At 34.8% G+C, this 126,263-nt stretch overlaps 8 protein-coding genes and 3 non-coding genes across 16 annotated transcripts; 4 read left to right on the forward strand and 7 right to left on the reverse strand.

Moving 5' to 3' along the window:
- Window positions 1-5,856: 5,856 nt before the first annotated feature.
- LOC132295883 (uncharacterized) lies at window positions 5,857-8,254 on the reverse strand. Its single transcript, XM_059794148.1, has 3 exons — window positions 8,063-8,254; window positions 7,252-7,706; window positions 5,857-6,583 (listed from the first exon to the last, which is right to left on the reverse strand). Exons 1-3 carry the CDS (start codon window positions 8,252-8,254, stop codon window positions 6,136-6,138), a joined length of 1,095 nt encoding a protein of 364 aa, XP_059650131.1. The 3' UTR covers window positions 5,857-6,135.
- Window positions 8,255-9,967: 1,713 nt separating this feature from the next.
- Window positions 9,968-12,763, forward strand: LOC132294365 (probable receptor-like protein kinase At1g11050). The gene is made up of 2 exons (XM_059792190.1): window positions 9,968-12,230; window positions 12,347-12,763. Exons 1-2 carry the CDS (start codon window positions 10,294-10,296, stop codon window positions 12,354-12,356), a joined length of 1,947 nt encoding a protein of 648 aa, XP_059648173.1. The 5' UTR covers window positions 9,968-10,293; the 3' UTR covers window positions 12,357-12,763.
- Window positions 12,764-13,649: 886 nt separating this feature from the next.
- Window positions 13,650-13,839, reverse strand: LOC132297639 (U2 spliceosomal RNA). The gene has a single exon (XR_009479338.1). It is a non-coding gene; the product is annotated as a U2 spliceosomal RNA (small nuclear RNA).
- A 1,200-nt stretch (window positions 13,840-15,039) lies between these two features.
- On the reverse strand, window positions 15,040-15,229 carry LOC132297637 (U2 spliceosomal RNA). The gene has a single exon (XR_009479336.1). It is a non-coding gene; the product is annotated as a U2 spliceosomal RNA (small nuclear RNA).
- A 2,348-nt stretch (window positions 15,230-17,577) lies between these two features.
- LOC132297629 (U2 spliceosomal RNA) lies at window positions 17,578-17,764 on the reverse strand. Its single transcript, XR_009479330.1, has one exon. It is a non-coding gene; the product is annotated as a U2 spliceosomal RNA (small nuclear RNA).
- A 5,482-nt stretch (window positions 17,765-23,246) lies between these two features.
- Window positions 23,247-67,452, forward strand: LOC132294366 (UDP-glucose:glycoprotein glucosyltransferase). 2 transcript variants are annotated; one of them, XM_059792191.1, is made up of 37 exons: window positions 23,247-23,641; window positions 24,669-25,112; window positions 25,213-25,366; window positions 26,760-26,931; window positions 27,407-27,480; window positions 29,770-29,866; window positions 29,954-30,066; window positions 30,204-30,319; window positions 34,708-34,765; window positions 37,337-37,489; window positions 37,607-37,705; window positions 37,804-37,968; window positions 41,737-41,805; window positions 42,759-42,847; window positions 43,175-43,337; window positions 43,870-44,004; window positions 44,129-44,234; window positions 44,335-44,429; window positions 44,590-44,702; window positions 44,843-45,053; window positions 45,495-45,563; window positions 49,679-49,824; window positions 50,421-50,522; window positions 53,744-53,891; window positions 56,050-56,106; window positions 56,194-56,324; window positions 56,509-56,597; window positions 56,735-57,084; window positions 57,248-57,343; window positions 57,438-57,502; window positions 58,710-58,812; window positions 58,945-59,103; window positions 59,229-59,369; window positions 59,498-59,541; window positions 59,613-59,727; window positions 66,308-66,460; window positions 66,559-67,452. In XM_059792191.1, exons 1-37 carry the CDS (start codon window positions 23,481-23,483, stop codon window positions 66,733-66,735), a joined length of 4,932 nt encoding a protein of 1,643 aa, XP_059648174.1. In that variant the 5' UTR covers window positions 23,247-23,480; the 3' UTR covers window positions 66,736-67,452. The 2 variants fall into 2 exon arrangements, with proteins under 2 accessions (XP_059648174.1, XP_059648175.1); XM_059792192.1 differs by lacking the exons at window positions 29,770-29,866; window positions 29,954-30,066; window positions 30,204-30,319; window positions 34,708-34,765; window positions 37,337-37,489 and having other exon boundaries at window positions 23,248-23,641.
- A 1,135-nt stretch (window positions 67,453-68,587) lies between these two features.
- Window positions 68,588-72,890, reverse strand: LOC132294368 (serine hydroxymethyltransferase 6-like). 4 transcript variants are annotated; one of them, XR_009478044.1, is made up of 5 exons: window positions 71,628-72,890; window positions 70,443-70,848; window positions 69,879-69,980; window positions 69,469-69,766; window positions 68,588-69,330 (listed from the first exon to the last, which is right to left on the reverse strand). XR_009478044.1 is itself a non-coding variant. In XM_059792193.1 (4 exons), the coding sequence occupies exons 1-4, from the start codon at window positions 72,678-72,680 to the stop codon at window positions 69,543-69,545; spliced, it is 1,785 nt and encodes a 594-aa protein (XP_059648176.1). In that variant the 5' UTR covers window positions 72,681-72,890; the 3' UTR covers window positions 68,588-69,542. The 4 variants fall into 4 exon arrangements, 1 of the variants encoding a protein (XP_059648176.1); XR_009478042.1 differs by having other exon boundaries at window positions 68,588-69,383; XR_009478043.1 differs by having other exon boundaries at window positions 69,427-69,766.
- A 1,844-nt stretch (window positions 72,891-74,734) lies between these two features.
- LOC132294369 (ATP-dependent DNA helicase Q-like 4A) lies at window positions 74,735-89,358 on the reverse strand. Its single transcript, XM_059792195.1, has 27 exons — window positions 89,215-89,358; window positions 87,700-87,797; window positions 87,402-87,538; window positions 87,138-87,311; window positions 86,529-86,586; window positions 85,040-85,462; window positions 84,395-84,568; window positions 84,174-84,304; window positions 83,583-83,958; window positions 83,373-83,504; window positions 82,908-82,994; window positions 82,638-82,765; window positions 79,737-79,857; window positions 79,497-79,648; window positions 79,295-79,430; window positions 78,619-78,742; window positions 78,476-78,546; window positions 78,284-78,352; window positions 77,996-78,124; window positions 77,748-77,906; window positions 77,379-77,459; window positions 77,130-77,291; window positions 76,946-77,001; window positions 75,891-76,023; window positions 75,710-75,804; window positions 75,390-75,467; window positions 74,735-75,310 (listed from the first exon to the last, which is right to left on the reverse strand). Exons 3-27 carry the CDS (start codon window positions 87,422-87,424, stop codon window positions 74,863-74,865), a joined length of 3,720 nt encoding a protein of 1,239 aa, XP_059648178.1. The 5' UTR covers window positions 87,425-87,538; window positions 87,700-87,797; window positions 89,215-89,358; the 3' UTR covers window positions 74,735-74,862.
- A 3,102-nt stretch (window positions 89,359-92,460) lies between these two features.
- On the reverse strand, window positions 92,461-97,174 carry LOC132294370 (serine/threonine-protein kinase SRK2A-like). Of its 2 annotated transcripts, none has more exons than XM_059792197.1 (10): window positions 97,031-97,174; window positions 96,668-96,797; window positions 96,343-96,417; window positions 96,151-96,252; window positions 95,818-95,871; window positions 95,611-95,703; window positions 95,439-95,531; window positions 94,140-94,244; window positions 93,952-94,050; window positions 92,461-93,203 (listed from the first exon to the last, which is right to left on the reverse strand). In XM_059792197.1, the coding sequence occupies exons 2-10, from the start codon at window positions 96,785-96,787 to the stop codon at window positions 92,889-92,891; spliced, it is 1,056 nt and encodes a 351-aa protein (XP_059648180.1). In that variant the 5' UTR covers window positions 96,788-96,797; window positions 97,031-97,174; the 3' UTR covers window positions 92,461-92,888. The 2 variants fall into 2 exon arrangements, with proteins under 2 accessions (XP_059648180.1, XP_059648179.1); XM_059792196.1 differs by having other exon boundaries at window positions 96,668-96,902; window positions 97,031-97,171.
- An 8,464-nt stretch (window positions 97,175-105,638) lies between these two features.
- LOC132294371 (transmembrane 9 superfamily member 1) lies at window positions 105,639-115,415 on the forward strand. Its single transcript, XM_059792198.1, has 12 exons — window positions 105,639-105,919; window positions 109,509-109,701; window positions 109,795-109,899; window positions 111,142-111,159; window positions 111,254-111,351; window positions 111,438-111,590; window positions 111,860-111,994; window positions 112,201-112,367; window positions 112,866-112,960; window positions 113,105-113,478; window positions 114,253-114,526; window positions 115,014-115,415. Exons 1-12 carry the CDS (start codon window positions 105,830-105,832, stop codon window positions 115,079-115,081), a joined length of 1,770 nt encoding a protein of 589 aa, XP_059648181.1. The 5' UTR covers window positions 105,639-105,829; the 3' UTR covers window positions 115,082-115,415.
- A 1,315-nt stretch (window positions 115,416-116,730) lies between these two features.
- On the forward strand, window positions 116,731-117,471 carry LOC132294372 (ferredoxin-A-like). The gene has a single exon (XM_059792199.1). The coding sequence runs from the start codon at window positions 116,824-116,826 to the stop codon at window positions 117,259-117,261; it is 438 nt and encodes a 145-aa protein (XP_059648182.1). The 5' UTR covers window positions 116,731-116,823; the 3' UTR covers window positions 117,262-117,471.
- Window positions 117,472-126,263: the final 8,792 nt, after the last annotated feature.

Genomic DNA, 126,263 nt, shown 5'->3' on the forward strand with positions numbered 1-126,263 from the left:
AGTAGTTCTTCAGGAAAAAGAAAATTAAAGTTTGATGATGTTCGGGACTTGATCCTCAGCGAAGATATTCACAGAAGGGAAACAGAGTAATCATCTGAATCTATTTTCAATACCGAGGGCAGAGGAAGAACTTCTAAAAAATCAGACTCGGATCGCAGTAAATCCAAATCCAAACGCAGAAGCAAGTCAAAATTAGAACCTACTGGAACTATAGAAAGAAGGGGCATTTAAGGTTTGAATGTCGAGCACCAAAGAAGAAGAGTGAAGGAAAACAGAAGAGGGTCAGTTTTTTAAAGGTTGGCAGGACACCTAAGACAGTGAAATTAGAGTTGGTTCATACAAACGTGTGAGGGCCTTCTCCAGTTTCATCTCTTGGTGGCTCATTGTATTATGTTACATTTATCGATGATTCTACGAGAAAGATATGGATTTATTTTGAAAAAAATAAATCTGAAGTATATGATACTTTCAAGAAGTGGAAGGCCATGGTGGAGAATGAGACAGGCTTGAAGGTGAAGTGTTTGAGGTCTAATAATGATGGTGAATATGAAGACAGAGGCTTCAAAGAGTTCTGTGTTGTTAATGGGATCAGAATGGAGAAGACTGTTCCTAAAACCCCGCAACAGAATGAGGTTGCAGAACGCATGAACAAAACCTTGAATGAGCGTGTTTGGAGTATGAGAATACATACTGGATTGCCTAAGATGTTTGGGGCTGATGCAGTTAACACTGCAGCATACTTCATCAATCGGGGACCTTCTGTTCCTTTGGATGGAGGCTTACCAGAGGAGCCTTGGAGCAAAAAAGAGGTAAATCTTTCACATCTGAAAGTGTTTGGCTGTGTTTCATATGTACATATAAGTTCTGATGCTAGAAGCAAGCTTGATCCAAAATCAAAAAAATGTACTTTTATTGGGTATGGCACTAATGAGTTTGGTTATCGGTTTTGGGATGATCAAAACCGGAAGATAATTAGAAGCAGGGATGTCATGTTCAATGAGAAAGTAATGTATAAGGATAGGTTAGCATCAGATTCGACTAATACAGGTGCTCAGGCTGAAAATGATGAGTTTGTTGAGTTGGAGGAAATCTCCGAGGAAGATGTGCAGGGGAGAGTTCAGAACAATCCAGAAAATATAGTTCCACGGGTGGAACATGACACACCTATTACTGCATTGAGATGATCCTCCAGAGTCTTCAAACCTACGCAGCGTTTCTCGCCTTCTTTACACTATTTGTTGTTGTCTGATGGTGGTGAACCAAAAAGTTATGATGAAGCAGTGCAGGTTGGTGATTCAACCAAGTGGGAGTTAGCTGTACAAGATGAGATGGACTCACTCATGTCAAATCAGACATGGGAGCTAACTGAACTACCAAAGGGAAAGAAGGCTTTATATAACAAGTGGGTTTACAAAATCAAGGAAGAATATGATGGCAATAAGCGTTACAAAGCCAGATTGGTTGTGAAAGGATTTCAGTAAAAACATGGTGTATACACTGAGATTTTCTCCCCTGTTGTGAAGTTGACTACAATCAGATTGGTGCTTAGAATTGTGACTGCAGAAAATTTGCATTTAAAGAAGTTAGATGTGAAGATTGCCTTTCTCCATGGTGAATTGGAGGAAGATAGCTATATTAAACAACCACATGGATTCACAATGCCAGAAAAGCAGGGTTTGGTATGCAAGCTGAAAAAGAGCTTGTATGGTTTGAAGCAGGCCCCCAGACAGTAGTACAAGAAATTTGATGGATTCATGTGCAGCAATGGTTTGACGAGATGCTATGCAAATCATTGTTGTTATGTTAAGAGGTTTGACAACAGCTACATTATCTTATTATTGTATGTTGATGATATGTTGGTTGCTGGGTCAAGTCTCGAGAGGATTAAAAATCTGAAGAAACAATTGTCTATGCATTTTGCGATGAAAGATTTGGGTAAAGCAAAACAAATTCTTGGTATGAGGATTTGCAGAGACAGAGTAGGTAGTACTCTGAAGCTATCACAAACAGAGTATATTAAAAAGGTTCTCAGCAGATTCAGCATGCAAGTTGCAAAACTAGTGAACACCCCATTAGCTAGTCACTTCAGACTAACTAAGGAACAGTCGCCCAAGACAGAGGAGGAACGAGCATACATGGAAAGAGTTCCATATGCCTTAGCTATTGGCAGCATAATGTATGCCATGGTTTGTACCAGACCAAACATAGCACATGCAGTGGGAGTTGTGAGTAGGTACATGAGTAATCCAGGCAAGCATCATTGGGAGGCGGTAAAATGGATCCTTAGATACTTAAAGAGTACCATAGAAACAACACTATGTTTTACTGGGAAAGGGTTGCATTGCATGGTTATGTTGATTCAAACTTGGCTGGTGATATGGATAATAGGAAGAGTACTACGGGGTTTATGTATACTTTGGGTGGTACAGCAGTGAGTTGGGTCTCTCAATTGCAGAAGATTATGGCTTTATCGACTACAGAAGCTGAATATGTTGCAATTACAAAAGCTAGCAAGGAGATGATTTGGTTGCAAGGTTTTTTGGAAGAATTGGGTAAGAACCAAGAGAATAGTATTTTGTACAGTGATAGTCAGAGTGCTATTCATCTTGCTAAAAATCCGGCATTCCATTCCAGAACAAAGCATATACATTTGATGTACCATTTCATACGCTTACATTTAGAAGATAAAGTTTTATCACTTGAGAAGATCCATGGGAGTAAAAATCCAGCAGATATGTTAACCAAGGCAGTGACAATTGAGAAACTGAAGCTTTGTTTAGCTTCAGTTGGTGTTCAAGCTTGAGGACAAAGGAGTGAGTTGCTATGTATGAAGGCATATGGGAGTTGACAGTTTGATGTTTATCAATCTCCAAGTGGGAGATTGATGGGTAGTGTGGAGCTTGATAGATACTGTATACCAAGACCCAACTTATTTAGAAGGTAATTTGGTTATTTCCGCACTTGGGGTTATGTTACCCTAGTGCGAGGGTATTTATTTATTCTAAACTCTCTGTATTTATAGTCATTTTTTATTATCATAGTGAAATCCCTGCAACCCTTGGACGTAGCCCTAAATTTTGGATGAAACAAGTAAAATCTGTGTGTATTCTTGTTGTGTGTGTATTTGATCTTTTTCTTGTATTTTTCTGTTTAATTTCGCAACACGGCCAACTACAGCACTCAAGAAACTGATGCATATTATTAGAATGTGTCAACATAAGTATCTTTCATACTGATCTAATGCAACAATGAGGGGCAAAATTGATTGCAAGGTATTGCCATGCCTCGGTTTTGCCCTGTTGAATTTTTTGACAAAGGTTTTAATGAGATTGTTCTAACACGTGCAATACCATTTTTAAATGCACAATTATATATATTGTATTCTTTTTACTTTGTTAGGGTTTTTTCCATTGAATTTTTCTTAGTAAGATTTTAATGAGACATATTCTTAGTGTAATGTGTAGACCCGGAGTGTTGCATATATGGGGTCCACTCGTATTACAATAGTAATATGTGCTGCTATTTGATTGCAAGTGTTGAGCAAGTGGACTCGGGTTGGTAATTGATGTGTAGCTATATAATTTAATAATTTGGGGTGCAAGTAAAGGCTTTGGATTGGTCTATTGATATTATGTCTTGCTCGGCATCTATAAATATTTGTATGCAGTATGAATTTGGTGTATCCAAAACAAAGTAATAATGGCGTCTTCCAGTTCTCTTGGATCTCAATCATTATTTTCATTTACTTTGTGTATCTTTCCATGATATGTTAATATAATTACATATATATATATATATATATATATATATATATATATATTTGTAAATTTTAGAAGCACTTGCAAGTGCATGTTTCTATAAGCTCTTCCATAATTACTTATACCTATCTCAAAAACAAAAAAATAATAATAATGGTCACCAAGACTAAAATTGCGACTGTAATATTCAGGTGTTTGATGCTAGTTTCCTTCACGATTGCTACTGATTTCAGGTAAGCTCTGCATAAATATGTGTGTGTGTTGATAGAAAATATATCATGCAGATAGAAATATTAACTGATGTTTTTATGTTTTCTTTTATTTTGCATAACTTTATTTTTTTATTTATGTTTGGCCAGCAGCTTTCAAGTAGAAGTGGTGGAGCCTGATGAGAACAACCAGGACGCGGTGGACGTCAACCGGTAATTTTTGTATACGAACTTTGCTTAAGATTTTTTGAAACAATTTTTAATCTTTTCAAAACAACGAAATCCTATGAAATTATAATCTAGCTAGACTTTTTCACGTCTCTTTTCTCGTGTTTTGTGCATAAACAGTGTTGTATAAAAAAATATATCGTTTTGAATAAAAAAATCTAATCAGAAGTTAGAATAAATGAAATTGAGAAACGTAACACTCTAATTATGGACTTAAATTTTATAATTTTTTTTTTCTTATATTTGCAGAATCCAAAGACGAGAACTTTCAAGATTTGGGGATGTAGTGAATGTTTTCTGTCGAGTATATAAAATTTTTAATAAGGAGAAAAAGCATTTTGAGAGAGTGAATTGGACAATTTCTGAAGTTCATGATTATATTGATAAACAATGTTCAGCCCAACAGTACTGTTGCTTAAACGACAAAAATCTTGTATGTAAATCATGTTGTATCGGGTCACGTTCCGATTTGATACCATTTTCGTTGTTGTTGCCCTTGTCATCATCACCATCTCCATCGCCATTACAGTCACCGGTACCGCCATCGACCTCATCTTCATCAATGCTACATCCATGGACAGCCTCGTTACTCTTGTTGCTATTTCTAGATATTTATTTTATTTATTTTGTTACATAAACTTTATTATGTTGAGGAGCGCTCTCACCGTGAATGCATTGTATCCATAAAATAAAAGGTACCCAAAAATAAAATCATGGTGTGACGTTATATTTGTCACTCTTTATATGCTCTATCAGCTTTCTTCTCCATGTTGAGGGCTCTACTGAAGGTCTTGAGATGACTTAATTAATTAATTAATTAATCTAGTACGTGCTTGCTTAAATGAACAGTGTGTGTGTGTGTGTTTTTTTTTTAATTATGAATTAATTTGAATCCCTTGTTATGGTTTCATGATTTTACTTTTTATAAAAACTATATATATACATACAGTGATACAAATGTATATAATATATATATATATATATATATATATATCTTGACATGTGATGCATATCATATATTTTCATGTGCACACATAATTTCTATGTCCATATAAGAAATGTGTTCAGTAACTTCAAATTAGAATATATATATATATATATCTTGACATGTGATGCATATCATATATTTTCATGTGTGCACACATATAATTTCTATGTCCATATAAGAAATGTGTTCAGTAACTTCAAATTAGAAGTTACTTAATTATTTACTATTTCAAAACTCAAAAGTAGAGACTCTTTCCAATACATAAGCTGATGAAATGGTTAAAATCATTTGTATTGTTGTTCTCTAATGTGAAATTTGATCCATCATGATCAAAGAATCTTGAATTGAACTGTTATAAGGGCCGGAAGTACGTGTTTCTTTTTCTGAATTATTGAAAACAGCTTTTAAAAAACCGAAACAAATTAACAGAATCTATAAAATTAGAAATTCATTCTTCAGTACATTTAAAATATATCATTACCCAAAATAAATATGCTTCTCCCAAATATTTTTTTTTTGTGTAAATTTCTCCCAAATATTAGTTAGCCACTGTCCCATATCTCTCTCTATCTTGTATTGTTTATCAAAGAAATAGAACATGAAACAAAATTCTATCTAGAATAAAAGATGCTGAACATGGAAAACTTTGAACTTACCAGCTCAAAGCATCAAAACCACATCATTGTATGTAGAACTGCCAGTACTATAAAACAAGTCCTAAACACTTCATTATCAAAGCATAAGCTAATTAATTCACCATAATCCTTATCATTGCTGGGATGCATCAGTACATATATATCATCTCACATGTCTAACATTGTAACTAATTAATTAACAAACTAAAGTTGACATATATGTACATCAATTTGTAACCCAATCTAAATATATACCATCACAAACACATTAAAAAAATAATAATAAAAATAAAAACATGAAAACAAAATTTTGATGATCAATATGGACAATCTTGTAGAATACTAAAAACATCCGAGCGTTGTTCATCGCTCAAATCTGTGGGAAAATTCACAAGAAACTTGAGTCTAAGATCACCTCTTCTTCCTTGATCTTTGGTTTTAGGCATGCCTTGTCCTGTAATTATCTTTTCATAACCTGGGTATAAGATATCATTGAATGTTAAAGTCATTTTGTCACCTCCTAACAGAGGGATAGTGATGGTGCAACCTGTGAGAGCCTTAACTAGAGGAACCTCAACTCCGAGCTCCAAATTGTCCCCTTCTCTCTTAAACAATGAGTGTCTCTTTTCGTCGATGATGAAGATGATATCTGCTGGTAGCCATGTAGGTTTCTCGTCGCCCATTCCTTCGAAGGTAATCTTTGTTCCTCTTTTCCATCCAGGCTTCACTTTTACCTCTAGTATCTCAGTTGCTTTAACAATTATCCTGTCAATATACATCATTGCAACTGTTACAACAGATGCCGCGAAATCAACAACACAATCAAGAAAAAGATAGAAAAAATAAACCATCCACCACATAATACAAAGATTTATGTAGTTCAACATCTAGCTGGTATATCAGCTATTCGGCCATGGTAAATATGAAACAGAGAAGATTATAAGTTGTCAAGCTTCCAACTTTTGTCTTTTTCTCACTCTCTATTTCAAATTTAAAATGTTTTCTAGTACCACGTACGCTAAGCACTCTTATATACTAAGTTACAATTAATAAAGAATAGATTTGGTTTCAGGAGTAGTACAGTAAAAATAATATATAAAGTTAGTTTTGGCATATTTTTTTTGTTTCTTAACGTGGCGACGATCTATGTGAACGTGTGTGAATAGCCACTGGAGGGACTATCATACTGAACGAGTTCTCCAGGTGGCACATCAAGTGAATATTGATTTCATAGTGTATTCATGAAATCAATATTCATAGTGTATTCATGAAAATTTTCTTATCTTCTAAGTACATCTTCTCTTATTTATATTTTGATTCAATATAGTTTACCATTTGATCTTCTTTCTTGTAATTATTCTTATCATTCATCTTCAGATTCTAATTTCGACATTATCTTGTATATTATATATATGTATATATTATTTATATACCCGTCTGTGATGACGTCTCTGGTAATCTTGATCTTCTTGACACATCCGTGGCACAACTCCTCAAGCGTGCACTCGAGCCTCTTCTCAATAGGCGGGGGCTTCTTTCGAGCTGCTGATTGTGAAAAAATGATGGGCGTAGTGTTGTTCCTCCTGGTGGCGATTTTCGAGGATTCTTTTGGTTTTGCACTAAGTGTAGGGGTTGTTGTTTGTATCACATTACCACTAGCAGTTCTTGATATGGAGGCATAGAAGTCTGTCGGAGTCGGAGTTGTGCTTCTTCGGCTCCTATTTCTCGAGAAGGCCGCCGAACTCGGAGTCGGGGTTTTGCTCCTTCGGACTGAGTTCGGAGAGAAAGCCGAAGGGCTGCCGGAAAAGAAGCTGTCATTGACACTATTCCGACGATAACCAGGGGTTGTTGGCTCATTCATTTCTTCTCTCTTCTTGTTAGTAAGAACCTGATAATATGTTTAAGAGAAATGAATATAATGAGGAATGAGGACCACGTACATATAATGTTTTTAATGTGTGTCTATATGTATCATGTATATATGTATTTGCATTGGTACATGGCATGGATTAATTGATGGACGTACGTGTGCATCAGAATATAGTTGTAGGTTAATTGGTGCAGTCTCTCAAAATTGCAGCGAAAGATTAGATGTACGTAGTTTAACTATGCATGGACTACATGATATTTTGATTAAAAATGTATTTGCATTGTTGCGTGGCATGGATTGACCAACAATTAAACGCATGCATACATGAGAATATTATTGCGCGTGTGTATATATTATTTAAGACATATATGTACCCTGTAGGCTTCATTAATAGCTTTAAACTTGGCTTCAGCTTCTTCTTTGTTGGATGTGTTCTTATCTGGATGCCATTTCATGACAAGGGATTTGTATGCTTTGCCAATGTCTGATAGGGATGCAGTTTTGGGGACTCCAAGGATGCTATGGTAATTTTTCGGTGTCGGTGAATGTGGATATTGATCTCCCATGAAGAGAGAGAGATCTAGAGAGAGAGAAGGTAGTGTTACAGAGGAGAAGGGATTAGAAACATGAGCAAATGGAGGAAGAAGAAAGAGGTGGTTGTGTCTATCCAACCAAATGTTATGAGAAGGACCAAAGATGAAGCGTCATGTTAGGGGCTTTTATTAGGCAAAGTTCGTTTTGAGTGAGAGAGGAAATTAAAGGTCATTCATTTGTTCTCTTGGTTGAGGGAAACTTATGCTCTTTTGCCCTTATTTTTTGTTATTTCGGATTTTGTTATGTTCCTTCTCTGAAAATAATGTTGAGAAAAATGTAAGAATTAATGAAATAGTTCTTAGATAATTACAAATAAATTTTTTACAATTTTTTTTTTTTTTTTTTTTTTTTTGGTGAGTAAGAATATTACCATTAGCAAGGAGCAAAGAATATACAGAGGAGGGCAAAGCCCAACAAAAGAAGGCTCAAAATCCAGAAGCCAAAAAGGCGCAAGCACTTAAAACCAAAGCAGCCCATCCCACACACCTAACTGCCGGTTGCTGCGATAGCGCCAAGCAATCTAAAGCAGCAACAGCACGAGACAAAAAAATAATACACCTTCCGTCCCAAAAAAATTATTATATTTGGAGAACTGTGATAAAAAAGTCTCATATTTGGGGAGCTGTGCATAGTTCCTCATGACACTCTTTTTGAAACAAAAGAAGTAATAGTAACAATAATAAATACAGGGTCTAAGCCAATATCGCAATTCAATATGCAAATAATTATGTTGACTTTATCAATTCTTTACTTATGGGTTTGGTTATAATTTGGTCTTTACTTGTGGGTTTGGTTATAATTTGGTCAGAACCTTGTAAGTTTTGATTATGTAATAATTTCTACTGATCAAGACTAAAATTAAAAGGTGATCATAACACGAACATAAAAGTTTGTCACCATAATTAGTCACAAGAGTTTCTGGTGTCTCAAGGTCAATTCAGTTTTTAACTCTTATATGATTTTTTAAACAATTCTATTTCTATTTTTTATTTTTCTCTAAGAGCATAAACCGTTTTAGAAAACTAAAATCAAAGAGGTTGGGTTGTTTGGTTCAATCTTCTGATAATAGTTTTTTTTTTTTTTTTTTTTTACGTGTGTTAAATGATAGTTAACAAATTGTACAAAAATTTACTTGGTTAAGAACAAAAAAAAAAAAAAAAAAAAAAAAAAAAAAAAAAAAAAAAAAAACTCAGTTAAAAATTATCTATTTTCAAAACATCATCTTTTATAATTTTTAAAAAATATTTGAAAACTATTTTTAAAAAATTGATCCATATAAGTGATTATTTCCTTCAATTTCTGCTGTATTTCGTTTTTCAGCATGACATGCACATTCTTCACAAGGTTGCACTCTACTGGTATTGGATGATTAATCCTTAATTTATATACATAGGAAAATTTCCATAACTATTAAAAAAAAAAACACGTCAGTGTAGGGATCACATCCCACTCACAACAACTACCAAGTTAAGTGGACACCACTTGAAACCTCAGAACTTTCTCATTGCAAAATTTGAGAATTGTCACACACACATCTTTTTATCATTGGTTTCTTGATTTGAACTCGGACCTCAGTTGAACAATCTTCTCATAAGGGTTACGAAAGTCAAAGACGAGCAATACCATAATGTTGAAATAAATACCATCACAGCCAACCATAAAGATCCTTTTTTTTCAACTGGCACATGCTGTTGACATTTTAGCTAAATTTGGTGACACATAATTAACCACAATCTGATTCTATTTTCTTCAACAGTTAACAATCAGCCGCCGGAAACTATTAGAAAATCAAGTTTGACTGGGTATCCTATCATCTCGAGCTATCCACACTACTCTCAACACAGACCAGACAGAATAACCAACCGAGAACCTTCTCCCTCTTTCTCTCTCCTCCTCCTTTCTCTCTCTAACCCGATCCCTCCGCCCTTAGATACTTGTAATAGATCCCCTTTTTCTCTAAATCCATAAGAACCAAAAAAGAATCACAGAATTTACATAGAGGGAGAGAGACATGAAGCTTGATTTGGTGTTTCTCTCTCTACTTTCTCTCTCTATATTAGTCACCCCAGCAGCCGTCGCCTCAGCTCCTCCTCCGACCTCCACCAACTTATCCACCACATGTCCGATGGACTTTGGACATGTCCTTAGAATTCCATGGTCCTCTTCTCCGTGCCAAAATTATGATTCCAACAAAACTGAGTGTTGCCAAACCCTACTCAGCCTCTTCGGAATAGCCCTTTCTCAACACCTCAAAGAGACCTCTCTCTTCCAGCTCCCAAACCTACCCACTTCCATTTCTTGCCTCTCTGACTTCCAATCCAAGCTCGACTCTCTCTCTCTTCCCTCCAATCTCACCTACCTCTGCTTTGACCCTCTTCAGTTCGTCATTACACCGAACATCTGTGCTGCAATCGAGTCAACCCAGGATTGGGTCGCCAAGCTCGGACCCTCCACGCCGATCGACACCGCCTGCCGGCCGGACCTCACCCTTCTCACCTCCTGTGACGCCTGCGTGGCTGCTGGATTCCAGGTTCAGTCCAAATTGATCGAAATTGATGGTAACAAATCTCATTCCACTGATTGCTTTTACTTCTCAATTCTATATGCTGCTGGTATTGTGAATGAATTTGGGCCTGAGAGTAATGGTGCAATGACTTGTATTTTGGGTCTTTCGCTCACTACGCCTAAAGGGTCAGATAAGAACCACTCGGCTCTCGTGTTCGGCCTCACCGGGGCCAGTGTGGCCGTGTTGGTCATGTCTTGTTTGTTGGGTCTGTATTTTTGGTGGGACAGGAAATGGAGAAAGAAGGATTCATGGTTTGATTCGGGTTCTGGGTTTGATTTGGAAGAGTTAGGAGGGTCAAGGCCACAAAGGCGGCCTACTTCAGTGTCAATATGGTTCAAGATTGATGAACTTGAGAAGGCAACTGACAACTTTTCACAGAAGAATTTTATTGGGAGAGGTGGGTTTGGGATTGTTTATAAGGGGACTCTTTCGGATGGAACTACGGTTGCAGTTAAAAAGATCATTGAATCGGATTTTCAGGGCAATGCAGAGTTTTGCAATGAAGTTGAGATCATTAGCAATTTAAAGCATCGAAATCTTGTTCCGCTTAGAGGGTGTTGTGTGACAGGTGAATATGCTGATGGTGAAGAGAGTGGAGGTGAAAGGTACCTTGTTTATGATTACATGCCGAATGGGAATCTGGATGACCATTTGTTTTTGTCCTCTGCAAATCCGAGTGGAATTGGTAAGCTACCATTGACATGGCCTCAAAGGAAGAGCATAATCTTGGATGTGGCAAAGGGGCTAGCTTATCTTCACTATGGAGTGAAGCCAGCTATATATCATAGAGATATTAAGGCCACAAACATACTTTTGGATGCAGACATGAAAGCAAGAGTGGCAGATTTTGGGTTAGCAAAACAAATCAGAGAAGGGCAGTCTCATCTCACTACTAGAGTAGCTGGTACTCATGGTTATTTAGCCCCGGAATATGCTCTATATGGTCAGCTGACAGAAAAGAGTGATGTTTACAGCTTTGGGGTGGTTGTGTTGGAGATAATGTGTGGGAGAAAAGCACTTGACTTGTCTTCCTCGGGATCACCACGAGCATTTTTAATCACGGATTGGGCTTGGTCACTTGTGAAAGCGGGAAAGATAGAACAGGCTTTGGACCCTTCTTTGTTGACAGAAGGGGATTTGGCAAATCCGAGGGGGATCATGGATAGATTTGTACTAGTTGGAATATTGTGTGCTCATGTAATGGTGGCTTTAAGGCCTACCATTTTGGACGCGCTGAAAATGTTGGAAGGAGATATTGAGGTCCCTGCTATTCGAGATAGACCAACACCTCTTGGGCATCCTTCATTTTCTGCCGATGGCAATACTTTTAGCATATCCCCGGCATTGAGTGGACCTCGGTTGCATACTGGAGACATGCTTAGGTAATCATGAAAAGCTTATTAGTATTTATTCTCTCTTCATTGCCCAAACAGATGAAGCTAGATAGACACCATGCTCATGGACTCCCTTCTCTAAGTCAATTCATGGAATGTTACAGAGAAGAGTAAGAAGATGGTGGCTTCACATTAGAAAGTCTTGGATATTTATCAATCCAATTGAAGGAACCAAACTTGGGTATGAACAAATAGCATTTCTTCCCACATTAGACACTCCAAAATGTGAGCATCAAACTCCATGTTATCGTCCAAGAAAATGGAGGGCGAAGAGTAGATATTTGGACTTTTTACAACTGCTCAATCATTTCGAAGATTCCAAACTTTCTAACCTATTGTTGAATTTTTGTAGGCAATCAATGACACAGCATATGATTTACTCTGTGGAGAGAGTATTCATGAGATATTCAATTGTAAATATATATATACACGTTTGCAAGCTTTTCTTTTTCCTCAATAGATATGTAAACTTGTCTTCTTGGTACTTCACTCTCCATACAATTGAAGGTTCAGTTATCTTATTATTATTATTATTATTATTATTTCAATAAAAGACCAAAACACTGACTGATTAGAGATTTCTTTACATTGCTTGTTGGTGTAATAAAGCGAGAAGCTAAGCCTCGGTTCTCATTTTAATTTGCATTAACCATTGTATTCAAAAGCTGCAGATTCAATAGTGTTATGCAAAGGCCAGGTCTGTCAAAGCAAGTGAAAGCACCCTTGTTGGGAATCTACCTTAGCAATGCTTCACTAAAGGAGAGAAATGCTCATATCCTCTGAATATATGCTTTTTTCTACAATGTTGCAGTTTCTTGGTTTTGTAATTGCACCCTTGGAGTAAAATTGTCCTCTTTTCAAAGTAAATAATTGTTGTTATGGCATACTGAATGCATGAAATAATTTAGAAGCTTGTATGTGTATCCATCAATATGCTCCCATCTTGCCACAACGAGTTTACAAAGCAATTTTTTGTGTGAGATTTTATATATATATATATATATATATGAGATGTTAGATTAGTTTTACTATGCACAATTTTGATGTGAGAATTTTGCATTGATAGAAATTGAAACTTTTGATTCAAGAATTTATTGAGTGACACATACTAGTGAATTTGAGAAGAAAGATACCATGGTTGCACCAAAACATTATGAAAAGTTGTGTCTTTTATTGAAAAATAAATTGAATCTTACAAATAATTGACATTTTACCCGATTTTTTTATTTACAAAATTTCTCATTTCAAACATTATTATTTTTAAGAAACACTACTAATTCAAAAAGAGTGAAAAAAAAATAAATAAAATAAAATAAAAAATAAAAAAAATCACTTTTAAAACATTATTATTAAAAAAAAAAATTGCATAAAATAATACAGTAATACATAGAATTGATACTGGGCTTGATGGGATGCGCCAGGCCCGTGCTGTAGTGCAACACTTGGGCGACACTTAAGGCCCCAGTTGCCAGCTACTGTGGCAAGCTTTTCCCCTTAAAAAATAAATTTAATACCGGGTGGGCCATTGGCCCACGTATTAGATATTAAACTGATAAAAGCATATACTCGATCTCAACCGAAAGACCGAAAAAGGTACGCTTTGAACTCTCCCGAATGTTTGTTTTATAACACAATTAATGACCCCCCTTTTCATCTTTTAGTCGATGTGGGTTGAAAAAAGAAATAAACCCCCCAAAGAAGTGCCCTCTCACTTTCATCTTTTGAAGTATTTTCAAATTGTCATTGCATTAAAAAATATACTGTAACTTTTTAATGTCTTCCAACAAATGTTTAAACTTTGGGTGGAACATCTCTGATAGAGGGACAAGAAAGAAAGGGGCTTACGTAGAGTGATAATTTTCAATACAACACAAGGAACAATAAACGTATTTGGATTGTAATTGTGTTATTTTGAGTTTAGTTTAAATCGTAGTATTCGGGTTGTAATTTTGTTGATTCAAATTAATATGATGATAATTAAACGCATCGTATTCGTGTTTTACTTCTCAACCAGTCTAACTAATCGTGTCGTGATCATGTTGTAAATAATTTATTTTACTAAATTTGTTTGATAAATGTGTCATAAAAATCCTAATAGTATAAAATTTAATTAAACACGTCGAGTACTATTGTGTCAGGTTTTGAACAATTTATTATAAGAGTTACGCATATTGTGTGTTCTGCTCTCGTTTGGACCCACAAAACATCATACTCATGTTTTGACATGATACAAATATGACACGCAAATATGAATTGCCACCCATTTGATGTTTCAACCATGTTACATAACTTATACCGACATTGTCATAAATTAAAAAGAATATTGTTGTATACAAAATTTAGACACCCATTTTACATTTTTATAATAAGTTATTACATTTGTATGAAAAGTCATTGTTCTGTTCATATAACAAAATCACACTTGTAGCCCTTGCATGTTTTAAAAATAGGAATGAGAACATGCACATTCATTCGGAAAATTGGACTCTCTACCAACTAGGTCATTAGGTAATACCCGACTTCTATATCAATTGTTTATACAAAATTTAATTTCCAAATAAATATTTCGGAGAGGGAGAGATGGAGGAGGAAATTTCAAAAAGTTTGTAGAGCGGAAATTTCAAGGAGCTTTTGGTTTCAATTTTTCTTATTTTTAGCTTACAATAGTGTAAAAGCAATAAATTTTTGTATTACAAGAAAGAAACATAAATTCTGAATAGCTTTAAAAGATCATTTAAATTATTATTTTTGTGTGTAAAAGAACAAAAGATAAAACTTGAATTGGGGCTTGGAGGGCACCAAGTGCGTCAGGCCCATGCTATAGTGCTATGCATGGCTATAGCATGGGCGACGCTTAAAAGTCCCATTAGCAAGCTACTTTGGTAGGTCCTTTTCCTAAAAAAAATTAATTTAATACTGGGTAGGTCATTGGCTCTGACAAGAACAAATACTACACTTAATCTTAGCCAAAAGGCCGAGAAAGATATGCTTTCATCTCTCTTTAAAAGCTTCTTTTATAACACAATTAATGGCCTCCCTTCTATTTTTTATTCGATGTGGGATGAAAATAGAAATAAACCCCCAAAGAATGCTCTCTCACTTTCTCATCTGTTTAAGTATTTTCATATTGTCATTGCATTAAAATATTATTTTTTTAATATCTTCCACTGAGGTGTGTAAACAAACGTTGAAACTTTGGGTGGAACAGTTAGGAGGGACAAGAAAGAAAGGGCCTTAGGTAGGTGACAATATTCTATACAACATAAACACAATTGTGTGACTTTGAGTTTGGCTTAAATTGTATTCGGCTTGTAATTCTGTTGACTCAAATTAATATGATGATAAGCGTACTTGTGTTTGACTTTTTAACTTGTTTGATTAAACATGTTCCATAAAACGTGTCACAATGATCTAATAGTATGAAATTCTAATTAAATGTGCGTATGATAGTATTGTATCAGGTTTTGAACAATTTATTAAACGAATTACATGTGTTTGTGCTCGTTTTGACCTACGTAACATTATACTCATGTTTTGACGTGATACAAATATGATACACAAATATGAATTGCCACCTCTCATGTTTCAATCATGTTACACCGACATTGCTATAAATAAAAAAGAGTATTCTTGTATACGAAATTAAGACACCGAATTTACATTTTTATGACAAGTTATTACAAAAGAGTATTATTTTATGCGAAATTAAGACACCCATTTTACATTTTTATGATAAGTTATTTACATTAGTATTGTTCATATAACAAATCACAGCCCTAGGTTGTAGCCCTCATGCATGTTTTAAAAATAGTAATGCTATCAAGGGAGCACTCTTATGAGAACACTGATATACTCGTTCAGGGAATTGGATTTTCTACCAACTAGGTCATTGGGTAATGCTTGACTTTTATACTAACTATTTAATTCTCATTTATCTGGACATGAGAATTTCTTTGTTTTTAACATAATAATAACAAATTTTCACAATAATTTAAAGCTGTATTCTTCTTCATCAGCATCATGGCAAATTAAAGTTGCAAAAATCACAAATCTACAAAATACAATACCTATTCTCATGACTTAAGGCATATCAAAGGCATATTTGAAAAATATTTTATTTTCTAGTTTTTTACATTTTTTATTTTTGTCAAAAACAAATAATTCCATAATGTATTTTTTATTTCTAACTTGTTTCTATTTTACTAGTTACTAGTTTGATTGATGTCCTTAATTTAGGATTCATTTGGATAAACATAAGAAAAATAAAAATAAAGAATTAATTAATAATTTTGAAATATTAAAGTTTAAAATATTACTATTAATATAATAATAAAAAGTTTATGGTTTTATAAGATTATGTGCTTTTGACCTTTGGTGTGAAAATATGATTGAATTTATTGGGCTATATTTTGAGTTTAAACTATTCAGTGTAAGAGTCATTTTCTTATACCAAATACAATTAAATGGAACGGTTCACTTCCTTATTTGTTGCATAATTGACCAATTAAAAAAATTGTGACTATTCGGTGTAAGAATTATTTTCCTTAAAAGTTTCAGCTCTCACTCTATCTTGCATTTTTTTAATTATCTCACTCCAAACCATTAAGGAACTTTATATACACACTTTTATTTTATGTTTCTTTAATTTTTACCAACGAATGGTAATTTTTTTTTAAAGATATACGGATTGATACATATTACAGCGGTCACTGGTTTTATAAAGTTTAATAAAATTAGTACTAAATTTACTAAAGAAAAATTAGAAACAAAGAAATTTACTAAAAAAAATATTTTAATTAAATTATATTATAAAAAATTGCATACAAGTGTACGGTTTAGAAAATTATCACCAACCATCCTAGTACCAATAAAATAAAATAAAATAAAATATAAAAAAAAAACCCATATTACATACGAAGTATTTGTAAACGAAGCACATTCTGGACTATCCCACATTACATTTTTTTTGTGGTTATAAAGCTTTTCATTTTGTGATTTACCATACGAACCCAATTTTCTCGTTTAAAGACATATATATCCCATTCATATCTGACAGGGTCTACGGTGAACCTACGGAGTCTCATTCATATTTGACAGGGTCTACGGTGAACCTGCGGAGTCTAATATTTTAAAGTTGATGGTTGTTAACCACATAAAAATGTAAAGTAATATATGATATATACAAAAAATAAATGTTTCAGAACACTCACCCATAAAGTCATCACAATCATCCCCTTTTTAGGACGCTAATTTTGATTTGGGATCATTTTATCGATAATGAAATTTATATAACTAAAGCCCTAAAAAAATATATAAAACTTGAAACCGGACTTGGTGGGGGTGGGCCAATCCGTGCAATAGTGCAACACTTGGCAACGCTTAAAGGCCCAATAGCAAGTTAGTAGGCCCTTCCCTTAAAAAAATAAATTTAATACTAGGTTGGCCAATGACCCACATATCAGATGTTAAACTGATAAGAACAGTACTACACTTGATCTTAGCCAAAAGGCCGAAAAAGGTATGCTTTATCTTCATTGGGCTACTTATTTTATAAGACTAACTAATGATTCCTCTTTTGCTCTCTTTGTCGATGTGGGATAAAAACCGAAACTAAAAAAAGGTCTCACACTTTTATCTTTTGAAGTACCATTCTCAATGAGTCATTGCATTACCTTAGAGGTGTATACAAAGGTCGAATATTTTGGTGGAACATTTGTTAGAGGGACAAGAAAGAAATGGGGTGAAGCAACTAGCAAGTGACAATATCTCACACAACACATAACATGATAATTAGGCGTATCGTGTTAGTGTTTGACCTCTTAATTTCTTTAAATAAATGTGTCATGATCGTATTAGAAATAACTCTTTTAACCGAATCTATTGGATAATCGTGTCATGTGATAATATGAAATTTTAATTAAATGTGTCTTAAAATGTCGTGTCATGGTCCCTTGGTATAGGGACGTTGCATGAATTTAGGAGGTAAGAATTGCACTCCTAACTTGAATGATATGTGTATTGTCTCTAAAAATAAAAAAAATAAAAAAATGTAGCATCATATTTTTTTAAAAAAAATTTAAACCATGTATGCATTTTCTATTGTATTAATCTCATATAATAGGAGACTTATGTTTTCATAAAAGACAAATACAACATGCAAATATAAATTGCCATCACTTTTGTGTTTCAATCATGTTACAAACAATGTTGTCATAAATAAAAAGGATTACTCTTGTCTTCGAAAATGAGTCCCTTTTTACATTTATATGATAAGTTATTACAGTCTGAGCAAAAAAAAAAAAAAAAAAAAAAGAATTACAGTTATATATGAAATTTTTCTGTTGATATAAATTTGAAGTCCAAATCACATTCCTCGGAAAAATGGTCTATGACATGTATTAAAAATAGTCCATTAACATAAATGAGTGACTTGGTGGATAAGAGGACTCTTGAGAGTCTGAGACACATAATGCAAAAAACACTGCCAATTAAATGTAATTTAATATTTTTGTTTAGACTATTTCAAATTTCACATAGTATAAGTGAAGATGCAAAGAATTAACTCTCTCGATTTTGACAGAGTCTCATTACATTTTCAATTAAAAAATCCCCCTTACATTCTCTCCTTCCTGCCTATTTTATAGGCTTTTACAAGTGCTAGTAGAATGCTATAAGTGATTCCCTAAATTGGGTCCCTCGACCTCAGGCTTCATTCCTTACGGGCCTAGCTATTCTCGGAAGATCCCATGCATTCGGCCCATTCCGCAACATCATCGTGTGGGCTGAATCCAGTTTCTCGGCCCGATCCTCTTTTCGTGGGTCATAACTGGCCCATGTCACTTCCGGTATCCTCAACTGCCCCCATAATTACTCCTTAATTAATTAAGGGGTAATTATTAGAGACTGTTAATCATGGCTTGACGGCTCGAGAAAATCTCATGGAAGAATGGACGGTTGGATTTGGGAATTGGTGCTTCGAGATTCAAAAAACTCCTCGTTATCCTGACTCTTCAGCCTTTGGACCCACCTTGTCTTTATAAGCCTCAGAGATGTTCCATCAATCCTCTTTGCCGTCTCTATCTTGCTTTACTGTTAGTCAAATCTTCATCTGTCTCTTTTGAGTTAAATCTCCTCTGACGAACTTTTGCAAAAGCTTCTTTTTTGGGTGATCTTGCAGTGCTCTTCGCGGTGTTCAATCTTTCGAAGTTAGTTTTGCTTTTTTCTCCTCCTCTAGGGATTTGTTGTTCTTCTTCAGAATCTTTGTTCGTTTTCACCATGACTATAAACTTAGGTGTTCTTCGTATGAGACTTAACCTTCCTGACGACATTCAAATTAGGGCTTGCCCCAAAGATGTAAATATTAGGACTGGTGCTGGCATTCTTCCCGGCGAGGTCTTGTTTTCCAATCTTCAATTAAATCTCATTAGGTTCCTTCTGCATCTTCTTTAGCTACGTTTTTAATAAACTGAAACTTTCCCCTTTGCAAGTAAACCCAAATTTTCTTAGGGTTCTATCTGCTATGTTGCTTCTGAACCGTGACAGAGGTTTAGATCTTGACCTCATAGATCTTCTCCTCTGTTACAAGGTTAGCAAAATCTGAACTGATGCCCCATTTTACCATTTCTACCCAATTGAGAAGAGGTCCATATGCAAAGATAAAATCAAATCTGAGAAGGGTTGGAGGAAAAATAATATTGGGATTAAGGGAGTCTGGTTTTCTCCAGTCGTAGAGGACTTCCCTATTTAAAGCGCTTTTGGCAAGTGCTCTGTTTCTTCGTATAAAAAATACAAAACCCATAAGAGTGATTGTCCTTGCGAGATTTGCGTTCCTCGCTTTTGTACTTTCTTATGCCGTTCATTGGGCATTCCTTGTGATGATTTGAGCTACGGTGTTTGCAGGGATAGGGATAATTATTTGAAGAAGTAAGTTCTGAACGACATTCCCTCTTGCTCGGACCTCCTTACCTCAGATAACCTTTTTGCTCTCTCAGCCCTTGGCAAGACAATGAGTCAACTCCAGATCCCTTTTTTCGGCAGGAAGAAAGCTGCCCCCAGGACCGTTGTTGCCCATACGGCAACTTCTTCCCCAGCTTCAGCATCTTCTTCTGCCACTATTTCTGATACCATTCCTTCTATCGATCCGACCGTGACAGTTACCGACCCGGTCTCCAACGTTCCACCTGTCAATCTGAACGTGACCCCTTCTGTCAGCAACCTTCCCAGCTCTGCTATTGTTGCTGCTCGGGAAAAGGTGAGAGAAAAAAGACCTCAGCCTGCTAGTGCTCTCAGCATTGATGACATCCCTTTGTCACAAAGGGTTAGGCCCTCTGTGCCAAGTGTGTCCGTGCCTCCTCTGACCAGGCCTCCTGCCCTCTCTGGGCCTATCTCTGTTAATGCCTCTGCCTCTGTATCGGCACCATGGAACCCTCGCTTTATTCAAACGGACGGATAGTCTATAAAGCCGGACGAGTCCATGTTCAAGGATGGTCAGACCGCTATGGCATACTACAGGAGCATGTGGACTCCTAAAGATATTGAGGTAACCAAGGGTCTGTCTCAGAAAGAAGTGTTCAGCCGGTTCCCCTTGTCTGCCATGGAGGTAACTTTTGCCCCTCAGTCAATGAATCTTTACATAGTCTTTACATTTGATTTATTCTGACCATCTGCTCGGCTTAATCAATTATCATGTATATCTCTACAGACCCTGTATGGGATGATGGCCATGCAGAAACAAGTTGAGTTAGTAAATGCGAAGGCTCGTATGCTCTGTGACAACCTTGGTGCAGCTAACAAGGAGAACAATGCTTTAGTTACTCAGAATGCCGAGCTGATGGTTCAGCTTAACAAAGTTGAGAAAGGGATGGACGCTCTGAAAAAGGAAACTGACTCCCTTCAGGATGAAATGGATGCTCTTCAAATTGAGAAGAGCGTTTGGCAGACCGAGCGCGAGTCGCTCAGGAATGAAAAAGGAGAACTTCAGCGCCTTCTGGCTGATGAGAAATCCGCTCGGATGGCCTTCGAGAGGAGAGCTCTGGATGAGTGTGATGCTCTGCTCAGCACCATCGGTAAGGTAAATGGTGGTATGCTGGCTCTTCATGCTCGGTTTTCCAGGGTTGGGGCTCTCAGGTATGCTCAGGGATTCTGAGAGGGTTATACCGATCGTGTTCCAACTGAAGGTCAGACCGGCTATACCCCAGATGAGGTGGATAAGGAGCTGGAGATTGACCCCCCAGGAGTCTATGCTGACCCAGTCTCCACCCCTGCTGAGGACATATTTGGCGAATGCCAGGAGATCGCCTCTTTCGGGATCACTCCTACTCCCTCTAAAGCTCAACCTCTGGATGTCACCCCTCTGTCCACTGTGGTTCCATCTGCTAGCACTACCGAGGGAGGAGTTTCTCAAAATGAGGCAATCATTCATCTTGACTCTCCTCAGCATGAGGATGAGACTGACAATGACGGTGAGGGGACAGCTCAGCAGAACCAAGGAAAAGATGGAACTGATACAACTAGTTAGGGCCTCTCTGTTGTCTCCATCTCTGCTCCTTTGTACTGATGTCAACAATGCACCTCATTTTTGTACTTCAAAGCTTTATCATTAATGGAATGACTGATTTTTGTTTGAACTTTGTCCAAACTTTTAATATATTCTTGTTAATGTTACATGCATTTTATTGGCAATAATCAACATTATTTGTATTTTTTGGCGTTCGGCTCGTAGTGCCACTTGCCACTTACTTTGCTGAGTGGTTGGTGCTCGGCTATAACGTCACCTGCCACTTTCACTCTTTATTTTTGGCAAATTTTTGGCATTCGGCTCTTAGTGCCAGGTGCCACTTTCTTTGCTGAGTGGTTGGCGCTTGGTTATAATGCCACTTGTCACTTTCACTCTTTATTTTTGGCAAGTTTTTGGCGTTCAGTTCTTAGTGCCAGGTGCCACTTTCTTTGCTGAGTAGTTGGCACTCGGCTATAATGCCACTTGCCACTTTCACTCCTTATTTTTGACAAGTTTTTAGCGTTCGGCTTATGGTGCCTGTTGTCACTTGCTTGACTGAGTGATTGACGCTCAGCTAGAATGTCACTTGCCACTTTCACTCTTTATTTTTGGCAAGTTTTTGGCGTCCGGCTTATGGTGTCTGCTGTCACTTACTTGACTGAGTGATTGCCGCTCGGTTAGAACGCCACTTGCCACTTTCACTCATTATTTTGGTAAGTTTTTGGCGTTCGGCTCATGGTGCCAGCTGCCACTTTTTTTATTGAGTGGTTGGCGCTCGGCTATAATGTTACTTGTCACTTTTACTTTTTATTTTTGACAAGTTTTTGGCGTTCGGCTCATGCTAAATTTTTTACCACTTTCACTCTTTATTGTAAATTTTTTAACTTAATTTTTAACATTAAGAGAATTTTTTCCCCTTTTCTCTCCAATTTATAACAAATAATATATATATATATATATATATATATATATATAAATAGGGTATGTTGCAACAAGAATTACCACAATGATTATTAAATTTTTTTTACTACATTTTAAATTTTTTTAAGTAAGAGGTTTATTCGACTTTAAAGGATTATAAGTGATTTTATTTACAAATTACATTTAATAATCATAAGGTAACCATAAATAATTTATTTATTTATTTTTAAATTTTGGAAGGCGAATTTTATTTTTTATATGGAAAATGATCATTAGTAACTATAATTTAGTATCATAAATAGATAGAGTTTTACAAAAATTTTGGAGGACCAAATTTAGTTTTTATATAAAAAATCACCATTATTTGTAAACGACGGATATCCCTAAACTGGAGTTCCTCCATTTACAAGTCAAATTCAATCACAAAGTGCCACGTTACATTTTGACGTGGTTATAAGACTTTTCATTTTTTGAATGACCAAACTAACCCTATTTTCTTATTAACAGACGTAGACATCCTCATTCATACATGACTTGTCGTGACGCTATTGCACACCCGAACAAACTAGTTAGGGTCTACGGTGAACTCTAGCATTGTTCTCTGACTCAACCTGCGCTCGCTTGACTCAAGACCAAGAAGTCTCTCTCCTCTTCACTCCATCACAGACTCGATCTCTTCCACACCACTGTCTATATTCAAGAACAGGCGAAGACAAACAAAAACCCATTGAACATCCAATCTGTGTGATCTGTTATTTATCGATGGCCATTCTGTGATCAACGTGAAGGACAGAGAGAGAGATTGCGATCAGGTTTCGGCAATGGAGACCCGTTTCAGATCTGGGTTTTGGGTATTGTTCGCTCTTGTTGTCTTCTTGAGTCTTTCGGGTCATCTGGTTTCTGGAGAGAGTCGTCGTCCAAAGAACGTTCAGGTGGCGCTTCGGGCCAAGTGGTCTGGTACCCCATTACTCTTAGAAGCTGGGTATGTAAATATATATATTTTTTACTTCCATTGTACTAATATAAGGGTCAATTGATTGTGTTTTGTTGTAAAAATTAATTTTTGTTGAATTCATTGTAAGTGATGTTGTAGTATTTGTTATCGTTTTGGGTTTTGCAATTCTTATTTCAGTTAATTCTTTGTCTGAATTACCTGGGTATTTGTCGGTTCGTTATAATTGACATTAATCTATTTGAACTAAATTTCGTCCAATTCCAATTCCAAGACCCAATTCCCGTGCTCCCAAATGCAACATTAATGTTTTTTGGGTTACTTGTTTTGATATATCTATATATATATTATTGCAGAAATGCATGTTTATGTTATTTTTAGCTGAAGTTTTGATTTTTTTTTTGTGGACATGTTGAAATCATCTATATTGGTTTTGAGTTGGTTGGTTTGATTCTGTTCCATTTCAGAATTGTTCAGTTAAGCCCTTTTTCGTTTTTTGATGACCTTGCATGCGTTGGCGTTGGTGAGAGGGAATGGATAGGTTGTCATTGATTTACAAGAAAGTGTAAAAAGTTGGAGAGGGATCAAAGGAGGGAAAAAGGTTTGTTAGAAAGTGAAGGTAGATAACAGTGCTCTTTTTTTCAGCTTTAGAGGGTTGTGGGGAGTTATATATTTCAAAATATTGAATCATAAAAATGAATTGTACTTTAGGCATATAAACTTGCTTTTGGATATTTTTTCAACTCATGACTTTATTAATGGTAACTGTATTCTTTTATACTGAATTCAGTGTAGGAAATTAAGTTTTTGTAGCTAGCAAATAATTATTTTCCAAGATTAAATAGTACTGACAAATTTTACATTAGTGAACGCCAGTTCATTTGAAACCGTATTATTTGATGCATTTTAGTTCCCTACGAAAGCCCAAATAGTACTCACAAAAGTTACTTTTGAGGATGACAGTGCATTTGAACCTATATTAATGATTGCATTTTAGTTTCCCCACAAAAGTGTTCCAATATTGAGTGTGGAGTGGCTTCCTTTAATCCTTTGACAGGGAATTGCTATCTAAAGAATGGAAAGACCTTTTTTGGGATTTTATTGAGATCTGGCTTCATACAGAGAACGTGGATGCTGACTCTCATACGGCCAAAGACTGCTTAAAGAAAATTTTAAAATATGGGCAATCTCTTTTGAGTGAACCTCTGGCATCGGTCTTTGAATTCTCTCTTACTCTACGATCTGCATCCCCAAGATTAGTGCTTTACCGGCAATTAGCGGATGAATCTCTTTCTTCATTTCCGCTGACTGAAGATATGGACTCTAACTTTGTCAATGGAGGAATCTCTGAATTAAATGAAAACATGGAAAAAAATGAGCCGTTGCTCGTGGGCATAAACCCAAGAAGTCCAAGGGGAAAATGCTGTTGGGTGGACACTGGTGGGGCACTGTTTTTTGATGTCACGGAGTTGGTATCATGGCTCAGTAGCCCAAATGAATTGTGAGGCCTGCTCTTTACTTTCATAATAGAAGGAATCTTTTGCATCTGATGGAAGTCATTTATTTCTCTGTTTTACCCTTGAGAGTGTTTTTTTTTTCAGAGCTGGGGATTCATTTCAGCAGCCTGACCTTTACGAATTTGATCATATGTATTTCAATTCAAGTATTGCAAGTCCAGTTGCAGTTCTGTATGGAGCTCTTGGGACTGAATGCTTCAGGGAATTTCATGTCACATTGGTGGAAGCAGCCAAAGAGGTGGGCAACCTAATACTATGAAATATTTTTGGGCATGGTTTGATATTTTAATCAATTTATCAGGTTGAAAAACAAGAGAATCTTCTTGTTTTGTTATTTGCTCCTGTGGCCTTCTTTTTTGGCAATGGTTATGTTATATTGTTATACCCATATGTAAAGTCTAGTGCTACAAAAAGTACAATATTACTATAATATATATTTGTTTAAGTAAGAACTACTACAATAGATAAACATCAGAACTAATTAGTGTTTGCTTCTATTCAATTGAATTTCTTGTTCCTGTCACGCATCCTTGGATTAAAGGCTTCAAAAATGATAAATAAAGTTGCACGAGTACCCCTTTCTAGGGAGCCATATCCATATTAGATACACTAAGAAGCACAGATATGGGATGCGGATACGATATGACACAGATACGCCGATAGGACCCAGACAAGCGTAGACCCAGCTAATAAATGTAGTGTAAATTTTCATTTCTATATCTATTGATTAAGGCAATCTTAGAACTTAAAATTTAAAAATTCTATACTAAAGTTGCATAAGTTAGAAGATAACTCTATTTGAATATAAAAAAGACCATGTTATATTATATATGATATTACTATCCTACCTTGTCATTATAGTTATGTTTTTGTTGCTTTAGAGGTTGAACACTTTGAAATGTTTTCGTAATGTTGTTTTCAAGACTGTCGATGTTTCTTTTATATAAGTTGAATAGTGTAGGATGAGTTGGTTGGATGTTCGGAATGCGTTGACTAAGTGTCCGAAGTTTGTCAACCAAGTGTCCAAGATGTGTCGGCCAAGTCTCCAAAGTAATAAAATTGATTTTAAATAATGGACACGGCCATGAAGTGTCAGACACGTGTCTAGGAGTGTCCATGGGGTGTCGATGTCCGACACGGACACGACACCTTCATACAAGTGTCCGTGCTTCTTAGTAGATACATAACAAATCTTGATACTTCCTAACAATATCTTATATATTGGATACATATCAAATCTACATTCATGCTTAAGACGTCTGACAACATCTTCCAGTAACCTTTATGTATTATTCTGTTCATCACTTCCCTTGTACAGTGAAATAATGGAAGCTTCTGCAGGAACTGCATTTACTTTGTTTGCTTTACAGGACAAATATTGAATTGAATTTTTGCTTATTCAGCTAATTCCATATGTGAACTTGTTGGGAGCATATTAAGGTCAATTTACCAAATCAAGTTTTATATGCCTTTTTACTGTTCAATTCTGAAACAATATAGTTGGTTCTTTTTTTTTTTCTCTGCAACAGGTTATGCTATGAAGCAAGGGATCTGTTTTTAGGGGACTTCTTTTTGTATTAGTTTTGACTTTTTGCAATGCTTGCTGATAATTTATTTTGAATAATCTTCAGGGAAAAGTTAAATATGTTGTTAGACCTGTGTTGCCTTCTGGTTGTGAATCAAAAAGTGGCCATTGTGGAGCTGTTGGCACAAGAGATCCCTTGAATTTGGGTGGTTATGGTGTAGAGCTTGCTTTGAAGAACATGGAATACAAGGCCATGGATGACAGTGCAATAAAGAAAGGTTAGTAGGTTAATTCATGCTAGCCTATGAAAGTAATGCCCAAACTTCACAAGCTATTCAGGGTTTCATTCTCTTCTGTTATGATATATCTAGATGGTACTGCTCATACCTGTCTTTTATTCCATTTGTTTCACCAAAATAGTTCCCACCCCTTGTACTTTTTATTTGTATATTATGCTGTTAAAATACATCATGAGCATCTCAAAGATCATTCTGTTCTCGTTTCCATGATAAGATGCTTCATTCTTTTTCCCCATATAGAACAGTCATGCCATTTTTTTCCTTCTTTTTGTATGCCTTTCCAAGAGAATAACACGTCCAGTGATACTTCAAGACTTTAGATATTGATGTTTGTTTGTCAATTCAAATTCTGTCAACACTGTTGATGTAATCTTTTCTACATGCACTTCCATTTTGTACTACTGGGTTTTTCATTAAGATTAGTTTCTTTAAGAAAATGATGTATGTGGTGCAGGTGTCACTCTTGAAGATCCTCACACGGAAGATCTCAGTCAAGAAGTTAGAGGGTTCATATTCTCTAAAATTCTGGTTTGTTTGTTCCTGAAAAAGTCACTTTACTTTTACCCAAATTGTGATACCACCTTACAGTGGCTTTGATGCTTTAGTTGTTTTTATTACTACTTAAATTGCTGATCCTTTATCTGAAAACATTTGAATTTTTTACCATCTAAATATTCTGTATCACATTTTAGTGAAACATAGTTGTGACTTGTGACCCATAATTGCTATTGTTTTCCGAGTAGGAGAATCTTCTTGTCTGAAAATAAATTCTGAAGAAACTGCAAAATGTCGTTTCATCATCATACGCCATGTCTTCATCTTGTATCTCCCTCTCTCCATCTCTATATATACATATTGCTTGGTCTATACAACCCCAACCTCACAATGGGAAAATTAAATATAAGAATATGAAATCTTACTTGGTTATAAGCAGCAGATTTAATCCTAATACTGCTTGCTAGTGGGCTATGAAAGGTATTAAGTCTAATCCAAATGTGAGCAATTTGATTCCAAACAAAATGTTCTAAGAAAGTTCAAGAAAATTAGAAAGACAAGTGACTTGTGTAAGGTCAAAATTTCTTAACTGTCATGGAAAATTGTTTATTTATTGATTTTTAATTATGCTGATAATCGATTGTGACTAGCACATAGGATACAGTGACAGAATATTTTTCTTTTGATAAGTAAGATACAGTGACAGCATATGATATTATGAAGTTCTAACAAACCTCAATTTTTTAATTATAATTTCAATATATATTTCTGATGAACCCCAAGACCGAAGCTGAAGAGAGAAACAAGATGATACTTGTCCAAAAAAAGAAGAGAAGTCATTTTTTGAATTGCCAAACTAGATTTAGAAAAAACTAACAATAATATAAAACACAAAAGTTTTCTGTACTAATCCTACGGTGGTTTATGGTGGGCTTGTGATTTGGACATTAGTGAGCGAATGGGCATGAATCACTACTGGAAAGTTTTTTTGTCTGGTATTTAATTAGTAAAATAAAATATAGTAAAAAAAGTATATATGAATTACTTATATTAGCTTGAGTAAAAAAAAAAAAAAAAGAGTAACTTAACTAAATATATATATATATATATATATATATATATATTAAAAAAATATCGCGGGCTTTGGTGGGTGGGCTAATGGGCCTTTGATGGGCAGGCTCACAGGCCGGGCCGTGGGCCAGTACCTATACCCAATCCCGTCTTTCTATCTTAAAGGGCCGGGCTGGGCCAGCCCTTCACAGGCTCTGACCGGGCTAAAGCCCTCGGGCCTGGCCGCAGGCCATTTTAGCACCCTTAAATGATAGCATACTGCAGAGGTAGGCTAACTTGAAGACGCATATGAATTCTATTGTGAACTCCTTGTGATAGTAGGTTTGTGTGTCAATAAAAAAGACCATGCAGATGATCGACGCCTTTAGATGAAGTTGCTTCTTTTTGGATATTTATTGGTGACTAGTTCATAATATTTTTCTTCCCCTCCTGCCCCGACCAATAAAACTCTTGTCATAAAATATTCATTGTTGGTTATACATGTAAAGGCCATAACTGTAAGTTAGGTCATTATATCCTTATAAGGTGCATAAACCTTAAGATATGATGTAGGCTTTTCATTGTTTTTTGCTACCCTTCTTGTTGATATGGAATGTTAGTTTCATCAAGTACTTTGGCAATATAGAGTACTCTTGTAGAAAGGGTAAAAATATAGTTAAAAGTTGTTGTTTGTAAAAATATAGAGTACTCTTGGACAAATCATTACTTGAAAAAAAGAATAACAAATAAATTAAGATAAGTTACATTAGGTGTACATGGCACTAGTTGATAACTATGTTGATAACTCATCTTGAAAATAAAATTTGTTGTTTGTAACTAAACATTAATCTAAAGACGAACCATTACTTGAAAAAGAGAATAAAAAAAAAATAAAAATCAGTTAAATTAGGTGTATATGGCACTAGTTGATAACTATGTTGTGGCTTGTGAAATTTTGTCGCATGAGATCACCAGTTATTTCTGTAAAGCCTCTAAGATTTCATTACTGCCTTAACTTTAGGTGAGTCTCGACAATTCCTTCTTCAAAACCTTGATTGTTCTGGAAACATTATCTTGTTAAAAGTTTTTAATGAAAGAAAGCATGACTGTGTGAGATATGCACCTGCAACATGGAAGAGCTGATGTTTCCTTGATTGTTCTGGAAATTTTATGTAGTTAAAAGTTTTTACTGAAAGAAAGTATGACTGTATGAGACATGCACCCGTGACATGGTAGAGCTGATGTTATCTATTCCCGTGTGTCTTCTTGTAGGAACGCAAACCTGAGCTATCGTCTGAGATAATGGCTTTTAGGGATTATCTTTTGTCATCAACTATATCTGATACACTCGATGTTTGGGAATTAAAGGGTAAATCCCATGATTACACTGGCAAACTCGCGATCAGTTTCACAAACTGAAGGTCAATTTTGTATTTAATGAACAATTGTTTTGCAGATTTAGGACATCAAACTGCACAGAGGATAGTTCATGCCTCGGATCCTTTGCAGTCAATGCAAGAAATCAATCAAAATTTTCCAAGTGTTGTTTCTTCTTTGTCTCGTATGAAGGTAAGTTTTCTGTTGTAGATGTTTATAGTTCAGGTGTGTGTGAAAAATGTGACTGTTGTTGTACGCAAAATTCTTTTTAAAGAATATGATTGCTGATCAATTAAGCTGATGAATCTTTATGTTAATGCCTTGTGCAGCTCAATGATTCCATTAAGGATGAAATAATAGCAAACCAGCGAATGATTCCTCCTGGCAAGTCCTTGATGGCTCTGAATGGTGCTTTAATCAATATTGAAGATATTGACCTTTCTATGTAATGTTTTCCCTCGTACTATTTCTTCACATTAACCTTTTTGTTCATGGCTTCATTTTTTATGTTTTGCATATTTTTTTTTGATAAATATGTTTTGCATATTATCTTATCTGTTTTTCCTAAATATTTTTATTTATTTATTATTTATTTTAATTATCCTGATATAATACAAAAATGTTATTAGAAAGAAAAATGGGAAACGTACATGGACTAGGCATCATTCATGGAATTACAGAAGGGGAAGATAGAGAGAGAGGGAAAATGAGGATAACATGGTAATTGTACATTTAACTGAACCAATTACCCCTAAAAAAATATGCCTGATGTGGGCGGATGACCTCTAAAATGCCAAAACATCTTTGTCCCACCTTTCGCTTGAGAAGTCGCCTTTAAATTAGCCAAGTGAAGGATTGATAAATTTATAAATAACGCCAAGTCCAAAATTTGTGCATTGAGAAGACTTTTCCTCTTAGATCCTGACTGCAGTTTATCACCTACTCTGTAAAGGATAAACCATCTAGAACACAAAGATTGATTAATCCCAACACTTGAGCTTCTTGAGTACCTTCTAACAAAGATAAATTTCAGCCTTGAAAGCATTAAAAGCATGCCCACTTTGACTGGCCTTAAGTGAAAGTATTGTTCTTTTTGTGAACCTTCATGAGGTAATAAGGTGAACAATGTCTTTATGTTACATAGAAAGCTTGAATGAAGGTGGGGAAGAATTTCTGAAAGGTTGGTTTCCCTTCCACCTTTGATGCTAAAAGTAATTTTTTAAGTCATCTCCAGCAATAAACTCACCAGATTAGAGATACCTGGGTTACAGTGATTGGCATCCCTTCCATTCTTTTAAAGATTATACTTTTAATTTTTTTTGATAAGTAAAGATTATACTTTTAATTACCCCCAACCAAAGATGGATTTTTTTTTAATTTAAAAAAAGCCTCCTCAACCTCTTTCAAACAAGGAATTTATTCAGATTGACAACATTACTGTGCTCAACTCCCTCCTCATCCTAGTACAATTTCACTGCTAGCCACATGATTCCTAGTATGCTCTCCTACTCCTTTCTTTGAAGGCTTTCTAGTTTGGCTGCAAGAGTTGAGTAATTGTAAATTAAGGTAGGTAGGGATATGCTAGTAAGAGATCTAGATTTCAGTGATTTTATTCCCAGTTAAATGTATACCTTCTTTCACCCTTCTAAGTACTTGGCACCTTTTCCGCTGCTGGACCCAAAAGACTTTTCCCTCTTCACTCTCAAAGGAAGACCAAGATACTTAAGCAGCCAACCTCAGATATCACAACCTAAGGAGCTAGTAACTTTCCTCGGAATACTTTGGTTTTATCTTCATAGCCCAAACACAAACACAAACAATTCAGAGATGGGATTATAGAACCCTTACTAAAAGAAAGAAACTAATATTTTATATTTGTATATTGGGGTGTTATACAAGCTCCAAATTTTCTACCCTCACAACATTCTAGTAGGAACATCAACTGTGAAAGTTACCAGAAGATTCTAGCAAGGAGAATTGCCCCATCTTTTTGTGTAGCTGGTACTAGGTTTTCTTTGAATGATCTTGGTGTTATATATTACCAATCATATGGATGTAGGGTTTTCAGTTTTGTAGATAACACCGCAAAAGGATCTTTTTGCGTTTTGAGATACTAAAAATTATAACTCAACAGACCAGATCCTAACTACTCTAGATTGGAATGTCATTTTTCTTTCCTTTCCATCAACTTACATAAGAATAATGAAAGGTTTCCTGTAGGCTGCCTTTTCTCCTTTGTCTGAGCTTTGGGGACTACGTTACACACAACCTCCTTGTAGTTCACGGGTTTTCTTTTTTTTTTTGATAAGTAAGAATTTTTATAAAAAAGCGCTCAAAGGGGAGCGAAACCCAAGGAAACAAGAAGAAAAAAAAACCAAAAAGAGCCTCAAGCCTTCAAAGAGGCCAAAAAAATAACAATCTCCTCAACAGAACGATAATCTCTCCCTGAGACCCAACAAAAGAGAGTAGAAATAATAGAGAACTTAAGCATAGAAATGGGTTTCTCCTTGCCATCGAAGTATCTTCGATTCCTCTCTAGCCAAATGCACCACCAAACACAGAGAGGGGTAGCCCTCCAAGCATCCTGGATGAGCGCCCCAATAGAGACACCTCTCCAAGCCTCAATCAACCCTCTAGAGGAACAGGGCATAACCCAGGGAACCCCAAATTACCCAATCATCAAATCCTAACAATTTCTGGCCATACTGCAATGCAACAGAAGGTGATCCACTGTCTCCTCATCGCAACGACACAAGTAATAGCGATTGATAACCACCTGCATTCTCCTCCTCAAATTATCTTGGGTTAAAATCCTACCCAAGACAAACGTCCAAGCAAAAAAGGTCACCTTAAGGGGAGCCTTGGAACGCCAAATAGACTTCCAAGGGAAAGTGCCACCCTCCCCATCAGAAAGGCACCTGAAAAAGGATCTCACCTCGAAACGACCCTGAGAGTGTGGACTCCAAAGCCAACAATCAGCCTCCTCATGAGAGATCACCTGACGATACAGTAACTCCAAAAAACGAGTGACCTCCTCAATTTCCCAATCCTGAAAATGCCTCCTAAACTGAACGTCCCAAATTAGTCTTCCGTTATCAAGGTGATAACAGTCAACCACCAAGGCCTGCTTGTCAGAAGCAATCCTGTAAAGCCGAGGGAAGGAAAGAGCAAGGGGAAGATCCCCACACCAAAGGTCCTCCCAAAATCTGATCCTTCTACCATCCCTGATCCTAAAGCGAACATGATTACGAAAAACGTCCCATCCCTTTCGAATGCAAGTCCAAACCCCCACACCCCTAGGACCACGCCCCTCGAGAGAACACCACCCACCACTGATTTCCCCAAACTTGCTGGCAATAACTTTCTTCCAAAGCCAAAGTCTCTTAACCCCAAATCTCCAAAGCCATTTCCCAAGAAGAGCCCTTTTGAAAGGCAACAACCTTCGAATCCCTAATCCTCCACTCCGGAGGGGACGACACACTTGCTCCCATCGAACCAGATGATATTTGAACTCCTCTCCTCTCCCTCCCCAAAGAAAATTCCGCTGCAAACTCTCAATTCTCTCCGCCACCAAAGAAGGAATCTGAAAAAGGGAGATAAAATAGGTGGGAAGGCAAGACAGAGTGCTCTTGATTAGAGTGACCCGCCCCCCTTTGGATAGGTACTGCTTCTTCCAACCCGCCAGCCTCTTCTCAAATCTATCCACCACCGGATCCCAACTCCCCACACATCTTGAAGGAGCACCCAGAGGCATACCTAAATAAGAAATAGGAAACGAGCAAGTGCCACATCCGAGGATCTGAGCAAACATCTCAATATCAGGAACATCCCTGACCGGCACTAAAACACTCTTTCCAACATTCACTTTAAGCCCAAAGACGACTTGGAACCAAATCAAAACACATCTCAAATGTCTCAGCTGGGACGCATCAGCATCACAAAGAACCAAGGTATCATCAGCAAACATCAAGTGAGAAATCTCCAATTGACTAGCAACATCTCTACCCGCCCAAAAGCCTCTCAACAATCCCAGATCAACAGCCTTTTTCAACAACCTGCTAAGAGCCTCCATCACAAAAAGAAAAAGGAAAGGAGAAAGCGGATCTTCCTATCTCAAGCCCCTCGAACTAGAGAAAAACCCCGTCGGAGCTCCATTCACAAGGACAGAAAAACGCGCACTAGAGATACAAAACAGAATCCATCTCCTCCAACGCTCCCCGAACCCCATCCTCTCCATCAAGTAGATGAGGAAACTCCAACACACATGGTCGTAAGCCTTCTCAATGTCCAACTTACACAAAACACCCGGAACCCCACTACTCAACCTGCAGTCCACACATTCACTAGCAATAAGAACTGAATCCAAAATCTGACGACCTCCCACAAAAGCATTCTGAGAATCAGAAATGACGCCATCCAGAACCTTCCTCAGCCTAGAGGCTAAGACTTTGGCAAGCATCTTGTAAAAACAACCCACCAAACAAACAGGACAAAAATCCCTAACATCTAGCGCTCCTCCCTTTTTCGGAACGGGTTTTCTTATGCATGAAGAGATAGAAGCCTAGAATTAAAATTTTAACTGTCTTATAGATTGGCATCTGATTAAGTAACCTAGATACACTAAACTCTTATGAGTAGAATACATCTTCATAGTAGAGCTTTCGTGTTTTGATAACCAATGGTGGTTTTTTCCCCTGTTCACCGTTCTTTCATTGTCCACCTGTTATGATTTTCTAATTATTCTTTTAGTTTATATTTTGGATGTCATCACTAGTTACAACTGAAATGTCTATTGGCTAACTTTTGGCGATGCATACTGATGTTCTTTTATAGGTTGCTTGATCTCGTCCATCAGGAGTTATCGCTAGCTGATCAATATACAGAATTGAAGGTAATGATATTAATCGTATCTCTGGCTCACTGGACCATGATTGATCACAGGATAAAATTTTCCTTGAATTTGTCAGATTACTTGTATATTACTTTTTTCCGTGTTTTCCTTTTAAGCTCTTCTAAATAAATGGCTTAGATGATTCCTAGTTTCTAGTACTTCAAGATTCTACAGCTCTTACTCAGTTATTCTGTATTTTCCCCCAACATAATATTTAGGGGTTGGTTTCTTTGTTATCTTCATTCTATGTTTTTCCTGAGTATATGGAATTCCTTATGAAGCTGGTTTGTCCATCCTTTTTCTATAGTGCTGGCATTACTGTCAGTTAGCATTTGTGGCCAATTTTTCTGGTTCAATCCAATCGGTGTAATATTGTATCTGAACAGAGCGTGTGCCAAAAATTCAGTTCAGCTCCTAAATTTTGCATCCTGTTTGAGAGTAACATCTGGAATTGGTCCTGGGTTAAGTTCTGAATCTGCTAGTGCTTATTTCCAAGCCTCTGTCTCATGCATGTAAAATGTTTTTACATTATATATCTTGTTCCAAATTGCGTGCAGTGCGTTATTACATGGTTGTAAATTTTCTTCTGTTTCCTCAAGCGTGGTAGGGTTACTTATGTGGTTCTTTCCTTGCAGTTTACTTTTTGTTGTCCTTGCATTGCTGGTGTCATCAGTTAGATTGATTTGACACCACAAATGTCCCCCATCCCCCTCCTTTGCTCAACCTTTGCCTTAGATTTTGTTTAGCTTTGCACTTGTTTCTTTATTAATAGATTATATTATCTATCTGACAACTCCAGCTTATTCTCCGAACATTTTGATTATTATGTGAGAGTTTGACTTAGTGACTTATTTAACATGCTTTTTTCTTCTTTTTTTAAAAGTCATTTCATAAATAACACACGTGTATAGGATGCCATCCTAATATGATACATATCAGTAATAACTGTTTTCGGTAAAATATGTATTTTACTGCATGAATCATATTACATACTGTAAGATTCTTGCAAACATGATCCTTACCGTGGACATATATCTCTTTATGTGTTATATTTCCGTTTCAAGACAATAAACAATTGAACACTATCAATTTCCATTATATATTAAACTATTGAAAATCTTACTGTATCTGTCGATGTTGATAATGTCCATTGATATCTCTGACATTTTTGAACATTTTATTTTCATTTCCATGGTCCTTAGCATTTGCTCCCATGAATATTTTATGCTCTCATGACTGCTAATTTCTTGATGATTCCAAGCTTCAATCTCCACCAAAAGATATCAAACTTTTCATTACTTCATAGGATGTTTCTATTTTTGCTAAGTTGGTCATTGATCAAAAGTACACTGATATTTCCTATGAAATTTTCATGCAAATATAGTTAAACAATTCCACTATTGAAGTCAGACTTGGGTTTAATGAGTTTTATAGCATTATCATTGTTCATAATGAATGCAATCAAGATTATTAAAGGATAAAAACATAATTATGAAAGAATATTGTAGCCTGAACATAATAATGGCTTTAAGTGTATTCTGTTTGATTAATACCTAAGTGATGTACACTACATCACGATTTTAAATGATTCATGTGTTTTGATTATTATTGGCATATTAAATTACAGTTGCACATCACTATTATTCTCTCATGGAACAAAACAAAGTATGTCCATTGCTTGATTCCAACTCACCATTCCTAAATTCACATTGTTCAACTACATTAGTGTCTCCATCAAAAAAAAAAAAAAAAGTTATAATAATCTGTATACTACCTTATTAATTAATTGCTCACAACTTGTTTGTTTAATGCAAAATGAGTCACACTAATTGTTAGTTGTGGTAAATTAAACAAAGTTGAGCGGACAAATTGAGAAGCCAAGTTGACTTGGTCAATATGTGTAGCATCGTTTGTTTGGTTGCAGGAACAAACAATGCTATTAAATGTAGTGGAAATAGAAGACGACTATAATATGAGTTGTGGATTACTGTTACTTTAAAAATTGTAAGATTAGACCTCTACAAGGCAAAGTTTGAGGATAAACAGACAGTTCAGACAATTTATGTTGGATTTTCAACAACCTCAAAATGTGTAATTTTTTTCATGTAGAATTCCTTTTGGCATATATTGCGAACCCTTGTGGTGATAGTGATCATGTAAATATTTTTAAAACAATTTTCATAGTTGTTATTTTTAATTAATTGTACAATTTCATTATTTTATAAGTATCTTTATCTATTCATCATATAAAAAGATTTTGAGGGTTTACTTGAAGATTCATCCAGACACAGTTGCAAATATTTGTAGAAAATGCAAATTTACCGGTAGCTTCCAAGCTCAACTTGGCTGTTTTCTGGCATTTGTTTCTTATGCATCCGCTTTTCGTTTTCTACCTTTAAGCTCTTCATCAGGTACTATAGTATCAGCTGATATGCATATTTTGTGTGGCAAAAAGTAAAAATGTAGTACGTAATATAATAGTCTGAAGACTACCGGATAATTAAAAATATGGTATTGGCTATTGAATTAGTCTGAAGACTACTGGATAATATTTTTTTGCTAAAATTATAGATTCCTCCAAGCACTGTGCGGAAACTCCTATCAACTCTACCTCCTCCAGAGTCCAATAGCTTTCGCGTTGATTTTCGTTCAACTCATGTGCATTATCTCAATAACTTGGAGGTGGATGCAATGTACAATCGTTGGCGTAGTAATATAAATGAGGTGTGTTTATCTTTCACATGGATGTATTCAATTATATTATTTACTTTAGACTGCTTCATGCACTAATTTGCATTCTTTTGAAAAAAGCGTTTCTATCTTTTTACTTTGGTGTTGTAGATTTTGATGCCGGTATTCCCTGGGCAACTACGTTATATTCGTAAGAACTTGTTCCATACAGTTTTTGTTGTGGATCCTGCATCCATTTGTGGACTTGAGGCAAGTTTTATTGTGTAAAAAGTGACGTCAGTTCGTTGTATGTGCATATACTGTTGCCAGAATTGCTTATCTAATTTTAGTTTCATTGTCTTTTGCAGGCAATTGACACGATTATTTCTTTGTACGAGAATAGTTTTCCTATGAGATTTGGGGTGATATTGTACTCAGCAAAGTTTATCAAGAAGATTGAATCGAACAGTGGAGAACTCCCATTAGATCCTGTGGAAAATGACAGTGGGACAGAGGAAGATGTGTCCAGTTTGGTACTTCTTTCTATCTTATTGTACCGTCTTTTTACATCTCAAACATGTCTAGGCTAAAGTTGATAAATTTGTACAATACGTTATGTGCATTTAAGGAGAATGCCTTAGATAATCCAGACGGATGCCTCTTCTGAGTTCGGCTTGAACTACATCATTTTAAATAGAAATATGTTTTACTACTCCTAACAGTTTTATGTAAACCTCATAAGAGTACAAATTTTTGTTATAGTAATGCGAAAATCAGATTTTTAACGAATCAGTTATAGAAAAGGTTTCTGTTCTATCATCTAGGTTGTAGTAACAAGTTCTGCCTTTTTTTTAGGAAACCAGTGACTCACCATAGTTGATAAATAGAATAGATCCCTGTATAAAGGTAATTCTGGAGGTTAAATAGCATAGATCACTGTATAAAGGTAATTCTGGAGGTTAGAGCCTTCATTAATTTTCCCGCTCTTGACCTCCGTCTAACCAGTGTAGGCACAAAAGGGAAGGGATTTTTCAATGCAAAAAGACTCAGATAAATGGGAAACATCATTCCTCTATAAAAGTCTTTTTATTGATCTAAACTAACTTAACATGGATGATCACCTGATCAAAGATATTCAGCAGGATTGCAAATTCAGTAAAGGACCTGATAAATTCTTCAAATATTGATGTAGCTTAAAATGATAATTTATTTATTCTTTCATAAATTACAATGAACCCTTGGTTTGGCCCAATTGTACAGTGTGCTGTAAACTTACATTGGGACCACCTGTCGAACTTTGTTTGTGAGACAGTGTTAAAAGGTTCATGTAAATTTAAACTTTCACCATTGTGGTATTTTATAGCTTTTTAAATGAAAGGGTCACAAAAATCAACTTAAAAAAGACCGTTATGCCCTATATCTTCTGTCTTATTTTTCTTTCGTTTCCTTCTTTTTCTCTCTTTATAAAATTCCTCTAGCTTTCTCTCTCTAAAATTTCTTGTTTCTCCACACTCAATGTGTCTGCTACTTCACCACCATAGCCACAGTTCTCATATCCATCAATGAGCTTAGGAAGCTTTGCCAATCCTCTTGCTGCTGTTACTGAGGAAACTAACCTCATTGTCCAATCCACCTTTGTCAACTCCCTCTTTGATTTTCATCCCTCCCTTGCAAGAAAGCTCTTTTTAGAGCTTCCCCACGGCCGCCTTCACTCATTCAACAGCCACTTTACCACGTATCATCCATTTACTCTCTTTAAACCCTTCTTGCGCTCACCGTTTTTTAACACTGCTACCACCTTACCAACGACTGTTGCTACCATTCTTTTCTTACACTTCTCTCCATTCTTTCCCTTCCAAAATTACTGATCTACCAGAATCACCACCTTAGTCGACCTTGAAGAACGACATCCCTTGCCTATTGCCACCAGAAACCAATATTGCTGGAGGTGAACCCAATACCCGCCAAGCTATCACACTGTTTCCACCATACCTTTAAATCCTTTGTTTACCCAAAGTAGCATCATCCTCTCTTTCATCTCTCCGCCTCTTGCAACTTCTATAAAAACTTCTCTCCCTTCATTGTTATCATTCTTAATGACTCTCACTAATCCCTATTTCTACTTTCTGTTTCTTGCGTTCTTTTTTGGATCCGTGTTCTTTATTTTATACTTGTATTGGGAACACCACAAATTCCAAGATCATCTTCCACACTTCATAAATGAAAACCCATATGGATTGATGAAAAGAAAGTCATGTTTTTCACAAACCATGCATCTTCATTTTGGGTTCCCTTGTTATTTTCTGTTTCGAATTAGTTGTAATTGCTTCCCTTCTTGGAGTTGTGTGATTTTTTTCTTTTTCTTTTTTTTTGGCCTAAAGCACCATGAATAGTTTGATCAACACTAACTGATTTGATGGGAAGCAGACATTGTAGAGAGAACATAAAATGAGATCAACGATGTGTAATGTAAATGAAAATAATTTACTTTAGGGGTATTTTTGTTCTCTTCACCATATGGAAGTGAATTGCAATGTAAATGAACACCTTTTACGTCAAGAGTATTGAGTATTTTTGTGCACTTATTGATCATAGAATGAGGGCAAATTCGCAATTTTATTTTATTTTATTTTTGAATAAGTAAAAATTTGCAATTTTATAAAGCAATATAGGTGTATTTTTATGCCTTTTTTGGACAGATGAATGGTAAATTCAATAATCCATAAAGATTTAATTAACAGTTCTAATGGTTAGATAGCAGGAGGGAAAATCTGAATACAAGTCAAACCTCTTGGCAGGTCTTTTGCTTTTTCAGCAAGCTTAGAGGTTGTATATAATTGGGTCACCAGGGATTAGTGTAATTTAACCAAGTCCTCTTTATTTTGGACACTGTTAATAGATTTGTTTTGTGTTTGGCTATCGTGCCTTCATTCATTTAAGGGCTTATATGTTGGATACATTACTACTCAAGTGACATGCCACTTAAGATTAAAAGGATTTTGACACGAAAGGTAGGGGAAACTAATCACCTGGATTTTATTGTCTTTTGCTGCACCTAATTTTGCCTCCTTTCTGTGAGGCTCGGTGGGCGGGAGCAAAGCCTGTGAGAGGCAATGTTCTGGTGCGAGTTACGTGTGCTCACAATTCCCACATCGCTTGGGTGTGGAAGAGTGAAGTGCTATATGTAAGTTCAACACCCTTCTATGACACAACGCATTTTAAAGTCGTGATGGCCGTGAACCTATCAGAACTTCAGAATTAAGCGTGCTTAACCTAGAGTAGTACTAAGATGGGTGACCTCCTGGGAAGTCTCTGGTTCAGGGGAGCCAAAAGCGGACAATATTGTGTCTGGGTATCAGAGCTTGATTCCTACCGGAAGTGTGTTGACGGGGACATCGGGCTCCCAAGGGGGGTGGAATTGTGAGGCTCGGTGGGCCTGTGAGAGGCAAGGTTCTGGTGCGAGCTATGGGTGCTCACAATTTCCACATCGCCTGGGTGTGGAAGAGTGAAGTGTCATGTGTAGGTTCAACACTCTTCTATGACACAACGCGTTTTAAAGCCGTGATGGCTGTGAATTTATCAGAATTTTGGAGTTAAGCGTGCTCAACCTGGAGTAGTACTAGGATGGGTGACCTCCTGGGAAGTCTCTGGTTCAAGGGAACAAAAAACGGACAATATTGTGTCTGGGTAGGGTGAGGGTTGTTACATTTTCCGTCTTTTTCATTCATTTATGTTCACTCTTTCTCTCCCCCTCTCTCCTTCATTGGTTCTCGAACACTTCTTTTTCATTATCTTGCTTCTTTTTCTCACTTTGCCACCTTTTTTTTGTACTTGGGCTGAGGCTGCGGTGAGCTTGGTTTAAAGTATTTTTCTTGAACTAGAGGTTGGTCTGAGCTTTGCCTGATTCTATAATATGTAGGTTGCTGTTGTCTTGGTGGTTAGCCTTAAATTATAATTTGAAGGTCTAAGGCTCTTTATCTCATTTTGGTGAAATCATACTTGATGCAAGATTTTCATGAAAATGTTCAATTTGGGCCATCTCTTATTTGACATGGAGCACATCCCGTAGGATCCACACAAGATGTGTGGCTAAGGGATGTGAACTGCAATCAGTTGCGGCAGTGGAATTTTTATTTAGGCTGAGCTGACTCTGTGCTTATCTTACCCCAACTGATAGCCTAGAAGTCACCTTTAAGAAATTTCTGTACTTTATTGCCCATTTCTTTCTGCTTAATGTTCTTCCACAGCTTACTTTTATTTGCTAATGAAAATTGTTGACAACTTTGTTTTTCTTTTTGCAGATTATACGTCTTTTTATTTATATTAAGGAAAATCATGGCACTCAAACGGCTTTCCAGTTTCTGAGCAACGTATGGCTTTGGAATTTTTGTTATTATTATTGCCATATACTTCTGGGATTTACAAGATGGGTCATCTCGCAATCTGTTGCTTGCTTAAAATTAGTGTTGTTTTATCCAATTTTTTCTGTTCACACTGTCTTGCCATTTCTGCATGTGTCCGCACTATGCTTTTAGCATTGTCCAGGGTCTCCAAAATGTGTGGGAAGAGGCAATTTTTTTATGGTATCTGGGGTGGGTGGTTTGCTTTTTATTTTTATTTTTAAAGGATTGTTGGTGTGTTTAGGTTTCTCCGTCACTGCATGCGTGTCTGAATGATACCCTTGAGTGGAGTGTATCTCAATCCTCTTGTCTAGTTGAATTGCAAACTGCGATCGGGTTCTGGTAGGATTTCATATAAATTTTCTTTTGAGAGTGAGAAGATTCATCAGTGCTTGTGACTTGGGGCCCTTAGTGCATGTTTGGCATTTCTTTAGCTTGAAATAATCATGTTCTTTTTATGTAGGTCTGTTCTTCCCGTGGAAGATCAAATAGTGTTTGATGACGCAATATATTACTTTTCTTAAATATTCTGTCATAAATGGACTCATTCCATGAATTTTTACCCCTAATTGAATCGCATTTACAAAAGCTCGAAGTTTGAGCTTTGGCTAAAAGCTCTACCAGGCCAAAATCTATACTACTAAAAAGTATTTTTTTTTTGCCACTGAATACAAATAAAAGCGAAGGGCCTCTCAGATTGAAAGAGCTTTGAACCATTCCAGGCGCAATGCCAAACATGCTCTTATTCTCATGTGTGGATAAAGCTTATTTGGCAATTTCTTTCCTCTTATTCAACATTCCCCCCCACCCCCACCTAAGTTTCCTCTTATTAAGTTCACTCCCCATATGCATGTCATGTGGGAAGTATTGTTGGATTCCTCTTTATGTTAAATCTAATTGAGTATTGTGCACATATATGGCAGGTAAATAGATTACGGATTGAGTCCGCTGATTCTGCAGAAGAGGCTCCTGAAATGCATCAAGTGGAAGGGGCATTTGTAGAAACGCTATTGTATGTCTGAGACTCTAAAATTTGTTTCAGAGTTGAGTTTGCTAATGCTGTGGGCCTGCTTGGTTTGTAACTTTGGAAACAGTTCTCAAGAACTCAGAAACAGAATCAAGCAGAGATTTTATACATTTTTCTGTTTTCAGAACACTCAAAACAGAAAATTGTTTTCAGAGTTACAAACCAAGAAGGCTTGTTTTTGATAGTTCTGTATCTCTACTTGTGAACTAATTATCCTTCCCATACAATTTACAAATAAGATAAAGATAATACAGTTTTTCTTGTTCTATTGATATCCTCTTTTCTATAAACATGCATGGTCTGTTTTTGTAGACCAAAGGCAAAATCTCCACCTCAGGATACTTTATTGAAACTGGAAAAGGAGAAAACATTCAGTGAACTGTCTCAAGAGAGCTCCATGTCTGTTTTCAAGCTGGGTTTGGCTAAGCTGCGGTGTTGCGTATTGATGAATGGACTTGTGTATGATCCTAATGAGGTACTGGTCAAATTTCATGTTGCAATTTCTTTTTTAATTTTAAAATCAATACATTCAAATCTTCCTACCATTATGTTTTTCAATTTTTTTTTTTTTTCCTACCATTATGTTTTTATTGGTGTTAGAAGTTCATTTAAATTCTATCAATTTGATTGGATTTTAAACCTTTCTACATTAAGGAAGAATTTTTGTGTTAGGATCCTTCTAATTCTCTAGTGGTCGTAAACAAGATTGACATAGTTTTAGAAGGCATAGTCATCGTGTTTTTTTCTTTGGAAATTTTGTTATTCTTCATATGTGACATGCTCTTTTCTCGCTATCAGTGTTTTTGCAGGAGTTCTTCTTATCATGTTAAATTGTTTTGGTTAAGTTGCTCTGTTCGTTTCCAAAAAATTCATCTCAAATTTCACCATGGCCTCATCCATGTGATCCATGACCTCTGCTTATTTAAATATGCTTTTATCGTAGTGAACCGCTGGTACACATATTCTTCAATGATTCAGTTGAACTTTTCTGGATTCATTTTTATTAGGAAGCTCTTTTAAATGCCATGAATGATGAGCTTCCCAGAATACAAGAACAAGTTTACTATGGGCATATAAATTCTCACACTGATGTTCTGGACAAATTTCTATCGGAAAGTGGTATCCAGCGCTATAATCCTCAGGTACAAAATTTGATATATAGTTGGAAAATTTTGATCTGTTTGAGTAGTTACTGTTTTTGGATAAATGTTTGTTAATATATATCTATCTCATTGCTTAATTTCCCATTCCATTGTGATTATCCAGATTATTGCTGATGGCAATGCCAAAGCAAGATATATATCTTTGTCTACATTAATCCTTGGAAAGGAATCCTTGTTGAATGATATCAGCTACCTGCACTCTACCGGAAGTAAGCCGTGCTCAAGCTAAAACCATCAGTCAGCCTCTCACATGCTATCTTTCTGACTAATTGAATTATGACATATGTTTTTTTGATCCATCTGTTTCAGCTATAGATGATTTGAAGCCCGTGACTCATCTTCTTGCCATTGATGTTGCATCAAAAAAAGGGACGAAGTTGCTTCGTGAGGGAATACGCTACCTGGTAATTCTTCAGACCAAAACAGTGAACCTATGTTTTGGATTTATGAATTTGGTTTCATTTTTTGATTATTGCCATTTCTTTCTACTATTTATATTGTTAGCATTATCATTATTTATGTGTTGTTGCTTGTTATGCTAAAGTGCTTCCAACTGAAATGCAGATAGGAGGTTCAAAAAATGCTCGCTTAGGCGTGCTATTTAAAGCCAACCCAGTTGCTGATTCACCTAGTATTGTATTTGTGAAGGTTTTTGAAATCACTGCATCGTCATATAGGTCTGTTGAATTTTCAATCGTATACATTGGAATTGTTGCTTATTACATAAATCTTTCTCTAAATTTTAATGTCTTCTTTCAAAATTCATTTGAGGTTTTTTCTTAGTCATTAAGATCCTTTTCTTTTTTCCTGGCGTCAGTCACAAGAAAAATGTGTTGGATTTTTTGGATCAACTGTGCTCAGTTTATGAGCGCAAGTACATGCTTGCATCTTCCTCAGTTGCTGAAAGCAAGGAAGCATTTATTGATAAGGTCTGTGAGTTGGCTGATGCAAATGGATTGCCATCAAAGGGCTATAGATCTGTTCTCAATGAATTTTCGGTTGACGAGTTGAGACATCATTTGAATAAGGTATATGGTAGTTTATTTCCTTTGGATCAGTTTGAGGGAATGGTGATGTATTCTTTTATATAGTTGTTACTTTGGGTGCGCTACCCTTTGAGCATCTTTTAATGAAATCTTATATAATAATAATGGTTTCTTTAACATTGTAGTGCACATATGCCATGCCACGTTAAAAAGGGAGGATCTTTTTCTTTTTCCCCCATATGGACTTATCTCGAGATAGTTTTTTGCATTTGCTTATAATTTTCAATGTAAATGTTCTTGCTAATTGCATCACTAGGAACAATCATGACTGCCTCTCACGTATAATTTGATGTGGTGGTATTGATTAGTATACCTCGTGTTCACATACCTATCATTACCCTTTTTTATGTATTATTTTGTAGAATCAATTGAATTCAGGAAAAATTTACTCTTTTTACATTTACTGTTTAAACTGGTATGCAGGTGGCACAGTTTCTATACAGGCAACTTGGCCTTGAATCCGGGGTTAATGCAGTTATTACAAATGGAAGGGTAAGCTTTATCTGGGTGTTTCTGCTTGATTGGATGTTGGCAATTCACTCTCAAATTCTGTTTCTTTGTGGTCACTAAGAAATTGATTCTGTTATACACACACACACACACACACACACACATATATATACTAGTAAAAGGCATTGCAATGTCTATCTTCACCAAAAAAAGAAAAGATTTTCCTTTGCAGCTTGTCACTTTCTTGCTGAATTGATCAATGTCTTGCAAAACAAACATATATAATTTAGAGCTATTGAGAAATTCAATTAATATATTTTTTTTAATTTAATTAAAATTTTATGAATAAGGGTGGAAAATTACCTCAATTTGTAATTGTAGTAAATCATCTAGTGAACAATTTATTAATGTTTGGCAATCATTGAACATTGTTAGGGTTGCAAGTGTTCCAATATATTCTATAATTCGCACTTTAATTATTATCATGAATCTGCACATGAGTAAAGACAAATAATTATGTATTTGTAATATTATTAAACCATTGAAATAAATATAATAATAAGATTTTAAGATATAACAATACTTTTGAAAGCATTTTTGGTTTGTTGTGTTGCATTGAGGACAGTATAAAAATTTAGTACTACACTTTATCTTAGTCAAAAGGCCGAGAAAGGTGTGATTATTATTTTTTTAGGTCTATAGTTTTATAAGAGGTTTCCATGTAATCATTTTTACTTGATACCAATGTGGGACAAGAAAAATGAATTTTATTAGGCAATTTGTAATTTGAATTAAACTCTTTAAAATTTTATTAGGTAATTTGTAATTTGAATTAAACTCTTTAAATAATTTTTAGGTAATTTTTTGTTTATAAAAACTCTTTTTTATATTAATAAATAAATACTGAAAGTAGTACTACACTCGATCTTATCCAAAAGGTCAAGAAAGTAGAACTACACTCGATCTTAGCCAAAAAAATTTAGTACTACACTTGATCTTAGCTAAAAGGCCGAGAAATGTGTAATTATTATTTCTTTAGATCTATAGTTTTATAAGAGGCTTCCATGTAATCCTTTTTACTTAAAACCAATGTGGGACAAGAAAAATGAATTTTATTAGGTAATTTGTAATTTGAATTAAACTCTTTAAATTAATTTTTATAAATTTTATTAGGTAATTTGTAATTTGAATTAAACTCTTTAAATAATTTTTAGGTAATTTTTTGTTTATAAAAACTCTTTTTTTATATTAATAAATAAATACTAAAATACTGAAAGGCCGAGAAAGGTGTGATTATTATTTGTTTAGGTCTAGCATAAATTAATCGTCTGATACACTGTTAATCAAATCTCAATTCTCATGTAAAGATTGGTATTTTGGTCATTACAGAATGCATGCGCATTAAGCATTACTAAACAAGAACAGAATCATAATCTTTCCTACGTGCTTTCAACTTCTTCTCTTTTATTTTTTCTCCTCTTTCAAATCATAGTGCACAATCCTGCCATAGAAATAGAATCCACCTATGAAGAAAATTGTACCAAGTAGAATGCGATACTCTGATCTACAGCAACGTCCCCAACACATAACACCAATTGTAGGATTAAACAACCACCGAAGAGATACCCCTGATTATCTCTATCAAGCAATTAGATAGTTGTTTTTATTTTTCTTTAAGAAAGGTTAGCCAAAAGGCCGATTCCAAAAAATTTAGTACTACACTTGATCTTAGCCAAAAAGCGAGAAAGGTGTGATTATTATTTCTTTAGCTCTATAGTTTGGCTTCCATGTAATCTTTTTTACTTAAAACCAATGTGGGACAAGAAAAATTAATTTTATTAGGTAATTTGTAATTTGAATTAAACCTTTTAAAATAATTTTTAGGTCATTTTTTGTTTATAAAGACTCTTTTTTTATATTAATAAATAAATACTGAAAGGTAAAAGGCCAAGAAACCCAAAAAAAAATTAGTATTACACTTAATCTTAGCCAAAAGGCTGAGAAAGGTGTGATTATTATTTCTTTAGGTCTATAGTTTTATAAGAGGCTTCCATGTAATCCTTTTTACTTAAAACCAATGTGGGACAAGAAAAATGAATTTTATTAGGTAATTTGTAATTTGAATTAAACTCTTTAAATAATTTTTAGGTAATTTTTTGTTTATAATTTTTTTTTTTTTTATATTAATAAATAAATACTAAAAGCCAAAAGGCCGAGAAAGTAGTATTACACTTGATCTTAGCCAAAAGACCAAGAAATGTTAGCCAAAAAGCTGACCCAAAAAAATTTAGTACTACGCTTGATCTTAGCCAAAAGGCCGAGAAAGATGTGATTATTATTTCTTTAGGTCTATAGTTTTATTAAAGGCTTCCATGTAATCCTTTTTACTTAAAACCAATGTGGGACAAGAAAAATAAATTTTATTAGGTGATTTGTAATTTGAATTAAACTCTTTAAAGTAGTACTATACTTGATCTTAGCCAAAAGACCAAGAAAGGTTAGCCAAAAGGCCGACCCAAAAAAATTTAGTACTACACTTGATCTTAGCCAAAAGGCCAAGAAATGTGTGATTATTATTTGTTTAGGTCTATAGTTTTATAAGAGGCTTCCATGTAATCCTTTTTACTTAAAACCAATGTGGAACAAGAAAAATGAATTTTATTAGGTAATTTGTAATTTGAATTAAACTCTTTAAATTAATTTTTATAAATTTTATTATGTAATTTGTAATTTGAATTAAACTCGTTAAATAATTTTTAGGTAATTTTTTGTTTATAAAAACTCTTTTTTTATGTTAATAAATAAATACTGAAATATTGAAAGGCTGAGAAAGGTATAATTATTATTTGTTTAGGTCTAGCATAAATTAATCGTCTGATACATTGTTAATCAAATGTCAATTCTGATGTAAAGATTGGTCAATATCTTTGTGGTATTTTGGTCATTACAGAATGCATGCGCATTAAGCAATACTAAACAAGAACAGAATCATAATCTTTCCTACTTGCTTTCAACTTGTTCTCTTTTATTTTTTCTCTTCTTTCGAACCATAGTGCACAATCCTGCCATAGAATCCACCTATGAAGAAAATTGTACCAAGTAGAATGCGATACTCTGATCTACAGCAACGTCCTCAACACATAACACCAATTGTAGGATTAAACAACCACCAAAGAGATACCCCTGATTATCTCTATCAAGCAATTAGATACTTGTTTTTATTTTTCTTTTTTTTTCTTTAATTAATAATATAACCAAAAAAAAAAAAAAACCAGATAAATTGATTATGAAAATTCTAAAATAACCCTCCAGAGTCTCAATCTTCTTGAACAGACTTGTGCTAAGATTGAAGAAGTAAATGCAAAAGAAGCTGTTTGATTATGATGATTTTATTAGGTAATTTGTAATTTGAAGCTGTTTGATTATGAAGGGGAATCTGATGATTTTATTAGGTAATTTGTAATTTGAATTAAACTCTTTAAATTAATTTTTATAAATTTTATTAGGTAATTTGTAATTTGAATTAAACACTTTAAATAATTTTTATGTAATTTTTTGTTTATAAAAACTTTTTTTTTATATTAATAAATAAATATTGAAACTCTTTGCACAAAGGCCGAGAAAGTAGTACTACACTTGATCTTAGCCAAAAGACCAAGAACGGTTAGCCAAAAGGCCGACCCAAAAAAATTTAGTACTACACTTCATCTTATCCAAAAGGCCGAGAAATGTGTGATTATTATTTCTTTAGGTCTATAGTTTTATAAGAGCCTTCCATGTAATCTTTTTTACTTAAAACCAATGTGGGACAAGAAAAATGAATTTTATTAGGTAATTTGAATTAAACTCTTTAAATTAATTTTTATAAATTTTGTTAGGTAATTTGTAATTTTAATTAAACTCTTTAAATAATTTTTAGGTAATTTTTTTATTTATAAAAACTCTTTTTTTATATTAATAAATAAATACTGAAATACTAAAACATTGAAACTCTTTGCACATTTAATAATAGTATAGATATATATTTGATAAGTGACTGTTAATTTTTTTCTCAATGTTGGTAAACCTAAATGATAATTCTCTTTATCTGTCTTCATTGTTAAAAACAATTACTCTTATTTATAGATTTTCATTACATCATATTTGACATTTGATAGGTGATCCGCACTACTGATGACAGCACTTTTATGAGCCACGATCTACATCTTCTAGAATCTGTGGAATTCAAACAAAGAATTAAGCATATTGTTGAAATTATTGAAGAAGTGAAGTGGGAGGACATAGATCCTGACATGCTAACAAGGTATGTTTGTTTCTATGCTTCATCGTGTCTTCTGTCGTATCTCTCTTACATTTTTAGGAATTGCCATTTAGACAAGTCTGTGTCTTATTTCGGTGCTCCAAAACCGTATCCGTGCTACCTATATGGGTCCAACTATGGCATGACTCAAGGGTGCAAAGTATAGCAGAAATTTGTAAGCTGAGTCTCAAAGAGATAAAGAAGATGATAACAGAATTTCTTATAGTAACACTTCCAGATATGAATAAGATTTTGAGGTACATGATGAAGCCTTAAAGGTTGGCAATGGAGGTGTCAAAGTGTTGGGTAACACAATTACAGTTCTGTCTGTGCTCATCATATTTCATTATTCTTTTGATCATTCTGTTCTATCTTTTTCTGTTTCAGTTTTGTGTTGGAGAGTTTGGTATTTCATTTTACCCTTCTCCTTTATGGCATTATGACAACCTAATTAGCTTCTTGATTTGATGTCTGGTCCTTTTGTTTTATAAGTATTGTTTGTTGTTAGCAACTCCTTTCGTGACTATGGATTTGATCTTATTTCTTTGTTTGGCAAATTTATAATGGTTTCATATTTTTTCTGGTGACGTTAATTGCAGCAAATTCATAAGTGATATCATTATGTGCGTCTCATCTTCAATTGCTACAAGGGATCGAGGTTCTGAAACTGCACGCTTTGAAGTTTTGAATGCAAAATACAGGTGTGCCCTATTCTTATTTAAATATTGATTCCATTATGGTTATTGATGTTGATTTTCTTTCTCTAGATCTATGTTACAAGGACATATAGACAAGCGTTGTGTGCTTTTCCATGTTGATATCAATTTCTATATCTAGATTGAATATGAATGTATACATGTTGATGTCAAATTTAATGTTGATTTTATATATAAACTTATTGGTACTTCTTGAAACAGATATTTGATAAAATTGTTTGAATCTTTGAAATGAAACAAACTTTTGATAAATAAAAAAAAACACCGGAAATCCGTATTATAGAAGTATGTAGTTTTCTATATGGCTGATAAATACTAACATAATTGTTATTCAATACTATCAAGCTTTAGCTTGGATGGTATTTTTCTCCACCTCTCAAAGGGGAGGTTGAGGGTTCGAGTCCTAAATCCTGATTGGACATGAAGTGTGTGTGTCTTAATGATAAAAATAACAGACTAGGTCAACAATCTCTTCTCTCGTACGAATTCATACTAAAGGTCAGTCAAATGTCCTAAACAAACCTAAGAATTATTGAAATTGCATCATAAATATATTGATGGACTCTAAAATCTATCATAACTTTATGTTGGTGATAGAATATCTATAATAGTTTTTAACTTTAATGAAATGAAATAAGGCAAATATTTAAACAAGAAAGAAAAATATAGACAAGTACCAGTTAAAGACAGAATGCTGTTGATGGAAGGTTTAATAAAGAATATAAGAAAGTTTAAATTCAAACATGCTAATTAAATATCTTGTTAATTTTCTTTTTCATGAACATAACAAGAACCGATAAAGGTCATTGTCACATTATATATGCAGACGAATATAGGACACTGCATCACATTACCAAAGATGGAATTATTGTTTTCAATTGCCCTGATTGATTTTTCAATATATCAATTGTCATATCGATTACATCATTGGATAACCGTGAGGATACAAACGATATATATTGATATGCATTGGTTCATATATGTTTTGTTTTGTACATGGACATTTTAGCATTTATAAACATTAATAACCCTGACCTAGAATGTAAATACGGCAATGCCTATAGATTTCCAATATATACTTTGTATGTGACATGGCAAAGGCTTGATTGATATGCACTAGTATAGTAGCTTGCAAACATAGTCCTTCTCCATTGCATTGTAATTTGTAACTGTATTATTAAAATTCTCCTATTGCTTTTCTTTTTTTGATAAGTAATTCTCCTATTGCTTTTTAAAAAGCGAAAAAGAAAAAAATTTTGGGCCAACTTGTCATTTTGATCAATGATGAACTCACATTATGAGTTGAACATTATCTTCCGTTTTCCATGAACATCAAACTATATGGATATGGTATGCAATACATGGGTATGGTATGCAATATGTTTTCTGCACACTGATTGTCGGAAATGCACCCCCTAAGTCGTCCAACAAAGCAAGATATGTATATATTATTGAGTGCTTAAGATTTTCAATGTACTTTCTTAATATGTATTTTTTCCCGTCGATATCTCAAACTATGTGAATTACCATATTTTGGTGCAATTTGTGGCATAAACACGTTATTTTTCCCTAAAGTGCATAAAAGAAAAATTAATCACACTAAAATTCAGCATTGCTCCAGAGTTTAATTATTTGAGAATTTGATGTGTGGCACCTGCAACCACACTCCCACCTTTATCTATTCCAATCATGCATACCACAGTTCATGTTACATGGAGGGGTGAGTAATTCTGAGGGCAATGTTTTCCTAACAGTATGTGACTAAGTAGTAAACTTTTAGTATTGAGTATAAATTTGCTATAATACACCATTGTTTAGGCCTGTCTAAAGCAAAAAGTTGGCCATTCTGCTGGTGAAATGGTAGCTTCAGATTGAATGTTCGTCAATAATGACTCTCCTTTTAGTCCGTATTATGTGCATGCCCATGTGTTTATCCGCACATTTGTGCATGTTAAACATTGCTGTTTTGATCTAGAATTTAAGTGTGCATGGATTTTTAGTAAAAAATGAGCCTTCATGAACTTGCATGTTCAGTTTTGGATCCCTATGGATTTCACTCTATCCTATTCATTTCTGTAGCATATTTTGGTAGTCATTGTCTTTATTTAGTTCTCTAATATTCATATTCATTCTTTGTGGTCATCATGCCTGATGTTAACTTACTTGCCTCAGTACTTAAGTGCTATTGACCCCCCAATCCTCTTCAATGCTAGGCTGCCAAATATATTACCTTATCATACAGTATCAAGTTAAATATGAAATCCAATAGACAAGAGCAAGGGTTTGGAATAAATTTGACATGGGACTCTGGCTCATTTTCTTTTGGTAGAATTCTAACTATTCTGGTGTTGTATGTGCAAAAAGGAGAGTCGGTGAACCACTTTCTTCTATGTTCTTTGCCCTTTTTGGCATACATTGGGTATCTCCTGGTTCCATGGGAAATATGATTGAGTTTTGGAGAGGGTGTATAGTTGGGTAGCCGAGCCTGAGACGCATGGAGGGCCACTCCCCTTTGCCTATGGTGAGGCTTGTGGCGAGAAAGAAATAGGCAGTCTTTTGATGGGGTGGTTACCCCTATTTGGTCTCTCAAATACATCATTTTGACTTCTTTATTCTTTTGGGTAATTGAGTGAAACTTTATATCTGTGGGGGATCTCGTGGGTTTTGTTGATGGTCTGAGATTATAAATGGCCATGTAGGGCCTTTTGTGTATTCCCCCTTTGGAGCGCGAAATTTTACTTATCCAAATAAAATAAAATAAATAAATAAATAATAAAAAAGAAAGAAAGAAGAAGAAGAAAGAACTATAACTGGTTTGGCCAGCTGTGGAAGATACTGCATGAGAAACCAAACAAAGATGGTTTTGGTATATTATTTTCCTTTCACTAGCACTGCACATTTAGCTTTTTCGTTACATTTGATCTTTTATGACCTTATTGATCTCAGCATTTAACGCTAAATACCCTGCCAAGCTTTTATAGAATTTAACTGAACCAAATCTCGGCATATACTTTACTTTTTGGGTTGTTTTGAAGGCATATTATTTGTTTGTTGCTTTCTTATTTATCTCTTTGTATTTGTTACATCATCTGTATTCCTCACTTGTTGATATTTTATTTCGTTGAACTTGTATTCATTAATTTTTTATACTTTGATTTTCGACAACCTAAAATTGTACTGGCATCTTTTCGTTTGACTGTATGCAGTGCTGTTGTTTTAAGTAATGAAGATTCTAGTATTCATATTGATGCTGTTGTTGACCCCCTGAGTCCTTCTGGTCAAAAGCTATCTTCACTTCTTCGTTCTCTGTGGAAATGCATTCAGCCAAGCATGAGGCTTGTACTTAATCCATTGGTGAGTCTATTCTTATTGACTTACATTTGTTTAATTTTTCGCACCATATGCTGATATGAAATACCAAAGAATAGATTGTTTCCCTTCTGTGGGGAGGGGGTGCATTAGAATGATAAGCATGTTGTTGAAACTATATTCTATGCCGTCAGAAATAGTTTCTGCAATTGTGAAGATCCACATTGTACTGATATTGAGTTAATTTTCCTATAAAGTCGCATTTATCTGTCAACAAGGTTCTTAAGAAACTTGAATTCTCAAAAAGACAAAGAAGAGGGCCATAAAATATTTTATATTACTCTCTCGGCAACTTGGCCAGTCTTCACCAATTAGAATCCACCTCAGAAACATCACCTTCCAGTCCTCTTGTGACCTTGGACTTTTGTCTCTTGAACCATATTTTTGCTCTTTATTCTATTATTTTTCTTCATACAACACATTTCACCTCCACATTTCTTTTGTTCCCCCAACCGTGAAGTGGTTCCCCACAAAAACCATCTCTTGAAAACCAAAGCTCTTATGAAGTTGATGCTCTTTTGCATACATACTCAAATGTAGTGTTGAGATGTGTTGATCATTTACTGAACTAAAATGTTGTTTCTGGAAAGTCATTGGTTATAGGTAGGGAACCTGTTGGTTTTGCTAGTCCATCGGTCATCCCATATTCACTAAAATTGGCAAACTACTGGAGTAATTTACTTATTTATTTATTTATTTTGTGTTTTAGGAATGGTTTCTTCTTCCTACTAATGATAAATATGGTATTATTTTTTTTCCTTAATTGGTACTCACACACACATGCCTCCACCGAGGCTCGAACCCCTGACCTCCCTTTGGGAAGTAGTAGCCTGGTACCACTAGGCCACTGGCGTGTTGGTGATAAATATGGTATTGATGGTGAGCCCGTGTGGAAATAGATTTTGACCCGTGTCAGTGCCTTAGTGGGGACTGGCAAGTCAACAGTTATCTACTTTTTGTGAAGCTATCAGTGACCATTTCAATTCTATCTACTTCTCCACTCTTATTTGTTAATAGTTTGAATTCAAACTTAGACACATATTCACATTTTTAAGTTTGCGTGTCAACATAATAATGTATATACACATAAATTTTTGACAAGTCCTTCCAATAGAGAAGCCAAGGAAGACCACATAATGGATAACAAATTGAAATCTATGGAACAGTGTGTAAAAATATACGGTGGAATGCAGCTTTCTCTTACCTAAGAAATTTGCCCAAACTGTCTGATCTATAAACTCAGGTGGAGCGCACCCCTGCAGAGGCACTGTGGTGACTCGGTGGTAACCATTATTTCTTTTGTTTGGGGGAAAAAAAGTTGGTTGTAAGATACGATTGACCTTGTGTGTTTGAGCTCTTTCACTCTCTATGATAACTAACTGACATATACCCCAATAACTATACCAATGAGCAAGCATGATGCGGTTCACATCTAGAGTAATGTTGAAGGAAGACTGGACAAACGTGAAGTGAGATGGTAATATATTGTGGTTAATTCAAGTTATGGTTTATATAAAATAGAATGGTTAACCAGGAATTATATAGCTGACCCAGACATCTGGGATATGAACTTGTTGTGTTGAGTATACTTCATATATTCGTATGGCGAATAGCATATCAGACAAAAGGACTATCTTTTATGGCAGAGAAGAGGAAAGAATAACAGACTAATACATATGATTCTTCTTATTTAGCATATCAGACAAAAAGATTATCTTTTATGGCAGAGAAGAGGAAAGAATAACAGACTTCTACATATGATTCTTCTTATTTAAAACCATAATGGGATTTTAAATACAATAAAACCATTTTTCTGGGAATGATTTGTTGCCCCCCTTAATTGATTGATTTGTCTCGTTTAGATTAAAAATAAAAATAATTGACAACTAATGTCAATTTATTCTCAGTCCCTGTAATTACCAGTTCGTAGCCTCCCTTGATTGCTTTATTTTCTGTTTCTCATATGTGACTTACATCTGTTCCGTGGTGAAGTATGTTGCACGCTTATGCTTAGCTTCCCCTGTCTTTTGATAATTGCTTTCTATGATAATATTCTTTATCAGATGTCTCTGCGAAAGCTGATTTAATATGGTTTTGTGGAACTTTTTCTCTATTTGATTCTATGTTTTCTATTTCCTGGCAGAGTTCACTGGTTGACCTACCTCTGAAGAATTACTACAGATATGTGGTGCCAACAGCGGTATCATCAAAAGATCTGATCCTTGTACATCCAATCCTTTGCTTGAGTCTCCTTTTTTGTGATATTAGTTTTTATATGAATATGCAGGATGATTTCAGCAGTACAGATTATGCGGTACATGGCCCGAAAGCATTCTTTGCCAATATGCCATTATCTAAAACCCTTACCATGAATCTTGATGTTCCTGAACCTTGGCTTGTGGAGCCTGTTATTGCTGTGTAATCTTCTGCCTGACACCTTGGCTTATTATAACATTTTTTAATGTACAACACTGGAGTATTATTGTTCTGTTCTATCAGTTACAAGTTTTTTCCCCCAATAAGTTATTAGCAATGTGTATCCTAATAAGTAATGCCTCAATCTTAAATTTTGTTCTATTCATTTTGGTTCTCAATGTTTCAGTCATGACCTGGATAATATACTGCTTGAGAACCTCGGCAACACAAGGACATTGCAAGCAGTGTTTGAACTCGAGGCTCTTGTTCTTACTGGTAAAATTAAAATCCTCTTTTTTTTAATTAAAGTGAAATTTTGATGTTTACACATAACTTCAAAGAAACCGAATGATGAAAATTCTATCATTTACCAATAAATTAGGTTATCGTTTTAACTTTGCAAACAAATCCAGGTCATTGTTCAGAGAAAGATCATGAACCTCCACGTGGCCTTCAGCTGATCCTTGGAACTAAGACTGCACCTCACTTGGTTGATACACTTGTGATGGCCAATCTGGGTTATTGGCAAATGAAAGTTTCTCCTGGGGTTTGGTATCTGCAGCTTGCTCCAGGTAGAAGTTCTGAGCTCTATGTTCTGAAAGAAGATGGTGATGGAAGTCACAATTTGCCTTCAGCAAAGCGTATCACTATAAATGATTTGCGGGGTAAACTAGTTCGTTTGGAGGTGGCGAAGAAAAAGGGCATGGAGCATGAGACATTACTGATTTCTTCCGACAATGATAACAATTCACAGAAGAAAAAAGTTAGTGCCTAAAATTATTTACCGGACTTCCTTTTTTGTAACTTTAAATCAGTAAACTAGGTTCACTTATCAAAAAAAAAAAATCAGTAAACTAGGTTCACTGGATGACTTGGAAGATGTTCTTCCTTACACGCATGTTTTACTTAATAGTTAATATCTACAGGGAGGTCAGAAGGGTTGGAACTCAAATTTTTTGAGATGGGCTTCTGGTTTAATTGGTGGAACTCAGCAGTCAAAGAAGAGTGAACACACTTCAGTGGTGATTTTTATTTCTAATTTGACTACATATATGCATATTTGAAATGTGAACTCATTTTTCTTTCATTTGATGACCTAAAATACTTCTCCTCTAGGAGCATGGAAATGGTGAGCGACATGGAAAAACAATCAATATATTTTCTATAGCTTCTGGGCACTTGTAAGTTTCTTCTTCCCTTCATGGTTCATCTATCTGTTTACCGTGATACATCTTGAGAAATAAGCAAACTCAGTTCTTGGTATCATATTATGAAACTTATAATTGTTTCAGTTTGAATCTGAATTAGTCAAATTAAGGACCCAATAAAAAATGTGTCTATGCTAATTTAAACTCTCAACTCAACAAAGCATTTTCCCAACTACTTGGGGTTTGTGACATGAATCCTTTTTTCTTTTTTTTTTTCTCCCATTATTCCTGTGATTCATGTTCATGTGGTCTTGACAGCAGTTTTATGCTGCCTAAAATATTCATGTAGTTGGTATCTCCCACACCCAATGCATATTTGGTTATTTATGGGTTTAAATTTTGTTTCATTTAATCTGTGAAGGCTTGAGGCCTTTGTGGTCTTTTGTATTTTCTCGGGTTCCGCTCCCCTTTTGAGCCTTTTTTTATAAAATGTTTATTTATCAAAAAAAAAAAAGAAGAATCTGTGAACAAGAATCAAACGTGCTACAAACTGAAGCCGGAGTTTAGATGGAGTTTTGTTTTGAATATAATTAAGCTGGGTAATCCCATCCTGTACAATATCTGTTATACTTGTTCACATATTTTTGGCACATATCACGATCAAGGCATTAAGGTATTAGCAGATCATTTTCAAACTGTAACAGGGTTTATCCTAATCTCATCCATTCAGCAAAATGGCTGGTACTATCAGATCCTATAATCCAAAGGATTTCTAATATTCCAAACAAATATTTTATATTTGCTTGTTATCAGATCCCAGACAAACTGCAGCCTGCAGAATCTTGATCTAAGAAAGAGTAAATTTGTAGAATCCCCCCACAACCCCTATCTGCCGCACACACGGAAGGTGAGAGAGGGAGGGAGAATAAGCCATGAAGATGATGCATATACTATCAAACAATATTGTATTTTTTATTAAATTGTACGAGGTGTTCAAAAATTCAGATTTGTTTATTACTGTTCGTGTGTAATTAATGTTGGATTAGATCGCAGTAATCCATGGCCAATCTGTAAATATGTCTGATTTGGAGTACTCTTTCATTGATATCTAGACATACAAGTTAAATTTGGGTTAAAATCTAGCTGGTACAATAACAACTATATCAATGTTATATCCTCCTGTAGTTGCAAAAACATATGATCTCACACATATCGGTTTTTCCATTTTCTTTTTTTGCAGATATGAGCGGTTTCTGAAAATCATGATACTAAGTGTTCTGAAGAACACCCGCCGACCAGTAAAGTTCTGGTTTATAAAGAATTATCTTTCTCCTCAGTTCAAGGTTTGGTGGATTCTTGCTTGCAGTCTTCCCCTTTTGATGTTTTGGACTTCCATATTTGTTGTTTCAAAGTTTGTGTGCAGATCACTTTGATTGCTTAACGTACAAATGTTCTGTTTATTAATTTTTATGCAGGATGTAATCCCACAAATGGCACAAGAATACGGTTTTGAATATGAATTAATCACCTACAAATGGCCTACTTGGTTGCATAAACAGAAAGAGAAACAGCGAATCATCTGGGCATATAAAATCCTGTTCCTCGATGTTATTTTTCCGCTTTCTTTGGAGAAGGTATTTCAATTTCTTAGCCTTACATAAATTGATTTTGCTGCCTTGTCACTCATTTATCTTCCAAGATTGGCCTGCGTTGCATAGATGGATATTCTTGTGACAATGTGTAACATATATGTGTGCAGGTTATATTCGTTGATGCAGATCAAATTGTCAGGGCAGACATGGGAGAACTCTATGACATGGATATAAAAGGACGACCTCTTGCATATACTCCTTTTTGTGACAACAACAAGGATATGGATGGCTATCGGTTTTGGAGACAAGTAGATACACTTCTTTTATTTTAAATTTTTTCTGGATCATGACTTTTAGGTGCACACCATGATTGCATCATGCTGCCAGTAATTTATGCACCACTGTTGCTAAAAAACCTATGACTTCTCTTGAACAGGGTTTCTGGAGGGAACATTTACGTGGAAGGTCATATCATATTAGGTAGGAACCTGCTCTGCTGATGTTATTCTTGTAGAAGGACTGCGGACTTATATGAGTTATACCTCTTGCAGTGCGCTATATGTTGTTGATTTGGTCAAATTCCGAGAAACTGCTGCAGGAGATAATCTAAGAGTATTTTATGAAAACCTAAGCAAGGATCCAAATAGTCTTTCCAATCTGGATCAGGTAAGTTACTGTTCTAATGTTTGTGTCATTTTCTGATTACAGCCCTTACTGTAGTGTGTGCCTGTTTTTTAGTTGCCACTTTGTTAGTTCTGCCCTATCTTTATCGTGTTTTATCTTACTATTAAATTGCATTTGATAGTCCTGTATAAATTGAAGCATTCTTTTTGTTTTGTTTCCCTGGAATTTGAAGGCATAAATTTATCAATAGAACTATTTCTTTTTAACAGAAGATGGAGCCTTCACTGCAATGATAGTAAAAAAATTTAATGAGATCATTTCATGAACTGATTCCATAAATTCCAATAAACTTCTTTTGTTTGGAACATTATATATAAATCAAACTTATCATCAATAATGTAAAATACAAGAAAGTAGATCCATTTCCAGTGGATGTCTGACCATACCTTTCTTTAATGATTTTCTCCAACCTCTTTTTTTTTTGTTCCTTCACAAATCTGCTTCTCAATAGCTATCCTCATCTCCAAACTAATCGTCCACTCCAATCTAGGCTTATTGATTATTTTGTTGGTATTGAACTCTTCAAAACAGCTACAATAGTTATGATGTCAATGCACTAATATAACACTCTCGAATCTAATGCAATGGATAAATGGTTAAAAACACACGCACACGTATATATATGAATGCATTCAAAAGTGGGTTAAAATCATAAAACCCCCCCTCTTCTTTCCAAAAACTTCATAAAACCCCTTTTATTAACAAAAAAAACCTGGAACCAATAAAAACTATCATATTGGCCCCATTCTGTGTGACAGAATCGTTAAATTCATACAAATGACAAAAATGACCTTGATAGTTTAATATTAATTTAAAAGGTAAATATATATATATATTTTTTTAAATACAATTATATCCTTCATGAGTCCAGCTTAAATAAACCAAAATTTTCAAACAACATCGTTTTCTTGTTCGCAACGTTCTGGTTCATTCACAATATATATATATATATATATCTAGTGTGTGTGTGTGTAACATATATATATATATATATATATATATAGAAATCTCTCAACTTTACCGAAAGACCAGACCACAAGAATCATAAATGGAGGTTTCGATTGCTGAAGCTAGGGATATACAACGATCCAATCCGGTCTCAATCTGTCTACGTTTCTTTTTTTTTCTTTTCCTCTTTTTTACTCCTGTTGTATTCTGTGTTTTCTGTTTGGTTACTGAGAAAGTCTGAAAATCAGAACAGAATTTGGTTTTTCCAATACAGTGATAAATATTATCAGGTAACTAATTTCAGTTTAATTCATTTTAAATATTAGACAATGGAATGATTTGGGGCTTCTATTTGTGAAGAAGAAGACTCTGTTCGGCTACAGTGTTTCTCTGGTTTCTCACCCTACTTTCTCTCTACACACTGTCGTTTCTTTCTTTGGCTTTAAAATCACAACAGACTATGCGGTTTCAATTTCTAAGGGTGTTATTTGATAGACAATTGGTGTTTTAGTCCAATTAGGCATTTTCTTTGGTAACTCGCCGGAAACGCATCACGTCTTCCTTCATAGTTCTGGGTTTTGTTGGTTTCACCGGAATGATGAGGTGGGTTGTGGGTTTTGTTGGGTTCACCGGAAAGATGGTTATTGGGTTCACCGGAGACGACAAGTTGCAGGTTTGGGTTCGCTTTCTTCATCAGTCAGCGATGGAAGAGTCGGTGATGGTTGTGGGTCTGGTTCTACTGAGTACACGGTGAGTGGCGGCGGTTTCCAACAACCACCCGCAGTAAAAATGGCTGGTTTCAATGTCGCCAGAACTGGTCCGGGAGTTGTGACCGAGTCCCTCTTCACTGGTGGTCGGACGGACGAATTGGTTGGAGGTGTCTGGGTTGGAAAATTGGGAGAGTTTGTTGTCTGAATCAGGCCAAGATCAGTCTCTTCTCCGGTGGATTTCCGATGGCGACGATTCCTCGTCCGGTCTCAAACAGTTGCTACAATTGTGATTCCTTGTTCGGCCTCAAAGGTGTTCTACAAGGGCAATTTATAGGTGATTAAAAGGGCAGTATGGTCATATTCAAGTGGAATAGTATGCACATGACAATCATGTGCTTTTTTCCTGTTAATTTTAAACGGTGTGATAGTTTTTAAAAAAAGATTAGGGGGTAATATGATAGTTTCTTTAGTTGAGGGGGTTAGTTGATAGTTTTTGAAAACAAGAGGGGGATTTTATGATTTTAGCCCTTCAAAATATGCTGCAGATCTCTCTAACTTATATGTTTCTATGTATATTCTGTCTTTGACTCTTTAAGTTTGTACTATTATAAAGTATTTATAGACCAACCATTCCTGATCCATGAATTGCCTGACGATGTCGTTTTACATCAAGTTATGATTGTCATTCCCTTATCTTGCCAGAAAACTCCAAATCTGTACTTATTGAGATTGAGTTGGGAAAAACCGAGATTGACTGAGACTAGAATGGAAACATAAGATTCATATCGTCGTGCAGTTGCCGCTCCCAGACAAACCACCATCTCCATACCCAGCCCTGAGAAAACCCAAACTAGACTCAAAATGTAGGAAACATTGTAAAACCTAAACAAGACCCAAAATCTAGGCAACAATGCAGATCGTCAATCCACCGGCAATATTGCCTCATCCAGTCACCATTACTAGAGTCAATGCCATCACCACTCTCCAGAACCTTTGAACCAGACCCCCAACTCGCTCCAACCATCATATGTCATCACATCTTGCGCTCTCCACCACAAACTCAAATATCATCCCAAACCCAAATCGACTTCAGCAAGCTCTCAACCTTCATCAGCCATGGCAGGTGATCACAGGCATTGTGCGAGTCTATTTACCTCTGTGAGACCCTGCAATCAAAACCCTGATCAAACCATAGTTACTTGATCGCATTTCCAAACCTAAATAATACCAACAATCTGTCTGCCTTCGTCATAAACCTTGCTGTCTTTCATCATTGGCATCCAGCATCCTTCCCATAGCCCTCTCCACTGCAATCTGTTTTGCCAACCATTTGTTCACCGTTCTCTTCCATTGCAACTGCAGCCTGATCAAGAACAAGGAGTTTGTATTGAAGTGATCCGCTTATTTGTTGCTTCAGTAGTCGAGATACGTAAATAACCTGCATAATTGGTATTAATAAGTCACTTTTAACTTCTTGGGGTAAATATTTTACTTTTTTTAATACCAAGTTTGAAGGTAACCAAACACTAATATTTACACCAAGTTTGAAGTTAACCAAACACCAGAAAATATATATATATATTTGGGAGAACATATTTTATCGAAACAAGTGGAGCACAAGTTTGATATGGTTTTGAGTGGATGTTAAACTACCTAGCATTGTGAAATTAAGAAGGTAAGTGCTATTTTATTTTCTAACAAGTTCGTGCTTGGGTTTGAGTTTAAAAAATGAGGCCAAAATATTCACAGAGTCATCAAAACAATAGAAAGTTCTATACTGGGGGGAAAAAAGTTGAAGTTACTAGATTAATATAAATTAAAAATAAAATAAAAGGTACAAAGTTGCCCAACATTTGAATTAGCAAAAACAAGTTTAAATGGGAACAGTAAATAACAAAAACTCCACGTCTTTTTTCTCATTAAGTAAAATTCATTCACAGAGTAAGAGGGGGTTTGTGTTTGCGGGCTCATAAGGGGGTTGTAGAGAGAAAATAAATAAAATAAGTACAAAAAAAAAAAATTGAAAACAAACCACCACAGACCTAGGATCTGCCCTAACAGGCTTTAGGGGGCAAAACCTAAAGACTAAGAACTGTAGTCTTGTCTTACGAAAAGTAGCACAGCTCAACAGCTAGCCCATGGTACTACATCATAGAGCAGTGCCTGAAGCATCCGGTCCCACAGTACTGGAAAATATATAGCATCTGCCAAATACCAGTTCATTTGGATAGAGGAAATAGATTGGTGTATATTGTTAGTAATGGATACCAGTCAAACTAGAGCGAGGTTAATAGGTGACTCTAAAAGTTCTATGTTAATCAAGAAGAATGCATGGAATGCAAGGGTAATGTCAAAGTTGAAATTTTAAATAGGCATATAATACTAACACTGGAAAGCGCTAGTTGTGTTTGTCAAATGCCTAGATGTTTCATGTACTTTCTGAAGCATGTTCATTTTCATGGTTATGTCCTTAATTTTGGAGATAAAATTTTATGTTTTGGACATGTGCTCAACACTTCTGAAACACTTGTTGACACATGCCAAAATTCTTTGGATGTTACAATACGACCTAGTATTTAAAAGTTTATACTTGTAAAGGAAAGGGTAATAACTTTGTATGGGAATTATTCAGAACTTAAACCAGTTTTAAATATTAAACAAGATTTAATGAGGATTTCAAATTAATAAAGAGGAGGAATGACGGGTTAATGAGTTGTTATGATTGTGTGTTCAACATGCATGCTGGTGTACAAACATATGCTTGCATATCCTCGTGTGTGCACACATAACAGACACTTGCTTATCTTTTTTTCATCTGTTTCGTTCTTGTTTTAATAAGAATTTGTTGTTTTGGTCTCTTGTCAATGTCCTGCATCTGTATCATTTTGTCTGGGTGAAAATATATGGCAAGGAAATACCCCAAAGTGACCTCGTTTTCATCATCTTTGACATTGTTTTTTGGATGATCATAAAATGGCTTTCAAGTAAAAGAAAGAATTTTGTAAGATGAGTTCAAGGCAGGCTATGCATGTTTTAGTACAATATGTTATGTAGTTGAACACATGTTCTGAACGACAAGATGAACATAATTAATATGGCTCTTAGTATATGCCGTGAGTATCTAAGACAAGGAGTGTCAATAAAAATATGGACCAATTGGTTGAGATAATACACATTTGTCAGGGATTGTATAGATAATATTGCAATAGGTTGAGCTGTTATATGGCAAAAAGATTTATGCAGATGACCCCAAGTGTTATTGAGATGTGTTGAAGGATATATATATTTATGTTACACCCTCTCTGACAGCTTAAGCTTTTGGAGTAGATGGTTGTTAGCATGGTATCAGAGCCAAATGTCTCTAGTTCAAACCTCACCGTCACCCTAATTAAAATATTGAAAAACACGTGTTGGACCAAAAGAAGGCCACACGTGAGGGGGCGTGTTGAAGGATTTATATATTTAAGTTACACCCTCTCTAGCAACTTAACATTTTGGAGTAGTGGTGAAGGCCACACGTGAGGGGGCGTGTTGAAGGATTTATATATTTAAGTTACACCCTCTCTAACAACTTAAGCTTTTGGAGTAGCAGTTGTTAACAAGTTGAATATTTATATCAAGTAAGATAATATTCTTTGTTATCATGCTTGGCCTTCAACTGAAAGTTTCTCCATTAACTCTCTATTACCACTTGTTGCTTACAACAGACTCAGTTCACGTAATAATTCAACTGGCATACAAGGACTGTTGTAGGCTTTGGCTACATTTAATTATTTGAGTCAATTGTGTTCTACATGGCATTTTTACTGTTAGCCGAGATATGTTAAGCCTAAAATCGTGGGATTTGACCACGTAATTATTGTCATAATTAGTGGGATTTGACCCCTGACTAATGTAAATACATGGGTGTAGAGATGTCAGAAAAATAACCCTTTCTTAAATCTCATTCAAGCCTTTACACTTTCTATTCCTTCTGTCTTGTATTTCTTCTTGGTATTAGAGCCAGGGTGGTCCGACCACAATGAGGGTGTTGCAAGTTCGGCACCACCCATTCGGGAATGGTGTGAAGAGACATTGTTGATGGTTTGTGGTATGAGGAGACGGTGGTGATTCTAAAATTTACATATTTTTAAACGTGTATGAAGGGGAATGATATGAGGAAACATTGTTTATTCTTTCATCTACATATTTTAAATATTTGTATGAGGGAGAATAGTTTGAGGAGACATTATTGATTCTTCCATCTACATATTTCAAATATGTGTATGAAGGGAAATGATCTGAGCAGACATTGTTGGTTGTTTATGGTATGAGGAAACATGGTTTGTTGTTTATGGTATGAGGAGACATTGTTGATTGTTTATGGTTTGAGGAGACACTTTGATTAGTTGATCGGCACTTCATTCGAGAAAAAAATCATCTCCGGTCTGATTTGTACTCTGCGGCTTACAGAATTCTGACGAAGGTTGTTATAAGGCCCTGTTTGAGGATGCATTGTTCAAGTTAGACGTCTCAGATATCCACGCACCAACTTGAGGGGGAGTGTTAGCCGCTATATGTTAAGCCTAGAATCATAGGATTTGAACACGTAATTATTGTCATAATTAGTAAGCGTAACTAGTGGGATTTGACCACTGACTAATATAAATACATGGGTGTAAAGATGTCAGAAAAATAACCCTTTCTTAAATCTAATTCTAAGCCTTCACATATTTCTCTTGTATTCCCTATATCTTATATCTTATATTTTTTATTTCTTCTTTAACAAAACAAGTTTTAGTGTAATATGGAGCCATGATGAACCTAGTAAAAAAAGTGTAAAAAGTCTCTCTCTCTCTCTCTCTCTCGGCTTTGGTTTTCTGTTGCTTGTAGTTTCATGGCTCTGAAACCACCATATATTTCAGGATCTTCCCAACTATGCTCAGCACACTGTACCCATCTTTTCACTCCCTCAAGAATGGCTATGGTGCGAGTCATGGTGTGGTAATGCCACAAAATCCAAGGCAAAAACCATTGACCTCTGCAACAATCCCATGACAAAGGAGCCCAAGCTTCAGGTAAGTAGAAATTCCTCAATATCCCTCCTCTCTCCGTTCACTCTTACCTGCATTTCTTCTCTCCATGTACTAATTTATTTTCTCTTGACATACTCTAGGGTGCTAAAAGAATAGTTGCAGAGTGGCCGGATCTTGACTTGGAAGCAAGAACCTTCACTGCAAAAATCTTAGGTGAAGATGTTGATCCCCAAGAACAGGTGGTATCCCCTACTCAGTCAGAAAACAAAGTCAGCAACCCTCCACCAGAAGACATTGAATCAAAGTCAGAGTTGTGAATTTAGGTCCAGCATCAATTCAAGATCCTCTGAATTTATACTTGGAGATTGTGGGACCAATATAATGGATATGAGGTCTTTCTTGACCTTGTGCTTCTACTTTACATTGGAGAATTTTGACTCTTTACTCTTCAGCAAGTCAAACTGAGAGAATGCAAAAGTTTTGTTCCAAGCCACTCTCCTCATGCAGCAAGGACCCTTGGAAGTTACGCCGGTCAATTGGTTTGCCTACTGTAACCCTATTTAGAACCCTATAGCACCTATTAATGTTTATTTTGTCACGTATCCTCAACCAGGCCTTTAGAAATCCAATAGACTTTGACAGTAGACGCCAGTGAAGGAATCTGCAAGGTTTTGATGGGAGATGTTTGTTCACTTAATTTGTGGAAAAGTTTTAGAAGGAAAATGATGGAATTTTCAATGTTCCATTTCGGAGAACACTTGGGTAATAACTATAATGGCTTACTCATGCTAGATATTTTGTCACATATAGATGAAAAACTGTTTACCCTTAAACTGAAGGCCAGCTCAGTTTAGTAGTTACATTTTATTATTTTGAACGAATCCACAAAAGTGGATACATTAGACCATAAAGGGTTCAAGATTAACTTTTAATTTGATGTTAATTGCATATGTCTAGTGGAGTTTGTGAATTTTCTACTGAATAATTTATTGCTATGGTACTTTTTTGAATGATATTCATTTATGAGGTCTAAATGGTGTTTTTTTTTTAATCAATATTATTGTTAGTATTAAAGTACTATATATATTGTTGGTTAGTAAATTGGGAATGAAATTCTGCTGTTATGTGTGTGGTGTAGTGGGATGCATGGAGATATTCAAATGTTATGGTTAATGTACCAAAATTATATATATTTTTAAAATTATATCATTAAGGAAGCGTGTGTAAACATCATACGTAATAATCTTTCCCCACATGCATATGCTCGGACAATCTCAAAAACTACATGAGATTATGAGGATTTCTATTGAATAGAAAAAATTAAATAAAACTTTTCATCATTGGTTGACAATTGCCAACTTTTTGTTCAAATGACTAATTGTGGGAGAGAAATCCATGGAAATTTAATCAACATTTTAGAAAAATAACCTCATTTGCATAATATATTCTAACTACATTTACATGGTCATCACACTAATATGGGACACGGGTATGACTTGGGTACGGCAAATTTTACGAACAAGAAGTATACGATGATAAAATAATAATATATATTTTTACTACATATAAAATTTTAATTTCACTTATAATTTTATTTATATTAATAGACATAACTCATTTACATTAATTTCAACCAAACTTTTATTAAAATAAAAACAATAAATAAATAGTATATCTATATATCCGATAACTAGTATAGTTAAATTTGTAACCAAAAACATTGAAAAAGATATAAATTTTCAATGTTATCTTTTTGGTCTTCCCACATTGACGGGTTATCTTCTCTCTCCTCTAAACAGTGTCTCTATTTCCTCTGTCTCCCTTGTTTTTCATTGATAACTCTATTTTACAATATAGTGATATATGAATGCATATGCATACAGAAATTCAATCAAACCATTAAAAAAAGATTCTCTTTAATACTGTGAATCAAATTGGGACTCGGTAAGACTTCCATAGGTTCTTCATCACCTCTTTGTTGCTTTCCCCTCTCTTCCAATTGCTCTCTCATCCCCTCCATCTCTAGATCTATAGTTGCGTTTGGTGTGTTGTTTTCGATCGATCCACACACATATCTTCATCTCTATTTTTTTTCTAACAAAATTCTGAACTGTCGTGTCCTCAGAAGTGTCCCGACCCAGACCGTGTCCTCCGGCGTGTTCAACTTGAAAAAAAAATAAATAAATAAAAAATAGGGCACCTGTAAAAGAGTGTCGGACATGTGTCCAAGACTGGTACTTCGCCCCTACCCTGCGTGTCCAAGCTTCATAGGTCAGTCATCAACTAGTCCTTGAATAAAACAAATTTAGAACAATAAACTCATTTGCATGATTCATGTAACAAATGAAAATTCTCTCAAATACACCAAGGCTATGTTTGCTAGGCATGGAATTGAAACTTTGGAATTGGAACCGGAATTTTGGAATTGGAAAAAACCAAAATTATCTCCAATTCCAAGGCTCCAATTTCATGTCGCCAAACACAGCCCAAGTCTTGAGTATCATTACAACAAAGTTGCAGCAGCAAAAGTATCCTAAATTGGCCAAAAGAATCGTATCCATTACAATGATATTGATGTGAACAAGGTCTCAGAGAATCTGTGCTGTACATCATTATATGGTATGGCAATTACAGTCAAGGAAGTATCAATAAACCAATTAGATCATTGGCCCAACATTGTGCTTAATGAATCAAACAGTAGTAGAGAGTATTCAGGGTTTTTCACTACTCAGTATATCAAATTCAAATAAATTGTCCGACTTCTAATAACTTTATGGAGGATACTGTGCCAATAATCCTTTCACGACCTTTCAACTTGTCCCCAATCACAGAGCGTAACATCATGGGAAAGGAGCAGCTTCACCATTTTACCAAAACAGCAGAACAGAACCATTACCAAAACTTATTGCACTCTACCATGGAAAGAAAACAAGTATAGTGATGTTGTAGACCAATTTGCTGAAGGCTAACCACAAAGATGAGAAAAAACAATTATAAATAACACGAACCAAGTGCAAGGAGATAGCTGGATGCAACATTGCTTTTGTTACCATGAACATCAGATGTCGGCGCTTGATGAAGGAAGGCATTCTTCATAAGTAGTTGCATGGAAAGAAAGCAAGTACTATACGTCAAATCCTGGCATTGCAAACTGAGCGGCAAAGTTTTCAACTCGAGTCCGAAGCTCTACAATGTCTTTGTTATTCTGAAGACCCTTCAAGAAAGCCTTCTGCAACTTCCCATGTTCTCTCTGCACTGAACTCGCAATCTGTACAGCTCTGAGAAGAAAGTCGGCCATTGTCTCAAAATCAGCTTCTAGACAACCTCTTGAGGTCATAGCAGGAGTACCTGAAGGCAGGAACACGAGAACTTAATAACAGAAGCACACTTGTTCGGTTACATACCACCTCGTGAAGCTTAATAATTTGCAAATTAAAATTTAGTTTAGTTATTTACTTACCAATCCTCACTCCTCCAGATGTTATAGTCCCATTATCACCAAACATGGCAATTTTATTGATAGTAATGTGACACATCTCGCAGACCGTCTCAAAATATTTACCTACCACGCACAAAATTAGGAAAAAAAGATAAGGACGTGATTCAATGTCAAAGCTTTATGTAACAGAAATCAAAATAAATAACATAACGCACAACAACAATAACTTCAATCCGAAAACTCTCAATTATAGTTTTGCACGGTAGTTTTGAAGTAACAGTATAACAGATGAAAGTGAGCTATATTTCTTTCCAGTAACAGAATTGTTGAACTCGAAGAAGAATTGCAACTACATTTTAGCTAACAATATGTTCACCAGGATACAGAAAGTTCCACTTCCGTTTGATTATCCCCTTGAAGTGTGTGTGGAGTGTAATGATTCTTTTTGCTTGACGGGAGAAAGGAGGAATAGGGGAATAGACTTGATATTAAGTAAAACAATTAAAGTCGATCCCTTCATGTGTTTCATCTTTTTCAAGAATGTATTCTAAGAATGAAAGTAAAATGTTATGCTGGATATGCTACCTGTTAGTCCAAGAGTCCTTAAATCCCAAAGTAATAAATGATTGTCGGTGCCTCCTGTTACCAGTCTACAATTTCTTCTCAGTAAAGCAGATGCTAAAGCCTGGGCATTTTTCTTCACCTGTTGCATATATGCCTTGTACTCTGGAGTAGCCACTTGTTTCATGGCTATTGCAAGAGCAGCAATGTGATTATTGTGGGGTCCCCCTTGCAGTGCTGGGAAAACAGCAAAATTTATCTTTTCTTCAAACTCATATCTTTCGTTCCCATCACTTTGACCCGAAAGGGAACCTCTCTTCCCAGGCTTCAAACCCTTCCTGAAAAAAATAATACCTCCCCTAGGACCTCGAAGACTTTTATGGGTTGTTGAGGTAACAATGTCACAGAATTCAAATGGATTTGCGCACTCCTACAGAAACAATCACCAGACACAGGATTAGGAGAGAATGTGGTAGAATAAATTTTGAAAGAGATAATATGAATTCACTTTCATGAGTTAATTTCATTAAACAAGAAAGAAACTACAGAGAAGGATACAAAACCAATAGCAAATTAGTAAGTTCACACAGTGGAAGTAGATTTATAAAATCGAAATAGGTGCGACTAGGACAAGAAGCTCAAAAATTCCCCTAGAAATCATGAGAACACCCTCCAACTCAACATTCGGTAGATGAATCAGGCGCAATAGATCAACTTATTCACTGTTATTAAGAAAACCATCAACATGAAAAGCACATTATTATGTGCAACAACCATATTGTATCGATATTGACGGATTCTTCCGCTGAGAATTTAAAAAATGTCACAAAGAGAACATTGCCTCACTGAATGCATGTCGACTAGCAAGTGCAGTGGTACATTTCATTCATAATTTTACCCATGAAAAAACATGTCCAACAACTCCACAAAGCCTTTTCTCAATTGCTTGGATCAGTTACATCAATCCTACCATTATGCTTTATCTAGGGCAATAATTTCAATCCAAGCACGTATTATAATATTTTTCCTTACTATCTCAAACAATTTAAACACTGAACCTAAAATATGAACTCAAAAGAGCAAGCAGGTAGGTACTACCATTAAAATAAACAACTGGGCATGAATCAAAAGAACAGAAAAGTAAAGCAAGCATCAAGAATCAAGGACACAAACTTATATCAGAAACTAAACATTAATAAAAAGTTTCACCTTGGCAGCAACAAGACCGCTAATTTGAGCCATGTCACACATCAAAACTGCTCCACACTTATCAGCAATTTGTCTAAACCTCGCATATTCCAACTCCCGAGGGTATGAACTCCCACCACAAATAAGTATCTTGGGGCGAAAATCGAGTGCCCTCTCCTCAAGCTTGTCATAATCTATATACCCTGTTTGTGGATTCGCCTTATACGGGAAGCTTTCAAAGAATATAGAAGCCCCAGAAACTTTCCTCCCATTTGGAGTATGGTACCCATGACTGGTGTTCCCTCCAGAAGGAGTATCCAATCCCATTATTCGATCACCGGGTAATAGCAGACCTGTATACACTGCAAAATTCGCAGATGTACATGAATATGGCTGAACATTTACACCCCAATTCTCCGATTTCAGACTGAAAGCGGCCAAAGCTCTCTCACAACAAAGCAATTCAATCTCATCTATGTATTGATTACCACAATAGTACCTCGCACCCGGCATTCCTTCTGAGTACTTATTCGTCAAATGGCTACCGAGAGCTTCCATCACTGCTCTGCACACGAAATTCTCTGATGCTATCAATTCGATTCCTTTGAATTGCCTATGCTTCTCCTTCTCCATTATCTCAAAAACATCAGGATCAGCGTCGCAAAGGGACTGGTTGCCCCAAGTCCGCACAATTTTTCTTCGCGATTCGAGACTTTGTTGATTAATCGAAACCCATTTCGAAATCGACGAAGAAGATGAAGACGAAGACTCACCGTCCCTTTTCCTCTTGACGCACATCGATTGACCCAGAATCCTGAACTCTTTGGTTTCTCTCTCATCATCACCATTTCGTATTTCCTCATCTTTGTGGACGTCTTTGTGATTCTCCTTCTCCGTCGTCTGCTGCTCCATCAGCTGCAGCGGAATAGACGGAACCGGGTGGGTCGGGTGGCGGAAACTCGAGTCTATCTGGAACGAGATGGAGTCGTCGGCGATTGGGGTCCGGTGAGGCGTCGATGCGTGAGAGAGAAACCCTAGAGAGAGATTGGATTGCGCGTGATGGGACAAGTCCATAGTTTGAAAACCAAAATGAGCCGAAACAAAACCCTAACAATGGCTTCGAAATTCAAGGCTGGGAACAACAATAACAGCAACATAAACAGCGACAACTACAGCGTCTGAAACAACAATTACAATGGCAGTATCGATACGTTGTGGTTGAGTGTGTGGTAGAAACTTCCATGGAATGTCTGGTAAACCCTAACCCTAATTTTCAACTCTCTCAGCTAATAAAATATGGCGTAGCCTTTGACAAAGACGGGTGGGTACGAAAGGGAATGAACCTGGACGGGTTTCCGGATATCTCGTCCGGTGATCTGTTCTTCATTGTGGGACCCGATCTTACGCGGTACTAAAAAGATGTGAGCTGTTTAACTTTGAACTGAATTCTGTGGTACCAACAAAACTTTAATTCTACATTCGCTCACGTCAAATTGATATCTTGAAATTAAATTTGAAAAAAATTAATTTAAATTTTGAATTAATTTCTTCTGATTTCAATTTCAACTCTAAAACACTATAAAAAAATAAAAGATTTAGGGTAAAAAGATAAACTTGACTTTCTTGATGATTTTATTTAATTCAAAATTCGATAAGGCATGAGAAGTTAATTATGTTGCATTATTAAGGCATGTGAAGTTAATTATGTTGCATTATTAAATCTCGATATAATATGTTACATGAATGTTATATTTTCGATATATATGTATTGCATAAATTTGTGTATTATTAGTGTTATATCACCTATTTAAAATGATCATGATCAACTAATATCTTTGTTATTATGATATACAAGTCAACTTTAGTAAATAATTAGTTTAAAGATACCTAGCACGAAAAATACTAACTAAATAAAGTAAATTTTCAAATTTTTCTTCAAATATTTTGGTAGCATATAGAAAGTTGCTGATATAGAAAAAATAAAATAAAAAATTTTTAAGACTCCATTTGTTTCGACGTAAAATATTTTTTTTTGAAAATATTTTTTTTTTTTTGGTAAAATATTCTATTATTTTTTTTTTTTCAGTGTTTAGCAAATGTCCCAGTCGAGGTTGAAGTAGAGTCCATCTGGTTAGGCGTGTAAAATAACTTCTAAAAATTGATAGATAAATTATTTTTGTTAAATTTTAATATTTTTTTTTTTCGTAAATATTTTACGATAACCAAACACCAAAAAATATATATATATTTTCTAAAAAATATTTTATATTCAAACAAATATAGCCTTAATAAGAAAGTTTTTACATAAATGAGTTTGGAGGAATGTCTTCAACAAAAATAAAATAATTAATTAAAATAAAATTTGGTAATCGTGCATTTCACAACTCCTTTTAAATAAAAAATTATTTATACATTTGGTGATAAAATTAAAGAAGTTATTTTACTAATAAAATTATTTTCATTTTACAATGTTATTCTCGTTTGATAAAGATAAATTTAAATTAAATCTTATAAAAATTAATAGTACTAAAAAAATCAACATCATCCTTCCAATCATCCCACCACGTGGCTCATTTATAAATAACTCATGAAAGATGGCGTCACTTTCGGAAATAGGAAATTAATGGCAAATTTCTGTTTTTATGATAATTCCAAATTAAAGTAAGACACATCAGTACGAAGGGAATGAACCTGGACTACTTTTATATCAATGTTCACAGGTACTTCTGGACCTCAAGTATAATATGATTTTTTTTAGCGGGGCAGTTGTCTTTCAAATCCAGCGAATTAGCGTCTACCCTAAATTTTAGAGTGATAGAGATTTCAACAACCTACATCTATTAATTTAAAATTTAATACTACTTACGTTTAAAATAAAATTTAAAAAAATCAGATATCTAAAGTGTTCGACGAAACACTATAACAAACCTACAAAAAAAAATAAATAAATAAATATTTACCCAGAAAAAAACATATAAAAAAAAGTAAATAGCGTACGTCTGTCTAAATAGTGCGTACTCTTAACATAAATCTTTAATAATTAAATCTATAAAAGCTATAAAACAAATATACATAACATGACACTAAAAAAATTGATGCCAAATTTGAAGAGAACGTATAAGATGCAATACTGTACAACATTTTCCATCTTCTAACATTGATAGAACCAAGATATTCCAAAAGCCAAAGAAAAATTGGCTAAAATTTTCTCTCTTACAAGGAACAGAAAATTAACAATCTGTCACGATAATTAAATCTACCCACTAAATTCATAGTCTTGGATCATATTAGGATCTCGATTACAGACTTGTTTTGCCGGTGTTGACCATGCCGGTAGAACTCGACCTGAATTATTCTGATTAACATTCAAACTTGAGCCATCATTTTCAACATCATAGTAGAAATCGTCAAAATCCAGATCAACATCTGCACATTGGTTGAAATAGTCTTGGTCCCTACAATCAATAGCCGCAGTACTTTTGTCCTGCTTTTTCAGCACCCTTTTTTTCGATCGACCGGTGCTTCGGGCGAAGTCTTCATCATCTTTTGGATTTGCATTTGAAACACTAACACTGTCTCTTCTCCTCTTCACTGAATCAGTACTGTCATTACTGCTGCTGCCTTTTTTGTCTGTGCCGTAGTACTCCGCCACCGTAGCTTTAATGGTTTCCAATACCCGATCTCCGTACTTGCTAACCTTTGCCCTGAATTAAGCCAAAATGTTCAGTAAAATGTTTTTTTTTCCCTGAGTAGATTATGATTTCAAAGGACTTTAAATCTTACTTGCCAATGCCGTTAATCTCCAGAAGTTCTTCTTTAGTTTTGGGAATTTTCTTGCTAATCTGCTGCAACGTTGCATTTCTAGTTCAACCAAAAACAGCAAGTTAAACGACGTTGTGTTCTTCAATCCATTATGCTCTTAGTGACTAATAATAAGGAAGAAATGACGAGAAACTGTAAATACTAAAGCATACACTCCTGCCCAAAATCTGTTCTTTTCCTTGCTCATTTTTCGCCAATACCAGATGGATCTTAAGAAAAATTATTGTTATTAAATAAGTGGATAAAGAATGCAACAGAGATGGAAATGCAAGTGGGCTCACCCAAATATGTGGTATGCCATGACCCCCTCCCCAGCTTCCTTAACAAGAACAGTTCGAAGCATTCGAAGAGAGGAATATAGTTTGGCTGACAGGTTCTGTACAAAAATGTATAAAGTTCTAACATTTACGGTAGTAATAAGAAGCAGCTAAGGAAGAGACAAACGAATATTTAGAAAAATACCAAGTCTACTTCAGATTGAGGTTGGAGAGGAGTGTCCATTTGTGGAGGACTAAGCTTCCCCGACATTAGTGAGCTTTTTGCTGGAGTTGCTTCAGATTTGCTCGGTTTAGATGCTTTAACGGAGGAAGGGAACCTGCAAGGTAAGTCATCTGCATCAGCATGGCAGTTGTGCATGTCAATTAAACCAAAAAGATCAACGATGGAATCCTAACGAATTTAAGGTTATTAATTGATTGATAGGATAACTTAAGTGGCATTAGGCCAGACAAGGTTGAACAAAAGTTCAATCACATTGGTATAGAGAAAGTGATTACTATTTTTTAGCAATAAAATATTACTTCATGAGTTCAAATAAATTCAATATCTTTTAGGAAAAATAAGACAATATGTAAGAAAAAAAACATCCCATGAAGCCCGTCCTTAATTAGAAAAGACCTTCAAACTATGATCACAAGGATTGCCAACAAAGAATCATGGGCGTGTTGATACAAATGTGAACTTCAGCATCACAAACCACCGAATCTTTAGTTTATTTAGTACACATTTGTATATTGAGACCGTAATAATAGCTTAAGTGAAGAATTGGCACAGCTATCTGGCCGTACACAGCGAAGATGCACTGTTACATTTTTCACATCATAATCAAAACACTTGGCTTGATAATTGAGAATTGATTGGATCGATAGTCAAGCAGTTTAAATCCATCAGTTGTGGCCAGTTGGACTTGGGATCAATCCAGATGGTTTTTGAGGTATAATTTTTTGGCAAGAAGTGAAACTCTCGAAATACATATAGATATAGATGTATATATAGAGTAGACGGTCAGATGCAGATCTCCAAAATCAACAGGCATACAACTGGATGTATCAGTGAAGTGCCTTGTTGAACATGCAACTCCAATAGATTTCCAACATATGCAGAATGCTGTCAGCAAGCATCTGACACACTCATAAGAAAATATCGCTCACGTATCGCAAGAATATAAGCTAAATCACATATTTTGGCAAACAAACAGCAGAACAGGAAAATTAGCAAGGATTTTCAAAAGACTGAACCTTAATTTAATTGTCTGACCACCGATGCGTAGATTGTAAGCCTTGGATTCATTCACCTGAAGACAAAAATTCAAAATGGTAATTCCGTATTACAATTCTGTGAACCAGTCATAGAGGATAAAAAAGAAATCTTCTACTATGACGAATCAACTATTGAAGGAATTAAAACAATAACAATTTCCACCTTTAATATTGATGACACAGATCCATAAAGATCACTTTTCTTTACATCCTCCGCAAGAAAATCTTCAGTAACAAGATGACGCAATATACGGGAGGCTTCACCCTTGGCTAGTCGTTTTCCAGCTCCGTGTAGGCTTACACTATCATGTCTATGTTTCTTGACCTAGGTTTTCAGATTAGCAAACAGAAGGTAAGGTTGATAAAAAGCAAGAACAAAGAAAGCAAACTACAAGTCACCATTAGGACTTACAAATTGGCTTAAGGAACCCCGGTAGACTTCCAAGATATGAGATGATGAAAACTGCTGCCCTGTTAACTTCACCAATTCAACCTATACAACAACAGAGTTTTAAAATAACTTTTGGGAACAACAGTGAAGGACTAAAATATATCTAAATGAACAACTGCGTGTACATTATTTAACATAGAAATAACATGAAAAGGGAACCAACAACCAATTAAGTGAGCATGCTTACAAACCACTATAAGGGTTGTAGCCTTGTGGTATCTCCTTTACCTTCTACAGTGGAAGGTCAAGGATTTGAGTCCCGTAACGGGACAAAAATGAGTGTGTTAGTCTCCATGGTATTAGAGGATATATAAATATATGTTTACAAACCAATTGCTTTGCAATGTCAGTGACATCCTTCTCAATAAAGCTTTTAATCTTAGAACAGTTGTCACATGTTTTTCTGCAGTTGCCAGAATCAAACTTTTCCCCAAAATGAACAAGCTGAAGGAGACGTCGACAATCAACATCATTTTCACAGTAACTGACCTGAAAGTAGTTCAATTCAGAAACCCACAACTAATTGAACCTAACTATGATGTCAACGACAACAACAATAGAAAGCTTATATAATTTACCATTCGTAGGAGATTTTCAGTATTTGTTTCCAGCACCCTCCCTGAATTTGCTGCATTCATACGATTATACCCAGAAACAAAAGGACTTTGCTCTGCAACTCCTTGACTAATCATATGCTTGACTCGAATCTGCAGAAGAGTAGAAGAGGAATATGCAAGCATAAAGAGGTGATTCAAGAAAAAGAAGAGATTGATATTGCACATTACCTACAATTGCAGTCTAAATCAGGATGTTAATTTCTAAACTTACAAGCAACAGAGAGAATTGGTTAAAATACCGTAACTTACATAATCACTATAACTGTAATACAACACACAAGATGAACGCTGGCCATCTCTACCAGCACGCCCACACTCCTGAAACATGAAGAAAAAGCTCTTAAATTAGGTTTGTCCAACACTATTGTGCCTCAACCATCACAAATCACTATCAAAAAGTGGTGGTGGTGGGGGAAAATCAATAAAAATTTCACAACTTACCTGATGGTAGCCTTCAATGGATTTTGGAAGAGAATGATGAATCACAAACCGAACATCTGGTTTATTGATACCTGAAATGACTATGTCAATATATTGGCTGTTATCAGTTTATAAAGGCAGCAACCAGTAGTAATCAATTATACCCATTCCAAATGCCACCGTTGCACATATTATATTGATCTCATCCTTGCTCCATTGTTTCTGAACAGAAGCACGTTGAGCAGGATCCATGCTACCATGGTAAAATGCTGCTCTGTGTCCGCATTCCTGAACAACGAATATACTATCATAAGTAGTAACAAAAGATATCACTCATCTCTCAAAGAGAGATTTCATTTAAACAATATACCCATTTTTGATGGTTAAACTACTATCTATTCTATCATCACACTTCCGAGCTATGTTTCAATTGTTCAGCAACCTTGCTCATAACTACAAGCTAAGAGATACGATCCAAAAGACAGGAAATCAAATAAATTTTATCAATTGTGGAAGTCTGGCAGATGTTAAAATAATCTTAAATGACCACCCACTCACAGATATAAACTGAACAGATGATCCATTTTTGAGAAAATAAAGAAAAGAAAATTAAGTCAACAATTATTTAACTTGCCTTTAAAAAATTAGAAATACTTCATTTTGTACACGTTATCATAATGTACTAAACCCTCCCTCAAAAAAAAAAAAAAAAAAAAAAAAAGAAAAAGAAAAGAAAGAAAGAAGGAAAAGCAACCACAAGAAAGAGATGAACCTGTACTAATCAACAAAAGAAAAAAAATAAAAATAAAAAGAAAGAAAGGAAGGAAGAAAGGGATGAACCTGTAACTTTTCAGCAACTTTTTCACAGTCCATTCTAGAAAGACAATAAATAATTCCGCATTCATCAAAATGATTTTCTTTAATGAAGTTGTCAATATCGTCCACACATTTTTTGGTCTTGGGGATAACAGAATACCTGCAATATTCACAAAGTGAGGTCATTTCAACTTCCATTAACAATATATGTCTATTCAACACTCACCATAAATTTGGACGGTTGAAACTTTGACGAAAAATAATGCAGTTAACAAGACCAAGAGCCTGCACAACATCTTCTTTGACACTGGCTGTGGCAGTAGCAGTCAAAGCCAAAACTGGCGTATTTGGAAACTTCTGTTTTAAAATACCAAGGCCCTGAAGATGGTAGAACTAAGTGGTTTAACATCAACTAATAGATATATTATCCACAGCACAGAGTGTAATGGTTTTGGTAGGGCACAACCTGATAATCTGGTCTAAAATCGTGTCCCCATTGGCTTACACAATGAGCTTCATCAATAACAATCCTAGCGAGAGATTCACGAGCATGTAGGCTCTCCAATTGTCGCAACAGAAAATCGCTTCTGCATTCAAGTAGTGGTCATTAAGACATTTAGAACCAGATAGAAGTTATAAAATGAGCAATATATTCCACAAGCACATAACTAATTCATCTTTATAGAGTTGGTCCTTGGTAGTCAACCTAAAAGATCTCATCATTCTCCATAATATTTTGCATTTGGTTCAAATTATCTTTCATCCACATTGTTACGACAAACGCAGCGAACCAAGAACAAATCACGAAACGACAGAAAAAATAAACACGCCACACAAAGAACACAAAGATTTAGCATGGTTCGGCACAAGTTGTGCCTACATCTACAGTGAAGATCCGTGATTTCACTATGCAAAAAAAAGGAGATTACAAGTTTCAGCCCACCAAACCCTAGTTCTTCCTCTCTATCTTTCTCTCCGATTTACAGTATTCTCTCTAATCCCACTCCAAACCCTAAACGACCTTATATATCAGGCTACAAGAGAGTACCAAACAGGGTCCACAATCCGCAAGCAAAAAAAGCTCAATCATCAGGTCGTCAGGAAGATTTTGACCCGAAACCAAATTCGGGCCACAGCATCACACACATTAACCAAAGGGATAAAGCACAAAAATCTTGAATGACATTCATTCCAAAGCACAGTTGCATGAATGTGCTTCCTCTTTGCTTGAAGTTATATTTCAAAAGTAGTTCAAGAAGTTATTAATTTTCAGAAGATCGCTAATAGTTATGGAGTAGGTAAATCACATGAATAACAATTTTATGGATAAAATAACTGATAGGAATTCAACTAACAAAATAAGTTCGATCAACAGTAGGCTCAGCTTAACCAAGTTTATGAACCGTTAAGGGAGCCTTGACAAATTTAGGAATCAAAGAGAAAATTGCTTTGAAAACACTTCAAAATGTTAACAAGCAATATAAACCAAATGAGGTGTGGTTAAAAAAGGGCAAGCTTCTTGATTATGTTGTCATCATTAATTTGCATTATTATGGTAAAAGGCTAGGACCATCATATAGAGATCAATGTTAGACTAGACTGGTTAGCAGACTCTAATAGGCTTGTAAAAAAGCTCAAGCTGGACAACGCGTGTGACTATAAGAACCAGCTCAAACATGCCAGTTAAGCTGAAATCAAGCTCAGTTCAGAATTCAGATCCAAAGAAGCCTAACCTAAAGAAACCAATGTTTGGCTTGGCTAGGCTCATTTGCTCCTATAGAGTTAGATGCCTCAGCATAATGATGCAAGTTGTTACTTTTAATGTATGTCGAGGAAGAAAGTGAACCCGTATATCCGCTAATTCCATAACTTGATAAAATGTCCAAATTTGTGGAAAATGAGTAGAAGAGTTCGAATGTTGTCAATCTTGTCCAACTATTCCCAATTTAAAACATGAATAGAACATGATCTAACTGATATAATGGGAATATTCAGTCATACAACCCGTGATTTTCAACTTTTAACCAAACACTAGAAATCTTTTGAAGAACCCCCGATGAAATTTAGAAAATTTTACCTTGTGTGCAGCATTGCTTGGAACAAACCTAGCCTCTTATTAAAATAAAGCCCCTGGCGGGGAAACTAGAAATCAAGATTTTAGGGAATGTAATAGAATGGACTATATAAAATTAGAATCATGATCGTGCTTCTTTTAATGTATGATTAGAAAATAACTACAGTAAAAATGGTTCCCTTTACACAATAAAATCTTTTTTTGTTTATAAGTAAACTTTAATAAAGAAAGCGCTCAGAAGGGGAGCGAAACCCAAAGACAAACACAAAGACAAACAAAAGGCAAAAAAGAGCCTCAAGCCTTCAAAGAGGCCAAAAAAAACAACAATCTCCTCTATAGATCTATAATCTCTCCCTAAAACCCAACAAAAAGGGTGGAAATAATAGAAAACTTAAGCATAGAAGAAGGCTTCTCCTTTCCATCGAAATAGCGCCGATTCCTCTCGAGCCAAATACACCACCAAATACAAAGAGGAGCAGCCCTCCAAGCATCCTCATCCTTTACACAATAAAATCTCAAAAAGGATCCGCATCCTCATCTGTATAGTTAGAAGCATTCTTGGCCAACTCAATGCAAGGCATTTAAAAAGCACCATGTGTCTCATAACTTCCTTTATAAGGCTTTTATAATGCATTCCTAGGCCAATTATTTATAAGGAACTCATTGTGTAACCTAACCTTCCTTGATCTGTGGCAGTGTGAATGACGTCAGCAACGCACTCCTCGCACGTATGATTTAAAAGCATATTCTGGTAAAACAACTCCTTCTAACAGAAGAGCCAGCACAAAGTGTAAAATGGGAAATATAATAGAATAGCCACTTTCTGGTACGCCCTCAAGTTAACTTAACATTATCAGTGATACCTGGTTTCAAAAGTAATCATAATTTCGTCTTAGAAAGAATAAAAAACAAGGAAAAATATTCTAACATGAAAACTTTCATCTTGTATTAATTTATTATTAGGCAACAAAAGTTGAAACCCTAGTCCATCTTTGCAGCACCCTCAAATGATGGGAACCAACACTAGGTAAAGAAAATATAATTAAATAAAACAAAAATCAAATTCTTGACCCAACTGCCAACCTCCCTTAGATGCCATGTCAATAATTTAAATACTATGTTACAATAGCTTTGGCTCAATTTGCAGTAACTCATGAGTCATTTATCTCTATGACAATGTTTGACAACATACTTGTCCAAATCTGTTCTCTTAATAACTTTAAAGCGATTTGAACCAGAAGTGCTGCCATGATTTGTGGGTGAATATCATAAACTGAGAAACGAAACACTCACTTAGCAACTTTCTCTGGTGTGACATATAATAGCTTGTATTTACAATAATCGGAACTAAGCTCTCTAAGAATCTCCTGTTGCTCAGTCCACTCCATGCTGGCACTTAAATAAGCAGCGGGTATGTTTGCCTATAGGGTAGAAAAAAAAAAATAACGAGTGAAGTTATATAATACATGCCTATGAAATTAAGGTAAAAATAAAGTTATCCGAAGAAGAAAAAAAGTATAGTAAATTTTTCTAAACGGATATCAATAATGTAACAAAAGTCACCTGCAATAGATGCATTATCTGATCTTGGATCAATGAAACAAGAGGTGAAATTACCAAAGTTATTCCTGGACAAATCAGAGCAGGGAGCTGCAAGAAAACAGTATTAAAAACATGTCCAATCCAAGTCCAATTTAGAAGTTACTGCAAAAATTCTAATATCCTAGAAAAGCGGAAGGAACTCTAAAATATGCACACACAAAATACCAGCCACTAAGCACAAAAATTTTGCATCACAAACTTTCGCAACATTGAACAAAGATAATTCACTTCACCAAAATCCGACCTGGAATGGTACGCCAACCAATTCGGAAAGACATTAAGTGCATATTATCATTTCATTGAAATGGAGAAACCGTGAATAGAAAGTGAAACATAAATCCACATTTATTATCACAATCTGATTATAGATTTTTAGCATTACCAGGCTAAGTATCTCATGGTGAGGATTAAATCAAAATATTTTACCTGATATGTCAGGCTTTTCCCTCCTCCAGTTGGCATTAGAACAAAAACATCGTATCCACTCATTGTTGCATTAATAACCTCTCTTTGGTTGGGTCGAAAGGAGTGATTTCCAAACACTTTCTTGTTATTGGCCTGGGGAAGGACCAATTCACATGAATCAGAACGAAATATATGGAAAATTGAATCTTTTACATTACTATGTATACACACCTCCAGCTTCTTTGTCCAAGGGAAATCCCAGCTACTCCACTTTAAGTCGTTTGAGCCTTCAGTATAATTGACTTGAACATTCTTTGGGACATACGGTTCCCTCTCCACAGGGCCCAATGAAGCACCAAACCTATCAACAGAAGAGAATGAATATGATGATGAATTCCACTTATCACAGCCATTGTGGTCATCATGTAAGTGAACCGGGGCATCAAAACTGGGGCCGGTCCTGAATGCAACTGTTTGTGGGGTCTCATATTGAAATGCTCTAGGAGTGGCAGTGGATGCAGAAAAATGTGACTTTTGTCTCTCCTCATCGCCTGATATAGTACGAAGATGTTTCTCTAGGAGTTGAATTTCTGAATTCAACCGCAACCTAACACAAGAAGTGCAAACAAGTGTGTGAGAAAAAATCTAAAAGTTTCAAAGTAACAATGGAAAGAACAAGGTGCACACAATACAAAAATAGGAGTGCTTAGTGGCGCTCAGGAATCCTATATTCCTTTTTCTTTGTTTGTTTTCCTTGCCTTCAAATCAATCTGGTCTTTCTCGACATTATGAAAAGATTACGGAAATGGGAGAGAGCCGAACCTATCTTGACGAAGCTTCCCAATGTGATCTGGACTAAGGTCAGTAATATTGTCGAGAAGTTCATTAGATATGGCAATTAGCATGTCCTTCATATCTTGTAAATGATTTGCAGCTTCTGCGCAAAGTCCTAGCTATACCAATTTCAGGAATAAAGATTAAGAACCAATAGAACATTGAAATGGCATCAAGATAGAACAGAGTGAAAACTGATTGTAGAATACCTTTGAGCCATGACTACAGGTCGAGCACAATTCTGGTGGCAAACATGTCTCCTCGTGCCTTGCAACATTATTTTTACTTACAGTTGGGGTAATAGGTGGAAACTTCAAAATTGACGGTGGAGGTGTGCAAGTTGATTGGAAGTGCTCCATAACTATTTGGTCCACATCAAGGTTCTGCAAACCGAACTAATAGATGAGAAGCATAAAACTATTCACCAAACTCAACATTTCATACACAAATAACACCATATATATGTACTAAGTTGAACAAAGGCACAGTTTATAATTCAAAATTTTGACTTTACCCCAAAATTGGTCAAGTAAACCCATTTAATTGAACCGACCGGAAGAATCTTGACTTGTTTTACTAAGAAGAATATGATATGACCGTACTAACCAAATGATGTATTTTATGCATTTTTCACAAGTCATAATAATATTAGCTCAGTCTAACAAGATCAAGTTTTGAGCTACCATTCATAACAATGTTGACATAGTCCAAGCTGCACCAAGTCGGCTTGATTTGGTTAATTCCATATGCAACAGAAACTTAACCAGAATGAAGTCAACTTGACTGAACTTGGTAGAATCAAGTAAAAGAAATTTCAATTTGGCTCCCGGTGTTGTAAATTGTGATAGTGATACCTCGAGTATGTCGTCATCATCAATGCCCCCAGGAGTAGTGTCTTCAGACCCTTTCATTTGGCTTGAATGCACGGTGTGATTGCTGGATAATGCACTCTTGAATTGTATACGAGAATTATTGAGCATTAATGTGCAGCCCTCGTTTTTCTCACTTCCAGCTGTAGCCACATGACTGCTGCCTAGTGGAAAAGAAGTGCCCACAAAATTCATGGATTCACCAATTCTGGCGTTAGTTTTGGTGAAATTCTGATGTGTTCGAATATGTCCTGAAATATTATTGTTCACACCAGATGCACACTGTTGAGTAGTTCTTCTGACATCTTGAAATGAATTAGAACTAACATCCTTAACTAGTGGTGCAGTTTTCCCAGGTTTTATATAGTTCCTGCCAGACAAGCGAAGGCTAGAAAGAACTTGCCAAGCCTGCCAAAAGGTTACAATTCAAATTTAAACACCATACTATAAAAAATAATAATTATAACATCAACAACAACAATAAACTTTCTTTAAATTTTATGACTTAGGAAGAAAAAAAGAAAGGTTAAAATGATTAGGCAAAGATTTGTTTAACTTGGGAAATAACTAAGCCCGCACATATAGAACCTAGATTCAAGGAATAAAGGGGCGAGCAAGTGGAGAGAACAAAGAAAGGACAACAAATCCACTAAGCGGAAGCAGACAAAAATTGTATTGACAAAAAATGGTAATACAAGCCATGGTGCCCTGATCACTAAGCAGGACATTCAGCCAACATTTGGTAGGAGGGATGGAACAAGCTTCCATTGTTTAATAGAAGAGACATGATTAGTAGTAGGGAGAAGAAGAGTGAAAGGATAGGAAGAGAGGTGAGACATCCCTCCAGGCCCACCATTTTGCTTCCGTCCAAAAGTGGGTGGAAGAGGAGAGAGAGAAAGTGAAATTTGTTAAATAAAATTGAAATGACATACTAACCTCATTTAAATGTATTAAATTAGTCTAATGATAAAATGATAAATTTCCTTCCCTTCCACCCAACCAAACAAAAGGATGGATGCTTAGACTCTGTTCCCTAGGGATGCCTCACCATCCCTCCTCCTCTCCCATACGTCCATCTTCTCAATTCTCCCACCAAACGGGGCATTCATCATTATCATACTTGCCTTAATCCCATGTGAAAGGGGTCGGCCACATGAATTCTCTTTTTCAACTCTTTTCTATTACAAGTTTTATCATATTATATTTAACTTCTTAAAATCATTTCTAGTATTTCATCACATGTTAACTGTAATCAGCCTCTCTACCTTTTGCATTCTATGCAAACTAATCTTCCTGTTCTTACAGGTACATCAACAGGTCTTCGTTGTATATTTCCATACCACCTAATTCTACTTTCTCTTATTTCATCATTGATTGGTGTCACTATTAATTTCTCTCTCATACTTTGATTAGTAATTGTAACCAATCACTTATAAACTTAATTCTAAAAATTCATGTCTAATAGTTTTATTACCTTTTCAGTTTGTGCACTCTGCGCTCTGTTGACATTCCGAACATGACTAGCCATTGACCTGAAATTATGAAGAGAAGCAATATAATAAAGTAAGGACACAGCGAAGTGCAAATGTTGACCTACTTGGATATAATATAATTACAATCAATATGCATGTCTAAGCAGAAAATTAATACTTAAAACTTAAGGCGTGGTGTTGTATATATAAGATAGACAAAACAAAGGCAATCATTATAGGCCTTCAATTCTTGGAGATAAACACAAATGCAGGAATCTATAAAATTGGCTTTAAATAAGATAAAATTGACCTACCAGATATAAATTAACTTAAATTACTTGAATAAATGAATATCCTAGTATGGACAATCTTTACCCTTGCCATAAGGATGAAATTGTACAAAGATAAAAATGGTTGAAAAATAAATATTTTTTGCATATAAAATTATCTTCTCTAACAACTAAAAGTTCTGTGCCAGATTTCCTTGATTGAAATTTTGCAAATATCCAAAAAAGTATTAAGCAGGCATTTTCTGCGAAAGAGATATACACTTTTAACCAAAAGAGAAATGTCAAAACTAATGCATATTAAAAACTAATAAAGTAACATACCTTGCACCTATAGCTTCTTCAGTACAAGGTTTTTGTGTTGACAAGGAGAAAAGAAAATTTGAACTCAAGAACTTATTTTGGCTCGCGAAATTATCATGGGCATTAGCATGTTGCACCCAATTAACTTTAGGAGATCTGTCAATACATTTAGAACCTCCAAGTGAATTGTTTCCACTGCATTTAAGCCACGCAAAAATGAAACTATCAAGATAACTAAAATAAACAAGAAAGAAATAAAAACAAAAAAACAGTCATTATTCTTGCCTCATGTGCTTTTCCTTGGCCATTAGTTAAACATTATTGCCTACTGCCACCAATAGCCCCTTGCCATAAAAATCACATTAACAAGCAAAAAGCTGGCAAACAATATCCCCCTAAATGCCACACTGGAATAGAAAATCCTACAAAAAGAAAAAGCAATTGGAGACCATGAGTTATTAGGAAAGCTTAAAAGTGAAAGAGTAGGACACAAACAATTAACTGTTCAATGTAGGAAACTAAAAAGAAATGAAGAAAAAATATATATACATTTAGGTCTATAGAAAATAGTATTTGTTCTTGCCTTGAATAACATTCCTTAGTCATTGGTGGAGATGTTGACCTGGTAAGAGTGGTGAATGGTGATTCTCTTGCTCAAAAACCATGCCCGTGTACAAAAAACTGCAATTGAAATTCAGTGTCATTAAAACTAAAGGAGAAAGGTGTTGTGTGCCATAATTAAGAGTAGTTCAAGAAAGAATAAAAAAATCAAGCACTAGTATCAAGAAGTAATGTTGCGATAAATATGCAGTAGATGAGTGCTGAAACTAGGTTGAGCCCTATATGTGTGGCTATCTTGCTTCTTGTCTACATGCGTGCAGCCACAAGTCTATCAAACAGAACACTTCGTGAGTAAAAATTAGTTAGGCAGCTCAAGGAGCATGGCACGCATCACTATTGGTGCAGTTACTCATAAAATGAAGCATTTTACTGTTGTCAGTAAGTTACTCCTGGTCCCTCCAAATTTGATTATCATGCGCCACTACTTCAAGATCATATTTGAAGTCATCTCATCAAAGGCCCCACTACTTCAAGATTCGAATATGTTAACCTATATTGCAAGCATTAGTATCAGTGAGATTCTTCTCATCTGGGTTGCACAGCAGTTGATATGGTCCCAACCACAATTCAAGGCAACCAATTAGACATGCAAAAAGATATTTTTGTTATTCTATTGTTCTCATCTGGGTCACTTGACTATTTTGTTTAATGAGACTCGCTCATCTGGAGCATAAAAATAAAAATTTTATTATTGTTGTTGTTGTTGAGTTGTTAAAATTTGCAACAAACCTGGTCAATTTTCTGAAGCTGTAAAGAGATAGATGCATATAGCAGGCTGCAGACACAGGGAGATGCTTTACAAAGGTTAAAAAAATATTCCTATGAGTTTTAAGGAGCAATCAAAGTATGAAAATAGGTAAAATTAGTTTTAGAAAACAGCCCAAAATACTTATTTTTTATAATAGGAGCCAAAGGAAATGTACTTCCCAGCTATTAAAAAAAAAGGGCAGTTTAATGCCCAAAAAATCTGTCCTCGTGAACCCATCCAACCCCAACTTTTGAAATTAAAACTTAGCATCAGCATAGAGGTCGACCCATTGCAATTAAGATTCAAAATTTGCCACCTCCTTTCAACACTTCACACATTACCCAATGAAATCTTTCAAATGTATACAGACATACACATATAATACACTAGTTATAGCTGAAGATATGTAATAGGAATCGGTCAATAAAATCAGATTAATTAAACCATGAGGTCTCAATGGCATTTACAGAGGCGAGAATTAGATGAAACCCTATTAATGGTATCTAAATTTTGAAATGAAAATGCGAATATATATATACACACACACACACACACATATGTATTAGGGCACTGGATTGAAACATTCAGATAATTTACACAGTACCAAGTATGATTATGCGAGTCTAGACGAGAGCGATATAACTATAAACAAGGATCTGAGTTCATGAAAATGACAATTGAAATTTTAAAATTTTGAGAAAATAAAAGAAATACGTGGAAATGACTGACCGTTGAGGATACGGATTCGACCGTCACTCGCGAGTGATCTCCGAGGATAAGTGCTCTGTGCAATTGGTTTGCTGGTGGTCGCCGATAGAAAGAGAAAGTGCAAGTTCTAGAGAGATAGATAGCGGGGGAGAGGGCGGTCTTCAAAAATTATTGCGCGTTGCCATTGGCGGGATAATTCTGCAGATTTAGGGCTTGCCATTTCCAACCCGGCCCGTTTAGCCAAACATGGTAGATTAGGGTCGGGCTTTTCATTTTGATTCAATTTTTTATGAACTACGGTTAGTGAGTCTCAAAAAAATAGAAAATAATTTTGTTTTCTTGAGTGATTAACAAAAAAAAAACAAAAATAACATTTATTGTTATCACAATTTTGAAAGCAAAAAACAATAACAATATTTAATAATATATATTTGTTATTGTAATAGCCCCTTTTTATAATCTAAGACACATAGAAAATAAATTTAAATTATTCAAAAACGAAAGAAAAAAAGTAAAAATTAATCCACCTTGATTGAATAACGAATTAATCATCCCAATAAAAATAAAAAATTAGGAGAAAGAAGATAAAATGAAGTGTACAACATATAAATATCTATGTAACCCATTTATATATGTGTATGTGCGGGCACTTGTGACATCTAAAGAATATAACTATAGAGAAAATATGTGATTAACTATCATTAAAACTGTATATATAAGATAAAAAAATTCAGGATCAACACACTTCATAAAATGAAAAGACAATGATAAACTTGTGTTTTAATGTTTATTAAGAATGTTTAATGTTTAAAAATTATTTAACTGATCATTAAAAATGTATATAATAAAGATGCTATTGACATTTATATAAAAATGTACAAGTGGCAGGAAAAAAAATATATTATTTATATAAAAATGTACAAGTTTTAAAAAGATTGTCAATACATTTTTTTCATTTATTCAACGGTGATGTCAAATTGTCAATGACGGATCAGAATCCTGTACATGATATGGTGCACCAAAATGACTTGTTTTTTTATGCACATGGCCATTCATGGAATCAGGATCCCTATCTATTTATGAAAAATTATTAAATAATTCTAGATTATTATATTTGGTGGATTAATTGAATTCAAATTTTTCTATTAAGAAATTGACTTCACAAAAATGTATTATTATATTACAAAATATATTTAAAAAACCAGTCTCCATTATTAAACATCCATCAAGGCATAGAGTCCAACACACCAAAATTATGTTGTTTTGATACAAAGGCACATAGTCCAACGCATGCCCCATATTATGATTCCATACAGCCCACGTTGGATTGCATGCTTTGTGCCAAAATAGTGTAATTCTGACGGACAGATTTAGGGATGGCAACAGGATAATTTTGGACACCCAATATCTTTTAAATCAGGGACTTTTTCTTCTATTCTCGTCCAATTTAACTTTTTTATTCCCGTAAGCACTCGTCCCATCCCATGAATTTCTCTTCATTTTTTAAATTTTTCCTTAAATATAATTATATAATTATTGAAAAAAAAATTCATAAAAAATGGATAATCAATAATTTAAAATAAAATCAAAAGGTATGAGCTTTTTTAGTTGGTAGGGCTCTGTCGCTTACTAGAACGGTTGAGAAAGTGAGTGAATGTGATTTAAGGTTTCTAAAGTTAATTATATATACTAATAAAATAAGAGTAATTTAGTAATTTATCTACCTAAACAGGATGGGGTGACCTCTCTCGTCCTCACACCCAACCCGCGCAAATTTCCATTAATAAAAATTATTTTCATCCAAATAAATTAAACGGTCTCCCAAAATCACTATAAACTAAACAGGACGGGACAGGACAAATTGTCATCCCTACACGGATCTCTCCAAACACAAGTCGGCCAAACCAATTTTTTCTCCTACTTCCCTACGTGGACGCATTTTTAAAAACCTCTCTCATTGATAATCAAGTGCGGTAGCTGAAGCAAGGCAAGAAGGTTGTTGGCTGATGCGACGTAGTATTCTTGATAAGATCTTGTAGTTGAAAGCATGTTAGATACCGCGAAGTTTACAAATCCTGTCATTATTGATGGAAGACCATATTCTTTGAATGCTGAGATTAAGATCATATTAGTATCAACACAAGCACAACCAATGTGATTTGATGTTTTGTAATAAGTGCACATTGGATCATTAAATTATTGACAGGTCCATGGTTGCATCTAAATTATACACAACATGATTATGTTTCACGTGCTACAATAAGTCAAAATAAGTATAATTTTATGTATAAATCTCAACATCCAATCATGTACGAAAAAATTGTGGTGGTGCGAATATTGGGTTGTCTGTTCCTAACTTTATATAGCCACCACAAGACCCACCAATACAAGTTGCCGCCATAATGATCCAATTTGGCCGTCACATTGATCACTTAAAAGCCGAACTTTTCTCGGCACATGTTGAGAGTGACGTCCACTTTTCCCAGCCTGAGCCTGCCTAACCCGAATGAATTGTAACGTTGAGACTGCTTTATATGACTCAGAAGTTACGGGTTCAAAAAAGAAAGTCATTGCATACAGGTAAGATATCAAATCCTTTTGAGACTCCCGCCGGGTTCAAAACAGAAAAACCTCTATGAGATGAGGCTGCAACATTAAACCCTTCTTAGACTTGTGACAAGAGGCTCATGCACCGAGCTTGCGCTTCTCAGACTTCCAGTATGACGAGATGCTCATGCACTGAGCTAGCCCTTTTATTAACACGAATGAATTGCAAACCCTAGCCTGTGATAGCCTTACCAACAGACTATTTTGGGGCTTCAATTTTTATTCACAAAACACAGAAAAAAAAAAAAAAAAACTGATGAAGGAATCAAAAGTATGCCCTAAATTCACTTTCTTAAAATGCCATCTGGTGCAACTGGCTAAAAGCAACAAGTCCCACCTGTAATACCAAATTCATCATTCTTATGCTGAAACACCAACCATGAAGGAACCAAAAGCAAATGTCAAAGAAAGCAATTCCTTTCTTTCCCTACTAAAAAAACTCCACCACCTTTTCCATGGTTCCTTTAAGAACCAGACAAAGCATTACTTGTGCTGGATGAAAGAATAACCTATCCACTTTCATTATATTTATGCAAGGCCAGAAAAAAATAAAATAAAATAAAATAAATTAATGAGCACCAATATGCAAAGATATAAAATCGAATCAAACGTCGCAGGACTCCTTTAAACATATCATCTTAGCAAGCATGTGACGCGATATAAAGAACATAAATGCATAACTATTAAACAAAATAAGTAGTTTATTAGTAAATACAACCTAAGGGGTTCAAGCTTCATACACACCAGTGAAATGGAGCAAATAACCATATTTTAGGTTCATCCCCAGACAACCTGAAACTCTGGTATGCTAATCCTAGGTCTTACTGGAAAAACCATATCAACTCAAACTATGATACCTATAAATGAAAATCCAAACAGTTTCAAGGTCAAATAAGCAGCACACATGATATTCTGACAGCTGAAACTCACAAACCTCTTGCTCGCAGCACTAGAAATATACAGCCCTTCTTATTCAACCCCAAACCTAAATAACAAACTGACTTTTATACAAATGAAAACATTCTGAAGCTGATGGTTTCTGAATTATAAATCTGATTTTCTAATGAATAGGAAGGGTAAATTAATCCTCAAGCGAGGGGAACTTCTCCACTTTCATGCGCCTCCTTGACTCTCTTTTCATACTCGTCCTCTTCTTCCTCGGGTTCCAAATCTTCTTCCTTTCCATCGTCTTCTCCCTCTCCCCAGCCAAAGCCTCCAATTGAACGGGAAACTGGAGGAGGGGTTCTAGCCTCTTCCACAATTTTCATGATGTCCTCCACACTTTGAAGGGAAAAGCTTGGAGTTTCTTTCCTGTAAAAGATGGTTTGAGCTGCTTCTGTTAATTCCCTTGGCAAGTTCTTTAGGAACCAGGGGTGATTCTTGATTTCTTTAATGGTGATCCTCTGCAAAACATACATGGCTTATAACTTTAATAGCCAATTAAAAATGACTAGCATCATCAATGACAATGAAAATGGCGCACAAAAATGATGAAGTCTGGAAAGACTAGAGATTCTTGAAATGGGCACTGCATTTAGATTTTTGGTCTACGCTGACGCTTTTTAACCTGATAACATTAACATAGTAAAATGGGGTTTTTTTTTTTTTTAAAGAAAAAAATGTTATCCTCACTTGTCTATGGAGTAAAGCTACAATTTGTTCAAACATAAGGGCACAGTCATTTTAGTTATTTGACTGAAAATGCGCCACATGGATACCCATGTGTATATCATAGCATTGCAAGTCACTATCTTCAGCTCAGATGACAACCTTTTATCAGTAAGATAATGAAATGATGCAAGTCAACAGGTGGCTTATACTGTACCAGTGGCAATGTATGTCATGTTAGAGAATATAATTATCAAAATCATAACCATTTCAAATTGTTGTAATAGTTATAGAAGGCCAATAATGGGTATATACTGCAGGCCTCACATTCGTTGGCCCTACACGCAAGGCAACAGGTCACAGTGAAAATGAGGATTGTACTGTTATACACCTAATGTCTCTGCCGAAGAGCCAACAAAAAAGCGTCTCTTAACTGCTTATATGACCAATTTAGTAACACAAGTCATGGTAGAGAATGCAAACTAGCTTAATGTCATCTGTGTCTTCTCAAAAGAAAGTTCCTTGACTCATATTCATACATACCCTGGCTGGACTAGCAACAAAAATGCGAGAAAGGATGTGTCTGCAATCTTGGGATATGTGAACATAGTCCGGTATCTTGTATTGAACAGCCATTATTCGCTGGAGAATATTAAAATTACAGGATATTATAAACAGCAGAATATATGGAATTAATAAGCAATTGACAGACCAAAAGCACGGAAACTTACTTGAATGGTTTTCCTGAAATTTTTTGGATCTTCTTGGTCTTCGAAAGGGTATGCTCCCACAAGCATAACGTAAAGAGTCACTCCACATGACCATACATCCGCTAACTGATCAAATAAACACAAACAAAGTAAACAAAATAAGCAAAGTGGAAACATTTGTATCCTCCACTCTGCCACCCCCAACTCCCTGCTGTTGAACCCAAAAAAAAAAAAACCACACACGCACATACGTAAACAGGCTCCATTAGCAGGGTGCGGGAATGTTTAGACCATTAGGAATTTCTGAATGCATCATACATAAATAGGCTCTTTATTCAGTAAATAAAAAAAAGTATAAACAAACAGGTATTCTGAATAACTACAGTTTAATGACTTAAGGTACTCTCCATTATTTTCCTACATAAGTAAAACTAATACAATACAGCAAATATAAAAAATAAGAGGTAATGCATAAGACTCAAGTGCCACAATAAATTTATTATCAAGGTCAGCTGATTTAGAGATAGCTTAGGATACAGGAGGGCAGTTCAAACAGACAATTGATATGTAACATGTCCAGTGCAATGTAAAGGATCAGTTGAGGGCAATTCCATGTCAAATTAACTTCGAACATTTATTCGAAATGTATACAAGTTTGGAAGGTTAAAATCACCAAACTTAGATAATTACCTTAAGATTATTTTATACAAATCTCAATTAGTGTTCTTTACACTGACAAATTGTCCGATTTATTGTAAAGGTTTGGACAAATTTACCTGTATGTTTGTTAAAAAAAGAAAAGAAAAGAATTGATTATTGTAAATTTAAAGCTTGGGGTAAATTTCTTGTATCCTTGGGTTTCGCTCCCCTTTGAGCGCTTTTTTATAAAATTCTTACTTATAAAAAAAAAAAAAAAAAGCTTGGGGTAAATGCTAGCGTACTTTTTTGTTGCTTACTATTTTTCAAGGCAAAAGCCCAATAGGCTGCTATATGTTTCAAGGAGTCTGAAAAACTTCTCACTATTGCTTGAATATGCTTCGAAGTGAAAGGAAAAGACTTGAAAGAAAGAATGCCCTCCATATACTATATTCTATGACCAAAGCACAGACAGAATACATGCCTCTGCCTCCATCTAGGACCCCCTCATAACCAGGAAACCATATAGAAAGGTGCCAAAATTGGTTCAAAATCAATGGAGTTCATTGTGTACGCTTAACCAACCTTGCATTAAGTCGGTGAAAGATCATGCCTCGGTTGACTTAGTCATGCTCTTGACCATACTGTGCATGTCAAACATAGTAAATGTGAAATCAAATTTACCTTGCCATCATATTCCCTCCTAGAAAGAACTTCCGGTGCAATATATGCCGGAGTGCCTACTGTTGATTTGGGTCTTGAATGCAGCAGAGAGGACTACAAAACAATAGAATGGCAATAAGTAGATGAATTTCATAATATGAAATGCATCTTATTCTGAATTAATGTTGTGAACCTTTGAGTAGCCAAAATCACAGATTTTCAGGCGGGGTGCAGGGCTTCCATCTAACAAAGTGTTCTCCAATTTTAGGTCTCTGTGGCATATTTGCTGCAACAGTGAAAACAATGAAAAAAAATTAGTACCATATAAACTATGAGATGCAAATTGCCACCAAATCAACACAATATAAACACATATAAATATAAAAGTTCTTTCTTTTACCATGGAATGACAGAAGTCAACACCTGAGATAAGCTGCTGGAAGAAGTATCTAGCCTAAAATTTTTTAAGGGAGAAAACATCAGTAAACCTTTAAAGCAATTAACTGCAATAACATATATGAGAGAATTCTATATTTAAAAATTGAGCTACCCCTCTCTATAGGATCATGCATATCATTATTTGATCTCATAAATTCCTATATCCATTAGCATTGACTATGAACTTCATTTCATATTAAATTGACATATGAAGTCACTGCTAAAGAATGAGTTAGTTCATGTTTGCATAAGCTTTGAAAGAACTCAACACTAGAGCTAGAAGCACTTAAAAAACCTCGTCTTCGCTGAATCTGCCTGCATTGCAGATTCGCTCAAAGAGTTCTCCACCGGAGGCGTATTCCATGACAATAGCAAGGTGTGTAGGAGTCAGAACCACCTGTAATGTCAAAACCACAATTTTAAATTTGGCACGTTGAATTAAAAACTTCAATATTTACTCAAAATGAAAAAGAAAAACAGAACTAGCCTCTTTAAATCGAATTATGTTGGGATGACGAAGGGATCTGTGATTTATGATCTCTCTAGCCACATTCTCATCAATCTGCGAACCCAAAACAAATCGAAATGGAACTCAAACACAACAGGAATTCGATCATGACATCAATTCATCAAACACACAAACACAGAGATCAGAATTCAACGATTGAAGAATTTAATCCGAGTTCTGATTTACCATAACACACCCATAAGTGTGATATCTGTGTGTGTGTGAAATAAAGATCTGTCGTGTTTTTAGAGAGAGAGTGAGATCAATAGAATGATTTACAGATTCGAATGCATATTACACAAACCTTATGTCCTCTTTCGATGTATTTCATGGCCACGAGCTCTTTGGTTTCTTTGTTCCTCATAAGCCTCGCCACACCAAAATTTCCAGATCCTATATCCTTCACAAGCTCGTACTTGTCCATTTTCTCACCTCTATACAAAAAAACCCTAAATTAACCTCGTGATCTCCAACCGTTAGGCTTCAATTCATACCTTCAAGGTCAGATGGAGCAGCGATTCTTCAATTGTCTTTGGAATCTTGAAAGGAAAGTTCAAATATTGAAGGGAAGTCTTTGATAGGTTGAAAATGAAAGCTTCGGATTGGAGAAAATGAAATCGATATGAAGAAATCAACAAGATTTAGCTATGCGATTGAGAGTACTTACTATTGAAGTGAAAAGGTGGTGAGTTTGCGGAAGAGATTTGAAGGGAAGTAAAGATTGCGCACCAGGATGCCTTTTTGTAGAGAGAGAAGTGAAAGAGAGAGGAAAGAGATCATTCTCTCTTTTTCTTTTTTGGGAAATTAAAAGAGATTACTCAATAATACGGAGTAATAGTTTTTTTTTTTTTTTTTTTAAGTTATATACAGCATCCATATATATATGAAAAATAAAAATAAAAAATATGGCTACGTGGTGGATATAAAAGGCTAATACATTTCTGGTGAAGTTTTTTTTTTTCTTTGTTTTTTTTTTAAATTTCATTTACACCCTTTTTAAGTTTGCCCAAATAACCCTCTCAAACATGTTTTCAAAATATCTTTTTTTCCGTTAAAGTCTCTGTTAAAAAATTATAAAAAAATAACTTTGTCTCTAATTTTTTAATCTTATTTATTTCAAAATATCAAGTTACTTAAATAATCATTATACCCTTCATATGTATATATATATATATATATATATATATAATTTGAGATTTTGTGATTGTGGGCTCGGCTGGAATTTCTTCGATCTCTCGCCCATTCTTTTGAGTATTCTATTCATGCGCATCCTTTTTTATTTCACTAATGATGGAAGTTTACTGAACCAACTATGTAACTAATCACATAGCCGACTAGATGAGGAGAGCAATGATGAAGAATCCTTACTGGAACTCAATGGCATATCGTACGGGGTTTACTGAATTCCAAGTTTGGATTTAATTTTGGAGTATATGGTTTATTGTATATAATTTTTTTATTATTATTATAAAAAAAAATTGGTAATTAATCAATCCTGGTTTTTTTTTGGTAATTAATAAATTTTTGTTTTTTTTGGTAATTAATCAATTTTTTAGATGTCGATTTTTTAAAAACTTTGAGTCCGGTATATATGGAAAATGGTGCAACGATGTTACCTCAAATATATATATATATATATTACCTCAATTATACATATATATATACACACACACTATATAATACTCATATATATATATATATATAATTGTAAATCTGCAAAACATTTAGGGATAGTTTAGTCTCTTAATATATTTCTTAAGGTTAAAGTTTTTTTTGACAAAGTCAAAAGGTATTTAAGTCATTTTATATGGTGTCAGATGTCTACAAATAACAGTTGGGGTGTGAGTGAAAAACGAAATAAACATTTGTAGCATCAGGGATAGTAATTTTCGAAAGATGTTTCAAAGTAATATTTGGCCAAACTCGAGAGAGTGTTAGTGAAATTAACCTTTTCTTTTTCTTTTTCTTTTTCTTTTTTTTGTGTCAAATTAAGAAGAGAATATTCGAATACGATCACACTCGCTCAACTATCTAAGTGTTATAAGGGAGACTTGTCTCACATCGAATTCTGATAAGAAATGACACAAGTATAAATTGATAGGTATAGCAGCACCACCCAATAGTTTAAACTTTTGGGTAAATGGTCAAACGCCCACCCATTACCGTTGATATAAGAGTCAGATCCAATTATTGATCTGGTGTCACGCCAAGCGCCCAGTTCAGAGGACGTCCGGGTCTTCACCTTAGGTAGTCAGAGTTGTCCGACCGCAATGAGAGCATTGCGCAAGTTCGGGTGAGGGAGAATGTTATAAAGGGATACTTGTCCCACATTAGATTCGGATGAAAAATGACAAAGATATAAATGAGTGCGTATGCATCATACCTAACAGTTTAAACTTTTAAATAAATGGACAAGTATTTACCTATTACACTAAACCACTAGTATAAAAGTTTAAAATATTCACATTTTTGTTTTATTTAACTCTTTTCACTTTTACGACTACTCTTGCTCCAAAATGAAAGAGGGAAAATTTGAGATTTTAACGAAACAAATGGGTATTGTGTGATTTACCTACCATAAAAAATACTTCTCAAATACAAAATCTAAATTTGTAAGTGTCTAAAATGCTATCATTTCTAAGCAATCCATCTATTTCATTACTCTGGCTCAGTATATAGTATGGGGCCCTTAGATATAAAAATGTCATTTCAGAAAAAATTCAGAGCTAATATGTTTTGTTACATAAATTCACATCATTTCCAATCACGTTGATTAAGAATCTGTTCCCAACACATATTTAACTCCATTTTCTGTTGTGGTTCCATACCAAGTTATTACCAACCTATACGCCTGACTATTTTCAATGTTTTATAAATACATCTCCAATTCTCCACTGCATTGCCTTAAACTCTCTTGTTTTTTTTTTTTTGTATCTTCAAAACAACTTCCTTGGGAGAGTTGGGGAAAGATGGACCACAAAGTGAGACAGATATATCATGTATACAATTCTCATATTGTATAACTTTGGAGAATATATATTTTATCAATAATTATTTTTTAGAGTGGCTATTATATAGCATTTCTTGGGTGCTTATTGCTCAAAGATTTTTCAATTTATTCTTTTTTCTTCTCTTTCCTCTCTCCTTTTCAGTTTGGATGTGTTGTTCGGACTTATTCATTAATATAATATTTAATTAGATCCTTTATAGTTGATGTAAACTTGAGTTATTGATAATTTTTCATTAGTTCAGGTAATAATAATTTCTTGTACCTTTAAGTCAATTATACTGAATATTCTATTCATATGCTTACAACAACATTCTGATGATTAGTTCATGTTTACTACTTTGTATGAGTTGGATGCACGTATTGATGATTCTTTATTAGCTTGGTCTTCATTTCTTTCAACTTGTCTCTTTTTCTTGACAATTAGAATTCTGTTAAGTTATACTACTATATTTTTCTAACTCCTTGAAGACTCACTCTAAAAACTTGTGGGTCAAACAAATATTATTGGAATTTTATATTTTTAAAAAATGAACAAAACAAATATAATTTTTGGTCCAAACAAATGACCACATGTGTTATATTATTATTATGGTGGCTTGGCTGATTGGTTTTGCAATCGTGTAAAGTTGGTAGAAATTAATTGCATTTCAATGAATTCAAAGCAATTAGGGATGTATTAATGTCGAAAATGCAACACATGAAACGTGCAGAAATAAATTAATAGATTTAGAAATAAATTAATAGATTTAGAAATGGTGTTTTGGTAGAAGATTGTGTAGTCCTCTTACCATTTTTAAACCTACGAGGCAGGGCCGAGCTAGAGGGGGCCATGGCCCCCCAAATTTTCTCCAATTCCTTCTTATACCCTTATTAAAATTATTATTTTATATAAATATTCTTGCTTGGACCCCTAAAATTTATATAAAATTTTAATTGACCCCTCAAAAAAAATTCAAAACACTAAATTATTGTCCATATAATTATGAATTTAGAATAAATATAGCTTGCATCACTTCAAAACTCATATAAAAATTTTATTCGGACCATTCTAGCGTATTTTTAAAAGCTCAAATCTTATAAAATAAAAATATAAGTTCATTGTTGGTAGATTTTACAATAATACATCATTGTTTTATTTACATGTATATATACACAAGTATAATATCTATTATATGAATTCAAGAGAGAGAATAAAAAATTACTCAAATATTTCCTCATATGTATTAAAAACACAAGAACCTTCTTTGTGAATCAATTCATGAGAAGTAGTAAAAACTAAAACATTGTGATACCAGCATAACAATAATGCCAATAACAATAATATTATCATATATGCTGATGTTTTTAGTTGTCGTTATCAAACAAATTCTATAGCTACTCTTATATAAATTATTAAAGCACTTCTCTATTTTGTCGCTGCTAATTGTATTTTGTTAAATTTTGTTTAAGTTAAAATATTATATATTTTTCTCAACTTTTCATCAAGGTAACAATGACATGTATTTTTCTCAAAGTGGAATCAAAGTAATCAAACTTTTGTTTTTTTTAAATTGAAACAATTGTTTAATAAAATTTAATTCTTGAACACTTTTTTTTCTTTATTTACAACTTTTTCTTTTACTTGTTACTTATCTCTTTCTCTTATTTATTTTTTTTTTCTTTTTCATATCAACCAGTTTTCATAACTACTTATTTAGGTTCATTTTCCTTAATTTTTGAATTATATTTTTTTAATATATATACTAGTAAGAAATTAAGAGTAACGCAATGATTTTTTTTTTATAAATTTTAAATTATATAGTATAAGTTAGCCCCAACTGTGGGGAGTCTAATGCAGTGGATTGAGTCTTCTGTTAATTATGTTCCAGAACTTTTATTATCTCGGTTTTGGGGGTAAGTTATCATCTATGGTCAGTTGGAGGAGATGATATATGTACACACACACACATATATATTCTTGCAACTATGGGAGTTTTCTAAAATTCTGTTTTAAAATTTCTCCAGTTCTTGCTTGGAAACGAATTTTTTTTCAAGGGGCTGTAGTACTTCAAACGCTATGAAGTTTTTACCATACATTCAAATTCATGTATACTGTCTCTGTAAAATTTGATAATTTTTGGACAGGTTGATATCTCTCTAAAAATCATTGACTATCTGGTGCCCCAATATATATATATATTATCATAGTTCGGGGACTGATTTTAAGAAAATGATTTGACAAATTTCCCGACATAGTTAAATTATGAAACTTTCCAATTTTGTTATTTCATGTGTCTAATTTATAAAAACAAATGGCACAAAATTTTATCGGCTCCATAAACAACCAAGCAGGTCAAAGTCTGACACTAGGTTGGATTTTTGCACAAGTTGTGAGAACTCTCTTCCTTCTAAAAACTATTTTCATTGGTGTATTTCTAAAATCTCGGAATACTCGGTCACGATTTACTCTAAATCTTGTATGATCCAGGAAATAATGGGAAATCAGTGTGAATACAGTAAATGGTTAAAAGTGTAAACTTTCCAATGCTTTAGCGCTCTCTTACACGTTCCAAGAAATTATGCTAACTAAAATGTACGTACTTAAGTGATAACCATATAACCATATTTTGTAATTTTTTTAATATCCATATGGAAACTAAAATACCAATATTTTGTCTATAACCATGTAACCATATTTACTTTCAATTTTCTATCACTAATGCTTTATTATGTAGAATTAAGAAAGAGGGGGAAGAAAAAATAGGAAGCAATGAATAAACTTTCTTATTCCGTTAAGAAGAGACAAGTGATATTATTATGGAAGTTTCGAATTATATTATTATTATCTTAATTTATACAACTTTAAATTATAATATTATCCTCCGTAATAATATTATAAATAATATTGGGTATAATGATAAAAACTATTTAAAACTCTCTATTTCCTTATGAGCAAACTAATACAATACATTGTAAGTTTTATTCTCTTATATTCCATTAAATTAAACAATAAAATGAAAATACATAATATTTTCCTTAGGAATATCTCATCTATTATTTCTTCTCTCTTCCATTTAAAATTTTTCTCTCAACATAAAACTTATGTTTTGCCCACATAATTTTCAAGTCCATCCCGACACTTTTTAACAATCTACTATTACTGTTGCATTATATATATATATATATATATATATATTATAAACTTGAAATGATAAATGCAATTCACTTTTGTATAGATTCATTATTTTTTATTTTTTTTATTATTTAAATCAAGTGACAGTCCAATTTTGTATAGATTCGTTAATTAATTGATGTTACAAACGGTCAGTGATTTAGCAGTTTTAGCCTCTTATTTCTTAAAAGGAGGTCAGAAATTCACGTTTAAAAAGAAACATGTGTTTGTGAGTACCAACTAAAAAATAATACTCCTCAATAATAAAAAAATAAAATAAATAAAAGAACAGGAAATAGGGGCACATCCCAATACGCATTATGGGGCAGGCGCCCTTATGTCAAAAAAAACAAAACAAAAATGGGCCAATGTGATACCATAAATTCTCAAAACACAACCCATAGGCATGGGCCGGATTCCATCAACAACCTCATAAAACATCTATGTGATGGTGGTGATTTAGCCATGGTGGATTCAGTTATGGCGGTGGCAGTGAAATTTATGGGAATGTGAAGAAGGGGTTTGAGTGGGACGGTTCATAGAAGGAACTAGGCATATTCCATTCCTTTGCATAAGGACATGAGCATTTCTTTTATGGAGAGCAATTTAAACATCACCGAATTGATGATTGCATTGAAGGTCGGGTTAGAGACACTTCTGTTTCGGAAAATTCTGTTGTTGCGTTCACTCCACATATGGTATACAAAACTTGCCAGCGTAAGCTTCCAAAAATAATTTTGCTAAACTTTGCTTTCTCTTTCCGGTTTGAAGAAGCCCGAATTATAAATTTTGCCATGTAATAGAGTTTGTATGGAACCCACATTTTTGTTGTAACTCATTCCAAATTGATTTTGAGTATGAACATTGGTGAAAAATATGTTCACGACTCTCTGCGGCTTTTAGACACAATGCACACACATTTGGTTGCATTGTACAACTCATTGATGGTAGGTCTTGAGTTGATAATCTTCCCTGAATTGCAATCCAAAACAAGAAGAATGTTTTGGAATTAGGTGCTTGAATCACACTAGTTTGTACCATTGTTTGGTAGGGAGTGAATGAGAGATAGCCACGATGGTGTGTTTATGCGAATATATATATATGTGTGTGTGTGTGTGTGGTTAAAGTATCAATGCTTTGGAATTAGTTGCTTAGAATCGCTATTTTTCATTTAAATCAAATGAAATAAATGTTCTTTCTTTATATATATATATATATACACGTCGTTCCAATTGGGTTTTTAAATAATACCTTAGTATATTTTTATTCCAAATAATAATGGATAAAATAACGAAAGACTTGCAAGAGGACCTTTCATGTTGTACTATTTAATAGCTCTAAGGAAGCCTCAACAAGAAAACAGAAGATTGGAGAATGACTATATAATCATAACGTTAAAATTTAGTATAATTATATCGTAAGACATTTAATAGGATAATGTAAATTTAGTATTGTCACGGGAAATAATAATAGGATAATGCTCACCCTGTTCACCCCTCATGTGTTCCAATAACAACATACTACATCGACTTTAATAGAAAAGTTATTTGATCTGAGATAATGCAAAGAAGGTGAATTATTTAGTTATTAAAGCCGATATGGTATATTATCATTGGAACACACGAGGAGTGAGTAGCGTGAAGCTATTTACCGGTGAGTAGCTAAGTATTATCCATAATAATATGGTTAAAAAAAAAAAAATCAAGACCAAAACATTATTCAAAATGATAAATTTTTTATACTTAGGAATTAGGATCAACTGTACAAAAGGGAGATTAAATTGATTAACGGTGTAAGTATTAGAATTAGAATAGGTTGGACAAAATGGGAAAATGCTGGTAGGGTTTATGTGATAAACGAATGTGTAATAAATTAAAAGAAAATGTATACAGGGATAGTGATTAGTTGGGCTGTGTATATGGGGGTGGAATGTTGGGTCCTACAAAGGAAACAACAACAACAACAACAACATAGTCATTTAATAATCAAAGAATTAGTGGAAATGCAATTGTTAAGAAGACTAAAAAAATATATAATTAATAATCAAAGAATTAGGGTGAGACTATGAGTAAGAAAATAACAAGAGTAATGATAGGCAACAACGCGAAAGAAATAATACAAAAACTTTTTAAATCTGATTCAGTACAGCTAGGTTAGAATTATAAAGAAAGAATCTCCTCTTACATGGTATAAATGAAAAGAAAAAAAAAAAAGGAAAAAGAAAAACAAACAAAAAAATGTGATGCTTTTTCTTTCTCCTAAAAAAAAAAAACTAAAAACTCTCCAAAATTAGATATATATATATATACACAATACTTCTCCTAATCTCCTCAAATGTCACCTTTTGTAAAATTACTTTCAACCCCTACTTTTTTCTCTAGACAAATACATTTTGTAAAAGCTTTAATAGGATGAATGAATTCTAGATTAAAAATTTCTTAATATAAATTTTAAAACAATAAATATTTGGTTATATAAATTTTAAAACAATAAATATTTGGTTTATACAAAGTATAGATAATGCTGTATTTGTATAGTTTTATGAATTTCTACTTTGTAAATTTAAATTTAAGAAATACAAGAACAAGTAACTTCCAGGACTTTTTTTTTTTTTTTGATATAACTTAGCCAAATTAAAATCAAGGAGTTTTCTTGTTTTTCTCTTTTGCGATGTTACTAATGCTTTTGTTTGGAATAGAATGGTAATAAACAAGGGTTTGATTTCTAGAATTGAAAACTAACCATTGCATTATAATTTCGAATCAATCTATAATGTTAGTTTTTGGTTTGGTTCAATTTATTCGGTAACCCATTTTTAATACGGTCAAAATTTATTTTATGACATTTATAACATGTTAAATAACTTTTTAGCACTGCATATGTGAATATAATATGAGTTTTACCTAATTAAAATATAGAAACCTTACACAAGTCATGTGAATTAGTGGATGCAAAAATGTTGGACGCCCTTGTTATTGAAAAAAAAAAAAAAGGCCAAGTGCCAACACCAACATCTTGAAAAACAAAAAAAAAACAAAAAAACATTAATAATTCTTTCAACCAATAAACCGATGGTACACGTATATATGGACATGCATATTCATACATATTTGCATAATTTTTTTTTGTTGACTGAAATAAGGACTTTTGCGAATCAAGACGAGCGAGCATAGTCTCTCTCTAACACTTCCGAGGAAGGCGAAATCGAATCCTATCGAATACTCATCCGACCTCTCTCTCTTTCTCGGTCGTCCGTCACTCGCCCGATCTTCACCGTCAGATCCATATACTCGCCGGCGATTCCGATGCCGCACGTCGTCCGATCATTCTCTCTCTTCGCCCTCATCGTCTTTCTCACCGCCTCGCCGGCATTCGCTTTCGATTCCGATCACAAGGTAAAGTTCACTCGGCCTCAAACCCTAATTTAAATAGCTTTCCCTTTCGCCATTGACATTCCAATTCATAGATCTCGTAATTTTCATGTTAATATTCGTATTTAAATCAGATCTACATGTACGTGTCTTCAATAAACCTAAGAACGGAGGATCTTGAATTTATTAGGTATTAGTATATTAGTATATGTATGGTTTTATATTAATGTCCCTTGTGCTTTAATTGTTATCCAATGGTTTGATTTACGAGTCAAGAACGCTAAATATCGTATCTTTGGTATGATATCATGTGCGTTCATACTGTAGGACTTAGATCTTAAAGTAGTTTTTATGTTTATGTTACCTCTCTCCCTTTATATAGACGTAGACCCAGTGCACATTACGCAAATTGTCAGTGTAGTAATGATGCTGCTAGGTGTAGGCAGTTCACCAGGATAGTGCGGGCTTGTGGCAACGCGGTGGCCCCGGTGGTTGACCCTGCATGATCAGTTTGTGTTTGAAACAATCTCATGCATGGACAAATAGCTGTGGGATTAGTTTAATAAAAAAGGTTGTGTTGATGCAGATAATGTGAAATTACTCCTACTCTTCACTATCAACTTTCAAGAAACCGAGTTGAATTTGTTCTTAAGAATTTTCTGCTTAAAGTTTCTTCAATGCCTTCATGAGGTGGTGAGTGGTTTTGTCCTCTTTCGGCTTGATGTTGGTTACGTCTCTTCTTGGGAGGCTTTTTTGTTTAAGAATAATTCGTGCACAAGGATGATGTTCATCATGTTCCGAATGCAAATCTGTGGACTATAGTATAGTGGGTTCACCCCTTACTTGCGAGCCAAAACTTATAATATGTTGTTATAAGAATTTCAGTCTGCAGATTCTACATGTTGTTCATTTAATTTTGAGTTCTTGTTAACCTACACTTGTTGAGCCATAAGTAGTCATACATTTCTTTCTTATTTTTAGTTATTTTATTCTGTTCCCCAAGATGTCAAATTTGGTTGTGTGGGTGTAAGGAGGACAAAAAAGGAAGAAGAACAAGAGTATAATGCGGCTTAAAAATGAGAACTGTTCAGACTGACATAGGAGATATTGATTGCATTGGATCGTTAACTGTTGAGCAATGTTTTAGAAACTGGTGGTTAGGTGGTTCAACTACGAGAACCATTAATCGTTTGGCTTTCTTGTCCGGGTTGAACCTCAGAATTGTTATGTTTGGAAAAACACCTTAATTTTATTAAGTTTGTCAACCATGGGTAGTTTAGTCATTTAGAGGTTGTAGAGGAGAACCATGGAGGAGACCACTCATGTTGATGATGTCAAAAAGGTAGATGAGGATAAAAAGGATGATTGTAAAGTCGAGTTTTCTACATAGCCTCAAAGTTTGCTCAAGGGAGATGCATGGCTCTTCGTTCTTCTTATTTAGCCAACTCCTCTTGTATTCAGATGGTCACTCTTAGGTCAATCCTTTTATCATTCTCCTAACTCTGATAGACATAATGTTTCCTTCATTGATCTTACAGGTCATTGACCTACTGGTTTTATTTTTGGTTGGTTTGTTCTGCTCTAGAATATGTTTTCCTGTTTCTCCTTCCCTAGAGCCTTGGGTTGACAGTGTTGTTTCATTTTAGTGTCACCTTCTTTCCTCTTTTCGAATGGCTTCTTTCGGTTGTGAGCTTTGTCACATAATCCATGCAGGTGGGAGCCCTTCCCCAAGCTCCACTCAGGAATCTTCACTCTAAAATGGATTTGTTCCAAATTCGCTGATTCAGTTAACATAGTTCACAGGTTGATTTTTGAAGTCCATGGATTCTAGACATTTTGGGGCAATGCACATGTGCAATGCAGCTTTTCTTCTGCTTTAAATGATTGATATATAAAAAAGCAGCCAACAAAGAGGACTTTTATGGGGATTGAACCAGCAACCTATTGATTGGGGCACTAATTACTGAGGCATTTGTTGTTTGTGCGAAAACTAGAATACTTTTTCTATGTTTGATCGTTGATAATATATAATTAATTAAACCAATGATAAATTGATAACAAAAGAGCCTTTATTTTGTAATAAAATGATTAAAATATGTTACATATTAAATAATAAACTAATATTATCATGTATAACATGAATTAAGTTCTTTTTATAAATAAGTAGTCACTTTAAAAACATTTCCACTATTGAAAAATAGTATTTGCTACACTCTCGTTCCTGCTTTATGTGACTTAGTATGCGAGAGCTTATTTTCTATGTAGCCCGAGTGTGTTTTGAGTCTCCAGAATTTTTTGGTAATAAAATTTATCTTCCCGACCCAAAAAAAGTTGCGGCTTCATGGAATTGTTTGGTTCTTTTACAAAGCAACACACATTAAAGCCGGGTTTTTGCCTATTTATTGTTCTCTAACTCCATAGTGTGTAGGGTTTATAGGTTTCACTTCCTCAACCCTACATCTTCCATGTGGGATTCTTTTGTGTTCCTTTTATTTTATTAACCCGATTGCAGTTCTCTGTAATCTGCAACAGGTTCACTGCTCCTCCCTAGATACTTAAGCATGGTGGTTTCAACTCTCTCTCTCTCTCTCTCTCTCTCTCTCTCCCCCCCCCCCCCCCCCCCCCCCCCCCCCTGTATTCAGATTAGCGTAGGCCCTTAGCTAAGCAGTTCTCAGAGCATTTTGAATGTGATTTTCGTAATCCTCTAATTTTTAAGCGCTTCATATTTATCATAGTCTGGGAAGAAGACCCTGATTTTCCGTATTATTTTACTCATTTGATGCACTTGGAAATTTATGAAATACTCTAAATATTCGCCTTAGATCACTTCCAACCAAATTATATTGTAAAGAAAATATTCCAATATAATTTATTTTCATACTACTAATTTGGACCCCAGAAGTAAAATTTCTGGGTCCACCCTGCCCCTGACCCCTTCATGTGTTAACTTGCATACCCGCATGTGTAGAAAACTGTCATAATCTTATCTTCTCATTTATAACTTAAATTATGAATTTTGGACTAAAAAGTTATACTGGAATGTTTAATAAAATCTCACAATTAAAAAGTATACACATGTATGGCTATGTGATTATGTTTTGTCAAGCAAATTTGGACGTTAGACATCCAATATCCACGTCAATACAATTTTTAGTTTTTTTCATGTTGGTTTTGTTTTATAAATGCCTGAAAATTTAGTTTGTTGCCTAGCAAGGTAAACTTGACAAATGTCTACGCAAATTGAATTTCTAAGCTGTCTGTTCCATAATTTGGCATCTTACATTTGTGTGTGTTTGTGTGTGTTTAGGAGGAGCTAAATCAATATTTTGTTAGGCAATATGGATTTTCATGCATCCTTTTCTCTTTAAGAGAAAAAAGAACTCTACTCGTGAGTTCTGTTATGTATCTGTGCATCTTTCTGATGATAATAATTCTATCCAGAGCACGGTATACTGTTTTGTTTTTAGTCAATTTTGTTCATATGAGTATGGGTTGCTCAAGTACAGCTCTTGCTTCTATCTGAATGCACTGAATTTTTATTTTTTATTTTTTCATTACATATATTGGCAGATAACAATGCTTTCTTTGACATCCAGTTTGGTTTATCTTTCAGTATCAATCTGATGACCCTGTTACGCTTTGGGTAAACAAAGTCGGGCCTTATAATAATCCACAAGAAACATACAATTACTATAGCCTTCCCTTTTGTCATCCAGATGGCAATGCGGGTCACAAGTGGGGAGGGCTTGGTGAGGTCCTGGGTGGGAATGAACTTATTGATAGCCAGATTGACATAAAGTTCCAAAGTAAGTAGATCTCCTTCTATCATTAGCATGGTTATTGTGGTTTAGACTGTTTAGTAGAACGATAAAGGTGGCATGTTTGACTTTTTTTGGCAGAAAATGTGGATAAGAGTACCATTTGCGTACTTGAACTTGATGAAGCAAAGGTGAAACAATTCAAAGATGCTATTGAAAATAGTTATTGGTTTGAATTTTTCATTGGTAAGTTCTTCTTTGTAATTTCTTCTACATATTGGAAATATTTTGATAGATGAATGGTCGCTTGTCCTTTTTTTAGACAAATGAATAGATTCTTATTGAGTAACCAATACAAGATGTACTAGTGCAAGTGAATGCTGGCAGAAGTCCAGGCCTGTTGGAGATTCATGGAGACTTGTGCTCTCTGGAATCTGGTGTTAATATGTCTTTCTTTACAGGATACAGAACTATCCTTACTGTAAAGAAATAGAGAGATGCAATTTTATATGTACTAGACTGCACAATTTTTGCCAATCTATATTTTTATTCTGGAAAAAATGGGTTGCATTTTATAGGCAAAAAGGTAGATTGGTGCAATAAGAGTCCCACTTCTTGTGTATGGAGTGGAAAGAAATCATGTTCTTTAGTTACAAAAAATTTAAAAATCAATTTTAGAGTTCTCAATAATGATTTCACTTTTTAGGAAGCTCTTTTATATTAAACAGGTTGGCAGTAAATTGCCATCTACTGCATTATAATTTGCTGCAAAATCACAGCATATTTGGACCACCCCCCTAATAGCAATAATGTAATAGCATAAATAGTTGTTATATATGTTGTTACATTTTATTTAACATAAATATAGACCCAAAAAAGTTTAAAAACTTGGAATACGAATTAAATACAGTCAATATGTAAACAGTGAGTAGCATAATTTGATCATTCATTTGATTTCAGCCTAGAAGATAGAATTCTGGAAGCATTTGTATTGATAACTTTTTGCATGTGTGTATTCAACTTAAAGCATGTGTAGATATTAATATTACCGATATGATGCAAGCACTGCTGTGACTTGAAGTCATACCAAACATCTGCTTTCTGTTGAGTTTCAACGTGTTTGTTACTGCAAGGGTTAAGTTTTTTGTCATTTGAATTCAGGGAATGGAGCTTCTGAATTATAAAGTAGAGGTCCTACATCTATGTTAAAAAGTTATGGTTGTACTTCTGTTAGCTTCACTATAGGCCCTTTCACATCAATCTGAATCATTGTAACAGGCTTTTATATTTTAATAGTCTGACAATAATGGCTGTATACGGCATATAACTGGGAAAATACTGAGTATGGAGCTAGTTTTTTGGTTTGCGTGCTTTTTTGGGGTTCAGGTTTCATTTTCTGTACATAATCTGTTGGTGCTCTATTCTTCACCTTTATTATCTATCTGATCAAATTTTCGTTGGTCTTCGCTGTGCTGCAAACAAGTTCAGACGATCTTCCTTTATGGGGTATGCATACATCTAACTTTTCTTTGATAGAATTTTTAGTCTTCTTATATATTTAATTTGCTACCTAATGCTCATCTTCTTTTTAATGTTATAGGTTTTGTTGGTGAGCTACATCCTGATAAGAACAGTGATAGCAATAAGCATGTGCTTTACACGCATAAAACTATTATTGTTAAATACAACAAAGATCAGGTCTGTCGATTATGAACTCCTGTATGTTTTCTCAATTGATTCCTTTTTATCCATGTTTATATCTTTAAATGTTTCTTTCCTTGCAGATCATTCATGTTAATCTCACTCAAGAAAGCCCAAAACAGTTGGAAGCAGGGAAAACACTAGACTTGACATATTCTGTCAAATGGATCTCTACTAATGTCACTTTTGCACGTCGTTTTGATGTTTACCTTGACTACCCTTTCTTTGAGCATCAGGTGAATATGTGGCATTTTTTCTCTAAATTTTCTTAATGGTGGAATAATTGATTCCGCTCTAAGGCCATCACCTTAATCAAATCACATGCTATCTTATCTTTCCTTGCCATCTCAATCATCTATTGCCCTCGATGTGGATCACATCATTCCTGATTAGTAGTGCAGTTATTGGTCAAGTTTTTAAAGTGATTTTTGCTGCTTGACTGTATGCTTTAATGGTTTAATCCTCTATTGGAAATCCACTCACTGATGCACACTATATTGTGCAGATTCATTGGTTCTCCATATTTAATTCGTTCATGATGGTTATCTTCCTCACTGGTCTGGTTTCGATGATATTAATGCGAACTCTTAGAAATGACTATGCAAAATATGCTCGGGAAGATGATGATCTGGAGACTCTGGTAATACTCCTCAAAATTTATTAAATATCTTATTTATTTATCCATATTAATGTATTTTTGTCCTAAAGTTTGTTAAATTGAGCTGTAAAATTTTTTTCATTTAAGTGATCGTATTAACTTCTAGAGATCCAAATTAAGGCAACTATTTTTTATTTCCCCCTCTCTGTTATTTTGTCATGGTGACTATTTCATGACCTCATTTACAGGAAAGAGATGTGAATGAAGAGTCTGGTTGGAAACTTGTCCACGGCGATGTTTTTCGGCCTCCTCGCAGTTTAGTTATTTTGTCAGCTGTTGTTGGCACTGGTGCTCAGCTTGCGTTACTTGTTCTGATCGTCATCTTGTTTGCGATTGTTGGAATGTTGTACATCGGGTATGTTGAGAATTAAATATGAATTACTTGGTGCTTTCCTTGAGCAATACATCATTGTTGTTGGCCATTCCATTGGAATTATGAAGTGCAATTTTGTGTATGGTTCAAGGAATATAGATAAGGAAAATATCGGTTGTCATTTTAAAGTGACTCTCTGTCATTCTATTTTTGTTTTACCAGAGTATAGCTTTGCTTTCAATCCATCCTTGCCTTTATCAAAATTTTATGTGTTTATTATAGTGTTAACTGTGTGTATTAGATCTTTCCATCCATATGTTGCCATTATTAGTTTTTGGTTGTGTTGTCGGAACCTGTGGTTTTGCTTTGTATATTATGTCTTTCCGTCCATGCTTTTTTGCTTTGATCTGTTTTTGAGCTTTGTTATCCGAATCTAATTTATGTTTGTCGCTTGTGCTTATGCCTTCACAGTTGTTTTCCAACTGATTTTTTCTTAGTATTGGCTTCAATTGGCATGTAATACTGTTTTATGTGTTTCAGGAGAGGAGCAATTGTCACAACTTTCATAGTATGTTATGCTTTCACATCGTTCATTTCGGGTTATGTGAGCGGTGGGATGTACTCTCGCAATGGGGGTATGCACTATATTCATTGACTAACCTATTTTTTTTCTTGTTCTGGGATTTGTTTTATGCTTGTCGGGTTTTGTTTTACTCTCTTCAGAACATTCATTATCATCATATAAATTTGCTTAACTATTATTTTCTTGCCCTTGTCAGGTAAAAACTGGATAAAATCGATGATACTCACCGCGTCACTTTTTCCATTTATGTGCTTCGGGATTGGTTTTCTTTTGAACACAATCGCTATATTCTATGGCTCTTTGGCAGCTATTCCCTTTGGCACGATGGTGGTTGTTTTTATCATTTGGGCTTTCATATCATTCCCTTTGGCACTTCTTGGTACAGTTGTTGGAAGAAATTGGAGTGGTGGTCCAAACAACCCATGCCGGGTTAAGACCATTCCTCGTCCGATCCCGGAGAAGAAGTGGTACCTTACACCATCTGTCGTGTCAATGATGGGGGGATTGCTACCCTTTGGCAGCATATTTATTGAAATGTATTTTGTCTTCACATCCTTTTGGAATTACAAGGTATCTTTCAAAATCCTATATCTATACTTTAAATGGCTTTGATAAATTTACCTGGGCATTCTTATACATGGAAAAGAAAAACATACTCGGTAGTCATTTTTTTTAGTGAGATTAAATTTCTGGATTATTGCAAGATTTGGTTGTATTTTAGCTGCTTAATGGAAACACTTTCATGTCATCAGGATCTTGGATCTTGTTTAATTGTTTTCAGGAGCATTAGGGACCGGCCATGGAATTTAATCTATTTGATTTGATCTTTTTAACAGTTTTTCAAGGCTTGAAAGATCCTCTAGTATGGAGTCATTGAGTTGCTATAAATACAGTCGTCATATTCTTTGTTTTTATACGATCAAATAACATCTTGGCATAGAATCGGAAAATTTTTAATGCGAGTAGAACGTGGACATATGTTAGAATTAGGACAACCCAAACAACTTGGTGATTCAGAAAGCTTTACTTGTGTATTGCTTGGGGTACTAATTTGTTTTGGTTTAGAAATTGGTTTTGCTAAAATTTTTCTATCTGTTGAAAGTTCTTAACGAGAAAAGTCCGCAAGGGACTTGAAACTACTTTCAACATACTTGTAAAAGAAATTATATAGGAACTGTAGCTAGAAAAAAATCTAAATTGATTTATTTGAATTTAATTGGAAGTTCACACCCTTCTCTATTTTTTGGTGTCTAAAAATTCCCGAGAATGGTTTTATGAAGTGTTTTCATAGTACTAACATGAATTTTGGAGCTAAATTGTGTTTTTTTTGGGTGTGCTTAACAGGTTTACTATGTCTATGGTTTTATGCTCTTGGTGTTTTTGATTCTCATAATTGTTACGGTTTGTGTGACAATTGTGGGGACATATTTCTTGCTAAATGCCGAGAACTATCACTGGCAGTGGACTTCATTCTTCTCTGCTGCCTCAACTGCTGTCTATGTGTACTTGTATTCAATATATTACTACTATGTGAAGACGAAGATGTCAGGCTTCTTCCAGACCAGCTTCTATTTTGGATACACTCTGATGTTTTGTCTTGGCTTAGGAATCCTCTGTGGTGAGTTTTACTTCTATGTAATTTTGTATTAACATTCTTCTATTTTGCTGCTTATGAGTTCTGGTAAATGATTTTGTTATTGCATCAGTACTTCAATTTTTCCCTTGAAATTTTTGGTGGAAGCATTTGCGAACTGTAAAGGAGCAGTTGAGCCTGGTCAGAGTTTCAAATTGGTTCAAAAATTTGAAGAAAAACTTGATAACCTGAGATCTGTTAAAATATCCTCAGCTGTACTTAGGTTTTAATATTTTATATATAGAAAAATATATGTTGTTTCATGTTCTACTCTGTTTGATGTTGATCTCCACCTCAAAAATGGTTCTTGGCATTTCCTCTATTAAGGGATATTTTTCCACTAGTAAATGTTCATCTTTGAGGGACTCGTAGTGATATCAAGAAATGGAGGGGAAAAAACCCCGAAGAAAATTCCTCCTATTTTATGTTTCTTCTAGTTTTCTATGTTAAATGACTTCTTTTTAATGTCCAGGGGCTGTTGGTTACTTGGGATCTAATCTATTTGTGCGGAGGATCTACCGAAACATCAAGTGTGACTAGGACTTGCCGAAGAAAGAAAAACCTGATGGTGCTTCCTCAAGCGTTTTGATTATTGAGAACACATTTTGAGGGGGGTTCAATGTTTGTTGACTTGTAGATGGAAATCACGTAGTTTGAGAATGGTGTGCAACTCTCCTGGACAGGAGGAAGCCCTGAGATTTTTTTTTTTTCCCGGACTTTGTAAGTGAAAGCCGCCTTTACTTTATTTAGAATGGGTAGATTGTTTTTATAATCAGATTCACTTGTCATGTAGTTATTTACCTCTTCTTCCCCCCACATTGAATGTCACCTTAGACTGCGTTAAATATATTTTTTTCTCGATATTATTATGCTATTTGTATTTCTTGGGAAAACTTGTCTAGGGGAGCTGGGGAATGAATTTTGTGACTAGTGAAAATATGCAAGCAATGATGATTTTTTTTTCTCTCTTGGCAAACCAAGAACACAACGGATAACTGGAAACAATGTTTACTTGGTTTATTTCTCTATAGTAATATAGCTGAATTGCAATTCCCTGCAAGTTTCAATCTTCTTTCGATTTAAGTCTTGATTGGAATGGCATTTTATGGTTGCAGAAAAGAAGCCGAGTGGCAGCACGTATGACAAGAACTCTTGTTATCTCATTCTATTTGATAATATAAAAACAAAAACAAAGTACTTTATAGCACTTCTTACTATTAGTGTGCCTTACAACGGTTGGCATTTTCCGATGGGAAATCCTCTGGATTGGTATCTTCCAGTACAATATTGTAACGTACATAAAAAATTGCTTCTGTTGAAGTACTGGTACGCTCTCTGTGGGAAGTTCACAAGTCTAATGCTGTTTCACCCACCCAACATGTTATAATCTTAGGTGTTTAATGTTCAAAGGAATTAACCCTCTTCTTACTCATAATCTAACCAGTTGGTTCTGGTTATCGGATGTGAGATGTGACCTACCTTACATCTTCATTCCAATATATGTATATATATGCCTGCCCACACACCCCCTGCTTCAAGGAACTTATACATTCCTTTTCTTTTTTTTTTTGGGAGGGGTGGGACTTGAATTTTTAACTCTTTATTTTTGATACATTCATTTTTTTCTTTTTAGCGGGACTTTAACACTGGACCTTATATTTTAAAGACACAGGAGATACGTGTTTGGTACTTAGATTACACTCTTTGGTATATTAGTGGATATGAGATCTGTATTAATGGAGGTGCTGAACAATTGACCTGGTGGATCTGTGGTTTAGTTTAAAGCTATATGGATGGGGATATGTGGTTTAGTTTAAAGCCATACGGGTCAATTAGATTGGTTCTTAGGTGAAAGGCTAGGAAAACTCGACATATTTGGTCCGCTAATATTCACTTTCAAGAACTTTCCGAAATCTTCCGATTTTTTTCTTTTTTATTTATGCATTTATTCCTCAGAAAAACTCAGCCTCTTAAATATTGCTATTAGAACATAATAGAACCACAAACAACGCGTGACACACTTGAAAGGCCAAGATTAAAGGAGGATATATGGAATCACCAGAATCACAAGTTTTTTCCTATGTTGATAAAACGATAAAGTGAACCACTACAAGTTGACACGTGGAGGATAGGTCTCCATGCCAACTCATCCCCCTCACTCTCTACACCAAACTATTTCCACAAGCCTCCCCCTACATTTTAAACAACCACACCATCCTGACCTTAGACCTTAGCAGCTTCTTTTCTTCCCCTCACCCTCTCTCACAGAGTCACACACCATAATGGCAACGTCAGCCACACTCTCCAGCATCATGGTCAACACCTCCTTCGTCCGGAGACAGCCCGTGTTGAGCCTCCGGTCCCTCCCTAACGTGGGTCAGGCTCTCTTCAGAGTCAAGACCGGGCGTGGCAGGGTCACAGCAATGGCCATGCACAAGGTGAAGCTTATCACCCCGGAAGGAACCAAAGAATTTGAATGTCCAGATGATGTCTACATTCTGGACCACGCCGAGGAGAACGGGATCGACCTCCCGTACTCTTGCCGTGCGGGTTCTTGCTCTTCGTGTGCTGGGTTTATAAAGAACGGAAAAGTTGATCAGTCAGATGGTAGCTTCCTTGAGGATGAGCAGATGGACCAGGGATGGGTTCTCACTTGTGTTGCTTATCCTCAGGGCGATGTTGTCATTGAGACCCACAAGGAAGAGGAGCTCACTGGTTGATTCCATTAATGCACACACTCACTCTCTCTTTTTGTTACCTTTTTTTTAGTGTTTTCCAGGGTTATGATTGTTATATTTCTGAATAAGTAATTTTCCTTTTTTTTAAAATTTTTTTTTCGTTGTTTTTCCCTTCTCTTTTGTGACCACAAAGGAGTTAAATTGTAGCCTTGAATTTGTTTATCTTAATATGCTTTTGCTTCTCTTCTTTAATTTATATGTGTGTTTGTGTGTGTGTGTGTGTGTGTGTGTGAGAGAGAGAGAGAGAGAGAGAGAGAGAGAAATAATGTTGGATCCAGTAAATCTAGCTCCCGAAATCATGTTACAAAAATCCATGTCTTTCTTTGGGGAATTGGGGCTAATTGGAACTATCAATCCATGTTAAAAGTCAGCTTGAAATTTCACTTGGATTGCAAAAAGATGTAGGCCACTCAAAATATTATCATCAGGCAATAAGATAAACAATGCGATATATTTTTAATTATGTGATTGTAGCAAGTCCTGTTAAGTGCTATTGTTACATACCTCCACTAAAGTTTTATTCATAGCTCGAGAAAATTTCCATTTTAACAAGCTTAAATGCAATGGTCCAGCCAATCTCCCTATTCATTCGTGCATTAAGCAAGGGGTCATTGCTAAGAATGCAAATTCGAACTTCCAATGGCACTATGATCCGGTGGTATCTCTTCAAATTCAATTTAAAAATTTGAAGATTCGAATCTATTTAAGAGCATTGTGATCTATTTTAAATTTTAAGTTAAACGATTTAATTTAAAAATTCGAGGGTTCGAATCTCTTTAAGAGCATTGTGGCCTATTTCAAATTTTAAGTTAAATGATTCAATTTAAAAATTAATCGAGTCTCTTTAAGAGCATTGTGACCTATTTCAAATTCAAAGTTAAACGATTTTAGGATGGTAGCAATCAAACTTGTAACAACTGTTACATGCGGAAGAATCTAAGGGCCCGTTTGACATGCGTTTTATTTTTGGGGTTTTGTTTTTGGCTAAAACAGAAATAGTGTTTTTGTTGTAGGAATGTTTTGGAAAAAAATCGGAAGCACATTCGGGAATGACGTTTTGCTGTAAAAATATCAGAAATAGAAATATGCATAGTTATGGTTTTGGGTCACGAACAATTGTCAAAACAAGAAAAAATATCTTTTTGGTATTTTGATTTTGGGCCACTGTTCACGAAGTGTTTTAGTATTGTGTAAAATAAAACAAGGTCACACCAAACATGCTTTTGTTACCAAAATTGACACTGTAGCAGCCCAAAAACAAAAATAGTAGAAACAAAACGCATGTTAAACGGAAGAAACTAACTAATTAATCACCCTTACATTACAAGACATTTTTGTAAGTTTATCTCTATCAATGCTAGTCAGATGGACTCATATCCAACTTTATGAAATTAATTAACTACTCTAAATTTTTTTTTTTTTTTTTTAAAGATCATCTTGTAAACTTGAACTCCGTTATGCCTAAATCCAAACCCACCATAAAGACGATTAAGTTCTTTTCAGCAACACAAGCAACCATATTCCATGCAAATAATGTTGGGTTATCTCAAGTGAGGGTATGCCTTCACGTAAAGTAATACTAAAATTACTTTATTATGACATAAAAATCAGGAGTTGAAAATAAAACACTCTCTTGTGCGTATGAAAGTAAGGTGCATACTGCATACAATCAAGGTGCATGCTGACATGGAATCTCACAGGGAGTCTTTCTATTAAGCCTTATCTCGAGAGGTAAGGATGCATAGTTTTGGCATGCACACAAAGTGTGCGTGTATTCCAAATTGGACATGAAATAGAATAGATATTGCCCACTAAGGTTTATTGTTTCTTTTTTCCCCACCATTTAAACTTAAAAATTAAATTTCACCCTAAAATATTATAAATAATATTGCTTGCAATTCTATCATAATAAATGGCTTCGTCACAAAAATTGAAAACCATTTCTTAAATGATGGCATCTTAGAGCATCTCCAATGGGCTCTTTAGAATTAGACTCTCCGAATTTATCGCATCAGCATTTTTCAATAGCCAAGTCAGCGTTTTAGAATCTCCAAATTTTAGCTATCGGATGTAGGTGTATTTTCGCTCTCCAAAAATATTCATATTTTAGTATTTTTTAAATTTTTAATAAATTTTATTTTTTAACTTTTTCCTAACGGATTATATTTTTAAAACGGCTATATCATACAAAAAATTTAAATAATAAAATATTTATTATGAATTATAAAAATAAAAAATAATATAATACGACATGAATTTTTATAAAAAATAATAATACAATGCCATTATTAAAAATCAACTAGGAAAAACATGATAATTAGGAAAAACAGAACAATCATATGGAATGCTTGAGATAATCCTATGGAAAGCTTGAGTTATCGCGTGAGCGTACAGATTCTAATATTTCATTTTGGCGTTCAATTAGATTCTAATAGATTCTAAGCTTGTGTTGTCATCAATTCTGGATCTTTTTGCATAATCAACATCTGTTTAACTCTTTGTTTGTTTTCAATCTCTCTTAGTTTGCTTTGAAGCTCGAGTTGTCTGACTTTTCTTTATATGTTTTGCGTGCCTCTCGTGCTATTTGAGCGGCTTCAAGACTTTCAGATTTAGATTGATAAAGGGTTGTTGCATGATCGAATTTGCTAATGAAATAATTCTGAATTTGGTAAGAACATTTATCCTTATTTCGTCTCTGCTTCGCTGCTTTTTGTCCTTGTGGTCGTTGACATTCTTTAACATTCGTCGGATCATTTTCACCTATGTGCGCCGATCCTTCAACTGAACTTGGTGTTATTGCTGCATTACTTGATGGAATAGATGGGTTTGAATAACCAATAGGATGGTAGCAATCAAACTTGTGACAACTCTTACACGCGAAAGAAACTAAGGGCCCGTTTGACATACGCTTTGTTTTAGGCATTTTGTTTTAGTCTAAAACAGAAACAGTATTTTTACTGTAGGAGTGTTTTGGAAAAAAATCGGAAGCACAATAGGGAACGATGTTTTGCTGTAAAAATGTCGGAAACAGAAACATACACAATTATGATTTTGGGCCATGAACAGTTATCAAAATAAGAAAAAATATTTTTTCGGTGTTTTGGTTTTGGATAACTGTTCACGAAATATTTTAGCATTGTGTAAAATAAAATAAGGTCACACCAAAAATGCTTTTGTTGCCAAAATTGACACTATAGCAGCCCAAAAACAAAAAACAGTAGAAACAAAACGCATGCCAAACGGAAGAAACTAACTAATTAATCATCCTTACATTACAAGACATTCTTGTAAGTTGACATTCTTGTAAGTTTATCTCTTATCTATGCTAGTCAGATAGATTCATGTCCAACTTTATGAAATTAATTAATTACTCTAATTTTTTTTTTTTTTTGTTTTTTAAAGATCAACTTGTAAACTTGAACTCCGTTATGCCTAAATCCAAACCCACCATAAAAACGATTAAGTTCTTTTCAGCAACACAAGCTGTTAGAAATGGAGGCATTAAAAATATAAATTTTGGATGAGATTTTGAATAGATTCTGCTAAGAATTTTTTACGGATCTATAAATGAACGCGTTCCTTTCCGCAAGGAGATAAATATGGTATATTTACTTTCTCAAATTCGTTTCCGGGTGAATAAAAAATTAGCTCTAAAGTAAGGTATTTGATAAGCCTAAATAGGTTTGCAAAATGTGGGAAGTGTTTGTCCCACATCGGAAAAATATTAAAACCAAAAGGCACCATAAGGCCTATATAAACCCCCCCTTGGGTTCATTCCAAAACACTCCAATTCAGAATCATTTTCTCTAATTCTGAATTCTCTTTTTCCTCTCTCTTCTTCTATAAGTGTCTGTGGATACGAGCCCTTGTCTTTGGGTTCGAGCCTTAGTCAGTCACTCCGAGTCTAAGTTTGAGTCAGAGAGTACTACACCGAGCCGGTTCGCCTATTCCTTTAGTTTGCAGTGCTGCTACTGAATGAAGTAAGAATAGTTATATTCTGGGATATAGACGCCACTGAGTCCGTTAGCACCATAGCGGGGCGAATCTGTCTTAAGGATATATAATCAAATTATAGTCTCGACTTATTTCTAGGTTCTTTTATTTTGTTTTATTTTATTTTATAAGATATTATATATAGATTATTATTTTATAATAATAATTATATATATGCACATATTATATTTATGTATAATATTTAAATAGTAATATTATAGTGTATGGTATACTTAGACTATATTTTGGACAACAATCTTAAGACAAATTCCGTTTATACTATAGTTTAATTATTTAAATATTGTTGTTATTTATTTCTGTAAATTTGACTGTGGTCTGTATATTTAATATATAACAAACGAATGGTAAGTATAAGTACTACTATGCCTAATGTTGCTGTCAGTCATGGGGAAAAGCCCGAAAAATTTAATGGGGCGGAGTTTAAAAGGTGGCAACAGAAAATGATATTCTACCTTACAACTCTAAATCTGAGCAAGTACCTACCTGAAACTGCCTCAGTGCTAGAAGAGGGAGAAACTGACATTACAAAGTTAGGAGCTGTTGATGCATGGAAGCATGGAGACTTCGTATGTAAGAACTACATCCTCAATGGATTGGACAACACTTTATAAAGTGAAGTACTGAACCTCTAACATTAATTCATAGTGATATCTGTGACTTTAAATCTGTGCCAACCAGAGGTGGGAAAAGGTATTTCATTACTTTTATTGATGATTGCACAAGATACTGTTATGCATACTTGTTAAAAAACAAAAATGAAACATTGAAAATGTTTAAACATTACAAGAATGAGGTTGAGAATCAACTTGGAAAGAAGATAAAGGTGTTTAGAAGTGATAGAGGAGGTGAATATGAAGCACCATTCTCTGACATTTGCTCAGAACATGGTATTATTTACCAAACTATCTCTCTTTATTCACCTCAACAGAACGGTGTTACTGAACGCAAAAATCGTACCTTAAAAGAAATGATGAACGCTATGTTGATAAGTTCTGGTTTAATCCATAATTTGTGGGGGAAGCTTTGTTTTCTGCTAATTATGTTCTCAACAAAATATCTCAAAAGAAAACAAATGTGATACCTTATGAATTATGAAAAAGTCAAAAATCTTCCTATAAATTTTTAAAAGTGTGGGGGTGTTTAGTTAAGGTTGCGGTTCCTACTCTTAAAAAGATTAAGATATGACCAAAAACCTTTGATGGTATTTTCATAGGCTATGAACATAATAGTAGTGTATATCGTTTCCTTGTGCATAAATTAGACATTCTTGACATTCATGTTAATACAATTATTGAGTCAATGAATGCTTGTTTCTTTGAGAATATATTTCCTTGTAAAAATCCTTTTAAAAGAAATCATAATATTGCTAATTGCAATATACAAGAGAATATAGACCACGAGTCTATAAATGATGAAAATCAGGAAGAATATAGACATAACAAAAGAGCTAGACCGTCTAAGTCATTCGGTCCTGATTTTCTGATATATATATTGGAGAATAAGCCACAAAGCTATAAGGAAGCTATGTCTTCTCCTGAAGCTCCTTTGTGGAAAGAAGTCATAAATAGTGAAATTGAATCCATCATACAAAATCATACTTGGGAGCTGGTGGATCTTCCTCCTGGTATTAAACCTTTAGGGTATAAGTGGATTTTCAAGAGAAAGATGAAGCCTGATGGTTCAATAGATAAATATAAAGCTAGGCTTGTTGCTAAGGGATACAGACAAGAAGAAGACTTGGATTATTTTGATATATATTCACCAGTCACAAGAATAACATCCATTAGATTATTACTGGCTATTGCGGCATTGGAAAATTTAGAAATACATCAAATAGATATTAAGACTGTATTCTTGAATGGTTAATTAGAGGAGGAAATATATATGGAACAATCTGAAGGTTTTATTGTTCCAGGAAAAGAAAATAAGGTGTGCAAACGTGTAAAATCCTTATATGGATTAAAACAAGCACCTAAACAATGGCATAAAAAATTTAATAAAGTGATGTTATCAAATGGTTTTAGAATTAATGAGTGTGATAAATGTGTTTATGTGAAAAACACTCAAAATGAATATGTCATTGTGTGCATATATGTGGATGATATGTTAATAATGAGTAGTAATGATGTTTTAATCAAAACTACTAAAAAAATGTTGACAAAAAAATTTCGATATGAAAAATTTAGGCATAATTGATGTCATACTAGGAGTCAAGATTTATAGAATATCAAATGGTTTAGTATTATCTCAATCTCACTATATTGAGAAAATATTAGAGAAGTTTAATAAAGAAGATAACAGTCTTGTAAAGACTCCTGTTGATGTAAATCTTCATTTATCGAAAAATATTAGTCCTAGCATATCACAACTTGAGTACTCGTGCATTATAGGAAGCTTAATGTATTTGATGAATTGCACACCACTAGACATAACATACTCAGTTAATAAATTAAGTAGCTATACAAGTAATCTAGGAAAGAACCATTGGACTGCAATAATCAGGGTTCTAAGGAATTTAAGATATACCATAAATTATGGATTACGTTATTCTAGATATCTAGCAGTAATTGAAAGTTACAGTGATGCTAATTGGATATCAGATACGAATGATTCTAAATCCACCAGTGGCTATGTCTTTACTATTGGAGGAGGTGCAATATCTTGGAAATCTTCAAAACAGACTTGTATTGCCAGATCCACTATGGAATCTGAATTTATTGATTTGGATAAAGATGGTGAAGAAGCTGAGTGGCTTTGTAATTTCTTAGAAGATATTCCAAATTGGCCTAAACTTGTGCCCACTATATCTATACATTGCGATAGTCAATCAGCAATTGGAAGGGCATAAAGTAATATGTATAACGGTAAGTCTCAACATATACGTTGACGATATAATATCGTTAGACAATTGCTCTCAAGTGGGATAATCTCAATAGGTTATATCAGGTCAAAAGATAATTTAGTATATCCGTTTACAAAGGGTTTGACAAGAGAGTAAGTATATAATTTATCGAGGGAAATAGGAATTAAAACAAAAGCTAACAAGTCATCTTAATGGAAACCCAATCTAGTTAACTAGAAATCCCAAGATCTAGGTTGAAAGGGACAACAGAAATTCTGAATGGCTCACCAAAAGCACTGGAAAGATTTAATCTTCAACCCATTACTATAATGAGACAATGTTTCCTACATCAATGAGTAGGATAAGCTATGCTTTTAATGACTCTTATATCTTGAAAATTCAAGTGGGTAATAGTAGGATACTCTTAATAAAAGGGTAATTTACACAGACCTCCCTTATGGTTTGCCATAATTACAGGCAGTACCCTTCTTGTTTCAAAAATTACGTGGATCTCCCCTACTTTTGAAAATATCCTATACGGACCTCCCTTCTGTTAGAGTTAAAGGCAGTCAATGACTAGAAAATGATAACATCAGCTATTATTTTTACTATAATCCCTAAAATACCCTTACCCCTACCAATTGATATATATATATATATATATATATATATATATATATATATATATGTGTGTGTGTGTATATATACCGCCACCTATGTGTAACACCTTGAACAGACAACGTCTTTGAATTTTTCGGCCAAAAATATGCATACATATATATATATATATATTGTAAAATTGAACGGTAAATATATATATATAATGAACGGTAAATATATATATATATATAACACAGGTGGCGAACATATATATATATACTGTAGCACAGGTGGCGTACATATATATATACTGTTCTCTTGAAACCTCACAGAACGAACTAATCTCCTGTGTATATATATATATATGCCGTTCCATTACCATACATGGTGGCTATACCAACCAATCTCCTTCCAACTTCTACTTTATCTCTCTACAGCACCAACAAGACAACTTTTTCGCTCTAAATCTTAAACAAAAACCATTCATTTGCCGGAACAACTGACCGAAAAATCCCCTCCGATCACCGATTAAACAACACCAACGCAACTTCCTTTCTTCTATTCGTGAGTTGACTCAGAACCCTTCCAAATCCACCAGCATAGCTAATAACTTCATAAAAAAGCACAACCTCACCTTTCTGTCATCTCATTGCCTGAAATATAATATTGCTGTTTCAACACCAATTGCTTGCTGGTTCCAAGGAGTAATGCCATTTACTAAGGGTTTGATCTGAAATCGAGGTATTGATGAAGAACTCTACAAATCCACCCTTCATTTTGCAACCTCTATAAATCCTGGATCTGATTCAGAGCATCCATAAAACAGGAAGTCCATATGGTTTGGCAGCGCCACTGTTGACCGCGGCGTTGACGATTGTACTAAAACGGAATTTAGAGCATCCACAAACTGTTCCCTATCTGAATTCCCCTAATTCGATGATGTCTCAGGAGAATTCCTTTTGAAAGCACCTACTGCAGGACTGGATCCTCATTTTAGACGACATTCAAAATAAAATCTCAACTTAAGGGGAAATCGACTCTATCTACTGATGCGGGAAAGTGAGAAGGATGTGATCAATTTCTCATCGTTTCTAACCCAATCCGAAGAAGGCGTATATGAAAGTCCAGTACGCCATCAACAGTGGCGATTACAATCACAATTGGTCCTATTAGACATGGCCGAGCCTCAAACCTTACCCTAACCGTAACTCGAACCCCAGCTCGATGCGTACCCACAGGCGAAAGCAAAGTCGTCCTGTGAGGTTTCAAGAGAACGGCCGTGATCAGAAGACAATTTTTCGGTCAAAAATATGGTCATCGGACAAGTGAAGATCTTAAAACGAGAAGAGGATTTCTAACTGGAAAAGAATATATATATATATAACGTCACTCTTATAAAATCTTATGGGTATTTTAGTAATTTAAGGTAACAATGTGAGGGTATTTCAGTAATTTGACAGGTCCGTTAGTATATTGGATGGTCCGTTACACATAAGGGAGGTCCGTGTAGTATATTTTCATTTTTAGG

Source organism: Cornus florida, unplaced genomic scaffold (genome assembly GCF_030987335.1).
Source record: "Cornus florida cultivar Cherokee Brave unplaced genomic scaffold, ASM3098733v1 CherokeeBrave_3.0.0_Hap2_Chr02, whole genome shotgun sequence".
NCBI classification, from domain to species: Eukaryota; Viridiplantae; Streptophyta; class Magnoliopsida; order Cornales; family Cornaceae; genus Cornus; species Cornus florida.

Bases quoted from the DNA above. Each gene is read 5' to 3' on its own strand.
- LOC132295883 (XM_059794148.1), bottom strand. From the start codon at position 8,254: ATGGGAGATCAATATCCACATTCACCGACACCGAAAAATTACCATAGC. The intron at 7,707-8,062 runs GTACATATATGT...ACATATTATCAG, and splicing joins CTATTAATGAAGCCTACAGG to GTTCTTACTAACAAGAAGAG. The intron at 6,584-7,251 runs GTATATAAATAA...GTATATTGACAG, and splicing joins AGAGACGTCATCACAGACGG to GATAATTGTTAAAGCAACTG.
- LOC132294365 (XM_059792190.1), top strand. From the start codon at position 10,294: ATGAAGCTTGATTTGGTGTTTCTCTCTCTACTTTCTCTCTCTATATTA.
- LOC132294366 (XM_059792191.1), top strand. From the start codon at position 23,481: ATGGAGACCCGTTTCAGATCTGGGTTTTGGGTATTGTTCGCTCTTGTT. The intron at 30,320-34,707 runs GTAATGTTTTCC...GTTCTTTTATAG, and splicing joins GAAGATATTGACCTTTCTAT to GTTGCTTGATCTCGTCCATC. The intron at 44,235-44,334 runs GTAAGCCGTGCT...CATCTGTTTCAG, and splicing joins CTACCTGCACTCTACCGGAA to CTATAGATGATTTGAAGCCC.
- LOC132294368 (XM_059792193.1), bottom strand. From the start codon at position 72,680: ATGGACTTGTCCCATCACGCGCAATCCAATCTCTCTCTAGGGTTTCTC. The intron at 69,981-70,442 runs GTAGCATATCCA...TGTGCGTGGTAG, and splicing joins AAGGACTCTTGGACTAACAG to GTAAATATTTTGAGACGGTC. The intron at 69,767-69,878 runs GTAAGTAAATAA...TCCTGCCTTCAG, and splicing joins ATCTGGAGGAGTGAGGATTG to GTACTCCTGCTATGACCTCA.
- LOC132294369 (XM_059792195.1), bottom strand. From the start codon at position 87,424: ATGGCCAAGGAAAAGCACATGAG. The intron at 83,505-83,582 runs GTGTGTATACAT...GTCCTTCCCCAG, and splicing joins CTTGGACAAAGAAGCTGGAG to GCCAATAACAAGAAAGTGTT. The intron at 78,547-78,618 runs GTATAATTGATT...TAGTCATTTCAG, and splicing joins AACGGTGGCATTTGGAATGG to GTATCAATAAACCAGATGTT.
- LOC132294370 (XM_059792197.1), bottom strand. From the start codon at position 96,787: ATGGACAAGTACGAGCTTGTGAAGGATATAGGATCTGGAAATTTTGGT. The intron at 95,872-96,150 runs GTTTTTTAAGTG...AAAAAATTTTAG, and splicing joins GCAGATTCAGCGAAGACGAG to GCTAGATACTTCTTCCAGCA. The intron at 93,204-93,951 runs GTATGTATGAAT...TATGTTTTGCAG, and splicing joins TTGTTGCTAGTCCAGCCAGG to AGGATCACCATTAAAGAAAT.
- LOC132294371 (XM_059792198.1), top strand. From the start codon at position 105,830: ATGCCGCACGTCGTCCGATCATTCTCTCTCTTCGCCCTCATCGTCTTT. The intron at 112,368-112,865 runs GTATGTTGAGAA...TATGTGTTTCAG, and splicing joins GTTGGAATGTTGTACATCGG to GAGAGGAGCAATTGTCACAA. The intron at 112,961-113,104 runs GTATGCACTATA...TGCCCTTGTCAG, and splicing joins GATGTACTCTCGCAATGGGG to GTAAAAACTGGATAAAATCG.
- LOC132294372 (XM_059792199.1), top strand. From the start codon at position 116,824: ATGGCAACGTCAGCCACACTCTCCAGCATCATGGTCAACACCTCCTTC.